The sequence below is a fragment of the Schistocerca cancellata genome, chromosome 8, assembly GCF_023864275.1.
Source record: "Schistocerca cancellata isolate TAMUIC-IGC-003103 chromosome 8, iqSchCanc2.1, whole genome shotgun sequence".
Lineage (NCBI taxonomy): Eukaryota > Metazoa > Arthropoda > Insecta > Orthoptera > Acrididae > Schistocerca > Schistocerca cancellata.
In genome coordinates, this window is record NC_064633.1 from 499,587,050 (window position 1) to 499,731,228 (window position 144,179).

The window sequence follows — 144,179 nt, forward strand, 5'->3', positions numbered from 1 at the left end:
GTGATTTTGGTTCTCTTCAGCATGAGTGCCGGCCAAGAATGATTCACAGTGCATTTCTTGTATGCCGATCCGATATCGCCATCACTTGGCTTCCACTGTCCACAATCCCGGTTAGATTGACCTTGCCGACTGTGATGTGAATGATGGGTTGTAAATTCGGTAGTGTCATGATCTCCTCTTGCGGTAGTAGTTCTCTTGTATCTTCATACGCTAACAGATTAATATTGCTCGCTCCGATAGCTTCTGCGGCTTTGTTTTGAGCTGAGTCCGCAGCGGCAGTGTATCAATGCCTGTTTGAATTTTCTCTACGTGACCTCTGCGATGGATTAGGTGGCCTCAGTGTCACATATTCGCTACGTTGGTCATTCCATTGACTTTGACCGTTTTATGTTCTGCTATTGCTTTGCTGTTGGTTCCTAGAATCCTGCTGGCCCTGGTTCGAGTTCCATTGCTCTCTCCAGTTTCCGACTCGTCTGTTGTTGATGTTGTTAATTTTCCGCCGGCCGGGGTGGCCGAGCGGTTCTGGGCGCTACAGTCTGGAACCGCGCGACCGCTACGGTCGCAGGTTCGAATCCTGCCTCGGGCATGGATGTGCGTGATGTCCTTAAGTTAGTTAGGTTTAAGTAGTTTTAAGTTCTAGGGGACTGATGACCACAGCAGTTAAGTCCCATAGTGCTCAGAGCCATTTGAATTTGTTAATTTTCCCTCTCGCCCGCAGCGCCTGATGCCATGTATCCGTGCCCAAACGATCCTCGTGCACTGTTAAGGTATCCCCTCGTGTTGTCAGATTCACGTAATAACGTTTCTGACCTCCATAGACGTGTAAAACTGTTTTCCAGCTCGGTCTCTGACATGCTGCGTGTTGCCGACGGAGCATGTTCTATTACGCGTTTCGTCCCGGCAGGAGCATATTCCTGCTGCATTCGCCCATGTGGGGAGGTGTGTCCTCAAATGGCGGTTTGGAGAGTCGCAAAACATTTTCTTCACTTCTGTGATGCTCTCGATGGCACTCTACCGAACGAGACTGTGTTTGCAGTAGTACGACCCTCTCATGTGCCTGCCGAACGTCCTTAGCCAACTGGTTTTGTTGTGCGGCGACTCGGGTCTGCTGATCTTTAACTTCAGAGATTTCGGCCTGTTTGATTTCTATCTGTTCCATTCGCTTTGCAGCCTCACTAATTTTTTACTGTGTTTCTTAAACTTTTTTTCCTTACTTTTGGAGAGTTGCAAGTGCCTTTTTTGTCTTACACACCCCAGTTCTTGCCAGTTTAACTTGTTCTTTGGCCACTATGCGTCCTTTCGTGCTACTTACGCTATCAGTCACGCTGTTTTGGCATCGCGCTTCGCCTGGTCCGCGACCTCGCGCGTTTCTGCTGTCGTTTTCTTGTATTCCTACGATCTATTTCTTGACTCCATCTATATCGTCTGCTACCGTTTTTATGACTAATTTGTGTCTTTCGTCCTCTTCCTCTCCTGTCTTTTTCTCTGCCTCTTGTCTCTTCCTCTACCTCTTGCATGAATTGCATGACAGCCTCAAACTAACACCTTCAGGACTAGATGAACGAGATTCCATCATTCTGTGACGTTTCGTTCGTGATTCTGGTCTGCCAGTCTCACTGATGGTGCGTCTCGTACCAGCAGCTCTTACATTTCGTTCTGCTGCGGTCTCCCGTTCACTTTCGTCACCTGACTGAGACATGTCGTCATACTCTACAGGTTCTACGTTCGACATTTCTGCCCGGTCTGCAACCGCATTTAACTGAGAATCCTGTGTAATGTCTGCCTGGTCACCGCTAATAATCTGACGTGGATCCACGATTAACAAAATACTACTATTTCCACTCATCCGTAGCAAACGTGCCTTGGTTCTTCTAAGCACGCACTCTAATTCTGACCCAAACGAATTTAAACACTACACATTCTTAGCCACGCAGATTCTACTCTAAATTACTTTCCCGTTAGCTACTGATTTCTAGTTGCTGACAACGAATTCAAATAACAGCACGCTTGCCTATGCTCACAAACGAAAATCTCAATCAATCCTCACAAATCAGCACAAAGACGTTCGCCGTCAGAAACAAACAATCAAGTGACACAGAAGTCACTACCACAACATGAAAATACACACATAAAATAATTAAATATTGTACTATGTCTAGGTGCCAGCAACGCGAATATAATCTACCCAATTCACCACATTAAACATGGCAGACAGAAACTTCACTAGGCAACACTATCTATTATCTGACCGAGGTGCCATCAAATCAAAATTCTGCACAAGGAACGTCAAATTGAATGACTACACTAGGTAACGTGATCTGAGGGTCACAGAAGGTGCCATCAATCCGAGATCCTGGCATGGGTTTCCACAATGAAAGGTAACTTGTTTGGACTATTTAATTGATTGCGAATGTTGCGAAAATTTTGTGTACTAACAACATTTATTTTCCCAGTACTTTATCAGTAACAGCTTGCACTTTTCGTGTTTGAGCATTGTCCTGCAAAATGATGGTCAGGTCCAGCAAAAAGTGTGATCACGTCTGTCTCTAAGCTGGTCGTAGGTTGTTCCAAAAATGAACAGCATAGAGACAGAAGTGATGACACTTTCTGCTGGACCTGACAATAATTTTGCAGGGCAACGCTCAAGCACCTACAGTGCAAGCTGCTACTGCTTTGTTTGACTGATGGGACTGCTAAGTGCTATACCACCTACTGCATTCCCATGGCTTAAGCCCTCATAAGTTCAACTCGATTTGTAAAGTGAAGGGAACACTTCACGGCATTTGCTTCAGAACTGCTACAAATTCGTCGGACAATATATTGCGCCGCTCGGAGTGTCAACACAACTCGCACTGCTAAGAGTATCCTACGACTTCCACATCGTTGGCAACGGGTTATAGGGTTATACACAATGCAGTAAGACTTTGAAACACGTATCTATTTTGTATGAGCTGTAAATAAGTAGTTGTCACTATTAAAGTTCCAACCCGCGCATACTGAATACCGTAAACAACTAAGAGGTGATTTAGTGCTCCACTGGGTGGATCCTGGGTGGCAGAGACAGTTTAACCAGGTGAACAGTGAGTCAAGTACTCTGACCCTAAAAATGTGGATAACGCAAGTTGAAATGATCTGATGCTGAGCAAACTTTGACTGATCGAATTTACTGAAGTTTCTGTACATAGGTGCAGCTGAGAGCAAGTGCTGATTGAGATCTGTACCCCTGACAACGCCGGAGCGGCAGTAAGTTAATCTGTTTACTTCGTGTGGCGACGCGCCTTGCAGCTGGCGAGATGTGTGCGGCGGAGGTGAGCTGTGGAGGCGGTACCTGTGAATCAATCGCGGCCACAAAAGAAATGCAAAAATCTCACGTTCTTGCGATCAGGCAGACGGATCGCAATTTACTCTCTACCAGAGCCCTGAAATCACGATAGGTTTCAGTGTGTGACACACCCGTTCGCTGATTGTACCAAGGACCAATTTGGCTCACTTATACAGTAGAGTCCACGAGGATACCAAACGTCAAGACTGGTGAACTAAAAACGAATAAGTGTGCCCTCGGCAAACGAGTAGTCCGAGATGTTTGAAGTCCCACTGTCAGTACAGTAAGAACTTCACCACACACTCCCCAGTCTAAACTACTCGCAAGTGAAATCTGTCTCAGGACAGATCCCAAGTACCAACCACACGTGCCAGAGCTTCGATTAGAAGTCCCTTACCACCTTACCACACCACAATCCGGCACCCCAGTGCCTCGCACCCCTCCAGCAAAAAATTCAGTTTTTCCGCAAAGTGCACGGACGACACCGCTTTCACCCCATCCTGAGCCAGTCACAAGGCTCTAGAGGCGCTAAATCTCTCCTCCAAAAGAAAAAAGAAAAAAAAGGAATTCGCCATTTACAGGCTTTTTTAAGGTTTTGCAGAGGGGGAGGAGATGATTTTCTCTGAATTCATGTCTCTTACCGGACCACAGTCCCGCACCCCAGTGCCTCGCACCTCTCCAGAAAAAAAAAAATCCATTTTCCCGCAAAGTGCACGAACGACACCGCCTTCATCCCGTCTTCAGTCAATCACAAGGCCCTAGAGGCGCTAAACGTCCCCTTCCACCCGACAGCACAAACTCATGTCGAACCACGGCAAGAGTTAAGAAACATGCGTCACTAAAGAAAGGAAATCGCCTATTACTGGCTTTTTTTAAGTTTTTGCAGAGGGGGAAGAGATGATTTTCTCTGAATTCGTGTCACTTCCCATGGCAACAAGCGAACAGATACAATCTCAAAGATCTTTATCTAAATCGCCTGTGTCTTGGAGCTTGTTAGTCCTTGTGTTAGTCCTAGGTATGAGGTGTAAAAAAGATTCTATCTCTAAACGTTTCTCAGACACACGAAAACATGTGAACTTTTATTATGGTGCATGGCTCTGCACACAATGCCCAGTTTATGACTCCACTGGGCAGAGGCGTTCCTTGAGACTGTCGCCCCTGTCCAGTCCTCTGCTGGCACTGAGGCAGGTATCTGGCATTGTTCTGCTGGAGACCTGTTCGACAAGGGGCTGCCCTGTCTGCCCTGTACAGCTGTGGGCCTGTCCAGCAAGATTTAGTAATTTGCTTTCAACTCCCAACAAGCCATTTCTGTGAGAAAAGAATCATTAAAATACTCATGTTTTTAGCACCCTACCAGGCTTCATCAACGTCTTTTCAGGACGTTAACTTCCTGGAGTCTCGCTCAAGGTGCTTCAGGTCGTAATAAAATCTTTAATAATCTTCTGTATGCAAAAAAATAGTTGAGAGAGTAACTTGTCCTATCTCAAAGACTTATGGTGAGGCAGCCGTTAGCGAAAGAGTGTGCAGAGAATGATTTCAACGTTTCAAGAACTGCGAGTTTGATTTCGGAAGACAAGAGGTTTTAGAAGCTGCTGAAACTGACGGAAACAATCACAGGTGATCGTTATCGAAAGCAATTGATGCGTTTGAGCAGAGCAGTGAAAGGAAAACGGGCACAATACAGCGATGGACATGAAAAGGTGATGTTGCAGCATGACAACGTTCGACCAGATGGAGCAAATGCCGTCAAAACATTTGGGAAAGCTGAGGTGGAAAGTCCCACTCCACCCGCCGTATTTTCCAGGCGCTGCTCTCCCTGACTGCCACCTCTTTCGGCCAATGGCGCACGGCCCGGCTTATCAGCACCCCCTTCACGGGAACGGGATCAATTCATGGCTCTCCCTTAAAGACGTCCAGTTTTTGTAACGTAGGGTTCGTATGCTACCATCAAGATGGAAGAAATAGTGTGCAGCTACTTTTAATCGTAAATTTTTTGTAAGTTTCTTACAATGAAGCCTATAAATTACAGAAGAAACAGAGGGAACAAAGTTGTAGGCGTAATAATTATTACTCAGAATGTGTGATTGAGGAAAGAATATATATTTACTGTCTCATATTGCTGTATGGGATCTCGGACGGTTTCTCCTCCTTGCCTTTGTGCCTGACACGCCCTTCCTTCGTCAGTCAGGCCACCGGATCTCACTTCAGTTGAGAAAGTTTGGAGTGTTATGGGCAAGGCCCTCCAACCAGCTCTGGACCGTAACGATTTAATGCGCCAGTTGGACATAATTTGGCTCGATATCTCTCAGGAAGACATGCAAAAACTCTATCAGTCAATAAGAAGCCTTGTATCTGCTGGCATAGTGACCAGGTGCGGACCAACACGTTATTAACTAGCTCCATTTGTGAAGCTCTTTTCGTGAATGATCATCCTATATTTCTGAAATTGTATACATTTGTTTGACTGTACATGAAGTTCACATCTACCGATAACTGTCTCATTTGCATAATTCCATCGTGGTGTTTCTTTTCTTAGAATTTAATCATGGAGCTAGAGATGAGCTTCCATCACTATGAACGAGGTGGTGAGAATGTCCCAGTCGGTGGCACGGTATCATGGCAGGTTGATGGGCTGACGTGGAGTCATGACAGAACGTCAGAAGTCACCCATCGCATTTGGACCATCTGATGACCACAACACGACCTAAATTACTCGTTTTGTTGTGTATCGTAGTGGAGTGTCAAGTGTGCCTACAAGGAATGGCGCATGTAAAATTGTGTAAGAACAGTGACAATAGAAGTAGCGCAGCGGTCGTGCACTGGAGACGGGTCAAAGACAGTCGGTTTCCTACCTTACAGAAACTGCTGCTGTCGGTCAATGCAGTAATTACAGCAGCACATAGAGTCGCTCGTTTCCAGTGAGCAGATGAACACGGGCGCTGGGGGCTCACTTACCGGACCCGTTCAGCGGGGCCCGGCGGGTCGCTACTTTGCCTCATTTCGAATGATGAGAGGCGTCGGGCGCTCCGTCGACCTAAGAGAGACGTTTAGCCCGCACCGTGCGGAGGATGGCGCAGGTCGGTCACGTGGGACGTTTTGGGACTCATTTTCCTGCCGCAGCTCTGGCCCACTCATCCAGGTCACACGAGTCCCCTTGAGGTCGCCTCCATCTTCAGCGCAACGTTCAATGCTGCGCAAACACCGTCCAACATTTCTCGTGTCGTGCAGACGGCGCTATGAATGAGACATGCACTGCGCAGCATTTCTCACGACACTACAAGTCAGGCATCTACATAATCAATACTCCTTAACCTCCTGGACGTGTGTGGCGGGGGTACCGATGATACCACTAACTGATCCACCCTTTCCTGTTCCACTCGCGAATGGCATATCGAAAGAACGACGTCAGTAAGCCTCTGTATTAGCTCTCATTTCTTTAATTTTTTGATCGTGTTCACTTCGTAAGATATATATGGGAGGAAATAGTATGCTCTACGACTCTTCGCGGAAAGTACTCTTTCGAAATTTCAATAGCAAACCTCCGTACATCACGACGCGTCTGCCACTGGAATTCGTTGACCATTTCTGCAATGTCCTCGCGTCGACTAAACGACATATTTTTAGATTTCTAGAAGGCTTTTCACTTCGTTCCTCACAAGCCAGTTTTAATTAAGTTGCATTACTATGGAGTATCGTCTCAGTTCAGTGACTAGATTCGCGATTCCTGTCAGAAATGTCACAGTTCTTAATAACTGACGGAGTCATCGAGTAAAACGGAAATAATATCTGACGTTCTTCAAAGAAGTGTTATATGGCCTCTAATTTTCCTGATCTACATAAACGATGCAGGAAACAATCTGAGCAGTCCTGTTAGACTGTTTGCAGATGATGCTGTCATTCACCTTCTTGTAAAATTATCAAACGATCAAAACGAAATGGTACAAAAAGTGGCAGTTGTCACTAAATAATGAAAATTCTGAAGTTAACTACATGAGTATTAAAAGGAATACTCTAAATTTTGGTTAGACCATAAACCACACAAACGTAAAGGCTTTAAACTGAACTAAATACTTAGGGATTACAACTACGAACAACTTAAGCTGGAACGATGACATTGTGGGGAAAGCAAACCACACACTTCATTCAGCTGTCTAGCAGAACACTCAGAAAAGAAAATGTAGCAGGCCTACTGACGGGACTGCTTACACTACGCATGTCCGCCCACCTATGGAGTATTATTGTACGGTGTGGGTCCGCATCAGACAGAATAGTTCAAATAAGGGCAATTTGTTTTGTATTATCGCGAAATAAGGTAGAGCGTACTACCGATATGATACACGAACTCAGGTTGTTGTCATTAAAACTGAGGCGTTTTTCGCTGTGGCAGGATCTTCTTCTCAGAGCGTGAAAATATTATTTTGGTGCCCAGCTACGTAGGGAGAAACGATAATCGCAATAAAATTACAGCATTCAGAGCTCGCGCGGAGAGATTTAAGTATTCGTTTTTCCCGCGCGCTGTTCAGGAGTGGAATAGAAGAATACAGGTGGTTTTGTGAGCCTTCTGCCAGGTACTTAATCCTGAATTGTAACGTAATCGTGCAGATGTAGATGGAGATCCCGTGACGGAACGCGTCGCTCATCAGAGGGTCTTTATCTCTTGTGTCAGTCCTACCCGGTAAGGGCCCCATATTGATGAACAATACACAAAAACCGGTCGAACAAACGCCTCGTAACCCACATGTTTCTTGGATCGGTTACATTTCCTTAGGATTCCTCCCATGAGCTTCAGTCTGGCGTCCCAATTTCCTATTTATTTTATATTCCACTTAAGGTCATTCTGGAAATTGCTCCTGCGTATTTTACGGTAGCAACTGTTCCCAGTAGTGGGTTTCTTTCACTAGGTGAGCGCAGTGTTTTACTTTCATTTACGTTGAGGGTCAACTGTCAGTGATTGGACCACGCATCAATCTTTTGTATGTCATTTGTCTTCTGGCGTTGCTATCGTCTTATGGATAACGTTGCTTCTGAATTTTTTCCGTTTGTGCTGCACATCTTCGTCCTCAACACTGAATGTTTTTTTGATGACTACTCATATACTCTGCAATTTGCTTCTTGTTATTGTTGGTAAGCAAAAATATTTTCCTACCTTTCTTAACATTCCTTGTAACGGCCATAGTCAAACATTAGTCCCTATCGCAGCCTTATGATCACATATACTTTCCTCTGTCTTAAACGATTGATTAAGATCAGTCCTGTTTGTTGTTAGTAGATCTACGGCGTTTCCGTCTCGAGTTGCATGTCTAATTTTCGGACAAGAGATTCAGAATAATGTCACACGAATCCGTATCTCTGGCACCACTTTTGATAGCACGGTTCTCCAAATCTATACCTGGAAAATTAAAGTCACCAGGTCACCACTTATTACAACGGTATGATCAGGAAAGTTATTACCAAAATTCTGGAAGTTCTGTCTGAAATTCTCTATCACTGAAACTCCTGACGCAGGTGGTATCTAAAAGCATGCGATTGGCGTTTTTGACCGACTTTTGAGGCCTCAATTCACCCATATTAATTCACATTTGGAATCTGTGATAACCTGGCTTGATATAACGGAATTAATTACTGCAATAAATACGCTGCCGCCAATAGTGACAAACCTATCCTTCCGATAAATACTCCATTTACAGACGACTGCGATAATTTCTGTAAAAAATTTTGTCTAGAATAAAATTTACACACTAAAGCAGAGCATGCACAGCCGGAGGCAAGGCTTCTGTTTCGAATCCCGGTACCACACACGTCTCTGACATGACAACGGGTTCCGGTACTATCTTTGTTTCCTCAACACGTATGGAATATCTTCACAAGAAAGTTACTCTTTGTTCTTTCTTTAAGAGTACCTTGATAACTTTGGAAGAAATTATTAATAAGTGTCACTTTACACTTCCACGTAGCACGATGGGAGCGTAAATTTTGTTCTTTTCCACAGCTATGTTTTACGTTCATCGTGTTCCGAGTAGTTCTTCCGTGATATAAATGAGCACATTCGTCATGGTTAGCTGCTAATGGACCGTGAAGTTTGTAGTGCTCTTCTATGAAGTGAACTTGCCATTAATTCTCGTCCTCAGGTTTTTATATCCCAGATCTCAGTCTGCTTCGTCCGTTAACGGCGAATAAGTTTTCCTTCTAACCGGAATTCTCTGCAGAACTAGGCTAATTAAGAGAACGAGGAATTTTTTATTAATACCCACTCATATTGAGAATTGACGAGTTCTACCTTCTCCAGCTCTAAAAAAAATAATGCAAATCTGTGCTGATGAAGAATCCTCTAGACCACTCGACTAGCATTATAATGAGCAGTAAATACTACACGTGTGGCGCACTTATTATTATTTCGTCGACAGCAAAAATTTGTGTTCATTTTTGCTTTCACAAGTTGTGGAGTATAATACATTGAAATACGCCACACGAATCTATCGGCAATTAGTGATTTTGGTGTATGTCATAAGAGTATCTGCAGTGAAAGATGAAACGAATTACTCAGTTTCTCTAGAAACGAAACCCTATTTATATCTAAAAATTTGTCAAATAAACTCTTCATTGTGTATAGCGGCCAACAATAAATTGTTTCTACGTTACTATATCTAAAAAATCTAAAAAGAACCGCTACCGGTTTTGAGTTTACACAATTCATCATCAGACAACTTTCATGCTTTCGACGAAACACATGACACATTGGTTACTGGTGAGTTTCCCTAGGATAAATAATATTTCACTGCCACAATATCGTAACAAAAATGGTTGCCCTATACATTTATGTTAGAATGCAACTTATTTGAAATGTGTACCTGCGGCATTAGTTTTTACAGTTTCCTTCCATCGAAATATATTCGCAAAGATGTCCGTATTTTCGGCATCACATACACTGGTTTTCATTGCAAAACAGTTTCGTTTAGTCATAAAACGAATTTCCAATGTACATCACATGTCTTGATTCAAAACATATGAAAACAACGACAGCCCTTCTACAGTACATGAGTCTGAAAGATTCTGCGGTACAACGACACAAATATATCGCGCATTGGGGGATAGGAAGAGAAATGGCTCTGAGCACTATGGGACTTAACTGCTGAGGTCATCAGTCCCCTAGAACTTAGAACTATTTAAACCTAACTAACCTAAGGATATCACACACATCCATGCCCGAGGCAGGATTCGAACCAGCGACCGTAGCAGTCGCGCGGTTCCGGACTGAGCGCCTAGAACCGGGAGACCACCGCGGCCGGCAAAAATTTATTAATATTGAGCCCCTGGAATGATACTGATTATTGCAGATACATGGAATATTATAAGATTAGTTACCTGATCTGCAGGCATGTGTACAAACGTTATTGATACTAGAGTGTGGAAAGTACTTTCTGAAAGCTTTTCAGGAAATGAGTGTTAACCAACACAGTCTATTCGTTGAGGATAATATCAGGAGGAGTGTTTCTGTGTGCTTGTGTGTACTTCAGTTTCCACAGATAGATTCATAGTGTCTCCTTTTTCTGCTACATGTAATATTTTCACGCTGCTCTCAATGTTTCTCGCTGAAAGATTTCCTTCTGCAATGTGGTCTGCATATGTAGATTTGCTTCCAAACCATGAGGCAGGATGCTGTTCTTTCTACCTAGTCTCGAAACGTCTGCATGTCTGACCAATATAGAATTTAAGCACGAATCACATTGGCTTGCATAGTCTTGATTTACAGAAATGAGCCTTGGAAATATTAATACAATTGATCATGTTTGACTGTAATTTATATTAACAGAGAAGCTGATTTCGGTATTATTCTTTTTAAATAAGTTTGCAATCTTGTATGACAGTGGGCCTATGTATGAGATATCAGTAAAGTTAGGTTTGACTTCTATGGGAGGCTGATTTCTTTAGCATTGAATGCTGTGTAAACTGCTGTTTTGTGGAGCTGTGGTTATCTTAGAATCATAACCATTAATATGAGAAATTGTTTAAATTAATTTGTTTTCAGTTTCTTGATCTGTGACTCGTAGGTACTTTTAGCATTTGATGTGCCATAGCTCTAAAATATGACATTTTGTGTTTGGTAGGATGACATAAATAGTTGTCAATGCTGACAGCTGTAGTGGTGGTTTTTTTGTAGATGCTACATTGGTGTTTAAGGTAAATGTTACAAATTTTAAGATGGAGAAAATGTATGGTCTTATTTATTTCATGCTCAACTGTGGATTTAGTATTTTTATGCATTTTGCTGAGATATGCTGCCAATGAATCAATTTCTCTGATTATACCATCAGAAAGCAACGTTGTGTCATCAACATATCTTTTGTAGTAAATTATTTTATTTATGATTCGCTGATTAGTTGAGAAATATTTTTGTTCCGTGTGGTTGATGTAAATGTCAGATAATATCCCATCCAAGCTGCTTGCTATTGCAAGCAATCATGTTGTTGGGCAAAACTTGTAGTTGAAGCTAAAATAATTGTGCTCCAGGATAAGTGTGAGTAGTCCTATGAGTTCACAGGACTCTGCCGTACTAATTTTCTTATACCTAATGAAACTTTTTCTTATAATGTTAATAGTCTCTTTGACAGGGATATCTGTATACACCGCATATAGAGTAGTAGGTGGGATGTGAATATCTTTAATAGAGCCTATGAGTACATTTGTGCTGTATATGGTGCAGATATTTTCAAAGACATAATACCTGGCATGAGGTGTTTCAGCTTATGGCTCATACAGAATTTAAGGCTTTTTCTTGAGTTAACTATTGGCAAATAGGACAGCTTTCTATAAGAATGTTCGGATGTGCATATAGTTTTGGTGATGAGGGATTCACAGTTATATAGCTGCACACCTTGTGTACCTTCAATAAAATGTTACAATTATTTAAAAGCTTACTGAGTTTAGTTTGATTATTCGTCTGGGATCGACTGTATGTCACCAACGTTGTTGCCATGGAAAAATTGTAACGTTTTCTCTATATGTTCCTATTCATGTAATACAACATTCAGCATTCTTTAACAGCCTTTACTATGAGTGCTTTACTTTCTAATAATTTGATGTTTTATTTTTAAAATATTTAGTGCAGTGCTTCTTTGGGTATTATTTATTCTTAACTGTTTCATTATCAATTTATATGACTCAAAGGACAGTGCATTTTTTGAATACCGATGTGTTTCTAGTTTAGCTGTGACACATCCAAGTTTTGTAGAGGCTATGAGGGTTTTGGCACTGTGACTGTTGATTTTTCTTGTAATATTTTTGTTTCAGACTTTAATAGAATAAGGTCAGTATCATTGAACTGGATGCCAGGGGTATTAACTACCTTGTCAAAGAATTTGTGTTGGACTGCCGATTTATTTTCATCCTAATCACAATCATAAATAGATTTTAAGGACTGTAACTTCTGCTTCTATTTACGTGAGATTATTTGTTGTTCTTCATTTACTTCATGTGCTGGTGTACGTGTGTACGTGTGAGGAAAGTAAAGGCGACAGGCTGTTTCCTGTCTGTAGATGCAAGTTGTGCATGATATTGTTTTAGGTCTTCTTCTCTTGTATCGCATTTTTATCTCAGTTTCTAGTAAAATAATTTAATGTTTTAAACATTTTATGGCTGTTTGCTCAGCAACTGGTTATGCAATTATATAAAATTTAGCTGTCAGTCAACCGGTTGCACACAAAGGTTTTCTAAAAAAAATCGAAGTAACCAGGCTTATATAGTTCTAAGACTATCATTATCAGAATGGTAAAAGGAACCTCGAGAAATGTATAAGGTATAGATAATGTACATCAAATAGTTACAAATGTGAAAGTTCTCAACTAAGACCAGAAAACTGTACCACAAGTTAACTGCTGTAGGCAGCTAAGACTGGCACATGCACAGCGCAAGAGGCATCAGACTAAACGGCATGTAAGCTAACACTGCCGTGAGATGGACTTACAAAAATCTGTTTTAAGAGTAAAATTACATGGCTGCAGATATACATTAGTAACATACAGCATCCACATATTAGGCAATTTGAAAGTTTACAAAAATAGTAAATCAGCCTTCTTACAGGTAGTTTCAAATGCAATAAACAAACTGAAAGTGACACTTGTATAAGGGAAACAGACGTTCCCGACGCTACTGTGAGGAAAATTCCAAAACTCAGGCAGTTCTGAGTAACGACTCTGAACCTTGAAAGAAGTTTTTATTACGCACTGCAATTGTTCGTTATGAATAAAACCGTCTTTAAGAGAGAGGTAAATGACAATTTCCAGCTCTTCTAGGATATCGAGTCTGGGACCTTCTTTCTCGAAGTGTAGGATAGTGACGTCTTACACTTTCTTGGGTTCATGGTCTGTGATCAACAAGTGGTCGGCGAAGGATGAATTATGAATATTAGTACCCTTTTTTTCGTAGAAGGTGTTTCATAAACCTTACAGGTATAGCTCCCCCTGTTTGTCCTATGTTGTAGGACGGACAAGAGTCACAGTCGATTTTATAAACTCCTGACTTTTGCAAACGAGACTGTGCTGAACCCAGATTGTGAATAAGATAATTTTTTAGAGAATTATTGGTGGAAAAAGCTACTTTCCAGTCATACTTGTTTTGCAAAAGACGCAGTATTATGTAAGGGACAGGCTCAAGAAATGGTATAGAAATAAAATTTTTCTTATCATTTCGGTGATTAACGAAACACAAACATGTCATTTGACGATAGCACTGTTGCTGAAATTTAAAACTTGTTATGTGATCTCATATAAGTACAGTTTTCTGGTTTTAGTTGAGAATTTTCACATTTGTAACTGTTTGATGTAAATTATCTATAGCTTAAGTTTTTCTAGGTAACTTTTACCATTCTGACGACGATAGTCTTAGAACTATCGAAACTGGGTTAATGCGGTTTTTTTTAAAAAAAAAGAAACATTGTGTACACATGGTTGGCAGACTGTTACATTTTAAACAAATAATTTAACATATTTTTGTCCAGCCAGGCAGCTTTAATCTTGCAGTTAACTTTAACTTTCACATATTTCGGAATTACGCTTAGTGACATACACTACTTGTTGATCTTGATGTTACAAGAATTTTCATTTTGTTAATTGTTAATTTCGTGTATTTTTGAAAGGATGTATACATTACGTTACCTGGCGAAGTAGGTTTAATGCAATTTCGTCAACTGAAGACATGGTTGTAGACCGTGGCTATTATATGAAATAACTTGTGAATGGTGCTCGGCAACCAGTCACAAATTGGTTCTAGGTTACTTTATTCAAAAATTCCGTTACCAGTTTTGAATTTACACAATTCTTCATCAGATGGCTTTCATGCTTTCGTCCGAACAAATGATGCATTGGTTTACTGGCGCGTTACCTAGGATACATAATAATTCACTGTTATAAACGTTTAACAAAAATGATTCCGCTGAAAAATTGTTTTAGGATGTAACACGTGAAATGCCCATTTGACGCATTGGTTTTTAGAGTTTCCTTCCAATGAAATATGTTCTCATAAATGTCTGTATTTTCACCATTACATACGTTGGTTTGCATTATAAAACACTGTCGATCGGCCACAAAACCAATTTCCAATGTACACCACATGTTTTGATTCACAACATATGAAAACAACCACAGAATTTGCAAAGAACATGAGTGTCATAGATGCTTCGATACGCTGATACAATGATATGGCATTCTTGCGATAGGAAGTGTAAATTAATGTTGAGTTAAACTGAAATAGTATTTTACATTAAATACAAATAGATAACGATAAATAAATTTGATTTTGTGAATTACAGCGTTAAAAACTTATTTCATTTTACAATAGAGAAACAAATATGGGCATGGAAGTATCTGAAGTACTCATGAGTCGTTTGAACACTGACGATGATAAGACTTTAATATTTTTTAATATGTAGACACTGAAACAATATTGACTATTGCACATATATACAATACTCTAAAAGTAGTGCCTGATCTGCAAATAGGTGTACAAACATGATTGATATTTGAGTGCTGAAAGTACTTTCTGGAAGTTTTTCAGAAAAGGTGTGTCAGTCAATTCAATCTACGCATTAATGAGGTTATCAGGGGAAGTGTTTGTATGTGTGTATTTATTTTTCCTCTGACAGATTCATAGTGGCTCCTTATTCTGTTAAATGTGATACTTTGACAATGCTTTCAATGTTTCTCATTGAATTGTTTGCTTGTGGAAGATGGAGTGCAAACAATTGCTAATAATACTCGTTACTATCCTAATACTCGTTACTATCCTATAATAACAGAGAAACTAAACAACAAAATAAAAACAAGAAACCACAGCTGCACAAAACAGCAGTTTACACAGCATTCAATGCTAATGAAATCAGCCTCCCACAGAAGCCTAACCTAATTTTCTCTTATCCCATACATAAGTCCACTATCATAGGAGACTGCAAACTTTGTTGTTTTTGTTGTTGTGGTCTTCAGTCCACACAGAGACAGGTTTGGCGCATCTCTCCATGCTACTCTATCCTGTGCAAGCTTCTTCATCTGCTAGTAACTATAGCACCGTAAATCCTTCTGAATTTGCTTATTGTATTCATCTCTTGGTGTCCCTCTACGATTTTTACCATCCGCACTGAGCTCCAATACTAAATTCGTGATCTCTTGATGCCTCAGAGCATGTCCTACCAACCGATCCCTCCTTCTAGTCAAGTTGTGACACTAATTCCTCTTCTCCCCAATTATATTCAGTACCTCCTCATTAGTTACGTCATCTACCCATCTAATCTTCAGCGTTCTTATGTAACACCACATTTCGAAAGCTAAACTATATATCGTCCATGTTACACATCCATACACGACTAAACTCCATACAAATACTTTTAGAAAAGACTTCCTGACAAGTATATTGTAAGTAGGCTGTTTATGTTTTCTTATTGGCAATCTTACGTAGCGCTCTGTACGAAAATCACTGACTGTGCTGTGTGCAGTCTGTGGCTAGTTTGCATTGTTGTCTGCCATTGTAGTGTTGGGCAGCGGCAGCTGGATGTGAACAGCGCGTAGCGTTGCGCAGTTGGAGGTGAGCCGCCAGCAGTGGTGGATGTGGGAAATGAGATGGCGGATTTTTGAGTACAGAATGGATATTATGAACTGCTATGTATATTATGCTTTTTCAACACTATTAAGGTAAATACATTGTTTGTTCTCTATTAAAATCTTTCATTTGCTAACTATGCCTATCAGTAGTTAGTGCCTTCCGTAGTTTGAATCTTTTATTTAGCTGGCAGTAGTGGCGCTCGCTGTATTGGAGTAGTTTGAGTAACCAAGATTTTGGTGAGGTAAGTGATTTGTGAAACGTATAGATTAATGTTAGTGAGGGCCATTCTTTTGCAGGGATCTTTGATAGTCAGATTGCGTTGCGCTAAAAATATTGTGTGTCAGTTTAAGGACAGTCTTGTATAATTTTTCTAAGGGGACGTTTCATATGGCGACCCTGCCAGGATTTCTTTCACATTGCGCCGATGGAGTATCAATTTATTGATAAACAAGACCAAGCGATCACGTTCCATCTTATCTGTACACCTCTCTAACATTCCAATAATATACTTTGTATCACTAAATGGTCCAATGTCTTCAAAATGTCGTCCGTATACTATATCCATTGCTTGCAGGCATGTGCACTTCATTTCGGACTTAGTTGTGAGCAAAAAACGATGATACAGATCATTGAAAAATTCATACGAACGTCGTATGGGTGAGTCCGGTGTATCTTCAGTTTCTAGCAGCAAACGAAGGTAGTAGTCCCCAATTTTTACTTCATCAGCTAAACACTGATACTGAACTTCAAATTCACTGTGGTTCCACGCAATAAGGGCATTCCCTGCGAGATCACGATCTGATACAAATGCCCATATTTCATTCTCCAAAGCATCACGGAGCTCCTCTCTTGTCTTGTGATTCCATATCAAGTTAGGTAAAGCTTGGTCTCTATTGAACTGATAATAAAACAGAGTCCAGTTTGCTTCACTTTTAATGCTCTCTATCCTTTTCCTCAAAACAACAGGCCTTTCTTTAATTTTCTCTTCCTTCCTCTCAATACCCATCCTTGCTCCCCAGTGTTGCAGCGCATGCTCAACTTGCTTCTCCACAAAACGTATCTGTCTTTCTATGGCCATCCAGTGAGGGCCTCGGCGGTTTTTGTTTGCATGGTCCAGAGCAATTGTTTTTCCTGTCTTTATGTGTTTAACTGATATGAGTTATGTTGTAGAATTTTTCTGATAATATGTTATATTCTTTGTAAAGATGTTTAGACATTATTTATTCTATTCTGTTTTAATGCTCATGTGTAATGTTGATGTTTCGACAGTTATTCTGATCTTTTACGTATGTACTCTTGTCATAATTCCTGTAACACTGATGTATACGTTATTTTGATTCTTTTGTAAAGCCTGTACTACAAATGTTATCTGTATTGTTATGTTCTTGAATGGTGTATTTTGTACCTTTGTTATTGTAAACTTATGTTATAAAATTGTAATTGACACCAGTTCATCAAATTATGTGACTTGTAAGTTACACTTCACTGCACACGTTTCTGTTGGTCATAGTAATGCACAATATGTGAGAAGTTGGGACTGTTAGTGTTTGCACGTGTGTTAATAATTCAGCAAGGGACTGGATAACAGCATTGCTGGTTCTAAGGAAAATTCCAAAAACTTCGTGAGTGTACAAGTGGTGGTTTATGGACTTGCTATACTGTCTGCAAGACTTCTAAAGACAATTCCAAAAACTTTGTGCGTGCACAAGTGGTGGTTTATGGACTTGCTATCTTCTCTGCAGGACTCTTCGATGGTGATTGTGCACCTGCACAGTCGCAACAGATGGCTGCTGGCCGTCTCTACAAGGACTACAGTGGGTCTGCACCTGTGATGACTCACCAATATCATTATTTCTACAAGGACTGCAGTGGGTCTGCACATATGGTGGCCCACCAATACCATTATTTCTACAAGGACTGCAGTGGGTCTGCGCCTCTGGTGGCCCACCAATACCATATTCTCTACCAGGACTACAGTGGGTCTGCTCTGTGATGACCTACCTACCTATATTCTTCAAAACTTCGACTGACTCTGCTGTGGGTTTGCTCTGTTGTGGCCCATTACCTGTCTGCATGTCAAGAGTCAGCACTGTCTTTCCGTTGGAAGGACAACACTACTTCGTCAAGATTGCATGGAAATCCACTACTTCTGTGTGCAATTTCTTTTACTAATGAGACTTTGTGAAAAAAACTGTAATTACTATTATGATGAATGATCAGGACTATCTTTATGGACTGTGAGGAAATTTTAGCTTTTGACCAACATTGTATCAATAAGTGTGTGCATTTGATATCTTTCTTACTGTAATTATGAAAAATTTTATGAAATCATTATTGGCCTCTGCCCAAAACAATTTGTAAAATTTTTTGTGGGGAGCATGGGGGCTATATAAGTAGGCTGTTTATGTTTTCTTATTGGCAACGTTACGTAGTGCTCTGTACGAAACTCACTGGCTGTGCTGTGTGCAGTCTGTGGCTAGTTTGCATTGTTGTCTGCCATTGTAGTGTTGGGCAGCGGCAGCTGGATGTGAACAGCGCGGTGCGTTGCGCAGTTGGAGGTGCGCCGCCAGCAGTGGTGGATGTGGGAAATGAGATGGCGGATTTTTGAGTACAGAATGGATATTATGAACTGCTATGTATATTATGCTTTTTCAACACTATTAAGGTAAATACATTGTTTGTTCTCTATTAAAATCTTTCATTTGCTAACTATGCCTATCAGTAGTTAGTGCCTTCCGTAGTTTGAATCTTTTATTTAGCTGGCAGTAGTGGCGCTCGCTTTATTGCAGTAGTTCGAGTAACCAAGATTTTGGTGAGGTAAGTGATTTGTGAAACGTATAGATTAATGTTAGTCTGGGCCATTCTTTTGCAGGGATTTTTGATAGTCAGATTGCGTTGCGCTAAAAATATTGTGTGTCAGTTTAAGGACAGTCTTGTATAATTTTTCTAAGGGGACGTTTCATAATATCTATACTCCATGTTAACAAATTTAACTTCTTCAGAAACGCTTTCCTCGCCATTGCCAGTCATCAGTTAGTTCGCTCCCAAAATAGCAAAACTCATCTACTACTTTAAGTGTCTCATTTCCTAATCTAAGAGACACTGTCGATTCCGTTCAGCTTCTCTTCAAAGTCCTTTGCTGTCTCTGAGAGGATTGCAATGTCGTTGGCAAACCCCAAATGGCTCTGAGCACTATGGGACTTAACTTCTGGGGTCATCAGTCCCCTAGAACTTAGAACTACTTAAACCTAACTAACCTAAGGGCATCACACACATCCATGCCCGAGGCAGGATTCGAACCTGCGACCGTAGCGGTCGCGCAGTTCCAGACTGAAGCACCTAGAACCTCTCGGCCTCTCCGGCCGGCGGCAAACCCCAAAGTTTTTATTTCTTCTCCATGGATTTTAATTCCTACTTCAAATTTTTCTTTTGTTTCCTTTACTGTTTGCCCAATATACAGATTGGATAACATTGGGGATAGGCTACAACTCTTTTCCTCCCCAACCACTGCTTCCCTTTCATGCCCCTCGACTCTTATAGCTGCCATCTGGTTTCTGAACAAATTGCAAAAAAGCCTTTTGCTCCCTGTATTTGACCCATGTCATCTTCAGAATTTGAAAGAGAATATTCCAATCAACATTGTCAACAGCTTTCTCTAAGTCTACGAATGGTAGGATCGTAGGTTTGCCTTTCCTCGATCTATCTTCTAATATAAGTCGCAGGATCAGTATTCCCTCACGTGTTTCAACATATCTACGGAATCCGAACTGTACTCCCCCAAGGTCAGCATCTACCAGTTCTTCCATTCGTCTGTAAAGAAGTCGTGTCAGTATTTTGCAGCCGTGACTTATTAAGATGATAGTTAGGTAATTTTCACATATGTCAACACCTGCTTTATTTGGGATCGGATTTAAAATAACTGCAAACGTATCACACTTATTTAAAAAGAAGATTATTGAAATCATATTATATGCTAATAGTAAATTACAGCGAAAAATGAGCCATGATATTATTGTTTGCCCCTACAGTAGATCAGGAATATGCAAGCTCCAATGTGACTTGCGCTCAAAATTCTACATTGGCCAGACAGACAGAAGCTTCGAGATTAGGCACAAGGAACAGCTTCTTAAGGTTTGGGAGCACGGACAAATCTATTTTTGCAGCCCACGTGGCAAAAGGAAATCATTCAGCGAGAAACACTGAGAGCAACCAGAAAATATTACATTTAACAGAAAAAGGAGAGACTATAAATCTGTCAGAGGAAAATGAACAACACACACGCACACAAAAACGCAAAAACACTCCCCATGATATTATCCTCAATGAACAGCCTGAGTTGGCTAACACTCATTTTCTGAAAAACTTTCAGAAAGTTCTTTCCACCCTCCAGTCTCAATAATTTTTGTACACCTGTCTGCAGATCAGGTAAGTAATCTTGTAATATTCCATGTATCTGCAATAGTCAGTATCATTCCAGGGACTAAATATTAATCAACTTTAACGTATTATCGTAATCGCTGTTCAAATGGCACATAAAGATTTCACATACGTCCTTGCCCACATTGGTTTCTCTATCGTTGTATGAAAAAAGTACGGAAGGTTGTAATTGACAAGATCTCATTTGTTTGCCGTTGTTTGTCAGTATTTAATGCCCTACATCTCATGCAAAATACTTTTTCAATTTAACTTGTGACGATACAAACCCCCGTTACTAGATGGATGTTTCTAGTAGGCAAGGATTCCTTTGTGGAGAGCGAGCGCGCTATATGGTGCGCGATTCGCGGAAGCGTGTGGCACGCCCGCGAGAGATTTGCAATGGGCGCCGGGCGGCCACGTGGTCCGCAGCTTAGGGCATTGTTTGGTTTTTCGCGCATTACGCGAAAACTATGTAACTTACGGTGAAGAGCGATGCGGCAGTGGATTGTGGTCAGCAATTTGCACCTTCTGAAAGATCGATCTTTATTTCAAGTCACGAGACGTAAAAGTTATAATAACCTCAAAATCGCTTAATATCACGAATACTGAAAGATTAATAAAAATAGTAAATAACAACAATGAGCGAGCACTCATTAAAAACGTTTCGTCATAACGGGTCGAGTGCCGCTGTCATATGTTAAGATTCATATACCATGAAGCCCGTAAAGAGCAATAAACAAAGTTTGAGGGAAAATTGTTTATAAAATTCAATAGAAAATTCATGACGTAAAGAACGACACTATATAATATTTTGGATGGCATCACAATTATTTTAAACTAGTTAAGTTGTACTATACACTTGAATTGCAATAGTTTTCATTGTTTGCAAATTATTATTAACATTTATCGCCCATAATTAATTAATTGTTATAGATATGAAGATTTTGAGCAGCGCAATGTGTAGATTGCTATAGATTACGTCTAAAAACGGTGCTATATGCAGTTCTATGTTAAAACTTTGCAGCACAGATGTAAACAAACAAATTTGCGCTAAGTGGCGATACTTTGCAAAAGTTAAAACTTCATTTACGGGCCATAGAATAACCCTAGAAGTAAATGTAACATAATACATAAGATGTACCTTTTAGCGCGGTTACGGTGGTGTACTTATTTCTGTCGAGGGATGTATGTATCACAATTTTTTACCTTAACTGGTGAGAGTTTTTACTTACATAACAAGGGGTTTGACGACCGAGCCTATATAAGCGAGCGGCCATCCTGACCAGGGGTCAATCGTTGGTCAGTCGTTTCGGAGGGTGGGTGGCCAGCAAGCCCCACTTGAGGGTGGCCCATGTGGTCGTTTAGGTAAGAATTTTTCGCACCGATTTATTTCGACAAAGAGTATTGTTTAATAGTGCAAGGGTGCAAGCATATATTTGGTGAACTGGAAATGCTACGATTATTTGTGTGAGTACGATTTCCGAGGTATACATCGTCGTAAGTGAACTTGTGGCGATCTGTGAGTTCGCGCAAAACTGCTAGAACAAAGAGGACAGTGGGACTTGTGTTCCTGTTGGAATTATTTGAATAATCTTCGTTTATAGCAGCCTACATTATTGCTATTGGGGGCTCGGAGTCAAATTATTATTAAAGTAAAACTGTAAACTATCTCACCAGAGCTAATTTCATTGTGTGAAAGAAAAGGACAACGCCAAGAAATAGTGATTGAACTGTGTCGTGAAAAACTAATTTTAGTATAATAATCGCCTAATTCTTGTTCCCTAGCATAAACTGTACTTATGTCTGAGTGAATAATTAATTCAAAAACTATAACAAATGCGCGGGTGTGGAAGTATGGAAATTACCCCTGCGACTTACGTGAGAGCCAAAATTTGCAATTACGTTTTTAACCAACATTTGTATATGCACATTTCGTGTGAAAACACGCTGCAACAGCACTTCTTCTTTATTTTTTTTAACCACCCCGTCGCAAACTCAACGTTAATTTTCGCTTTCTATTCCCAAAACGCGGTATATTTGTGTCATTGTACCGCAAATCTTTCAGACTCATGTACATTGTACGGGCTGTCTTTGTTTTCATACGTTGTGAATCAAAACGTGTGGTGTACATTGGAAATACGTTTTACGACCAAAGGAAAGTGCTTTTTAATGAAAAGCAATGTATGTGAAGCTGAAAATACGGACATCTTTGCGAATATATTTCGTTACAATCGAAAACAAATACTTAGTACAATAATTTCCGTTACAGTTTGTAACAGTGAATTTTTCTTTATTCTAGGGCACCTCGCTAGTGAATCAATGTGTCACTGGGTTTGAAGAAAGTATGTAAATTGTCTGATGATGAGTTGTGTTACTTCGAAACCGGTAACGGTACGTTTTTGAATAAAGTAACGTAAACCAATTTGTGGCTGGTTGCTGTATATGATCGACGATTATGTTATATAACACCCACGATCGCCAACCATGTCTTTATTTAACAATCCTGCATTTATCGAACAATCCTAACCAGCATCATAAAGTTAATCAGTAGATTTAAGACTCATACTGTTCCCAATGACGCGATAACGCATGAAGCTTAAGGGCAAAATAGCAGGTAAGTTAGTGCTTAGTCGACATTTAGTCACTGGAGCATTTTTATGCACAATGATGTGTAGCTTCTACGGGAAACACGAAGACAGATCGCGGGTTGCGCGTAGAGAAAATTGTTCAGCACTAAGAGAGTAAAGCAAAAGATTAAAAGAAGCAGCTAAGTCATCTTCATGTGTACTATACGTCGTTATTTGCTGTTGCGAAGTTAGACACAACAGTTACCACATTCTATGGTCCTTAGTCTGTAATATTGTGTTGCAGTATGCTGTAAGGATATAACTTGTGGCTTGAGAAGAAGATGTAAGTGTGGATTGTCGGACATAGATAAGGTAGCATGTGTTGTACGAAATCCAAGGACAGTGAGCAAATGTACATCTATATCTACAATTACATGTATATGACTGCTCTTCAGTTCGCGTTTACGTGTTCGGCGGAGGGTTCACTTCCAGTCAATTTCTCTACCGTTTTTCTCTCTTACATCTCCCGCGTAGAGCCAACACTCACGGTCAGACTTATGATTTATTTTATTACGATGATCATTTCTCTCTGTGTTGTTGGGTGTAAACTAAAAATTTAGCATACGGAGGAGAAAAGTTGGTGATCAAATTTCGTGAAAAGATCACGCCGTAAAGGAAAACGCCTTTGCTGGAACGTTAATAATCTCAATTTGCGTATCATTTCGGTGATACTCTCTCACTCTTCGCGATAGTACAGAACGAACTGCCCTTCGTTGACCTTTTTCCGTGTCTTCTTCCGTATCCTATCTGGTAAGGATCCAACACCGCGCAGAAATACGCCAGAAGATGGACAAGTGTGTGTAAGAAGAATCTTTACTAGATTCGTTGCATCTTCTAAGTATTCTGCCAATAATATACTATCTTTGATTAGCTTCCATTACGTCATTTTCACTGTGATCACTCCATTAGAAGTAGCTTGTAATATTAATTCCCAGGTATTTAGCAGACAGCCTTTAAATCTGTCAGCTCTGTCGTGTAAACAAAATTTAACGCATCCCATTTAGTACTCATTTCGATGAGCTCATACTTTTTATTAATTGGATTCAATTCTCTCTCCCTGCCCGATACATATATCGCGTCTAAACCATTTTGCAATTGGCTTTGAACTTATGATGACTTTACTAGACGGTAAAGGACAGCATAATCTGCAAACGACGTAACGGGGCTCCTCAGTCTGTCCCCTAAATCCCTGATATAGATTAAGAACAACACAGGGGTGTAACACTTCACTGGGAAAGTCACATCTCCCTTCCGTTTTACTCGATGGCTTTCCGTCAGTCATTAAGAACTGTGACCTTCCTGACAGAAAATCCTGAATCCAGTCACACATTTGAGGTGGTACTTCGTTGGAGAACACTCTTATTACAGGCCTCTGGTGAGGAGCGGTATCACAGGCCTTCTGGAAGTCAAGGAACGTGAATTCTGTTTGTGACCCAATGTTGATAGCACTCATTGCTTAGTGTGAATAAAGAACTAATTGTGTTTCAGAAGAACAATACTTTCTGATTATGTGTTGATTATGCGTCAAGAGAACGTTTTCATTGAGACAACTCATACTGATCGAACACAGTATATGTTACAAAATGCTACTACAAATTGAAGTTTGTGACATTGTTCTGTAATTCAACGGATTGCTCCTAGACCCTTACTTAAGTATTGTTTGTACAGTCCAACTTGAAAGTCTTTAGGTACGAATCTTTCTTCGAGCGAGCGGCTGTAAATGTATGGTAACTATGGAGCTATTGCAATGAAGCGCCAGAGACACTGGTATAGGCATGCGTATTCAGATACAGAGATATGTAAACAGGCAGAATACGACCCTGCGGTCGACAACGCCTACATGAGACAACAAGTGTCTGGTGCAGTTGTTAGAGGAGGAGGAGGATATTAGTGTTTAACGTCCCGTCGACAACGAGGTCATTAGAGACGGAGCGCAAGCTCGGGTGAGGGAAGGATGGGGAAGGAAATCGGCCGTGCCCTTTCAAAGGAACCATCCCGGCATTTGCCTAAAGCGATTTAGGGAAATCACGGAAAACCTAAATCAGGATGGCCGGAGACGGGATTGAACCGTCGTCCTCCCGAATGCGAGTCCAGTGTGCTAACCACTGCGCCACCTCGCTCGGTGCAGTTGTTAGATCGGCTATTGCTGCTACAATGGCAGATTATCGAGATTTAAGTAAATTTGAACGTGGTGTTATAGTCGGCGGATGAGCGATGGGACACAATACCTCCAAGGTAGCTATGAAGTGGGGATTTTCGGGTAAGACCATTTCACGAGTGTACCGTGAGCATCAGGAATTCGTTAAAACGTCAAATCTGCGACATCACTGCCGCCGGAAAAAGACCCTGCCAGAACGCGACCAACGACGACTGAAGAGAAACGTTCAACGTAACAGAGGCGCAACCCTTCCGCAGATTGCTGCACATTTCAGTGCTGAATAATCAACAAGTGTCATTGTGCGAACCATTCAATGAACCATCATCGATATGGGATTTCGGAGCCGAAGGCCCACTCTTACACCGTACCCTTAATGAGTGCACGAGACAAAGCTTTACGCCTAACCTAGGCCTGTCAGCACCAACATTGGACGGTTGATGACCGTAAACATGTTGTATGGTCGGACAGACGTGTACGGGTATGGAGACAAGCTCATGAATCCATGGACCCTGTATGTCAGCAGGGGACTTTTCGAGCTGGTGGAGGCTTTGTAATGGTGTGGGGACGTGTGCAGTTGGAGTGATATGGGACCCCTGTTACGTCTAGATACGACTCTGGGAGATGGCACGTACGTAAACATCCTGTCTGGTCACCTACATCCATTGATGTCCACTGTGCATTCCGACGGACTTGGGCAATTCCAGAAGGACAATGCGACACCCCACACTTCCAGAATTGCTACAGAGTGGCTCCAGGAACATTCTTCTGAGTTTAAACACTTCCGCTGGCCAACAAACTCCCCAAACATCATTACTCAGCATACCTGGGTTGCCTTGCAACGCCCTGTTTAGAAGATATCTCCACGCTCTCGTACTCTTACGGATTTATGGTGACAGTTCCCTCCAGCACTACTTCAGGTATCAGTAGAGTCCATGCCACGTCGTGTTGCAGCACTTCTATAAGCTCGCGGAGGCCCTACGCTGTATTAGGCAGGTGTACCAGTTTTTTTGGCTCTTCAGTATGTATCAGTATACTCTAAGAAGAACCTAGCTGGTATATAATCTGAACCGTAACTCTTTCCTTTGTTAAATAATTGTTTTCATTAAGCCGAGGGTACCTGTTTCTAAGTTCTAATTTTCAGCAGATGTGACCGAATTTTGGATAATGTATTCTTCGCGTTCTTTGGTAAAGAAAATCCAGAAAACCGCTGTAATCGATAACCACAGCCACTGCTATCGCGCAGTGAATGTACTGATTCCGTCTTACCCCTGGCGTACTTTACATACGCCTGGAATGGCTTTGGATTTTCTGCGAGATTTCGAGACAGAGAGTCGTTGTCGAAATTATTAAAAAGACCTCGCTTTCGACATTGCACTAAATTTCCAGCTTCTGCAAGAAATCGGCGATTTTAATGGTTTTGCGTTATTTTAAATTTGGCATACTTTTTGAATTGCTTCCGCTACAGTGTTCTGACCTGTTCTGTGTAGCATTGGGAATCACTTCCGTCTCTTATTAACGTACTTGGTATAAATCTCTCAAATCCCGTGCACGCTATTTCTTTGAATGAGCCGCGTTAAGTCTACATTCGTATAGTTAATTAGGAAGGAATGGAGACTGTTTCTTAGGAAGGTATCAAGTGAATTTTTATCTGCTGTTTAAAATAGCTATATTCTGCGTTTATTTTTGGTGTGTCTGGTTGTAACGGTGTGCTGTCTCGCTACATTGTTCTCCTGGTCAGTAACACCTGCGTGCGTCATGATGTCTCCTATGTGCTCAACGCTATTTGCTTATAAGACATTAAGCATGTTTACCCAACCATTTACACTTCGAATGGGATCTTGCAGTTATTCAAAATAATTTTCGGAGACAAACGTATAGCACAATTTCGGACGATGTTTCATGTCTACCAGCGACTTATATTTCCGCCAATATATCGAGGGTAAGTTGAACTTACTATGAACGAGAGTCAAGTTTTCTTTGAAGCTTTCAGCAAGTATGTCATTTGAAACTACAGATCAGTAAAATGAACCAATTACTAATTTGTTCTTGTTTTCTAGTATAACCTCTACCAGTAATAACTAACAGGAACAAAGTACTGCAATTTCATTACAAGACCACCTCTTCCAAAAACAAGGATAATGGAATGTGGTCGGACAAATCAGGTCATACTGAGGAATTAGATTTGGAAACGAGAGACTTACAGTTGTAGATAGGTTTTACTATTCAGACAGCAAAATAACTGATGATGTCTAAAGTAGAGAGGATATAAAATGTAGACTGGCAATGGGAAAAAAACTTGTTTCTGAAGAAGAGAAATTTGTTAACATCGAATACACACTTCAGTGTTAGCAAGTCTTTTATGAGGTTATTTGTCTGAAGTGTAGCTATGTATGAAAGTTATATATGGATGATAAACTGTTTAATAAGAGGAGAATAAAAGCTTTTGAAATGTGATGTTACAGAAGAATGCTGACGTTAAATGAAATAACGACTGTTACCATTCGCTGTTTATGTGATAGCTTAAGCTGTAGCCCAGCACACCGGTCAGTAAAGATAAAGCGCGAAGATCGATTCGTAGGCTCTGGATCAAGCCTGCCTATCAGGAGAGAGGCCACAGACACAGCCACAAGCAATATGCCGCCAACGCCCTTCCGACAGCATCTATTTAGGCCACCGCCGCTGGCTAGACGACCTCACTCACTCATCCAGTTTGACATCTGTCAGTTTACTCGCAGAGTGCGTTTAGTTCACTACTGGCTACAACAGTACATAACGACCAGATTAGTGACTATAGTGGGACTATTACTGATGAGCTTGTACCACAAACATGAACTCAATTCAAGTTAAGTAAATATTCCAATACATGCAAATAAAGTACTGTATTAATCCACGTATTAATCCATGTGTGAATTTGTGTTGTAGAAAGACGATACCGGCCACCCATAACAACATCCTCTCCCTTGCTTCCTTGCGGTACAAGACTCTATAGTGACGAAAGAGGGTAACTCAGTGGCGATCGAAGATTTCCTGTATTTTAGCTTGCAGGAGTGCTCGTGTCTAAGCGTTTCTATTTGCTAGTGTGTTATGTTCTTGCACGTACTCCAGGAGAGGAGTCGCAGAACTAATCAATTTTCTCTTTTAAGATGTTTTGCTTGCTTTTTGATATAAGGTGTTTGTGTAAACCATGCGTTCCCTGCCTCCTCCACCCCCTATCCCCGTGCCTCAGCCGCAGACAGCCGACGTGATTGATCTAACACGAGATTTTCAGTCTCAGAGCCAACAAATCGCTACCTTACTGACGACAGTACAACAACTACGGGCTACACAAGCTGCGCCGGCCGCACAACCACAACCGACCAATCAACCAGGGCACCACGTGCCGCCGACCAGCGTAGCAACGTTCCGGCAATTGAAGAAAAGAGAAGGAATGGATTGTGATGTGTTGGCAAATGTGCCAACACCTTGTAGATAGAGGAGGCCGAAATGCACGCTATCTAACGCAGACGGGCGTGAATTCTGGAACAGGATACGTAATTAATTCTATAAAGAAAAGTACGTATCGTCTGTTTACTTAACTTTAATTCATCCTTGTGGTACATCGCTCGTGACTATACAAATGAGACTCTCTCCAGATATGGTTAATGGCGCCTTGCTAGGTCGTAGTCATGGACTTAGCTGAAGGCTATTCTAACTGTCTCTCGGCAAATGAGAGAAAGGCTTCGTCAGTGTAGTCGCTAGCAAAGTCGTCGTACAACTGGGGCGAGTGCTAGTCCGTCTCTCTAGACCTGCCGTGTGGTGGCGCTCGTTCTGCAAATACTGACTGTGGCGACACGCGGGTCCGACATGTACTAATGGTCGCGGCCGATTTAAAGCTACCACCTAGCAAGTGTGGTGTCTGGCGGTGACACCACAGATTGAATACCTGACTCAGTTCCAAGCACATTGTCATGTACATGATGTTCAAGGTGCTGTAAAGTTACAATACTACCTTTCGATTGCGGGCTCCCCAGAGTTATGGTTAATACAAAAACTATTCCCAAGCGCATCTCCCGACGAACTCGTCTATGATCAAGTAATCGCTGTATTAACACAATACTTTGATCAGCAAGTCCGAGTAGCTGCAGCTAGATACCATTTCTTTCGCTTGCACTTCAGTCTGGAACCGCGTGACCGCTACGGTCACAGGTTCGAATCCTGCCTCGGGCATGGATGTGTGTGATGTTCTTAGGTTAGTTAGGTTTAAGTAGCTCTAAGGTCTAGGGGACTGATGACCTCAGCTGTTAAGTGCTATAGTGCTCAGAGCCATTTGAACCATATTTTTATTCGGTTGCAGAAAAAGCCGGAACAGAAATAACGAGCATGATTAGCAAGTGTAAGTGTAAGTTTAAGTGTAGTTGTGACTACGTTCAAAGTGATTTAATTATATGTGATGCAATAACATCCAGTGTCGCAGATAGTAGAATACGGGAACAGATCTTAAAGTAGTCTGATCCATCACTTTCGTAAGTATTACAGACCTTAGAGCAGTGTGATTCGGGTGCCACAGCGGCCGACAAGTTTGACCAGGCCGCGATTTGTCGGCTCGAGTCGCACCTTGTTTGAGACCGTCCCAAGAAGCCATAACAACGAGCGCGTACACAGCCACGCGGACGGCCATGTAGTCATGTAAATAGGCCTGTGAATTCAGTGAAGTCTTGCCCTAGATGCTTTGCTCGCTGTAAAAGACGGGACTACCCACCATGTAACGTAACGTGTTACACGTGTGGTAAAAAAGCCATCTGCAATCATTTCGTTTGCAACGGCACAGAAACGCCAATTTTGTCCGCTGGCAGAAAAAACAGTCTCGCGGACATGAAGTGCGTGCTGTGTTTTCAAAATCTACAACAGGTTCTGACAAAAGTAAGATTAAGTTCGTGCTTCCTTCTCGCCCTAGTGGTATGCAACGATGTTCTAACAAACTGTTTGTCTAATTACGAATTGCTGGCCGTAGTGTGTACTTTCACTTGGACACAGGTGCCTTAGTGGCTTTGCTTAATCGTGTCATGAATGATCATTTAGGCTCACCGCGCCTTTGGAAATCTAGTAAGCACCTCACTGCTTACAACGGACAGGAAATTACAGAGCTTTGGCAGTGTAGTTTGCTTGCCGCTTACAAATCTCACACTAGGACAGTGAAATTTGTTGTTGTTGTTGTGGTCTTCAGTCCTGAGACTGGTTTGATGCAGCTCTCCATGCTACTCTATCCTGTGCAAGCTTCTTCATCTCCCAGTATCTACTGCAACCTACATCCTTCTGAATCTGCTTAGTGTAGTCATCTCTTGGTCTCCCTCTACGATTTTTACCCTCCACACTGCCCTCCAATGCTAAATTTGTGATCCCTTGATGCCTCAAAACATGTCCTACCAACCGATCCCTTCTTCTAGTCAAGTTGTGCCACAAACTTCTCTTCTCCCCAATCCTATTCAATACCTCCTCATTAGTTACGTGATCTACCCACCTTATCTTCAGCATTCTTCTGTAGCACCACATTTCGAAAGCTTGTATTTTCTTCTTGTCCAAACTAAACTCCTGGAAATGGAAAAAAGAACACATTGACACCGGTGTGTCAGACCCACCATACTTGCTCCGGACACTGCGAGAGGGCTGTACAAGCAATGATCACACGCACGGCACAGCGGACACACCAGGAACCGCGGTGTTGGCCGTCGAATGGCGCTAGCTGCGCAGCATTTGTGCACCGCCGCCGTCAGTGTCAGCCAGTTTGCCGTGGCATACGGAGCTCCATCGCAGTCTTTAACACTGGTAGCATGCCGCGACAGCGTGGACATGAACCGTATGTGCAGTTGACGGTCTTTGAGCGAGGGCGTATAGTGGGCATGCGGGAGGCCGGGTGGACGTACCGCCAAATTGCTCAACACGTGGGGCGTGAGGTCTCCACAGTACATCGATGTTGTCGCCAGTGGTCGGCGGAAGGTGCACCTGCCCGTCGACCTGGGACCGGACCGCAGCGACGCACGGATGCACGCCGAGACCGTAGGATCCTATGCAGTGCCGTAGGGGACCGCACTGCCACTTCCCAGCAAATTAGGGACACTGTTGCTCCTGGGGTATCGGCGAGGACCATTCGCAACCGTCTCCATGAAGCTGGGCTACGGTCCCACACACCGTTAGGCCGTCTTCCGCTCACGCCCCAACATCGTGCAGCCCGCCTCCAGTGGTGTCGCGACAGGCGTGAATGGAGGGACGAATGGAGACGTGTCGTCTTCAGCGATGCGAGTCGCTTCTGCCTTGGTGCCAATGATGGTCGTATGCGTGTTTGGCGCCGCGCAGGTGAGCGCCACAATCAGGACTGCATACGACCGAGGCACACAGGGCCAAAACCCGGCATCATGGTGTGGGGAGTGATCTCCTACACTGGCCGTACACCACTGGTGATCGTCGAGGGGACACTGAATAGTGCACGGTACATCCAAACCGTCATCGAACCCATCGTTCTACCATTCCTTGACCGGCAAGGGAACTTGCTGTTCCAACAGGACAATGCACGTCCGCATGTATCCCGTGCCACCCAACGTGCTCTAGAAGGTGTAAGTCAACTACCCTGGCCAGCAAGATCTCCGGATCTGTCCCCCATTGAGCATGTTTGGGACTGGATGAAGCGTCGTCTCACGCGGTCTGCACGTCCAGCACGAACGCTGGTCCAACTGAGGCGCCAGGTGGAAATGGCATGGCATGCCGTTCCACAGGACTACATCCAGCATCTCTATGATCGTCTCCATGGGAGAATAGCAGCCTGCATTGCTGCGAAAGGTGGATATACACTGTACTAGTGCCGACATTGCGCATGCTCTGTTGCCTGTGTCTATGTGCCTGTGGTTCTGTGAGTGTGATCATGTGATGTATCTGACCCCAGGAATGTGTCAATAAAGTTTCCCCTTCCTGGGACAATGAATTCACGGTGTTCTTATTTCAATTTCCAGGAGTGTAGTTATCGTCCATGTTTCACTTCCATACATGGCTACACTCCATACAAATACTTTCAGAAACGACTTCCTGACACTTAAATCTATACTCGATGTTAACAAATTCCTCTTCTTGAGAAACGCTTTCCTTGCCATTGCCAGTCTACATTTTATATCCTCTCTACTTCGACCATCATCGGTTATTTTACTCCCTAAATAGCAAAACTCCTTTACTACTTTAATTGTCTCATTTCCTAATCTAATTCCCTCAGCATCACCCGACTTAATTTGACTACATTCCATTATCCTCGTTTTGCTTTTGTTGATGTTCATCTTACATCCTCCTTTCAAGACACTGTCCATTCCGTTCAACTGCTCTTCCAAGTCCTTTGCTGTCTCTGACAGAATTACAATGTCATCGGCGAACCTCAAAGTTTTTACTTCTTCTCCATGAATTTTAATACCTACTCCGAATTTTTCTTTTGTTTCTTTACTGCTTGCTCAATATACAGATTGAATAACATCGGGGAGAGACTACAACCCTGTCTTACTCCTTTCCCAACCACTGCTTCCCTTTCATGCCCCTCGACTCTTATAACTGCCATCTGGTTTCTGTACAAACTGTAAATAGCCTCTCACTCCCTGTATTTTACCCCTGCCACCTTCAGAATTTGAAAGAGAGTATTCCAGTTAACATTGTCAAAAGCTTTCTCTAAGTCTACAAATGCTAGAAACGTAGGTTTGCCTTTTCTTAATCTTTTTTCTAAGATAAGTCGTAAGGTCCCACGCCCGGGTTCCCGGGTTCGATTCCCGGCGGGGTCAGGGATTTTCTCTGCCTCGTGATGGCTGGGTGTTGAGTGCTGTCCTTAGGTTAGTTAGGTTTAAGTAGTTCTAAGTTCTAGGGGACTTACGTACAGCAGTTGAGTCCCATAGTGCTCAGAGCCATTTCAACCATTTGAAGTCGTAAGGTCAGTATTGCCTCACGTGTTCCAACATTTCTACGGAATCCAAACTGATCTTCCCCGAGGTCGGCTTCTACCAGTTTTTCCATTCGTCTGTAAAGAATTCGCGTTAGTATTTTGCAGCTGTGACTTATTAAACTGATAGTTCGGTAATTTTCACATCTGTCAACACCTGCTTTCTTTGGGATTGGAATTCTTATATTCTTCTTGAAGTCTGAGGGTATTTCGCCTGTCTCATACATCGTGCTCACCAGATTGTAGAGTTTTGTCATGATTGGCTCTCCCGAGGCCATCAGTAGTTCAAATGGAATGTTGTCTACTCCCGGGGCCTTGTTTCGACTCAGGTCTTTCAGTGCTCTGTCAAACTCTTCACGCAGTATCTTATCTTCCATTTCGTCTTCATCTACATCCTCTTCCATTTCCATAATATTGTCCTCATGTACATCGCCCTTGTATAAACCCTCTATATACTCCTTCCACCTTTCTGCCTTCCCTTCTTTGCTTAGAACTGGGTTGCCATCTGAGCTCTTGATATTCATACAAGTGGTTCTCTTCTCTCCAAAGGTCTCTTTAATTTTCCTGTAGGCAGTATCTATCTTACCCCTAGTGAGACAAGCCTCTACATCCTTACATTTGTCCTCTAGCCATCCCTGCTTAGCCATTTTGCACTTCCTGTCGATATCATTTTTGAGACGTTTGTATTCCTTTTTGCCTGCTTCATTTACTGCATTTTTATATTTTCTCCTTTCATCAATTAAATTCAATATTTCTTCTGTTACCCAAGGATTTCTACTAGCCCTCGTCTTTTTACCTACTTGATCCTCTGCTGCCTTCACTACTTCATCCCTCAGAGCTACCCATTCTTCTTCTACTGTATTTCTTTCCCCCATTCCTGTCAATTGTTCCCTTATGCTCTCCCTGAAACTCTGTACAACCTCTGGTTCTTTCAGTTTATCCAGGTCCCATCTCCTTAAATTCCCACCTTTTTGCAGTTTCTTCAGTTTCAATCTGCAGTTCATAGCCAATAGATTGTGGTCAGAATCCACATCTGCCCCAGGAAATGTCTTACAATTTAAAATCTGGTTCCTAAATCTCTGTCTTACCATTATATAATCTATCTGATACCTTTTAGTATCTCCAGGATTCTTCCAGGTATACAACCTTCTTTTATGATTCTTGAACCAAGTGTTGGCTATGATTAAGTTATGCTCTGTGCAAAATTCTACAAGGCGGCTTCCTCTTTCATTCCTTCCCCCCAATCCATATTCACCTACTATGTTTCCTTCTCTCCCTTTTCCTACTGACGAATTCCAGTCACCCATGACTATTAAATTTTCGTCTCCCTTCACTACCTGAATAATTTCTTTTATCTCGTCATACATTTCATCTATTTCTTCATCATCTGCAGAGGTAGTTGGCATATAAACTTGTACTACTGTAGTAGGCATGGGCTTTGTGTCTATCTTGGCCACAATAATGCGTTCACTATGCTGTTTGTAGTAGCTAACCCGCACTCCTATTTTTTTATTCGTTATTAAACCTACTCCTGCATTACCCCTATTTGATTTTGTATTTATAACCCTATAATCACCTGACCAAAAGTCTTGTTCCTCCTGCCACCGAACTTCACTAATTCCCACTATATCTAAATTTAACCTATCCATTTCCCTTTTTAAATTTTCTAACCTACCTGCCCGATTAAGGGATCTGACATTCCACGTTCCGATCCGTAGAACGCCAGTTTTCTTTCTCCTGATAACGACGTCCTCCTGAGTAGTCCCCGCCCGGAGATCCGAATGGGGGACTATTTTACCTCCGGAATATTTTACCCAAGAGGACGCCATCATCATTTAATCATACAGTAGAGCTGCATGTCCTTGGGAAAAATTACGGCTGTAGTTTCCCCTTGCTTTCAGCCGTTCGCAGTACCAGCACAGCAAGGCCGTTTTGGTTAATGTTACAAGGCCAGATCAGTTAATCATCCAGACTGTTGCCCCTGCAACTACTGAAAAGGCTGATGCCCCTCTTCAGGAACCACATGTTTGTCTGGCCTCTCAACAGATACCCTTCCGATATGGTTGTACCTACGGTACGGCCATCTGTATCGCTGAGGCACGCAAGCCTCCCCACCAACGGCAAGGTCCATGGTTCATGGGGGGGAGTGAAATTTACTGTGCTGAAATCAAGAGACATTGAGATGCCTCTGATTTGTTTGGACTTAGGATACAAGACAATGATACTTTCAGTGTCTGCTTTAGAATCAAAAGACAATGTAACTAGCTTGCTTAAAGAATTTCCTGAACTATTTTCAGATGGAATGCGAAAAGTTAATAGCTCGGTAGCGCATGTTGCATTGAATGACAATGCACAGCCTTTCTCGGGGCCGCTAAGTTCAAATTGCTTTAAGAGACAAAGTATCTAGTGGATTGGAAGAATTGCAAGAAAATTGTGTAATTGCTACCATTAAAGCTACTTAACAGGCAAGTCCTCTCTTTTTGTTGCATAATCTTTCTGGTTGCATTCGCATTTGTGTTGACTTCAAATCTACAGTCAACCCAAAGACCGTAGCTGACACTTATCGCTTACCCCGCCCTGAGGAACTCATGGACAGGCTTGGTGCAGGACGTTACTTTTCTAATATAGATTTGCGTGATACCTACTTGCAAATTCCATTGGTTGAAGAATCACAGAAACTGTTTGTCGTAAATACACACTTAGGACAGTTCAGGTATTTGCGTTTGCCTCCGGCAGTGTTTCCGCACCAGCCATTTTTCAATGTTACTTGGAACATCTGGCTGCAAAAGTGCCATTTTGTTCAAACTACCTTGACGATGTTCCAACCTCAGGTTGTGCACCAGAGGAACACATTGCCAATTTGCGTACTCTTTTCCGAGTGTCATCAGAAGCAGGACTCAAGTATCATCTCGCAAACTGTGACTTTTTTCAAAGTGAACTATAGTACTTAGGTCATGTGATAAACAGTCAGGGTGTGCAACCGTTTCCACCTCATTTCCTGTAATCCGTGACCTAGCTGTTCCTCGCAATGTGTCTGAACTGCAGTCAGTACCAGGCAAGATGACATACAACGTTCAGTTCATACCGAACGCAGCTCAGTTAGCTATTACATTGCATCGCTTGCGTGGGAAAAAATGTGCCTTTCGTGTGGGCCAAGGAGAGTCAAGACGCATTTCACAAACTTAAATATGCTTTGGTCAGTGATAGATGTTTAGTGCATTTTGACCCTGCCAAGCCGCTAGTTTCGCAAGTCGACACTACTTCCTACGGAATCGGCGTTGTGCTTTCGCACAGAATTGGTGCACAAGACAGACCTATTGCTTTTGCCTCAAAGCTGTTAACTCAAACTCCGTGCAATTATTCTCAAACATAAAAAGAGGCTCTCGCTATTGTGCACGGTGTGAGCAAATTCCATCACTATTCGTATGGTCGCAAGTTCTGTTTAGTGACAGATCACAAGCCTTTGTAGTCCTTTTTTCATCCGTCAAAGTCTGTTCCTACACGCACTGCTTAAAAATTGCGTGGTTGGACCTTGTTGCTTTCGCAGTACCAGTATGAAATTGTGCACAGACCTACGGCAAAGCACGGCAATGCAGGCGCCATATATCGCCTTCTGATTTTGATGCATCTGCCCACATCTTGTTGCCAAATCGATGAGCAGGACTCTGAACTGCTGCAGTCTTTTCCACTGAATTACAGAAAAATTGCACACGCCACGGAAAAGGACCCTGATCTAAAGATTTTGTTCCATTATATTCGCACGTTTTGGCCTCGCTCGTTGAACACTATTCAGAACTCAGTAGTGCGCCGATACTTCGCTCGTCGGCATAGCCTTTCAGTGCAACAATATCTGCTCTTAGCACAATCCGACAGTGGACAATCACATGTGCTCATTCCCACAGTGTTGCAAAAGGGTGTGTTACAACCACTTCATCAAGGCCATTGGGGAACTGTTAGCACTAAACAGTTATCACAACGGCAATGCATTTGGCAGGGCATGGACGCCCACATTGAACAGATGCCACAGTGTCGCGCATGCGCAGACAACCAATCCGCTCTGCCACAGACATTCTCAGCTTGGCCTAAGACTCAATCCCCATGGCAACGAGTGCACATAGGCTTTGCAGGACCGTTCTGGAACTCTCGCTGGCTCATAGCAGTAGACTCTTGTAGCAAGTTGCAATTTGCGGTGCCTATGGCTTCTACCATATCACGTAGCACCATTCAGGCGTTGTCCTCTATATTTTGCATAGAAGGTTTGCCAGAAGTACTTACGTCGAACAACGGACCGCAGTTCACTTCACCTGATTTTGAACGGCTTTGTGAACGAAATCGCATTCGTCATCTGACAAGCGTTCCGTTTCACCCCCAGTCCAATGGAGAAGCAGAACACTTCGTACGCACTTTTAACCAACAGATGGCCAAGCCTCAAACCACCCACACCCAGCAACAGGTGCTCCAACTCTTTTCCGCCTCATAACGCTCTCACCCACGAGGCGGGCCACCATCGGCGGAACCCTGCAAGGCCGCAGCCATCGGATGCTGCTACACTTGCTACACCCGCCGCAGCATCCGGCGCTGCCAATGGTCAGCAAGTATCACTTTGCACCGCGCGATCCTGTTCTTTTCAGGGTTTATGGAAACCGTGGGCGCAGGGAAAGAGGCGTGATCCAGGAACGCTAGCCGGCCGAAGTGGCCGTGCGGTTAAAGGCGCTGCAGTCTGGAACCGCAAGACCGCTACGGTCGCAGGTTCGAATCCTGCCTCGGGCATGGATGTTTGTGATGTCCTTAGGTTAGTTAGGTTTAACTAGTTCTAAGTTCTAGGGGACTAATGACCTCAGCAGTTGAGTCCCATAGTGCTCAGAGCCATTTGAACCAGGAACGCTCTTTTATGTACAGGGCTATTACAAATGATTGAAGCGATTTCATAAATTCACTGTAGCTCCATTCATTGACATATGGTCACGACACACTACAGATACGTAGAAAAACTCATGAAGTTTTGTTCGGCTGAAGCCGCACTTCAGGTTACTGCCGTCAGAGTGCTCGACAGCGCAGTGAGACAAAATGGTGACAGGAGCCGAGAAAGCGTACGTCGTGCTTGAAATGCACTCACTTTAGTCAGTCATAACAGCGCAACGACACTTCAGGACGAAGTTCAACAAAGATCCACCAACTGCTAACTCCATTCGGCGATGGTATGAGCAGTTTAAAGCTTCTGGATGCCTCTGTAAGGGGAAATCAATCGGTCGGCCTGCAGTGAGCGAAGAAACGGTTGAACGCGTGCGGGCAAGTTTCACGCGTAGCCCGCGGAAAATTGGCTCATGGCACAACTGGAGACCGACAGCGCCGACTTCATCTTTCAACAGGATGGTGCTCCACCGCACTTCCATCATGATGTTCGGCATTTCTTAAACAGGAGATTGGAAAACCGATGGATCGGTCGTGGTGGAGATCATGATCAGCAATTCATGTCATGGCCTCCACGCTCTCCCAACTTAACACCATGCGATTTCTTTCTGTGGGGTTATGTGAAAGATTCAGTGTTTAAACCTCCTCTACCAAGAAACGTGCCAGAACTGTGAGCTCGCATCAACGATGCTTTCGAACTCATTGATGGGGACATGCTGCGCCGAGTGCGGGAGGAACTTGATTATCGGCTTGATGTCTGCCGAATCACTAAAGGGCCACATATCGAACATTTGTGAATGCCTAAAAAAACTTTTTGAGTTTTTGTATGTGTGTGCAAAGCATTTTGAAAATATCTCAAAAATAAAGTTATTGTAGAGCTGTGAAATCGCTTCAATCATTTGTAATAACCCTGTACTTGATTGCTGGTCCCGATGGTTTGCAGCGAGACCACCGGAACCTAATTCATGTGTGTCGTTTGTCCCGTGATTTCGCAGCTTTTCTTCCGCCAGTTTCGTGGCCTCACGGGAACGCGGGGCGTTTACTGCCACCTGCTGGTGCCACCACGACACCCCAGGAGGAGCGGCTGGACGATGCGCCGCTGCCCCCGCCGGCTTCACTCGCTGCCCCGAAGGACGACGACTCGTCGTCGTCATCGCCGTCGCCGTCATCGCCCAGGACACGCCCTCAGGCCTGGAAGTGTGCCCCGGCAGCAGTTTTCTGGAGGACGTTCCCGTTGCCTCGCACGCCAGATGACGGGATACTCTCGGGAGTACGACGTCCTCCACGGTCATGGTTCCCACCTCATCTGTACGTCCAGCGTCCGATCTCTTTACACAACGGTGCGGCATTTCAGGGGAGGAGGAATGTGCTGGCGTAATCTGTCGCCAGCACACCGGTCGACAAACATGAAGCGCTAAGATCGAAAGATCGATTAGTAGGCGCTGGACCAAGCGCGCCTGTCACGAGAGGCCAGAGATACAGCCAGAAGCAACACGCCGCCAACACCCTCTCGACAGCATGTATTTAGGCTGCCGCCACTGACCGGAGAGCCTCAGTCACTCATCCAGTTTGGCGTCTGTCAGTGTACTCGCGGAGAGGGTTTGGTTCATCAAAGGTTCCAACAGTACATAGCGACTAGATTAGTGACTATTGCAGGCCTATTACTGATGAGTTTGTACCACGAACAAGTTAAGTAAATATTCCAGTTCCTGTAAATAAAGGACCGTGAATGTGTTGTAGAAAGAGGATACCTGCCATCCATAACAACATCCCCTCCCTTGCTTCGTTGCAGTGCAAGACTCGACAGTTTAATTATCTCCATGATGCGTTTCAAAGGTTTAAACCTACATCATGAGGTGGATTAACATTTGTTAGTGTGTCATTTGTGTGTGGGTTGTGTCATGATTTTTTTTGTAGGAACTTATGGCACTGTGTAGTGAAGAAAAGAACACTATTTCAGAACATGGTTTTGGGTTACTTTTGACAAAAAACTACACGTATTTACCACGGTAAAAATAAAATAAGTAAAATAGAGTACCTCCAGTGGTCACAGGTTCCTTTCCGCGTTGCAGTACATCACATGTATATTGTCATACTTTGTAAACAAATATGTCGTCTGGAAACTATTAGGTGCAAGGATCATATAGCAGAAGAGAAACATTATCACAAAGTACAAAGAATATGCATCATAACAACATTATTACAGAATAGGTTTTAAGGATTTTGGAGACCTTTGTTTTGAGATGTTGAATACATGCGTTGGAATGAATATTTCAGGTGGTATATAAATTCGATTTTGTCAAGTTTATATACACTCCTGGAAATGGAAAAAAGAACACATTGACACCGGTGTGTCAGACCCACCATACTTGCTCCGGACACTGCGAGAGGGCTGTACAAGCAATGATCACACGCACGGCACAGCGGACACACCAGGAACCGCGGTGTTGGCCGTCGAATGGCGCTAGCTGCGCAGCATTTGTGCACCGCCGCCGTCAGTGTCAGCCAGTTTGCCGTGGCATACGGAGCTCCATCGCAGTCTTTAACACTGGTAGCATGCCGCGACAGCGTGGACGTGAACCGTATGTGCAGTTGACGGACTTTGAGCGAGGGCGTATAGTGGGCATGCGGGAGGCCGGGTGGACGTACCGCCGAATTGCTCAACACGTGGGGCGTGAGGTCTCCACAGTACATCGATGTTGTCGCCAGTGGTCGGCGGAAGGTGCACGTGCCCGTCGACCTGGGACCGGACCGCAGCGACGCACGGATGCACGCCAAGACCGTAGGATCCTACGCAGTGCCGTAGGGGACCGCACCGCCACTTCCCACCAAATTAGGGACACTGTTGCTCCTGGGGTATCGGCGAGGACCATTCGCAACCGTCTCCATGAAGCTGGGCTACGGTCCCGCACACCGTTAGGCCGTCTTCCGCTCACGCCCCAACATCGTGCAGCCCGCCTCCAGTGGTGTCGCGACAGGCGTGAATGGAGGGGCGAATGGAGACGTGTCGTCTTCAGCGATGAGAGTCGCTTCTGCCTTGGTGCCAATGATGGTCGTATGCGTGTTTGGCGCCGTGCAGGTGAGCGCCACAATCAGGACTGCATACGACCGAGGCACACAGGGCCAACACCCGGCATCATGGTGTGGGGAGCGATCTCCTACACTGGCCGTACACCACTGGTGATCGTCGAGGGGACACTGAATAGTGCACGGTACATCCAAACCGTCATCGAACCCATCGTTCTACCATTCCTAGACCGGCAAGGGAACTTGCTGTTCCAACAGGACAATGCACGTCCGCATGTATCCCGTGCCACCCAACGTGCTCTAGAAGGTGTAAGTCAACTACCCTGGCCAGCAAGATCTCCGGATCTGTCCCCCATTGAGCATGTTTGGGACTGGATGAAGCGTCGTCTCACGCGGTCTGCACGTCCAGGACGAACGCTGGTCCAACTGAGGCGCCAGGTGGAAATGGCATGGCAAGCCGTTCCACAGGACTACATCCAGCATCTCTACGATCGTCTCCATGGGAGAATTGTACTAGTGCCGACATTGTGCATGCTCTGTTGCCTGTGTCTATGTGCCTGTGGTTCTGTCAGTGTGATCATGTGATGTATCTGACCCCAGGAATGTGTCAATAAAGTTTCCCCTTCCTGGGACAATGAATTCACGGTGTTCTTATTTCAATTTCCAGGAGTGTAGCTTAATATTCGTTTATATAATCAGGTGATATGCTGTAAAATTTAAGTACAATAATATGTTGCCTACAGTGGTAAAATTATACACAAATAACAATTTTCGTTGGGATTCACAGGCAGAAATGAGAGGCTGGAGGCAGAGGGAGACGTAGAGAAAGAGAAAGTGAGAGGGAGAGAGAGGGGGCAAGGAGTGACTGGATGAGAGCAAGCTTTCCAAAGCAGAGGGTTTTTAAGATTAAATCCGTTACATGTAATAACTGCCTAAAGGTTGGGGTAATATATTGATTAATACTTTACAATATGCATATAGATGTACAGTTTGTGCCATCAGTTGTACATGCAGTTTCAAGCTGACAGGGTGTACAAGCTGTTGGTGTGACGACGGCATATTCGTAAATGAGGTCAATCCCTTGTACATTTGGGGGATGTCATGATAACGTATCTAAATATTTATGCTAAGTGTGTGTGTGTGTTGGGGGTGGGGGGTGTTTTTATGTGTGAATATGTGCACGTTCCCAATTTAATAGAGTAGGAAGTTGCTGAAGGATACATGTTTTTTGCCTTTATGTTGGATGTTTATTTATTTATTTATTTCATTAACAAAAAATTGTTAAAATGGCTGTAAGCACTATAGGACTTAACATGTGAGGTCATCAGTCCCCTTGACTTAGAACTACGTAAACCTAACTAACCTAAGGACGTCACACACAGTCTTGTCCGAGGCAGGATTCGAACCTGCGACCGTAGCAACCGCGTGGTTACAGAATGTAGCGCCTAGAACCGCTCCGTCACAACGGCTGGCTATTTCATTAACAGTACAGAGTAACCCACCGCCTTGAAATGTTAGGTGGGTCGGAGGGAGGCTTCTGAATACAGCAAAACACTTCTCAGAATTACAATGTTGTTAATATACAGTTGTTAATGGTTTTTTAAATAATACAGGGTGATTCAAAAAGAATGTCACAACTTTAAAAATGTGTATTTAATGAAAGAAACATAATATAACCTTCTGTTATACATCATTACAAAGAGTATTTAAAAAAGTTTTTTTTCACTCAAAAACAAGTTCAGAGATGTTCAATATGGCCCTCTCCAGACACTCGAGCAATATCAACCCGATACTCCAACTCGTTCCACACTCTCTGTAGCATATCAGGCGTAACATTTTGGATAGCTGCTGTTATTTCTCGTTTCAAATCATCAATGGTGGCTGGAGAGGTGGCCGAAACACAATATCCTTAACATACTCCCATAAGAAAAAATCGCAGGGGGTAAGATCAGGGCTTCTTGGAGGCCAGTGATGAAGTGCTCTGTCACGGACTGCCTGGCGGCCGATCCATCGCCTCGGGTAGTTGACGTTCAGGTAGTTACGGACAGATAAGTGCCAATGTGATGGCGCTCCATCCTGCTGAAATATGAATTGTTGTGCTTCTTGTTCGAGCTGAGGGAACAGCCAATTCTCTAACATCTCCAGATACTGTAGTCCAGTTACAGTAGCACCTTCGAAGAAAAAGGGACCAAAAACTTTATTGGCTGAAATGGCACAGAAAACGTTCACCTTAGGCGAGTCACGTTCATACTGAGTTGTTTCTCGCGGATTCTCGTCGATTCACTTCTGGCGTACTCAATAACACAAAAAGCTTTCTGTTGAGCGGTCGCCGTCTTAGCATCAACTGACGCTGACGCCTAGTCAACAGCGCCTCAAGCGAACAAATGTACAACTAAATGAAACTTTATAGCTCCCTTAATTCGCCGACAGATAGTGCTTAGCTCTGCCTTTTGTCGTTGCAGAGTTTTAAATTCCTAAAGTTGTGGTATTCTTTTTGAATCATCCTGTATAAAGAAAATAAAATAAAAATTTCTCTAAGGTTGCAGCGAATTGAATGCTTAACAGTTGTTAAAATGGTTATATACAATTTGTTTCTGTCTAGCTGTTGAGAATATAATTTCTATACGCAAATGTAAAAAAAAAAAGGAAACGAAAAATGTAATATAGTGAGTGTGGTGGAAATAACTTGCAATATGTGTCGGGAAGTGATATACTTTTCCTGGATGTGTAGTATAGCCTATGTAGCATGTTGGTGGGTAATGGCCTGTTTCTACCTATTTCAGGTGAGAAGGTTTCGGTAGAACCTCGAGCTATTCTCATCTTAAATGGTTTGTGCTTATGTATGTTTACTGTGTTTGTGTGTAGTGGTATATTACTGGGATTGCTGGAAGTCAGGACACTACATGATATTCAAGATCTGTTTGCTTGTCCTATTGTTGGTTTTTGCGGTATATTCTAAGTGATACCTTAGATATATACACCTGGTATTATACAGATTAAATACCGAGCATATGATACATCGAGTACATAAATTAGCTTTACGTGAGAAATACACCTATGTTTGTAAATTTGTTATTAGAAAAAGAATCTAGTTCATTGCTACTTGAGTACATTATTCCATAAATAAGTTAATACATACCATTTTTAGATTTTTACATACTTCATACAGAAAATACGTTTGATGTTGAAATGTAGTTCATTTTAGCTTTAAATAGAGAAGAGAATATTCTTCTATCTACACCTAAGACTAACAATAGATTACTGCTTGTGTGCAGCATACTTTTAATACTATGCAATATGTCACTGGGGAGTAGGAGCCTCAGAGTAGAAGTTCTTCGAGCCTTCTCCTCCAAAGCGAATTTATGTTGTTACTAGAGTCTTAGTATGTGGTGTCGGTGTTTGTTTGTTTTATGATTGTTACTGCCTGTTGTTTTGTTTGTGACTGTGTTGTGGCATGTACTGTCATGCGTTGTTTGTTTGGCTCCCTTACGTGTTGATCCCTTCTGAGTCATGTTCACTTAGTGTGTTGATTCCTTCCTCGGTTTCGGAATCCGTGGTCGTGCTTGTGTCCTCCCATGTGGTTTGTTGTGTTTTTTGTGGTTTTCTCCGCCTCCTTCCATATGAGTTTTGGCCCTTGTATTCTTCGTGCAGAGTGTTCGATACAATATCGGCTACGCTACTTATTGTGTTCCGATCATGGGGATTACTTATTATTCTGGCGATGTCACTGTCGTTCTGTATAGGTCTCACTTGTGCAAGCGTGTTGCATAGCAGCGTGACATGTTCTGGTGCGCCAGTTTCTTCGCAAACGCATATTTCATCATTAGTTAGTCCCATGAGGTTTAAATGTACAGGATACGGCTCATGGCCTGTCAGGAAACTGACCGTCCCGCTGGTTAGTCGACATATTTCAGTTGTAATCTTTCGCGTACGTCAGCACAGCAAAGAAAGAGTGTATTCAGCGACCCTTGTCGGATGCGTCCCACTTTCTCTGAAATGTTTGAATCCGCCATTGTTTCGATTGCGTTTCGTTCATAATGTTGGTTCCTGTAACTACGGTGACGTTATCAAGCCTGTCCCTCTTAAGCCAGTAAAGCGCAGCTCTATACCGTATTGTTATGTCTATAGGGCAGGTCCCCATCACAACTCAAAAGTGCCTCTAGTGATGTGGTGTTGAAAGCTCCGCAGATTCTCAGGAGTACACTAAGTTGACCTCGTCTTGCAATTGTCTTGTTAGTCTTTATTTTCAGTCTGTGAGCACACGCACTTGCGGCGAAGCATGCGATGGATTCAAATATCGCAATGTGGTAGGTCCTTATCGTCTTAATAAGTAATTTGTACTGATTTGTGTTGAATCTTGCTAGTTTGTACATAATTTTGGAGGCTTTGTCAATTGTCAATTTCATATTGTAGTTGAGATGCAATCCTCGATAACGTGTGGCTTGCTTTCTCTGTATGCTTGTATTATCTAATTTTAGGATTGGATTCCTCTGTAGTGTGCCTCTGAGCAGTAAATACACTCCTGGAAATGGAAAAAAGAACACATTGACACCGGTGTGTCAGACCCACCATACTTGCTCCGGACACTGCGAGAGGGCTGTACAAGCAATGATCACACGCACGGCACAGCGGACACACCAGGAACCGCGGTGTTGGCCGTCGAATGGCGCTAGCTGCGCAGCATTTGTGCACCGCCGCCGTCAGTGTCAGCCAGTTTGCCGTGGCATACGGAGCTCCATCGCAGTCTTTAACACTGGTAGCATGCTGCGACAGCGTGGACGTGAACCGCATGTGCAGTTGACGGAATTTGAGCGAGGGCGTATAGTGGGCATGCGGGAGGCCGGGTGGACGTACCGCCGAATTGCTCAACACGTGGGGCGTGAGGTCTCCACAGTCGCCAGTGGTCGGCGGAAGGTGCACGTGCCCGTCGACCTGGGACCGGACCGCAGCGACGCACGGATGCACGCCAAGACCGTAGGATCCTACGCAGTGCCGTAGGGGACCGCACCGCCACTTCCCACCAAATTAGGGACACTGTTGCTCCTGGGGTATCGGCGAGGACCATTCGCAACCGTCTCCATGAAGCTGGGCTACGGTCCCGCACACCGTTAGGCCGTCTTCCGCTCACGCCCCAACATCGTGCAGCCCGCCTCCAGTGGTGTCGCGACTGGCGTGAATGGAGGGACGAATGGAGACGTGTCGTCTTCAGCGATGAGAGTCGCTTCTGCCTTGGTGCCAATGATGGTCGTATGCGTGTTTGGCGCCGTGCAGGTGAGCGCCACACTCAGGACTGCATACGACCGAGGCACACAGGGCCAACACCCGGCATCATGGTGTGGGGAGCGATCTCCTACACTGGCCGTACACCACTGGTGATCGTCGAGGGGACACTGAATAGTGCACGGTACATCCAAACCGTCATCGAACCCATCGTTCTACCATTCCTAGACCGGCAAGGGAACTTGCTGTTCCAACAGGACAATGCACGTCCGCATGTATCCCGTGCCACCCAACGTGCTCTAGAAGGTGTAAGTCAACTACCCTGGCCAGCAAGATCTCCGGATATGTCCCCCATTGAGCATGTTTGGGACTGGATGAAGCGTCGTCTCACGCGGTCTGCACGTCCAGCACGAACGCTGGTCCAATTGAGGCGCCAGGTGGAAATGGCATGGCAAGCCGTTCCACAGGACTACATCCAGCATCTCTACGATCGTCTCCATGGGAGAATAGCAGCCTGCATTGCTGCGAAAGGTGGATATACACTGTACTAGTGCCGACATTGTGCATGCTCTGTTGCCTGTGTCTATGTGCCTGGTGTTCTGTCAGTGTGATCATGTGATGTATCTGACCCCAGGAATGTGTCAATAAAGTTTCCCCTTCCTGGGACAATGAATTCACGGTGTTCTTATTTCAATTTCCAGGAGTGTATACAGTTTTGGTGGGATCTATTTTTAATTTATTTTCTTTGTACCCATTGTTAATTTTCTGAAGCAGTTGCGAGCCTTTTGTCTCAAGTGCTGCTCTCGAGTTGGCTGACACCACTACGAGCAGGTCACCTGTGTGCGCCACCCAACCTCTTACCCTAAGGTCACCGTCCAGCGTGTTCAGCTAGGGCTCGATTGCAATATCCCAGAATATTGGTCCGCATATCGAGTCCTGCGGACATCATTTCGTTATTCTCTTGACAACCTTTCGTGTACCAGCCCTCAACTCCACCACTCTGCCTCTCCAGTAGTCGAGGAGGCTATTGTAGAAGGAAACTGATGGCCTCATTTCCCTTAACCTAGCGAAGAGGGACGGCCATCACAGATTCTCAAAAGGCCCGGCTATTTCGATTAGTATGGCGGCCACGTATTTGTCACTGGTGCTATTTGTAACTGTCAGTGCTCGGTTTACGGCATGTCCGTTTCTGGGGTGGTGTGTCTGGTGTTGTACCGGTGCAGGATGTGTTTTCTCTTCAGCAACCTTACTGTATTGTTTCTCGTAGTGACTGTGTGTGTGCTACCCCCGTAGACAAAACTAACTGGTGTAATATAGGGTCTACATTTGGTTGTACCATATTGTACATATTGTGCGGGTAGTGTACAGTTGTCTTTGTCAGTGTTTGCCTGTGCTGTTGGATTTCTTGTGAACTCCGTGACATCTTCATTCTCAGGATGTTCAAGGACGCCGTTACATTTCTCTGAACTACACTCCTGGAAATTGAAATAAGAACACCGTGAATTCATTGTCCCAGGAAGGGGAAACTTTATTGACACATTCCTGGGGTCAGATACATCACATGATCACACTGACAGAACCACAGGCACATAGACACAGGCAACAGAGCATGCACAATTACGGCACTAGTACAGTGTATATCCACCTTTCGCAGCAATGCAGGCTGCTATTCTCCCATGGAGACGATCGTAGAGATGCTGGATGTAGTCCTGTGGAACGGCTTGCCATGCCATTTCCACCTGGCGCCTCAGTTGGACCAGCGTTCGTGCTGGGCGTGCAGACCGCGTGAGACGACGCTTCATCCAGTCCCAAACATGCTCAATGGGGGACAGATCCGGAGATCTTGCTGGCCAGGGTAGTTGACTTACACCTTCTAGAGCACGTTGGGTGGCACGGGATACATGCGGACGTGCATTGTCCTGTTGGAACAGCAAGTTCCCTTGCCGGTCTACGAATGGTAGAACGATGGGTTCGATGACGGTTTGGATGTACCGTGCACTATTCAGTGTCCCCTCGACGATCACCAGTGGTGTACGGCCAGTGTAGAAGATCGCTCCCCACACCATGATGCCGGGTGTTGGCCCTGTGTGCCTCGGTCGTAGGCAGTCCTGATTGTGGCGCTCACCTGCACGGCGCCAAACACGCATACGACCATCTTTGGCACCAAGGCAGAAGCGACTCTCATCGCTGAAGACGACACGTCTCCATTCGCCCCTCCATTCACGCCTGTCGCGACACCACTGGAGGCGGTCTGCACGATGTTGGGGCGTGAGCGGAAGACGGCCTAACGGTGTGCGGGGCCGTAGCCCAGCTTCATGGAGACGGTTGCGAATGGTCCTCGCCGATACCCCAGGAGCAACAGTGTCCCTAATTTGCTGGGAAGTGGCGGTGCGGTCCCCTACGGCACTGCGTAGGATCCAACGGTCTTGGCGTGCATCCGTGCGTCGCTGCGGTCCGGTCCCAGGTCGACGGGCACGTGCACCTTCCGCCGACCACTGGCGACAACATCGATGTACTGTGGAGACCTCACGCCCCACGTGTTGAGCAATTCGGCGGTACGTCCACCCGGCCTCCCGCATGCCCACTATACGCCCTCGCTTAAAGTCCGTCAACTGCACATACGGTTCACGTCCACGCTGTCGCGGTATGCTACCAGTGTTAAAGACTGCGATGGAGCTCCGTATGCCACGGCAAACTGGCTGACACTGACGGCGGCGGTGCACAAATGCTGCGCAGCTAGCGCCATTCGACGGCCAACACCGCGGTTCCTGGTGTGTCCGCTCTGCCGTGCGTGTGATCATTGCTTGTACAGCCCTCTCGCAGTGTCCGGAGCAAGTATGGTGGGTCTGACACACCGGTGTCAATGTGTTCTTTTTTCCATTTCCAGGAGTGTATCTCGTAGTATTTCGTCTTCCAGTTCGTCAACTCGCAAAATGAGACCAGCCTGGAAGATGGCCCAATCAGACAGGTGATGTTCTAGGTGCCTGTCCATAAACAATTGCTCCCTGCATGCACAATCGTCTATGTAGTCGTTAATGCTGAAGTACCTAAATTGTATTGTCTCCCAGAAGTGAGGCTCTACGTTAGTATTAGTATCTGCGTTTGGGGGTTGTAATAACCCCATGTGTTGCCGCCAGGCAACGACTTGCTGCCAGCCTCGCATCCTAGTCGATGTCGGTTTGTACCTTTGCCTGTTTGTGTTATTACTTATGTCTGTCCCTGCTTGTGTTGGGAGGGGGGGTTACGTTTCTGACAATTAGACAATTATGGTAGCACTCCTTATTAATGGACGTTGTCCGAAACATCGTACTCGGTGCGCTCTATTTGTATTTCGTAGAGCTGTTTTTATGTAGGACAGTCTGCACCCTCTGCCTTATCGCATATTCCATTTCTGTATTTGCAAGGTATACAGCCTCCAGGATTCTCCTGCCTACATTCTGACTTTTTGTGCCCCGGTATTGCCCATCTCCCTTATACTGGGTCCTTGTGGCAACGCTTCGGTGGGTAACCGAAGCCCCAACAGTTAAAACATTTTTGTACAGCAAAACACTCATTGATATATACAGAGATTCAAATTGAATAATAACCGTTTCTTTTTGAAGCAGCAGTAACTGTACTTTTGGCGACACTTCTAAAATAGTTTTTACTGTCCTTTTGCCCGTTGTTCCTGTTTTAAATTTTATTTTAACATTGCTATCAAAGTCGTCTTCAGTAATGTGTTGACCCAGGTTTATTTTGTAATGCTCATCTAAGAACTCCTGGTCAGTTAAATATGTAGAGAAATGGTGCACTGCCAGCAGGGGTCTGAACTTCTTGGATTCTTCACGCGTGATGTCCTTAAGCTGTGCTGTTTTTCTATTATCTTTTTCTTGTCTACTTGTGATTCTGTGTCAATTATTGCAGTGTTTGCTGTTGAACTGATTGATTTTATTTTTAATTTGTCTTGCTTGGGGATTGTTTTAATGATGGTTTCTGTAATGGTTCTCGCATCTTGTTGGTTGGTTTCTGATTTAAAGAAAAATGTGCTGGACAGTTTAGCTTCTGTTTGTAGAACGCGTTCTTGTACTTTGCTTTTAGATTTTGCAAGCGGACCGGCAGCCGCAACAGCTGCAAATGGGAGTAAGAGGGGTTTATTTTCTGACTTTAGTCTCTGATTTTCGGATCTGAGTTCCGCTATTTCTTGTTACAGGCGCTGAATGCGTTCCTGGGCATCTGGTGCGTTTTCTGAGCCTGGCGTTTTCAGTTCTGAACTCTCTATTTTGTCAGTATAGCCCTGTCTGATCTAGTGCGAGTGCCCAAATTTTGTCCATAACCAGAGATGTGATTTTGGTCGTCGGCCTTTTTCGTTTTAATTCTTTCTGGAACCCCGCTAAGATCTCATCTACAGCGTTTATCATTTTAGTTCCCATTTTCTCTCTTTTGGGAATTAACTCTTCGCTATACAGGGTGAAAAGTATTTAAACCGACAAACTTTAGTAGGTTGTAGGGGACATGAAAACAAATATTTTCCTATGAGGTTTAAACCGGTGGAGGCCGTATTACGTTCTTCAGTTGTTAGAGGTCGCATTACAATCTTCAGTTGTTAGAGGGCGTGTTACGCTCCTCAGTTGTAGGCAACTGCTGTCCACCAGTGTAGCAGTGCATTGTCTCTGTTTACTAACGCAGCGATACACCTGGAGTGAGTACACCGATGTGGTTGGTGCGTACTATGTAGCGCACCACAATGGACGAGCTGCACAGCGGGTTTATCAACAACAGTATCCTAATTGCCGTATCCTGCATCATACGACTTCTGCTGCTGTGTACCAACATCTGCACGACCCGGGTCATTTAGCAGATTACTTGAACAGGGAGGCTGTCGCACGGTAAGAACGCTGCAATTTGAGGAAGCTGTCTTGCAGCATGTGGAGCGGGATCCTTCAATCAGCACTCGTGCAATTACACGTAACATGGGGACGAATCAGACGAATGTAAGAACAGTCCTTCGTGAGCAATTGTTACGTCCATTTCACTTACAGCGCGTCCACAACCTGGAACCAGTTGATTATCCACCCAGAGCACAGTTTCCGCAGTGGTACCTGTGTTGTTCAGCGATGAAGGAACATTCGGGCGTGATGGACTCTTCAACATGCACAATTCGCATATTTGGAGTGAGGATAGCCCGCATGCCACAGTTACTAGAGCTCATCAAGTGTGGTTCTTTGTTAATGTGTGGGTCGGTGTTGTTGGGGACTGTTTAATTGGGCCGCATCTGATACCTAGGCCATTAAATGGCTGGAAGACGTCCCGCTCCCTACGAGACAACGCATGTGGTTCCAACATGACGGGGCGGCGGCACATTTCAGTCATCGTGTGCGTCGATTCCTGGACCTACGGTTCCCAGAATCGTGGATTGGCAGAGCTAGTCCTGTACCATGGCCTGCTCGATCCCCAGATATGTCCCCTCTGGACTTTTTGTGTGGGGAGCGATGCGCTACGTTGTTTACGCAACTCCTGTCGCATCAGAAGAGGATCTGGTTGCCCGGGTAGTAGCAGCAGCAGGAACAATTCAAGATACTCCTGGGGTTTTTGCCCGTGTCAGACAGAACATGATCCGACGGTGTAACCTTTGTTTACGTCTCAATGGAGGCATTTTTGAAAATCTACTGTATTTGAAATTGGGTTGTGTTAATGTGTTGTCTCTTGGTCATAAAAATATCGAAAAGTATTTGTTGGTTTAAATGCTTTGCTGCCAGAGAAATCTTCCTCTACCGGTTTAAATACTGCTCATAGGAAAAAATGACATTAGGGAAAAATATTTGTTTTGATGTCCCCTACAATCTCCCAAAGTTTGCCGGTTTAAATACTTTTCACCCTGTATACCACTCGTCTTATTGCCCACGTGCTCCCGTCCGTCGCAGTTGCGTCACTGTTCCGACGTCCTGCAACTGATGTGCAGGCCACATTGATTTCGGGAGCACGTTCGGCATTTTCGAAAGTAGTAGCGGCTGCCGCCACCGTGGACCAGGATGTATGCTCCAGTGTCCGCGTATATACCTGAATCAAAAGCCGATGCGCACGTCCCAAATGCCTCACAAAGTGAGGCAAGAGACTGCGAACTGGACGAAATTTGCTGTACGGCAGCCTATTCCCAAATTCTGGATCCGTTGCGTATGTAGTTCGTCTCTAAAGCGAGTGCAACCAGTTCCGTGAAGCGCAGTGCGCTCTGTGATTTGTTCTGCAGCTTGCCGCACTGTTACTTGGTAGCGCCAGTTAATAACAGCCACAGGCCAGCTGACAATACCTGCAGCCAGCTTTCCGCAGACGGCGTCAGCTGAGTCTGCCGCTGCTGTCTGGGACGCCTGACGCAACCAACAGCTGTGGCTCGCGCAGTCATCCCACCGCAATCCGCGCTGTCGACACAGTTCGCGTCCGACGGACCGCAGCCCGCTGCACTCGGCGCCGTCAGCAGAAAGCGCAACGCCTCGCAGCCGACAAAGAAGACAATGGCCTGCCGCTCCGCCAACGAAACTTGAAGCACGGCAAGCAAGAATACATTCACTATCACGGAAAAAAATGACCTCTCAGGGCAAAAACTACAGTCTCACCAGGAAAGTACTTGGGCTCGAACAAACACAAATACACCAAAACCGTGTGAGAAATAAAGGTCTCTTATTGCACTAGTGATACTTCCGCATCTGCAAAACTCTGCAGTCGTCCGTTAGAGGCCTCTGCGTACGCCATTACGCATTGCACACTGACCTGCCGGTACGCCAGTCGGGACCAGTAGGGACGGTGCAGTGTGCCTCTGAAGTTGCGTTTTGTTACATTATTTGTGTATTGAAGCGTCAGATGGCTCGGCGATTGGTGATCAATCCTGCTAATGTATTGCGATTGGTTGAGATGAAGTTACGAAGAACCCTTCTTCATGAAGATGGTATTGGTGTAGAAGACGAATTATTCGCATGTTTTCTGGTATCTATTATAGTGCAGAAATATGAGCATAAGTTAGAAACAGATACTGTTGTAACACTAACACATAATGATGATGATAGGGATGACAATGACGAACAACTCATTGCAAACGGTAGTGCTACGGCAAGTGCGGGAAGAGGCGATGGAAGCAGTGACAGAGAATACCAACCGTCTCCCAAGAAGAAGGTTAAAGTTGCAAGTATCATCACGGCGTTTGATGACAACACACTGGAGAACATGTACGATGATTATTACGTAAGAGGTTTCGACACATACGACAAGCTTCTGAAAAGATACCCTAAACTGAAGTCTAAAAGCAATATTAAAAACATACTGGATTATGTGGCAAAGAAAAAAGAAGGAAATACAGTTTTCAAAGGAAATCGTACACTGCTGTTCAAGACAACCAAGGAGCGTGTAATGGCGAAATTCGATGAAGCGCGAGAATGCGGTTCGGCCGTTCATTATTGGCATTTACAACATTGGGCATTGGACGTAGCCAGAAATCTCGGGTGTACAAACTTTACAGCTTCACTAGGATTTATTACTAATTTCAAAAAGGAGTTTAGGATAACATCACGCCGTATCACTATGCTCCAAGCACAAAAAGATAAGGATGACGAAGAAGAGCTAATTGAAAGAGCTCAAACGTTTGTTTCTGGCGTCAATGAGCATATCACGAGAGAAAACATCGATATTAGTTCTGTATGGAACTGTGATCAGAGTCAGTTAAACTATGAACTTTCTTGTGACAGAACTCTATCCATGAAAGGGGAGAGAAACACTGTCGCGATGTTGCAATCAGTTAACTGTGCAACACACAGTTACACGATCGATTTTGCTATATCAATGGACGGACGATTGGCAGGCAAACTCTATATTTGCTTCCAAGAATCCAGTGGAAAGTTTGGACCCCGCGTGTCAAGGGAAATTGAAACGCGGTTCCCTCCAAATGTCGTCGTCGATGCAAGTGTGATTGGGAAGATGACGAAACAACATCTGAAGACGTTTTTTCTGTCAGTTCTGAATCCACATTTGTCGAGAAAGTCATTAGTACTTTGTGACTCCTGGTCTGGACATAAGGATGAACGAGTACTACTGGAAGCTTCTGGCGGAAAACATGTAGATTTAAAAATCGTTCCACCTAAAACTACAAAATATGCGCAACCTCTGGATGTGTATTTCTTCGGCAATATAAAATGTATGCCAAGAGAATAACAGACTTCATTAAACTACGTTCCAGTAATATGCAGCCGAAATTGCACTACAGATTCTTTATCATGAATATGCATTCTGTCATTTACATTCGGTTATCTGCGGGAATATACAGACCAATGCTTCGTTACGTGTGGCAGAACGCTGGCTACGATATTGGTGAACCAGTGAACAACTTCAAAAGTGTCACTGACGTGGCGTTCAACACTGATATTATAGAATTGCAAATACGCCATGCGATCAACTTGCATTTCTTCACTGTGCGTTTTGCAGTCATTCGTATTGCTCGGAGCATTTTATTGACATTCTGCATTTACATTTATAGTTAAGATTACTGCATTGCGTATGGCGTCTACAACTACACCTACAGTGATATCTAGAGCATGACTGCAGAGTTTTGCAGAAAAACGACACCCACCAGCACATTCAGAGGTACATAATGGTCCTGTAACCAAACGGTCATACAGATCTGTTTGTTCGAGCCCAAGTACTTTCCTGGTCAATACTAGTCTTCAATGCTTAACGTGACAGACTACGCCTTTAACTATCCACGCAGAAACTTGCACTGCACTCCAACCACTTCTTCCCACCACAAACGCGAAAACAAGCGGAGTGCTCGCCGACACGTCCGCACGCCACGCCATTCACCGGGCCTCGTGTGCAGGGTGCTGATACTTTTGTTGTTAACATAGTGTTTTGTTTCATGGTGGATATTGCTGACGTGTGGCATTCTTTGCTGTTTAGTGCTGCCAAGTATTCTTTGAATCTAATCTCAAATGATCTACCTGCCTGGCCTATGTAGAAGCAGCCACAGTTCAAACATTCAATTTTGTACACACCTGTGTGATGAAGTGGGTTTCGTGTGTTGATCTTTGTGAGGTAACTTCTGTCCAATCTTGCTGTCTGTGGACGGCCGCAGTGGCCGTGCGATTCTAGGCGCTGCAGTCTGGAGCCGAGCGACCGCTACGGTCGCAGGTTCGAATCCTGCCTCGGGCATGAATGTGTGTGATGTCCTTAGGTTAGTTAGGTTTAATTAGTTCTAAGCTCTAGACGACTGATGACCTCAGAAGTTAAGTCACATAGTGCTCAGAGCCATTTGAACCATTTTGTTGTCTGTTTTCATGCCTTTTCGTTTGAAGACATTGGCTATCTGATATGAAATATTACCTGGAAAGGGGACTGTATGGAAGGTGATGTTTTCTTTTTGTTTTTTGTGATGTGTCTGCTTTGCTACTATTGAGTGTTTTAGGGTATCAACTGTGGAGCTGTTATAACCATTTGCGATAGCTGTTTGTTTTATGATTTCAGTTTATTGTTCACATTTGTCTTTGGAGAGTGGCAGTTGGACAGCTCTATTGATCATGTACCGGAGTGTGCTGTGAGTTGACAGGAGGAGCAGTGGATTGTAGTATGTGTAGCCATAGTCTTCCGACAGATTTCAAACTGATGTCTGAAATTAAAATGGTAAAGCTTAAAAAATTTATACTGCCACCTACTTGGTCGTGGAGATAAATAATAACTGACTGGTAACAGTAAACTGGTTGTTTCATGTAACGTAATGTTAATAACAGTCACGGTAAACCCTAACCTAAAATGTTCGCAGTTAAAGGATGCTGAAGATAAAATGGGTAGGTCACGTAACTAGTGAGGAAGTACTGAAGAGAATGAGGGAGGCAAGAAATTTGTCGCAAAACTTGACTAAAAGAAGGAATCAGTTAATAGGAACACATTCTGAGACATCAGGGGGGCATCAGTTTAGTATTGGAGGGAAATGTGCGGGGTTAAAATTGGAGAGAGAGCAAACAAATGATGCCGTGTGGTTAGGGCCTCCCGTCGGGTGGACAATTCGGCTGGTGGAAGTCTTTCGAGTAGACGCCACTTCGTCGACTTGCGTGTCGACCCGGGCAGTTAGGTACGACATTCCGTCGCACTAACCACTCAGCTACCAGGGGCGGACGGAGACAGAGCATAAGAGATGAGACAGTAGACAAATTCAGCAGGAGGCGGTAGTTATTCGGAGATGAAAAGGCTTGCACAGAATAGAGTAACACGGAGAACTCCATCAAACGAGTCATTGGTCCTAAGATAACAACTACAGCAACAACAATTAAAGCGTCGACACCACGAATGATCTGAACTTTTAATTGTTTTACGAAGTATTACACTTACAACTTGAGTGCTAAATTGTGGATAAAGGAAATGATACGAACAAGTCGTTGCGTTGACACCTTATGAAAACGTGTGTAGTAAACAATTTCGTTTTTAGTAAACTGCGGAGCTCTGTTGAGAGAGATTGTCTTTTCTCGAGCTATAGGCTGCTTGCAATTTAAACCGTTTTCCGCACATATCAGGTTGTTGTCAGACATTGTGACGTATGTGTGGCCACCTCTTGACGCAAACGTATTCACTGACGTTTGAAGTCAGCTACATACTCTTATTTAGACCATTTTGTGCATTTTTGTTATTACTGTTGTTGTTTTACATCGCAATTTTTGGTTTTGTATCTTACAGCTTTGAAGGTCTCTTAGCCATATGTAAATCCTGTAGAACTTTAGTTCTCAGTCTTTTCCTTTTGTCTCGCTTTTGTTGCGTATTACAGATGGAATCTGTGTTTACCGTTGTATGACACTCAACTTTGCACCCTCTTGTAATGATACTTCGTACTTACGCGACAGCTTTGTACCTTGACGTTCGCCCTTTTCATCGTACGAGCTTCGTCATTATTTCGTATAAAGTTGAGATGGATTTTAAATGATGTAAGTAATCGGGCGGGTGAAAATGGTCAGGTGGTGCACATGAAATCTGAGCTATACATGTCCGCAAATCTTGGTCGTGCGGTAGCGTTCACGCTTCCCGCGCCCCGGTTCCCGGGTTCGATTCCCGGCGGGGTCAGGGATTTTTCTCTGCCTCGTGATGACAGGGTGTTGTGTGATTTCCTTAGGTTAGTTAGGTTTAAGTAGTTCTAAGTTCTAGGGGACTGATGACCATAGATGTTAAGTCCCATAGTGCTCAGAGCCATTTTTTTGAGCTATACATCTTTGTGTTTATTGTGAACTACGTACAATGCAGAAGATTGTATGTAAAAGGGTAAAAGTGTATGTAATGCTAGACGGGAGAAGAGGCGCACATGATTGCGTTCACCTCTCCCAGTGTTCCGCTGTTTGCAGCCAAAAGTTCCATAAAACTCAATTTAACTGGTAACGTAGATAACAACAGCTGCGATGAGTGCTCCGCGAAGAGGAAGACCAAGTGGAGATGCTTTTTAAGAAGACGAGGGAGCAATTATGTTCGCAATCTCTCGGCAAAACTTCGCGCCATTTCATTAGCATTTCAAATTACATTTTCTACGAAGTCAAGACGACTAAGATTAACCCCCGTGAAGTTTGGTGGAGATTCATTCATTTATACACAAAAAAGCGGAAGTGTTAACTCCTTTCACCAGAGAAGTAGTGTCGACTGACAAATTGTTGTAAATTAAGTTCGCTGAAAGATTAGATAGGAATTTAGCAGAAAACGCAGTTACAATTAAATTTTTGAACCCAATATTCAAGTCATGCCAAAAGTTAAAAACCTGAAAAATTTACACAAATGGATAACTATCGATAAGCCTCGTGATTTTTACAGTATAGCAGGCGGGGTAATTATTGTTGCACAAGGAAATCAAATGGAAAGTGTTCAAAGTCCGAGGTAGTTACTAAGGACATTTCTTAATTCTACGCATTCATATATCCACTGAGGTGGAACCATACATCGCCAAACCAGAATTAACCATCGAGTCCTTCTCTACCTAGACTTACAGGCGAAGTACACGACTGACAGTGCGCTAAGCGTTTTCCGTTATCCTCTGTTAACTAATAGACAAATTCCTTAAATACGCGTCCTTAAGCTATTGCACGATGCCACTGGGACACTGCCAGTGGACAGATCACTGTGGTAATACAGTCGTCGCACAGACTAAAAGGAAACACAGAGCTTGAATGTCGATCAACATTTCTGGTGTCAGCACTTTCGGACGACAACGTCTGACTGCATCTGTGACACTTTCTCTTTTATGGAACTTTTCATACAGCCGCAAGTTCCGTGCATCTGTAAGATACTTTACTGTGAAGCCATTCCGGTTCTCTGCATAACTGGCTCATCTGAGGTACTGGGAGTCAATAAGTACTCCCTGCTGCAATGGGGAACCCATTGCTCCTTCATTTAACGAAGACTCACAGAATCGACAAAAGAGGAAGTTTCTTCTACACTGTTGTATCACATTTTGAATATCCTGCAGAAGCACTTGCTCAGATAAATTTTCTCTATCACTTGACGATTGATATTCCATGGTTCCTTTAACTGTACCACTGAAAGCGAGGGAGTTCATCTACCTCCTTGAGAATTTTCTTCACTTTCCATAACTTCACTCAACAGCAATTTTAAAAGTTTTATTGCTGGTAGGTTTTATTTTCTGAGAACTGGGGTGCAGTTGGGTAGCTAAGGAACTAAATAATAATGACACTTTTCATTGTAAGGACTTCAAATTTTTTTCACTGAAAGACAAATAAGGCCTGAACAAACTGGTGTTCACGCAGGTATCGACCGAAAATGCAAAACTGTAAACTGTGGCGGCCGATAGAAGAATGTGTGAGGCTTGCGATGCCACTACCCGAATTTGCTGTATTATTATTAGACCATGCAGCATCGGACTTCCAGAAAGTGGCTCTCGCGTGTAATAGGTTTTAATAGACACCCTATGGTGATCCTACTTCTAAACGGAATTTTTGGAATAAATAATGATAATGGCGCGTAACAAACTTATTTTTACGTCTATATTTGATTATTAGTAGCACTGATAATCTCTTTGAAGTGACTGAACAGGGAGCACTTAATTCTGTATGTTTGATATTGCCTAACACCAGGACATTATTCATTTAAAACAATATCACAGCCTGAAATCGTTTCACAATACATAAACACTCATGATAAACACTTGTTCTGCCTCAGAGCTACGCCAACTTACTTCTACCGCCAATATTACGGCCCAACCTGTACACTGTTCTCATTATAGGGGATTCCCCCCACACCTAAACATTATTTTACATTACGCCAAGTTCTCTATTTACAATTAAACATACCATAGCATTACAATATTCAATTACAGTCATTTTGATATATTAAAGTAATATTACATTTATGTTTTTACTACACATAACAATATTATTTAGTTTAATTCTTTTGTTATTTCGCTGTCAGAGTGCAGCACAAGCCAGACACCGTCTCCCGCACAGCGTTCCTTAATTTAACTGCCACCAGGCGGAAGCACTTCCGCTTTGCCTTCGATTCTGGCCCACAGATGGCATAAGCGTCCACCTTCTCTACCTTTGCGCCTTGACTATGCCTGGCGTTCACTAGACGGCATATTGTCACATTACAGGCTCCAGTGCAAATTCACAGCGCAACTGGCAAGGATTATAAGTAGGGGACACCTTAATACCCAGGCATAAAGTCATGCGAATTTCATTCTGTGAACTTAAGTAGCCAGTAGCAATGCCTTACAGATAGGCGTGTGAACAATATATGCAGATGCCAGCATTTGAGAGAGGGCATATAGCTGGACTCAAAGAAGCCAACTGAAGTAATCGGTGAATTCCTCGATATGTGAATAGGAATGATGCCACTATTCAATGATGTCAGCAGGAGTGGGTGAATCACGACCGAATGCAGCATCAAGAATTAAGTGGTAGAACTAGCAAGGCAACATAACATGAGAAGCGAGTAGTCATCAGACAGGCACTCAGAACCCCAGATCCATTATTATCATGAATCCGACGTTCAGCTGGTGCTTCAGTGACCACAGGGACCATTAACAGGCAAAGATCACAAAAAGCCTTGCGCTGTCTACCATTGACTTCCGTACCCCAACAAGCCCATCTGCAGTAGTGCCGCGCACATTCGGCCAGAAATCTGAGTGACTGGATTAGGACTGTCTTCAGTGATAAAAGTCTGGCGTTGAAGTGAGACCCGATGACGAGCGAAGACGTGTCTGGGGTTTCCGAACGGATCCTACAGTCCTCGATTTCTTGTAAAAATCTCGAACTGTGCTGGTCGTGGGGAGTTTACTACCAGTATACTAGGCCTGAAACATTTCTTTACGTTCCTTGATGAAGGCTGTCTTTATGTAACATTCCAAAATATCAAGTCACTGGCTCAATGAAAACTGCCCCATTTCTGTTATAACTCAAAAATACGAGCTTCTCACAAAAACTGATGCAACAACACACAGCTGCTCTCAACTTTTCGCTAAAACGCAGTTTAAACAACATTCGAGAAAGGGTTGTCGCTACACAAGCAATTCGACTAGAGGTCATTAACCAGCACTTGAGACGTACCAGTTTCATGTGCGACTCACTATATTACTGCAGTGTTCCTCTTAAAACCGCTAGAATCCTGTCATGAATAGCTGAAACTAATTACGTTGGCTTTTCCTGAAATCGTTAGCAAAACTGAAAGTGGAAGGAAACCAGTTTTCCTCATTTGACAAGTTCGCATTTTCAAATTGACGAGAGGTACAACACTCTACATACAAAATGCCGCAAGAATCAGTTAAATGTGAGCTGTCCAGAGTACGGACTCTGAAATATGGTACTGACCCTGAGCTGTGGCGGCTCATATCGATAGTGCCACTCTGGTGGTTTATCTTTCCTGCCACGGTCAGGGCGATAAGCAGCGCCCTATGGGGTCTACGCGAGGAGTAACGAGGTGAGGTCCCGGGGGGCGGCGGGGGTGGTTCTCCGTGACGTGGTGGAAGACAGTTGTCGGGTTGATGCAGCGAGTGTGGGAGTGGGACCGGACCTATCGCATGGAGATATACAAGTTGGCTCTGATCGGAAGGCGCCGTAGCAAGCAGCGGGTAGCGGGCGTCCTGTAATTTGTGTGAAGGAGTAACGATTTTTGCATTGGATGTCCCAGTGGTTCCAGAGAGTTGCGGTGGCTGCTTTCGGAGAAGAGAATTGGTAAGAGCTTGTGTCTACGCTCTTTTCCGTACGATGTTGCTGCCTGCCGTTATAAACGGGTGAAAATCAGGCGCTTGTATTGACTATCCGGGAACTGGTGATGTAAAATTACATTTGTGATTGAGTCTCACTTGTTTTTTTTGCGGCCCGCCACGAATTCCTTTCCTGTGCTGACCTCTTCATCTCAGAGTAGCACTTGCAACCTACGTCCTCAATTATTTGCTTCACGTATTCCAATCTCTGTTTTCCTCTACAGTTTTTGCCCTCTACAGCTCCCTCTAGTACCATGGAAGTCATTCTGTCATGTCTTAGCTGATGTCCTATCATCCTGTCCCTTCTCCTTATCAGTGTTTTCCACATATTCCTTTCCTCTCCGATTCTGCGTAGAACCTCATTCCTTACCTTATCAGTCCACCTAATTTTCAACATTCGTCTATAGCACCACATGTCAAATGCTTCGTTTCTCTTCTGTTCCGGTTTTCCCACGGTCCATGTTTCACTACCATACAATGCTGTACTCCAGACGTACATCCTCAGAAATTTCTTCCTCAAATTAAGGCCGGTATTTGATATTAGTAGACTTCTCTTGGCCAGAAATGCCTTTTTTGCCATAGCGACTCTGCTTTTGATGTCCTCCTTGCTCCGTCCGTCATTGGTTATTTTACTGCCTAGGTATCAGAATTCCTTAACTTCATTGACTTCGTGACCATCAATGCCGATGTTAAGTTTCTCGCTGTTCTCATTTCTACTACTTCTCATTACCTTCGTCTTTCTCCGATTTACTCTCAAACCATACTGTGTACTCATTAGACTGTTCATTCCGTTCAGCAGATCATTTAATTCTTCTTCACTTTCACTCATGATAGCAATGTCATCAGCGAATCGTATCATTGATATCCTTTCACCTTGTATTTTAATTCCACTCCTGAACCTTTCTTTTATTTCCATCATTGCTTCCTCGATGTACAGATTGAAGAGTAGGGGCGAAAGGCTACAGCCTTGTCTTACACCCTTCTTAATACGAGCACTTCGTTCTTGATCGTCCACTCTTATTATTCCCTCTTGGTTGTTGTACATATTGTATATGACCCGTCTCTCCCTATAGCTTACCCCTACTTTTTTCAGAATCTCGAACAGCTTGCACCATTTTATATTGTCGAACGCTTTTTCCAGGTCGACAAATCCTATGAAAGTGTCTTGATTTTTCTTTAGCCTTGCTTCCATTATTAGCCGTAACGTCAGAATTGCCTCTCTCGTCTCTTCACTTTTCCTAAAGTCAAACTGATCTTCACCTAGTGCATTCTCAATTTTCTTTTCCATTCTTCTGTATATTATTCTTGTAAGCAGCTTCGATGCATGAGCTGTTAAGTTGATTGTGCGATAATTCTCGCACTTGTCAGCTCTTGCCGGCTTCGGAATTGTGTGGATGATGCTTTTCCGAAAGTCAGATGGTATATCGCCAGACTCATATATTCTACACACCAACGTGAATAGTCGTTTTGTTACCACTTCCCCCAATGATTTTAGAAATTCTGATGGTATGTTATCTATCCCTTCTGCCTTATTTGACCGTAAGTCCTCCAAAGCTCTTTCAAATTCCGATTCTAATACTGGATCCCCTATCTCTTCTAAATCGACTCCTGTTTCTTCTTCTATCACATCAGACAAATCTTCACCCTCATAGAGGCTTCCAATGTATTCTTTCCACCTATCTGCTCTCTCCTCTGCATTTAACAGTGGAATTCCCGTTGCACTCTTAATGTTACCACCGTTGCTTTTAAGGTCACCAAAGGTTGTTTTGACTTTCCTGTATGCTGAGTCTGTCGTTCCGACAGTCATAACTTTTTCGATGTCTTCACATTTTTCCTGCAGCCATTTCGTCTTAGCTTCCCTGCACTTCCTGTTTATTTCATTCCTCAGCGACTTGTATTTCTGTATTCCAGATTTTCCCGGAACATGTTTGTACTTCCTCCTTTCATCAATCAACTGAAGTATTTCTTCTGCTACCCATGGTTTCTTCGCAGTTACCTTCTTTGTACCTATGTTTTCCTTCCCAACTTCTGTGATGGCCCTTTGTAGAGATGTCCATTCCTCTTCAACTGTATTGCCTACTGCGCTATTCCTTATTGCTGTATCTATAACGTTAGAGAACTTCAAACGTATCTCGTCATTCCTTAGTACTTCCGTATCCCACTTCTTTGCGTGTTGATTCTTCTTGACTAATGTCGTGAACTTCAGCCTACTCTTCATCACTACTATATTGTGATCTGAGTCTATATCTGCTCCTGGGTACGCCTTACAATCCAGTATCTGATTTCGGAATCTCTGTCTGACCATGATGTAATCTAATTGAAATCTTCCCGTATCTCCCGGCCTTTTCCAAGTATACCACCTCCTCTTGTGATTCTTGAACAGGGTATTCGCTATTACTAGCTGAAACTTGTTACAGAACTCATTTAGTCTTTCTCCTCTTTCATTCCTTGTCCCAAGACCATGTTCTCCTGTAACCTTTTCTTCTACTCCTTCCCCTACAACTGCATTCCAGTCGCCCATGACTATTAGATTTTTGTCCCCCTTTACATACTGCATTATCCTTTCAGTATCCTCATACACTTTCTCTATCTGTTCATCTTCAGCTTGCGACGTCGGCATGTATACCTGAACTATCGTTGTCAGTGTTGGTCTGGTGTCGATTCTAATTAGAACAATCCGGTCACTGAACTGTTCACAGTAACACACCCTCTGCCCTACCTTCCTATTCATAACGAATCCTACACCTGTTATACCATTTTCTGCTGCTGTTGATATTACCCGATACTCAACTGACCAGAAATCCTTGTCTTCCTTCCACTTCACTGACCCCTACTATATCTAGATTGAGCCTTTGCATTTCCCTTTTCAGATTTTCTAGTTTCCCTACCACGTTCAAGCTTCTGACATTCCACGCCCCGACTCGTAGAACGTTATCCTTTCGTTGATTATTCAATCTATTTCTCATGGTAACCTCCCCCTTGGCAGTCCCTTCCCGGAGATCCGAATGGGGGACTATTCCGGAATCTTTCGCCAATGGAGAGATCATCATGACACTTCTTCAAATACAGGCCACATGTCCTGTGGATACACATTACGTGTCTTTAATGCAGTGGTTTCCATTGCCTTCTGCATCCTCATGTCGTTGATCATTGCTGATTCTTCCGCCTTTAGGGGCAATTTCCCACCCCTAGGATAAGAGAGTGCCCTGAACCTCTCTCCGCTCCTCCGCCCTCTTTGACAAGGCCGTTGGCAGAATGAGGCTGACTTCTTATGCCGGAAGTCTTCGGCCGCCAATGCTGATTATTTATCAAAATTTAGGCAGTGGCGGGGATCGAACCCGGGACCGAAGACGTTTTGATTATGAATCAAAGACGCTACTGTGACAATTTAGATTCGAAAACTGTGGTGGTTTCGTTAGGTCCAGTTCTTTGCTGTGAAACTAAGGGAGTTAGTTATTTGGGGTAACTGAGGGAGCACCATTATGTTGGTCTAAGTTATACGTTCTCCACGTTTTGTCTATGCCTTTGCGAATCGAAATCATGGGGTAGTACACGTGTGAGTAATTTGCTGTTGTATTGATGGTTATGTTGTAAAGACTGTTCTCTGGTGTGTTAAATCACGCGCTGATTTGTAGCCAATCTAAGCAGAAGTTACCATTGCTACTTGCTTATGTGCTACTGTCCTTATGATTGGCGTTGTTTGTCTTTTGACTGTGGGTGTGCTCACGATTAAAAAAAATTACACCTACTATTCATAAGGGTTGTCTAGTAAGGAAATTGCTTAAGCTTTTATCATATGCTGGTCTGTTTACCTATCACATTGGCTTTCTATGCAGTAACTGAAGGAATGTGTACGGTGGTTCAAGATTGTAGGCTGACTAGTATTTGAACTGGTGTGAGGTTAAGGGCGAGATCTGCATCCCGCTAACCCGCACGCTGCGCATGGTTAAATGTTCCGCTATTGGGGAGCCGGCTCTCTGTTCTTGGATTTTGTAAGGATACGTGATGAGTGCATCGCTGTAGTTTTTCTCGTGCTAAATTGCGGGGTGTCGGTGCCGTCCTAGGGCTAGACTTGTGATGTATGTTATGTTGAAAGGGAATTAACTGTACCAAACGTAAGAGAGCTTTCAGTTTGTTTTAGGTCTTTACATGGAATGATGTTGATATTTTGTCGATTGCGGCAATAACTTCCTGTGTGGGGAGATCATCTGAGGGACTGGTATTGAACTGTTGCAGTGCAGTCCATCTGAAACGTGCTGCTTAAAACTTGGGACTGCAGCTCTCTGATGTTATATATTACTGTTCAATCTTAAATGTCTTGGATTTAATATGCTTGTTGATTATTATGTAATTAATTTTGATCGCTGGTTCCTTAAAGGAAGTATTTCGTTTTAAAAAATATGCTCGGTCAGAGCCTATTTAAATATGATTTTAACTCGTCATTCAAATTTTCTAGTCTTGCTTTCTTAAAAGGCTTTCAGTTAAATGATTGCTATTTGCCTGTTGAAATGTTTGAGTGACTTAAAGGAAAATAATATTATTTTGTAATTTGTACTGATTGTTCCTTTTGGGTAATACCTGACTTATGTGTTCAATAAATGTCAGTGGTGATGCACTGTTCTATTGCTAGCCTACCCCTTCCACTCCGCAGCCTACTGAGCCGCTTTGTGTCGAAATTGTGTTCAGAATACCCCTCTGACCTGACACCTCAGACCCTTCACGCCATCAACAAAAGTAACGCTTACATCTTCAAACTCTACATTCAGCACAGGGCGAAAGCCAGGAAGCGAATGACAAGAATATTAAGTTACATGTTTGCAATCCAAACTCTGTTGGCGCGGCGACGGCATGCTTGTAGCCAACGTGACGAACTTTAGTGTTGCTTTACGGTTGAAACTAAGGGGAACACTGTAAAAATTTCCCCGGCATCACGTACAAATTCGTATCAACAATTTATTAGGTGGTAGCGGACGGGGAGTTGACGCAGCACACATCGTGTCATTTAGACGAGGAGGGGGGAGGTTTCGGAGGCTGGTGCAATACACAGGACTGTAGACACAGAAATACTGTTGAGATGGTACTAACTTCCTTATGATTGAGAAAATTTAAAAGGCGGTATTCTCGTTGGCATCCATGTTTAGCAGACAATTGTCACAGTTCAGTTGCCCAGTAGAGGGCTGAGGCACACTTGCGGCGGCGCGTATGGGTTTGTGTCGGGAATTCGGCGAATGGGCATGGGGAATCTTTCAAGACCGTCAGCCATTTCTTGAGGAAAGATTTTCATCCCAGTTCTTCAGTAAACACGGGTTGTTGCCGAATGCGCTTCCTTACGTGAGAACCTTTCAACGACCTCCCAGCAGTCTGTACTTATCACTTTTATCTATGAAATAAATCTAAATGACTGTGTGGGGCGGTGGGTGGAATTAATTGTTATATAAATGTTCCTATTATTTATGCTGTCTTTTGCCGTTCTCAACACTGGCTCTCTAACTACACTCCTGGAAATGGAAAAAAGAACACATTGACACCGGTGTGTCAGACCCACCATACTTGCTCCGGACACTGCGAAAGGGCTTTACAAGCAATGATCACACGCACGGCACAGCGGACACACCAGGAACCGCGGTGTTGGCCGTCGAATGGCGCTAGCTGCGCAGCATTTGTGCACCGCCGCCGTCAGTGTCAGCCAGTTTGCCGTGGCATACGGAGCTCCGTCGCAGTCTTTAACACTGGTAGCATGCCGCGACAGCGTGGACGTGAACCGTATGTGCAGTTGACGGACTTTGAGCGAGGGCGTATAGTGGGCATGCGGGAGGCCGGGTGGACGTACCGCCGAATTGCTCAACACGTGGGGCGTGAGGTCTCCACAGTACATCGATGTTGTCGCCAGTGGTCGGCGGAAGGTGCACGTGCCCGTCGACCTGGGACCGGACCGCAGCGACGCACGGATGCACGCCAAGACCGTAGGATCCTACGCAGTGCCGTAGGGGACCGCACCGCCACTTCCCAGCAAATTAGGGACACTGTTGCTCCTGGGGTATCGGCGAGGACCATTCGCAACCGTCTCCATGAAGCTGGGCTACGGTCCCGCAAACCGTTAGGCCGTCTTCCGCTCACGCCCCAACATCGTGCAGCCCGCCTCCAGTGGTGTCGCGACAGGCGTCAATGGAGGGACGAATGGAGACGTGTCGTCTTCAGCGATGAGAGTCGCTTCTGCCTTGGTGCCAATGATGGTCGTATGCGTGTTTGGCGCCGTGCAGGTGAGCGCCACAATCAGGACTGCATACGACCGAGGCATACAGAGCCAACACCCGGCATCATGGTGTGGGGAGCGATCTCCTACACTGGCCGTACACCACTGGTCATCGTCGAGGGGCACTGAATAGTGCACGGTACATCCAAACCGTCATCGAACCCATCGTTCTACCATTCCTACACCGGCAAGGGAACTTGCTGTTCCAACAGGACAATGCACGTCCGCATGTATCCCGTGCCACCCAACGTGCTCTAGAAGGTGTAAGTCAACTACCCTGGCCAACAAGATCTCCGGATCTGTCCCCCATTGAGCATGTTTGGGACTGGATGAAGCGTCGTCTCACGCGGTCTGCACGTCCAGCACGAACGCTGGTCCAACTGAGGCGCCAGGTGGAAATGGCATGGCAAGCCGTTCCACAGGACTACATCCAGCATCTCTACGATCGTCTCCATGGGAGAATAGCAGCCTGCATTGCTGCGAAAGGTGGATATACACTGTACTAGTGCCGACATTGTGCATGCTCTGTTGCCTGTGTCTATGTGCCTGTGGTTCTGTCAGTGTGATCATGTGATGTATTTGACCCCAGGAATGTGTCAATAAAGTTTCCCCTTCCTGGGACAATGAATTCACGGTGTTCTTATTTCAATTTCCAGGAGTGTACAATATTGGCAACCAGAAAGTGATTAGCAAAACGTGAAGCCTGTAATTAGAATTCCTAGTGCCCACTTCATCTGAGAAATACACTTATAGCTACAGCTTACAGCTCTGAGGAATTAGGAGATTGTCTGGGATTCATAATAAAAAACGATCCTGTAAAAACGTTCACTATATTCTGAAAGTCACAGATAAAAAAAAAAAAAAGCATCCACACAATCCAACTACCAGAGCAGTTCAGAGTCTAATGCGCTGATGCAACTATAACTGTCCAAATTAAATGTTTAAGTGAATGCTCGCCATAATTTGATGATAATGTTCATCAAACGCCATGCTAAATAATGGTAGAATGTCTGTCCCGCGACGGCACGTGAAAATACGACATACGCAAACTGAAGATAGATCATTAAAGTCATCCCAGAACTAACACTTCACTCGAAAATGATTTCATGGTTACGCGTATCCCGAGTAACTTAATACGGCATCCAAGGCTGTTTATAGCAATGATACCGACGCGATACGACGCGACGCGACTCCCGACACAGGTGGTGTGCTATTCAGCGTCTGGAGAGAACTGGGGCCTTCTTTCCTCGCGCAGCTTTCTTATATATAAAGCCGTGGTGCGGACGGCTAAGGGAACGCCTGATCAAATCGGCTCTCCCAACTAGCCGCTGGGCTAGTAATGCACCACTTTGTAAGTTATTGAATAAATCATCGCTTCCTTTGCTGATGGCCGATGAAGCTCTCAATTTAAATGTGCATTCAGCACACAGATAAGTAATCATAATAAAAGTCTGATGTGGCTAAGTAAAACATTTTGGGCGAGAGAATTAATTTAATTATACTACACGCAGTAGACGAGCTGTGAACTTGCCCTTTGGAGATACGCTATCGCTATAGTCTTATAGTTATTCAATTGAAACTTCTCACATCTTTATGACTATAGCGGATCTCCATTCTACTTAAATTTAAAGATCCTAGCCTTATTTATTAGCCTACTTAATCTATCTTGCTTCCTTAATTTTTAAGACAAACACCAGAAAATCATGAATTTCAACTGAAATCTTAATTTGTGATATCCAGAAGACTGTTTCTATTAAATTATTATGAAAAAAGAATCTAAATATAATTTTTTAAGTTTCTAGCTCTTTTCTGTTCCGCCAATGATTTTTACAGAAAAACGTCCAAATTTCGAAAATGGTTAAAGTTATTGAACTGATGTTCAACACATATTGATTTAGTATTACTCCTGACATGCTAGAAACGTTTCAGGTTATTTACTTGATTTTTTAAAGTATTGCGCAACATTTATGACGTCAGAGCTAGTTACAGCGGACTAGGCTGGCACAAAATGGAAAGACTGATGTGAATTTTATACGGCGTGAGTAGGCTGCTTCCCTACAACTGATACAGAATCGTGAAGCGATGTACACGAGACATATTGGGACTCACTGTTATCTGGAAGGCTAGAACAGGTCACACAAGATATATTTCTTTAACCAGTTATGTTTACAATAATTAATACGATTAGCGACATACTAATTCTACAAAATATAAAAGAGTAAACAAAAAGAAAGGGTAGTTTCATCCTACTATTATAGAACTACAATATCTCCTACGCAAATATCGCATCAACTAGTAGTAGTGACAGTTACCATTACACTTGTCTCATTTGTTGCCTGATTTGTTCGTCGATCACGATTTCTCGGTGGCGCAACCACGCTATACCCCTGTGTTGTTGCAGACAGCGCCCTGTACCACGGCGCTGTGGGAGGTCCAGATGGGTGCCGCATTCCGGACACACTACGTATCACTGTGATATGCAAGTGTGAACGCAAGACCAGTCGACGAATGAGAGACAACCATTTCTGAAGATGTTGCTGTTTGGATATGGGTAATATGACAATTTAGGCAAAGGCCTTTCTGCAGTGGATACACCGGTTCCCGTCAGATCACCGAAGTTAAGCGCCTTCTGCAGTGGCCGGCACTTGGATGGGTGACCATCCTGGCCGTCATGCGCTGTTGCCATTTTACGGGGTGCACTGAGCCTCGTGATGCAAATTGAGGAGCTATTCCACCGAATAATAGCGGCTCCGGTCAAAGAAAACCATCATAACGACTGGGAAAGCGGTGTGCTGACCACACGACCCTCCTATCCGCATCCTCAGCTGAGGATGGCACGGCGGTCGATGGTCCCGATGGGCCACTTATGGCCTGAAGACGGAGTGCAATATGTCACTTTAAAATAGAGACCAGTTTATCGATTGCCGTGCCCGAGAGAAAACAGTCTTCCATTCGTGTATGTGGAACGACGAATATTGTTTAAGTGGGAAGGGGATCCTCAGATTTTTTTCTTCAGTCTTCTGACTGGTTTGATGTGGCTCGCCAGTAATTCCTCGTCTATGCCGACCTCTTCATCTCAGAGTAGTACTTGCACCCTACGTCCTTAATTATTTTCTGGTTGTGTTCCAATCTCTGTCTTCCTCTACAGTTTATGCCCTCTACAACTTCCTCTAGTGCTATGGAAGTCATTCCCCGAAGTCTTAACACATGGCCTACCACACTGTGCCTGCTCCTTGTCAGTCTGTTTTCCACATATTCCATTCCTCGCCGATTCTGCTGAGTACCTCCTCATTCCTCACCTTTTTCAACATTCGTCAGTGGCACTACATCTCAAATGCTTCGATTCTCTTCCGTTCCCGTTTTCCCATTACCATACAATGCTGTGCTCCAGACGAGGATTTTGAGAAATTTTTCTCTCAAATTAAGACCTATGTTTGATACCAGCAGATTTCTATTGCCAAGGAAAATCCGTTTCTGTCAGTGCTAGGCTGCTTTTAAAGTCCTCCTGGCTCTGTCCGTCATTGGTTATTTTGCTGCATACGTAGCAGAATTCTGTAATTCCATCTATTTCGTGACCATCAATCCTGATGTTAAGTTTCTCGCTGTTCTCATTTCTGCTAGTACTCACTATTTTCGTCTTTCTTCGATTTACTCTCAGCCATATTCTCTACTCGTCAGACTGTTCATTCCATTTAGCAGATCATGTAATTCTTCTTCACCTTCACTCAAGATAGCAATGTCATCAACGAATCGTATCATTAATATCCTTTCACATTGAATTTTAATTCCAATCTTGAACCTATCTTTTATTTCCATACTTGCTTCTTCGATATTCAGATTGTACAGTATGGGCGAAAGACTACTTCCCTGTCTTACACCCTTTTTAATCCAAGCACTTCATTCTTGGTCGTCCACTCCTATTACTCCCTCTTAACTCTTGTAGACAATGAATATAAAACGCCTCCTATTCCACTCTGAATTTCGAACATCTTTCACCATTTTACATTCTCGAATGCTTTTTCCAGGTCGACTAATCCTATGAACGTATCTTTATTTATCTTTAGTCTTGCTTCCTTTATCAACCGCGACGTCAGAATGTCCTCTCTGGTGCCTTTACTTTTCCTACAACCAAACTGATCGTCATCTAATACATCCTCAATTTTCTTTTCCAGTCTTCTGTATATTCTTGTCAGCAACCTGGATGCATAAGCTGTTAAGCTGATTGTGCGATAATACTCGCACTTGTCAGCTCTTCCAGCTTTCGGAACTGTGTGGATGACATTTCTCTGTAAGTCGGATGGTACGTCCCCAGACACACGTTCTGCTGGCCAACGTGAATAGTCGTTTTGTTGCGACTTCCAATGATTTAAGACTGATGGAATGTTATCGGTTCCTTCTGGCTTATTTGATCTTAAGTCCTCCAAAGCTCTCTTATATTCTGATTCTAATACTGAATCCCCTTTCTCTTCTAAACTTACTCCTGTTTATTCTATCACATCAGACAAGTCTTCCCGCTCGTAGAGGCCTTCGATGTACTTTTTTCACTTATCCTCTCTCTGCTCTGCATTTAACAGTGGAATTCCCGTTGCACTCTTAATGTTACCACCCTTGCTCTTAATTTCACCGAAGGTTGTTTTCACTTCCGTATATACTGAGTCATCTTTCTGACAATCATTTCTTTTTCGATTTCTTCACATGTTTCATGCAACCATTTCGTCTTAGCGTCCCTGCACTTTCTATTTATTTCATTCCTCAGTGACATGATTTCTACATTCCTGAGTTTCCCTGAGCATTTTTGTACTTCCTTCATTTGTCGATCAACTGAAGTATTTCTTCTGTTCCCCATGGTTTCCTCGCAGTTACCTCGTTTGTACCTATGCTTTTGCTTCCAACTTCTGTGATTGCCCTTTTCAGTGATGTTCATTCTTTTTCAACTGTACTGCCTACTGAGCTGTACCCTATTGTTGTATCTACAGCTTTGGAGAACGTCAAGCGTATCTTGTCAACTCTTAGTACTTCCGTATCCCACTTCATTGCTGTTAATTCTTCCCGACTAATTTCGTAAACTTCAGCATACTCTACATCACTACTACATTGTGGCTGAGTCTATATCTGCTCTTGCGATCGTTTCTTCTCCTCCTTCCCTACAACTGCTTTCCAGTTCCCCATGACTATTAGATTTTCATCTCCTCCTACGTACCATACTATCCTTTCAATATTCTCACATACTTTCTCTACCTTTTCATCTTCAGCTTGCGACGTCGGCATGTGTACTTGAACCATCGTTGTTGGTATTGGTTTGCTGTCGATGCTGCTAAGAACATCCCTGTCACTGAATTGTTTACAGTAACACACACTCTGCCCTACCTTTCTATTCATGACGAATTCTGCTCCTGTTATACCATTATCCGCTCTTGTTGATATTACTCTATACTCACCTGACCAGAAAGCCTTGTCTTCTTTCCATTTCACTCACTGACCCCTACTATATCTAAACTGAGCGTTAACATTGCCCATTTCAGAGTTTCTAGCTTCCCTATCACGTTCAAACTTCTGACATTCCACGTCCTGACTCGTGAAACGTTATCCTTTATTTGGTTGTTTAATCTTTTTCTCATCTCCTCCCGGTGATCCGAATGGGGGCTATTCCGGAATTTTTTGTCAATGAAGAGATCATTATGACACTTTTTTAGTCACAGGCCACATGTCCTGTGGATACAAGTTATTTGTCTTAAATGAAGTGGTTTCCATTGCCTTCAGCAACCTTATGCGGTTGATAATTGCTGATTCTTCCGCCTTTAGGGCCAGTTTCCCACCCCTAGGACCAGAGAGAGCCCCAAACTTCCGACCGCTCCTCCGCCCTCTTTGACAAGGTCGTTTGGAGAATGAGGGTAACTTCTTACGCCGAAAGTCTTCGGTAACCAGTGCTGATTATTAGTCAACATTTAAACAGTGGCGGATTTCTAACCTGGGACCGAGGACGTTTTGATTACTAATCAAAGACGTTAACTCTAGACCACGGGTACATGTTGTTCACTTAAACACCCCAGACAGTACCGTTATTTTGGGAGAGGACCTCCGTTCAAACAAAAAAGCTGTGTGTTGGAATGTGGTGAAGGCTACTGTATGTTTGGGTCTCTTTGTTACTTTTTCTTTCTGTATCATTATGACCGAAGTGATACCTTTCAGGTAGAAAATTTTGCTTGATGTAACGGATAATAATCAGTTAGGCTACACTCCCATAGGTTCTGAGGAGACGTTTCCCTACCAATTAATGGCACCTTTACTATTTTCTGCCTGCAGTTACATGGATTGCCCTCTCAAGGCCTGTTAGTGAACCATTTGGAACCACTGGTTGCCACGGTATAGTTGGACGCCGTTCCATTGAAGTTGTTGTAAAGTCGATAGGCAAACTAGTGGTTGCCATGGTGAGGATAAACGCCAGTCTAAAGATGTGGCAGCAGGCTTCTTCCTAACGAAGTTGTTGCGAAAGTGGAATGGCAAAGACAGTCACGTCAGACGATGTACTATTGGGCAGCAACATGTCTTTATTGAAACGAGTTTCAATGAGTAGGCTGCAATAATCGTTAACTCACATGTGTAGTACATGCTGCACAGATACGATTTACTGGTGTAATAAGAGACTTCCATTTACATAGATTACATAATAAGTCTTACAGATCAATACTAAGAAGAAAAAAAAAAGAATCGAGAGGGCACAGTAGTTGTGCATATTTATGAAATATTGTCTATGAAGTTCATATGTACATTCCATTTTTTTACGTGTGACAATTATTAAAAGGCATTGCTATGTCTTATGTTGCATGCCACTCTTATAAACAAATAAAAATAATCAAAATGGAAGGAATTTAAAATTATGATACTTCGAGCCGTAGTGTCAAAAATAAAGTGATGTGAATTAGCAATATTCATTCTTAAAGCATATAAGCAAACATTCTAAAAACACATAATCAGTCATAAAATAATGTTTGACGAAATAAATTACGAAGTAAATGTAAAATATTTCCTAAAGGTCTCAATAATTTTAAAAAATGAAGGACAGACGAGTGAACATTTTAAAGCAGATCGTCAAAAAGCTCAAAGAAATATTTGTCTTTGAATTCAAGTTGCTCATTTAAAACAGATAACGGTTTACTTTCGTGAAGTCAATAGATTTCAATTTCTTCTAAAGTATTTAGCAGTAGTCCTTTTGGTACGGTATGTAATATTTTCAAATTGTTAGAAATGCAACCCTGAGAATGATTGTATCCATCAAAATGTTGACCAAATATTGATTTGGTACGTGCAGTACCAGTAGTATGTTCCTTAAAACGTGTTAGAAAGCTACGCCCAGTTTGGCCAATATACTGCTTCTCACAGGCATTACGTAGTATTTTGTAAACGCCTAGCCGGCCGCGGTGGCCGTGCGGTTCTAGGCGCTGCAGTCCGGAACCGCGGGGTTGCTACGGTCGCAGGTTCGAATCCTGCCTCGGGCATGGATGTGTGTGATGTCCTTAGGTTAGTTAGGTTTAAGTAGTTCTAAGTTCTAGGGGACTGATGACCTAAGATGTTAAGTCCCATAGTGCTCAGAGCCATTTTTTGTAAACGCCTAACTTTTGGTACATATTTGATTCCCCAATTGTGTGTTTCAGTTCCATCTGTAGTGGGTTATTGGTTCTGAATGCCATTGTCACGCTTGTATTCTTAAATTATTTATTTATTTTATCTGAAATAAGTCCTAAATATGTCATTTTAGTAAATTTCTTCTTAGAATTGATAACAGCACCATTTGTTTGTTGTAATTTTTGATATAACACATCAACCTGGTGGGAATTATAATTGTTAGCAACTGCTATCTGTTTTAAGGTATCAATTTTCTTCTGGATTGCATCAGGTTGAAGAGGTAATTTCCATATCCTATGTTTCATTGTAGTAAAAAATGCCACTTTGTGTTTTAATGGATGGCATGATGTAGCATTTATTACTACGTCGGTTGATGTGGGTTTTTTATAAATAGAAATATTATGTTTTCCATTCCTGTTTGCAATTGTGAGGTCCAGGAAATCAATACTAAATTTCGTGTTCTACTGTATATAAAAATTTTGGAAGTGAATTATTTAAGTTGTTATTTTCCTTTCTTGACAATGTTCTTTTAACTAAGAAATTTTACACTGTTGTTCGACCTATAACCCATTGGTTAGTAATGACATCATTCCGTCAGAAGTGGGCGGAGCCTCCATTATATATAGTAAGACGTGCACTGGTTTCTCCAGTAGTCAATTTGCCACCTGAAGGAGGTTCTTACTCATTGGTAATTCATCGTTTTATACCTTTATAACTTTATGTATTTTATTTAATGTATGCAGCCATCCAATTAAAGCTTTGCATACGACTTGTAGGTCTGAAGATATTCAGCAGTAATTACTTCAGAATGTGCTTGTGATGGAGACCTAGGTGCTCGCGGAAATGCAACCCCCTTCACACCGCCGGCCGGGGTGGCCGAGCTGTTCTAGGCGCTACAGTCTGGAACCGCTCGACCGATACGGTCGCAGGTTCGAATCCTGCCTCGGGCATGGATGTGTGTGCTGTCCTTGGGTTAGTTAGGTTTAAGTAGTTCTAAGTTCTAGGGGACTGATGACCTTAGAAGTTAAGTCCCATAGCGCTCAGAGCCTTCACACCCCTGCGATTCCACACGCCTGCCGGCAAGCGTAAGGGCAGCAGTGCAGCCTGCCTGTAGGCGCCTAGGGTGGTCTCTGTACAGGCAGTTTTAAAGTGCTCGTTGAAGGTGGACGTGTGGCACCGAGGGTGTTGCCGAACTGGGTGCTCTCAGAGGGATTCTGTTGCCGCTTTACTCCTACAGATGTCAATGTCGCCCCCCACCCCTCTCCACCAACTCCCCACCAATAATCGTGTGACAGGTTATTGCACAACAGAAGGACTCAACAGGCACGAGCACCCTTTGCTGTTTCAAAGTCCTCAAACGGTTTTGAACGGCCCCTAGTGGTTCCAAGCTGTACACGTTGCACTCCAAACGAGTGCGATTACGTTTAATGTTGCTGTCTGCCTGCAGTATCCTTAGATAAGGGTTGAATCGTCTGGGGGGGGGGGGGGTGTCAACAGTATCAAAGGTTGTCAGAACGTCGTCCTGTTGCGACCTGTCGTCTTTTTCCGGGAACCAGTGCCCCAGGGAAAAGGACAGCTCCACTGAAGCCCTTATGACGCCCCCTGGTGCTTGTTCGTGTCTATTATGAGCGGCGGTTTGTCTGACACGTTTTCTTTGGCCACCCATAAGGAAACTGCGTGAATTTAAGGGGGATAGGACATGAAACGGGCCGACTTGGAGCAGGAGAGGCATCACAGGACATTTTAATTTCCAGTGTCTATACTTTTACAAATAAATTCATAAAACCTTGTCAGCATCACCAGGAAGGATTCAGGATTCACACTCATTGCAGCAGAAGTTCGGAAACATATCAAAATAATTTTTTTCACGTGTGAAATTTCATCATTTTTTCACTTACTAATGGCAGCATTTGTTGCTATAGGTACACTTTTCTTCATAAGTTAAAGAGATTCTTCGATGAATTGTGCACAGCATACATACCATACTTACAGGTGTATGAAACTCTAGAATTTATTTAATTTATGAAAAAACGAATGATCTGTTGTATTTTAAACTTCATGTTTACAAAAAACACATTTTTTTAGTTAATTACCTCCATTTCTACCACAGATTTTAATAGATTTGGAAAATTCTTGAGTTTCATACACCTTTAAGTATGGTTTGTATGCTGTGCAAAATTCATCGAACCATCTCTCTTACTTATGAAGAAAAGTGTACCTATAGCAACAAATGCTGCCATTAGTAAGTGAAAAAAATGATGAAATTTCACATGTAAAAAAAATTACTTCGTTATGGTTTCGAACTTCACTGCTATGAGTGTGAATTCTGAATCCTTCCTGGTCACACTGACAACGTTTTATGAATTTATTTGTAAAAGTATAGTCAGTGGAAATTAAAATGTCCTGTAGTGCCTCTCCTGCTCCAAGTCGGCCCGTTTGACGTCCTACCCCCATTAACACTGGGCGTCGTGGTTCTCGTCCCTATAGTGGAGGCGACAAATGAACGGCTGAAATATGGTGGGGGGGTGGGGGGTGTGATGGCCTTCCCATCGTGTGACACTGCGGATGTGAGATCACTTCCACACGTTACAGCGCACACCAACTTCTGAGGTGTGGCCTTTTTTTGCGCACTTGTCGACACCTTGCTTTTCGAGCGTCACTGAGCCCGAGAAAGAAATCGCATGCGGCGACGCTTTTGCACCGTTACAAAGGGAAGCTGGAGACATCTTTCAGCCAAATTACAAATGGGAAAGAATTACGAGGTTTACAAAAACGACACTTAGTTTTGTTTCTATGCGTAAAAATATGGGAAAGTTGCAATGAATCTTTCGTTAAATAAGTCTCTGATCCAAGTATGGTGATGACCGAGAGTAGAGAAACGTATGTAGGGTTATGCAGGAAATGCAGGGAAGAACTCCGTCTGACATAGGAAAGCTTTCCGACAGCGAAGCAAAAAGTGGAATGCGGGAGGCGTGCGCACGCCAACTTCACACACACAGTTTACGTCTTTCCTGTGTTTGTGCAATGTTGAGTAACGAAAAACGACCGTCGAAAATATAGAGCGGACTTTTAACATAGCGGTCACATTTCAGGACTTCCACGTTCCTTCCTATTGCAATCAAAAATGGTGCAAATCCCTCTGAGCACTATGCGACTTAACTTCTGAGGTCATTAGTCGCCTAGAACGTGGAACTAATTAAACCTAACTAACCTAAGGACATCACACACATCCATGCTCGAGGCAGGATTCGAACCTGCGACCGTAGCGGTCGCTCGGTTCCAGACTGCAGCGCCTAGCCTATTGCAATCACTACATGTTGTTTTTAATAACTGTTTACACTGCCGCAATTAAGGGACCTAGGTAAAAGCGATGTCTGCATGCCACATCTTAAGAGACATTCAGGAACAATTTTTCACAAAAATTTCTGTGCAAACAGAGGTTCGTGTGTAACTTTGCTGTCTTTCTGCAGCAACCTCTGTAATACCTCGTAAATATTCTATGGTACTTTTCGCAGTAAGAATCTCAGAGATCACTGAATTCTAGAGAGGTGTCCGCACGAACTATAAAATCGCTACTGACCTCCTTCTTTCTTGCGGATTTAGCGAAAAATTTGAAGTATTATCAGTCACAATATTTCATTGTTTCTTTGGGTTTACTAGAAGACAGATGGCAATTAATGTATGTATGCTCTCGGGTCTAGTTTAATAAGTAATTGGGCGAAATTAATCAAGTTCAATTCCTTGTACAATTTCACTCAGCGTTGAAGATAATACTCGCACATTAAGGTTTATTACTTTTCGAAATTATATAGTTCTCATTTATGTAGCATCAACAGTCGATAGTTATTAACCAAGTCCGATACTTTACATTCTGATAACAATATAAGAAACAGAGACTGATAATAATACTCCACAGTTGGAATACGTGAGAACATTGATTAGACCTCTTACGCGGCGTGAGGAAAGTTCAAAATGCAGCAGTTTAGATTGTATGACAGGGTTTCAGATTTCTGCATGAGTTCTGCGGCTATTCTGTCGAGATCTCAACATTTTCCTCTGCAAGGCCACAGACGAAGTCGTAGCAATGGGTATCTGATGAATGATATGGGTGTCACCGTCAATTAAATTGCAAAACAGCTGAAATACGTATATCATGAGATATGACGTCATAAAAACTGAGATGCATGAAAGACTGCGGCATAATGCATTAAGTTTTAATAGATTTATTCAATACTTCGAGCACACTTCTACAACTCAGAGAAATCCCTGCTATCTCGCAGCGCTTTTCACGGCTTTCAACTGCGAAGCGCAAGCGCTCTAGGCGAGAACAATAGCCGCCTACACAGCTGTGAAGAGGTGTTGCCATACGGACTTTTACAAAATCGCGTTGTAGGCAGGTGAAGCAGCTGTATTTGTACATTTGTGCAGTGTGTATATTTCACTGTAAGACTGTTTCATAATTTCGAAGGTCATTTTCACGAATGCATGAAATTGAGTTTTTTCTCGATATTATTTACAATCACAATTCCTTTTTTTGTTCCGATATCTAATAGAGAACTGGCAAATCGAATACCTGAATATCGGATTTGTCAGGAAGTTATACATTGTCACCGGTAATGTATCAGAGAAAATATGAACACATTAGAGGTGAAATGTACACTCCTGGAAATGGAAAAAAGAACACATTGACACCGGTGTGTCAGACCCACCATACTTGCTCCGGACACTGCGAGAGGGCTGTACAAGCAATGATCACACGCACGGCACAGCGGACACACCAGGAACCGCGGTGTTGGCCGTCGAATGGCGCTAGCTGCGCAGCATTTGTGCACCGCCGCCGTCAGTGTCAGCCAGTTTGCCGTGGCATACGGAGCTCCATCGCAGTCTTTAACACTGGTAGCATGCCGCGACAGCGTGGACGTGAACCGTATGTGCAGTCGACGGACTTCGAGCGAGGGCGTATAGTGGGCATGCGGGAGGCCGGGTGGACGTACCGCCGAATTGCTCAACACGTCGGGCGTGAGGTCTCCACAGTACATGGATGTTGTCGCCAGTGGTCGGCGGAAGGTGCACGTGCCCGTCGACCTGGGACCGGACCGCAGCGACGCACGGATGCACGCCAAGACCGTAGGATCCTACGCAGTGCCGTAGGGGACCGCACCGCCACTTCCCAGCAAATTAGGGACACTGTTGCTCCTGGGGTATCGGCGAGGACCATTCGCAACCGTCTCCATGAAGCTGGGCTACGGTCCCGCACACCGTTAGGCCGTCTTCCGCTCACGCCCCAACATCGTGCAGCCCGCCTCGAGTGGTGTCGCGACAGGCGTGAATGGAGGGACGAATGGAGACGTGGCGTCTTCAGCGATGAGAGTCGCTTCTGCCTTGGTGCCAATGATGGTCGTATGCGTGTTTGGCGCCGTGCAGGTGAGCGCCACAATCAGGACTGCATACGACCGAGGCACACAGGGCCAACACCCGGCATCATGGTGTGGGGAGCGATCTCCTACACTGGCCGTACACCACTGGTGATCGTCGAGGGGACACTGAATAGTGCACGGTACATCCAAACCGTCATCGAACCCATCGTTCTACCATTCCTAGACCGGCAAGGGAACTTGCTGTTCCAACAGGACAATGCGCGTCCGCATGTATCCCGTGCCACCCAACGTGCTCTAGAAGGTGTAAGTCAACTACCCTGGCCAGCAAGATCTCCGGATCTGTCCCCCATTGAGCATGTTTGGGACTGGATGAAGCGTCGTCTCACGCGGTCTGCACGTCCAGCACGAACGCTGGTCCAACTGAGGCGCCAGGTGGAAATGGCATGGCAAGCCGTTCCACAGGACTACATCCAGCATCTCTACGATCGTCTCCATGGGAGAATAGCAGCCTGCATTGCTGCGAAAGGTGGATATACACTGTACTAGTGCCGACATTGTGCATGCTCTGTTGCCTGTGTCTATGTGCCTGTGGTTCTGTCAGTGTGATCATGTGATGTATCTGACCCCAGGAATGTGTCAATAAAGTTTCCCCTTCCTGGGACAATGGATTCACGGTGTTCTTATTTCAATTTCCAGGAGTGTAGATAGCTATAGCAGATGTTGCAGTAGCAGTTTAATTGAGTAGAAGTTGCCGGAGTGCTCCGGAATAAGTCCAAGTTTCCTTGTAGAGGAAAACTGAATCCCTGAGCTTCGTTTCCACAACTGAATGACATATCATCCGTTTTTTAGAGTAGGTGTGATGATCGAGTGACACAGGCGGCTTCGTTCATCTCCGACGGCACAGAGCCAGGTGTAATCCCCACTGTCCGGCCTGCCGACTGCGTGAGGCGATGCTGCAAAGCCTTGCCCCGAGTTTGTGCAGTTTTACGGAGCTCGGGAACTGAGACGAAAGCAGCGAGGCTCTCGCAGGGCGGATACACGGGAGGAAAGAGATACGGCGTGGCTCTCGAGTCGAATTAAAGAACTTCTTTGCTACGTCAGCCGCGGATACAAAAACAGCGCCCGCAGGGGCGTAAGTTGAGAGCCGGTGGTCGTCTCGCGAGACGGACTGCCATGCGACCGCAGGGAACAGAGCAGGGGGGCCGCCGCCGCCGCCGCCGCCGCCGCCGCTGCTGCTTCTGGCGGAGACGAGGGAGGCCCGGTCTGGATGCCACGTGGGGAAGACGGAGCTCCCGTCACAAGTCAAACGCTCCCACGGGTGGGTGATCGCAGTTCAAGGTCCCGCCGACAAGGTGCCGTTAGAGACGGAGCGCATACTTGGGTTACGAAAAGACAGGAAGAGAAATCAGCCGTGTCCCTTCCAAAGGAATCGTCCCGACATTTGCACGGCTCGATTTAGGAGTGCAATGGAGAACCTAAATAGTGAGGCCGGACGAGAATTTGAACTGTTTTCTTCAGGAACATGAGTCCAGTGTGTTAACCACTACGCCAGCTTCCTCGGTGATACGCCTACAGGAAAATGCTAGTGCGTATGCGCAATGAAAGACAAAAATAGTGTAAAATTGTTCGTGCTGCAAGCTAGGAGAAGGACGGTATTCGAAATATTTTCTTTTAACTGTATGAAAAATACTGTTTAGTGTGTAATACATCGTATACTCCGAACATTAAGTGGCAGATTCACTTCAAAATAAAATGGTGTATGTGTACGATTTATTTTTTCCTCACTAATCTAACAGAACTGCATGTGTTGCCAGTTACTGCAAAATGATAACAGGTGACATTCGTAGATCTTCATGTAAAATTATTTTATTGGTTAGAACTACCATTGCGATATATTAACCTGTATTAAAATGAAAAAAAACGTTCTTGTAAAAACAATAGCTTGTCTCAGCCCTATTAACCATCGGGGAAACAGGATAACCATTACGAACTGTATTATCTTTAGAAACCTCTCTAAGTAGAGCAGCGGAAGACAAGAACAGGTATTTAATACATTTTCTTCTATATCTACATGTTAATCTGAAAAGCACTGGCAAGTGCATAGCAGAGAATACTTATAATAGCCCTACGAGATATTAGAGTGAGTCAAATATTTAGCCATCTGCGCTCTCTTCTTCGTGTACATTCAATATCCTATGTTTTTCCTTTGTGGTATGGGTCCCGAACCTTAAGATGATAGGTACCAATGTTTGCTAAACAGTTTCCTTTGCAGATGCACAGCAGATTCCCTGCAGAATGTTTTATGTTGAATAGCAGTCAGGCACAATTTTATTTTCGTTTACTTTTTTGCTAAAGCAGCGTTGATGGTGCCGAATAAATACATTCATCGTTATACTGATTACATGCATTCATGAAGAAATATGAAGATTCTTTTTGTGGTGTTAAGTTCCTATGGGACCAAATTGCTGAGGTCATCGGTCCCTAGGCTTACACAATACTGAATCTAACTTAAACTAAGGACAACACACACCCATGCTCAAGGGAGGACTCGAACCTCCGACGGGGGGAGCCGCGCGATCCGGGGCAAGTCGCCCGTAGACCACGCGGCTACCCCGCGCGGGGAACATCCTTTCAAAAGTGACTTGCCCTAGGATAAAAGTGCTCAATTTCAAAGGTGTGACAATGATGATTGCATTAAAAAGTAGAGCTAGAATGTAAATTACGTCAAATTACCGCACGGAATATTTAATCGTTTTTCTCGAACAAATAATACTCATGTTGTTCATTATGTTTTCGCAGACACTCACAATGGTCTACCTTATAACACAAGTTCGTATGGCACAAACAAAAATTATGTAGACGAGGACTTGTTACGATTCACTTGTATCAGATGAAAACAAATCTTTTTTTTTTTTTTTTTTTTTTTTTTTTTGGTCATCAGTCTACTGACTGATTTGATGCGGCCTCCCACGAATTTCTTTCCTGTGCTAACCTCTTCATCTCAGAGTAGCTCTTGCAACCTACGTCCTCAATTATTTGCGTGACGTATTCCAATCTCTGTCTTCCTATACAGTTTTTGCCCTCTACAGCTCCCTCTAGTACCATGGAAGTCATTCCCTCATGTCTTAGCAGATGTCCTATCATCCTGTCCCTTCTCCTTATTAGTGTTTTCCACATATTCCTTTCCTCTCCGATTCTGCGTAGAACCTCCTCATTCCTTACCTCATCAGTACACCCAATTTTCCCACAGTCCATGTTTCACTACTATACAATGCTGTACTCCAGACGTACATACTCAGAAATTTCTTCCTCAAATTAAGGCCGGTATTTGATATTAGTAGACTTCTCTTGGCCAGAAATGCCTTTTTTGCCATAGCGAGTCTGCTTTTGATGTCCTCCTTGCTCCGTCCGTCATTGGTTATTTTACTGCCTAGGTAGCAGAATTCATTAACTTCATTGACTTAGTGACCATCAATCCTGATGTTAAGTTTCTCGCTGTTCTCATTTCTACTTCTTCTCATTACCTTCGTCTTTCTCCGATTTACTCTCAAACCATACTGTGTACTCATTAGACTGTTCATTCCGTTCAGCAGATCATTTAATTCTTCTTCACTTTCACTCAGGATAGCAATGTCATCCGCGAATCGTATCATTGATATCCTTTCACCTTGTACTTTAATTCCACTCCTGAACCTTTCTTTTATTTCCATCATTGCTTCCTCGATGTACAGATTGAAGAGTAGGGGCGAAAGGCTACAGCCTTGTCTTACACCCTTCTTAATACGAGCACTTCATACTTGATCGTCCACTCTTATTATTCCTTCTTGGTTGTTGTACATATTGTATATGACCCGTCTCTCCCTATAGCTTACCCCTACTTTTTTCAGAATCTCGAACAGCTTGCACCATTTTATATTGTCGAACGCTTTTTCCAGGTCGACAAATCCTATGAAAGTGTCGTGATTTTTCTTTAGCCTTGCTTCCATTACTAGCCGTAACGTCAGAATTGCCTCTCTCGTCCCTTTACTTTTCCTAAAGCCAAACTGATCTTCACCTAGCGCATTCTCAATTTTCTTTTCCATTCTTCTGTATATTATTCTTGTAAGCAGCTTCTATGCATGAGCTGTTACGCTGATTGTGCGATAATTCTCGCACTTGTCAGCTCTTGCCGTCTTCGGAATTGTGTGGATGATGCTTTTCCGAAAGTCAGACGGTATATCGCCAGACTCATATATTCTACACACCAACGTGAATAGTCGTTTTGTTGCCACTTCCCCCAATTATTTTAGAAATTCAGATGGAATGTTATCTATCCCTTCTGCCTTATTTGACCGTAAGTCCTCCAAAGCTCTTTTAAATTCCGATTCTAATACTGGATCCCCTATCTCTTCTAAATCGACTCCTGTTTCTTCTTCTATCACATCAGACAAATCTTCGCCCTCATAGAGGCTTTCAATGTATTCTTTCCACCTATCTGCTCTCTCCTGTGCATTTAACAGTGGAATTATCGTTGCACTCTTAATGTTACCACCGTTGCTTTTAATATCCCCAAAGGTTGTTTTGACTTTCCTGTATGCTGAGTCTGTCCTTCCGACAATCATATCTTTTTCGATGTCTTCACATTTTTCCTGCAGCCATTTCGTCTTAGCTTCCCTGCACTTCCTATTTATTTCATTCCTCAGCGATTTGTATTTCTGTATTCCTGATTTTCCCGGAACATGTTTGTACTTCCTCCTTTCATCATCAAGTATTTCTTCTGTTACCCATGGTTTCTTCGCAGCTACCTTCTTTGTACCTATGTTTTCCTTCCCAACTTCTGTGATGGCCCTTTTTAGAGATGTCCATTCCTCTTCAACTGTACTGCCTACTGCGCTATTCCTTATTGCTGTATCTATAGCGTTAGAGAACTTCAAACTTATCTCGTCATTCCTTAGTACTTCCGTATCCCACTTCTTTGCGTATTGATTCTTCCTGACTAATGTCTTGAACTTCAGTCTACTCTTCATCACTACTATATTGTGAGCTGAGTCTATATCTGCTCCTGGGTACGCCTTACAATCCAGTATCTGATTTCGGAATCTCTGATCATGATGTAATCTAATTGAAATCTTCCCGTATCTCCCGGCCTTTTCCAAGTATACCTCCTCCTCTTGTGATTCTTGAACAGGGTATTCGCTATTACTAGCTGAAACGTGTTACAGAACTCAATTAGTCTTTCTCCTCTTTCATTCCTTGTCCCAAGCCCATATTCTCCTCTAACCTTTTCTTCTACTCCTTCCCCTACAACTGCATTCCAGTCGCCCATGACTATTAGATTTTCGTCCCCCTGTACATACTGCATTACCCTTTCAATATCCTCATACACTTTCTCTATCTGTTCATCTTCAGCTTGCGACGTCGGCATGTATACCTGAACTATCGTTGTCGGTGTTGGTCTGCTGTCGATTCTAATTAGAACAACCCGGTCACTGAACTGTTCACAGTAACACACCCTCTGCCCTACTTTCCTATTCATAACGAATCCTACACCTGTTATACCATTTTCTGCTGCTCTTGATATTACCCGATACTCATCTGACGAGAAATCCTTGTCTTCCTTCCACTTCACTTCACTGACCCCTACTATATCTAGATTGAGCCTTTGCATTTCCCTTTTCAGATTTTCTAGTTTCCCTACCACGTTCAAGCTTCTGACATTCCACGCCCCGACTCGTAGAACGTTATCCTTTCGGTGATTATTCAATCTTTTTCTTATGGTAACCTCCCCCTTGGCAGTCCCCTCCCGGAGATCCGAATGGGGGACTATTCCGGAATCTTTTGCCAATGGAGAGATCATCATGACACTTTCTTCAAATACAGGCCACATGTCCTGTGGATACACGTTACGTGTCTTTAATGCAGTGGTTTCCATTGCCTTCTGCATCCTCATGTCGTTGATCATTGCTGATTCTTCCGCCTTTAATGGCACTTTCCCACCCCTAAGACAAGAGAGTGCCCTGAACCTCTATCCGCTCCTCCGCCCTCTTTGACAAGGCCGTTGGCAGAATGAGGCTGACTTCTTATGCCGGAAGTCTTCGGCCATCAATGCTGATTATTTATCAAAATTTAGGCAGCGGCGGGGATCGACCCCGGGACCGAAGACGTTTTGATTATGACCACGGGTCTACAGACGTCGTAAGGGGCATGACCGCCCAAGTTGCTCGTATAAAGTGATACGACACAGTGACATCACACTACATGGAAAAATATGTGTACATCCCTGCTAAGTTAAAATGAACCAGGTATTTTACAGTGAACAGAGGCGGAGAGAAATTAAATGGCATTTTTAAATTTACATCGAAACAACTGTGATTAAAAGAAATTATGTAAAATCATTTGTGTCGTTTGAATACTGCTATCAACAGTACATCACAAATTCATCATTATTTAGTACCACACACTGTATTAACTGCAACAAAGACATACAGTGTTATAAGTTGAGTAAGTTGATCTGCAATTAGGTGGAGAAACTTTTGCAATATCCTACTAACGGAACAAGGTCTGCTATCTGATTTATCTACGACTGAGTCTGTTCTGCTTGATACTACGAGCTTTTCAAAGAATCTCTGTCGGACAAATACTTTATAAATTCGTTTGCTACTTTCCACGATCGGTTCTGAAATAATGTCTTTGGCTCGAAATTAACTACATAGGGTGAAACATGTACCTTGCCGTTGGTGGGGAGGCTTGCGTGCCTCAGCGATACAGATAGCCGTACCGTAGGTGCAACCACAAAGGAGGGGTATTTGTTGTGAGGCCAGACAAATGCGTGGTTCCTGAAGAGGGGCAGCAGCCTTTTCAGTAGTTGCAGGGGCAACAGTCTGGATGATTGACTGATCCGGCCTTGTAACATTAACCAAAACGGCCTTGCTGTGCTGGTACTGCGAACGGCTGAAAGCAAGGGGAAACTACGGCCGTAGTTTTTCCCGAGGGCATGCAGCTTTACTGTATGGTTAAATGATGATGGCGTCCACTTGGGTATAATATTCCGGAGGTAAAATAGTCCCCCATTCGGATATCCGGGCGAGGACTACTCAAGAGGACATCGTCATCAGGAGAAAGAAAACTGGCGTTCTACGGATCGGAGCGTGGAATGTCAGGTCCCTTCATCGGGCAGGTAGGTCAGAAAATTTAAAAAGATAAATGGATAGGTTAAAGTTAGATATAGTGGGAATTAGTGAAGTTCGGTGGCAGGAGGAACAAGACTTTTGGTCAGGCGAATACAGGATTATAAATACAAAATCAAATAGGGGTAATGCAGGAGTAGGTTTAATAATGAATAAAAAAAATAGGGGTGCGGTAAGGTACTGCGAACAACATAGCGAACGCGTTATTGTGGTGCAGATAGACACGAAGCCCACGCCTACTACAGTAGTACAGGTTTATATGCCAACTAGCTCTGCAGATGACGAAGAAATTGAAGAAATGTATGATGAAATCAAAGAAATTATTCAGATAGTGAAGGGAGACGAAAATTTAATAGTCATGGGTGACTGGAAGTCCGTAGTAGGAAAAGGGAGAGAAGGAAACATAGTAGGTAAATATGGACTGGGGCTAAGAAATGAAAGAGGAAGCCGCCTGGTAAAATTTTGCACAGAGCACAACTTAATCATAGCTAACACATGGTTCAAGAATCATAAAAGTAGGCTGTGTACATGGAAGAAGCCTGGAGATACTGACAGGTTTCAGATAGATTATATAATGCTAAGACAGACATTTAGGAACCAGGTTTTAAATTGTAGGACATTTCCAGGGGCAGATGTGGACTCTGACCACAATCTAATGGTTATGAACCGTAGACTAAAATTGAAGAAACTGCAAAAAGGTAGGAATTTAAGGAGATGGGACCTGGATGTGATGTAATTGAGGACAATATCATGGAAATAGGAGAGGATGTAGATGAAGATGAAATGGGAGATACGATACTGCGTGAAGAGTTTGACAGAGCACTGAAAGATCTGAGTCGAAACAAGGCCACAGGGGTAGACAACATTCCATTAGAACTACTGACGTCCTTGGGAGAGCCAGTCCTGACAAAACTCTACCATCTGGTGAGCAAGATGTATGAGACAGGTGAAATACCCTGAGACTTCAAGAAGGATATAATAATTCCAATCCCAAAGAAAGCAGGTGTTGACGGATGTGAAAATTACCGAACAATCACTTTAATAAGCCACAGCTGCAAAATACTAACGCGAATTCTTTACAGACGAATGGAAAATCTTGTAGAAGCCGACCTCGGGGAAGATCAGTTTGGATTCCGTATAATATATATTGGAAATATTGGAACACGTGAGGCAATACTGACCTTACGACTTACCTTAGAAGAAAGATTAAGGAAAGGCAAACCTACGTTTCTAGCGTTTGTAGACTTAGAGAAAGCTTTTGACGATGATGACTGGAATACTCTCTTTCAAATTCTGAAGGTGGCAGGGGTTAAATACAGGGAGCGAAAGGCTATTTACAATTTGTACAGAAACCAGATGGCAGTTATAAGAGTCGAGGGACATGAAAGGGAAGCAGTGGTTGGGAAGGGAGTGAGACAGGTTTGTAGCCTTTCCCCGATGTTATTCCCTCTGTATATTGAGCAAGCAGTGAAGGAAACAAAAGAAAAATTCCGAGTAGGTATTAAAATCCATGGAGAAGAAATAAAAACTTTGAGGTTTGGTGATGACATTGTAATTCTGTCAGAGACAGCAAAGGACTTGGAAGAGCAGTTGAACGGAATGGATAGTGTCTTGAAGGGAGGATATAAGATGAACATCAACAAACGCAAAACGAGGATAATGGAATAAATTACATTAGATTTAAGTTTGAAATAACAATGTATATTTTTGAAAAATTGTAGCTGTTGAGATAGCGACACAAGAAGGCAGCCAATGAAGACAGCGCTTCGCTAAGTTACTCTAAAAAGGACGAAGTTCACTGCCTACACCAGTTACTTATTTTGTCACGGCACCTGACGAAATCTTTGAAGTTCACAACGCCAAGTGCTTCGTGAAAAATAACTGCGTCTCGCGCTGACCTCTCGTGCAGAACTGGTGATTTTTGACCGTGTGGCCGTTTATCGTCCAGAAACTGAGAACACTGCGTCTCCACATGAAGTCCACAATCGAACATTTTCCACCACTAAGAGTGCATCCACTAAGAGTGAACCCACTGTCTCCCAGAACGATTTTCATCCACGAAAAACAACTCTCGTGCAAGTCTTCCATCCCTTTCGCGTTCTTCCGCTAACAGAGTTCTCTAGCCCGTCTTTGACTGTTACTTTCAGTCCCTGCGGTGTCTTCACTAGTGACCTATTTTAACAGAAGATGAAATTTACTATTTTCAAGCCTAGTGACCGGTTTACGTAAATGACTTCTTATGCGAGGCGCAAAGAAATTCACATTAATTTGCTGTTGTACAACTTATAAATATTCAATTATTTCTTACTTACGGTTAGGCCGGCCGGAGTGGCCGAGCGGTTATAGGCGCTACAGTCTGGAACCGCGCAACCGCTACGGTCGCAGGTTCGAATCCTATCTCGGGCATGGATGTGTGTGATGTCCTTCGGTTAGTTAAGTTTAAGTAGTTCTAAGTTCTAGGGAACTGATGACCACAGCAGTTAAGTCCCATAGTGCTCAGAGCCTTTTACTTACGGTTAAATTAATAGTTCACAGTATCACTGAATAAGTCTTTTCACAAATAGTGATTTAAATCACAATAATTTAACTTACTATTGAAGTGCAATCCATGATACCACTGACGATTTACTTCGTGTACCCTTTGTTTCACTAAAGAACTATAGCCAAACATAATTTTTCAGAGGTATTACTTTAACGTAATAGGTGTGGGATAAACTTAATGATACTTCTAATTTTGCACGTTGTGGTATGCTTTCTGTGCTATTATGTGTAGCTGAACGGAATTTTAAAAAAAAATGGTTCAAATGGCTCTGAGCGCTATGGGACTTAACTTCTGAGGTCATCAGTCCCCTAGAACTTAGAACTACTTAAACCTAACTAACTTGAGGACATCATACACATCCATGCCCGAGGCAGGATTCGAACCTGCGACCGTAGCGGTCACGCGGTTCGAGACTGTAGCGCCTAGAACCGCTCGGTCACCTCGGCCGGCGAACGGCCGCCTTTGGTAACTAGGGAAATTTAATCTAGCTGTTTTTATACTGGTGTCATTGGAAAGTTTTAAGAATGGACCCCTACTGCATACTGGTGTGGTGGGCAGGTACACGGAAGGTGTGTAGTGAGTCATTGCCTTTTCCTTGAACGTCCTCTGACAGGAAACTGCGCTTCTTTTACGTTTTTCGTTGTGGCAGCTGGTTGAGTGCAGGTCTGTTAGGGCTTGTTGCCGGATTATTCCGTCTTCGTGAAAATGGACGTAAAAACGGAACAACGAGTTTGTGTGGAATTTTGTTTTAAAACCAGGAAATAAGCTTTGAGACTTACAAACTATTAAAAACAGCTTTTGGAGATAATTGTATGAGCCAGTCAAATGTTTTTGTCTGGTTCAACAGATTTAAAAATGGCCGCGAATCATTTGAAGATGAACCACGTTCCGGCCGTCTTTCCACTTCAAAAACGTGTGAAAACGTTGTGAAAGTTCGTGACTTAGTTCACTGTTCAAAAATGTTCAAATGTATGTGAAATCTCATGGGACTTAACTGCTAAGGTTATCAGTCCCTAAGCTTACACACTACTTAACCTAAATTGTCCTAAGGAAAAACACACACACCCATGCCCGAAGGAGGACTCGAACCTCCGCCGGGACCAGCCGCATAGTCCATGCCTGCAGCGGCTTCAGACCGCTCGGCTAATCCCGCGCGGCACTTACTGCACTCTGATCGCAGACTTACAATTGCTGATGAACTTAATTTAAGTTTCTATGCAGTTCAGTCAATTTTAACTAAACATGTGAACATACGTCGAGTGTCTGCAAAATTTATTCCAAAAGTGTTGTCAAGTGACCAGAGACAATATCGACTTGAAGTGTGCCAAGAGCTGATTAATCAGACTAAAAATGACCCACATATGTTAAATAGGGTAATTACAGGTGACGAATAGTGGGTATATGGATATGATCCTGAAACCAAAGTGCAGTCTTCACAGTGGAAGAATCCGGCTTCACCTCGACCGAAAGAAGCACTGCCAAGTTGGTCGGAGGTGAAGACAATGTTAGTGATTTTTTTCGATTCTACAGATATTGTGAATCATGAATGTACCCCTGGAGGACAGACAATTAACCAGGAAAACTACAAATGTGTTCTTGAGCGTTTGGGCGAAAAGGTACGGAAGAGAAAGCCTGCATTGTGGAAAGACAGGAGCTGGGTGCTACACCATGACAATGCTCCAGCTCATCGTGCCTTCTGCAGCGTCGAATTTTTGACCAAATTCAAAATTCCTCTGCTTCCATAACCACCAGATTCTCCTGATTTGGTCACTGCGGGCTTCTACCTGTTTTCTAAAGTGAAATTTTCACTGAAGGGAAGCGATTTGACTCGACGGAAGACATCCAGGCAAATACAGAGAGCGTCCTTAACACATTTCAGGAAAAAATTTCCAGGAATATTTCCGGAAGTGGGAACACCGTTGGAGTCAGTGTGTTCAGTCAGAAGGGGACTATATTGAAGGATATGCATCACAGTAGCAAGTAAGTACCTTCGACCATAGATACTAGTAGACTGGCCTTGCTGTGCAGAAGCTATAGGGCTGGTGTGGTTCCAACATAAACCACGTGACTGTTGGCAAAACATGGCGGGATTTCAAAGCAGCGGTCTGCCATCCTATGTTTGTATCGTATTTTACCCACATTTCTCAGTTGATTGCCAAACGCTTCCAACAAAAATTACTTTTTTATTTGCGAAAAATTATGTCAGAACTACATTTGACCTGGATTTGTTCACAGTACCATTTATAAAATCTTACAAATACATCGAAAGCCCCTCTGGTGGGCAGTGGGGCGAAATTACTATAAACTGTCAATTAAAGTAAAATGTCGTTAGAATTCTTTTAAACAGTAAGAGTGGGCTCGTGTCAAAACCTTAAACATTGGATTCGCCGCATTTTGTGCTCTAGTCACTTATAAAAGAAAATGGGATATGGGAATTATGTCAACTATAGGTGCCAAAATTAGGAGCAGGTCCATTTTAGAGTATCAATTTTAGGTGCACTTCAAAGGTTCAGTTCATACTATTTTTACAAAAGTTTAAACTATCAGTTTAAAAAAATGATATTTTAGATGAAAGGTGAGACTTTGAAGTTTCAGAAAATAATTTTGGAGCCTACATTTATTTAATAGTATTAGAAGGTAGAAAAAAATTCTCTTCATGTGTCGACTTAGGTGCTCTTACCTTCTTATAATTTCACTTGTATATACAAAAAGGCGCGTATGTGCAGATGGCTTAAAGTTTTTCCGTTTCAGGGCCTGTATCCAAAGCTGCCTTCGGTTTTCATACTTAGGGAACCTACGAGTAGGAACGAGAAACAGCTATACTTACTTCTCTAACCGAATTATCACAGATACTTTCCAAAATGTAAGATGAGTCTGACTTTACAGGCATCACTTTCAACACTTTAATTTACGTGCTACTCTATTTCAAGTGTAAAAAACATATAAAAGTCACGTCAGCAGATTTCAATAAACGCATCTGCACTGTCATAGGAACACTTACACGTGAAATGTAATGCCATTTCCCCCGACAAAACACTGAGTACAGCCATAAGCGCAACACGAAACAACCATGTTTTGCCAACATTCACGTGACTTTAGCCCAGAGATGTTCGAGCCACGAAAATGACGTCAGGGCCAGTCTATTATATTTATGGTCGAAGGTAAGTACCACCTTTGTACAATCACAAGCCCATTCTTACAGCTTTCCAGTCACACCTCGCAAGTCAGAGAGAACACGCCGCACAGCTGTGCCGCTCTCCACGCGGCACTTTGCGCCGCGGCTCTCAGAACGAGTGGTGGCCACCTCCCTGCTGTTTTCATTGGCGGCGAGCCCCTGCTGAGCCTCTGCTACCTCTGGACCACTCTACGCACCACCCTAAGCGGCTCCTAGCTCGGCTGGCTGCTCACGGCCAGGTGACACTGAGATAACATCAGGAATTTCACAGCACGCTCAGAGCACTTTTTCATTTTTTCACGTCCTTTCAGAGGCCGAAACTTTGCGTCAACATTGTCCGTCACTTAGATTTCTAACGTGGGGGAACTTTACTTAAGACAACTCCAGGAGCTCATCTCACACAATCCGTGCAAACTGTTACACCGTGATATTTTACAACTTGACTGATTTCAATTGTGAGAAACTGATACATCAGACGCAGCATACTTTCTGCGTTTTGTGAAGTGTCCAGTTATACTCTTCTGTATATTTTAGGCATACTGAAAATCCTTGCACGTAGTGAAATCAAAATAGTATCTTCTTTGATAGTTGCGCATCTTTTTCCGATAGTTTTGTGACTGGGATTTTACTCCTGTGTAATTGATGTACGTCCAGTTAACAGTGTTTACAGAAGAAGCAAGTCTTTCACCACGGCACTATTGTACAAAACAGTCTGGAAGTTCTTGCTGTGTTAGTTCAGGGTAAAACCAGAACTGTTGCGACAGAAAGCCTCAGAATGTTTTGTACGACAGTGCACTATCTTTGCGTTGAATGTTTCATTAAATTATTATATGTTACTACTACTGTGTGCATAGTTACCAGTACACGTCGATACGCCCGAAGAGAGCGGTATATTAGGAATGAGAAAAAACGCCTGGTTAAAACTGATACCTTTATTTTAGTTCTTAACACTTTGCCGTCCGCACGTCTCGTACAAATTTATTCGCTTGGCGCCGGCAGCGCTAATTCGGATTACTTGGCTTGTCGCTGGCCGCTTGTCACCTTTCCGTTGATGACAAGCTTCAAACACATTGACTTTTGAGCGCTTTAATTTTCCGGAAATCCTCTATTTTGCCTTATCGTTCCACAAGCTCGAATTTTCTTTTCAAGTAACTTCTCTTGCGAGTTCTACACTGTTATAATAATTATCCACGCAGAGGTGATGCCACTTTCCATCAGAAGGTGTCAATAGCTCCATCACTGTTTTTGCTAAAGGCTGTCCAGCGCCGGAATATGTCTTGAATGAGGAAACGTATCCCGTACTCGAATCAGACAGCATCCGAACGAGTATGCCGTATTTTGTAATTTTCGACGGATTGTAAACTTTAAAATTTAACCGTCCACGCCACGGTATCATTCCTTCATCAGTTGAGATGTTTTGAAAAAGAGTAAACGTTTCTTTAAACTTTTTGGAAAAATAATCAATTACGAATTGCAATTTGACAAGCCGGTGGCATTATCGGGTTTATTGTTGCTGTCGGAAAAATGTAAAAATGATATTTGTCTGAGTCGGTTGCGGGACGTCGTTTTGCGAAATATCGGTGTGTCTATCAACGGATTCGTAGACCAATAATCATCGATTCTTGCTTTTTTTTAGAATTCCCATAAGGATAGCAAGCCCAAACCATTTTCTACGTTCGGGTCCCGTAACGTCGACAAATCTGACATTTTTTAAAAGCCAGTTTCCTTCTATTGCAATTTCGGCTGTAGTACTTGTTGGTTTCGTTGCTAATATATTAAAATAGATCGTTCCCAATGTACAATTCTACGATATCCTCGACGCTCTGTGTATCTTTGGGAAATATGTTTGGATCCGGGGATCCTTCAAATTTATTGTTGGTCCTCGGTAAATCAAAGTCTGACCACTGTGCAGTGTCTTCTTCGTCTGACTCAGCCGAATCAGTTGGCAACCGTAGCGTTCGCCGAATTCTTCTTGGTCGTATTTCACTGTCTTCCTACGATTCTGCTTTAGTTTCATTTTTTTGATATCCAGTGTGTTCTTCCTAATCGGCCAATTCGTTCAGAGCGTTAGACAAGACGTCCGCGCATTCATCGTAAATAATCGTATAGTCTCTTTGGTCCGCCATGATGAAAGGGCACAAGTACTTATAAAAACAAAAAAAAACTTGTTGTCGTGTGTAACTTACTGTTACCTAAAGCAAAACACCAACAGAATGCAAAAGATACTGAAGTGCTGTCGCCTGCCACTGCGGGATACTATGCTCACGACACCATTGGCCGCTATTTCACGCACGACACCACTGCGGTGTCGCCGGACGGCATAGTGTTACTAACCGGTATTTGTAGGTATTTGTTTGGTCTCGGTTATAGCAAGTGGTTTTCATTTTTTAGCAATGACCGGGTAAAAAACGTAAACATGAATTAGACATAGCAGCTGCGCCAAAAATTTTTCGTTTTTAAATAACCCTTTTTTTATAAAGGAATAATTTTTATTCGTAAAATTCGCATTGGTTTGAAATACTGCGTTATTATATAAAATGAGAAAAGTGTGCAGTGCTATTTTACTAACAGTGCCAACAGAGACGAGCAAGAAACACGTGGGATAAGAATTGGTAGAGCATTGCTGTAACAATGACGTCCCTGTTGCAGCGTGTTATGGCTTGAGGTACGCGGGGTCTGGACGGCGAATTCTCGCTGTCGTCGCCGGAGACGCGTTGTATTTCAGAATGGCACCAGTCCGAGCCTGGAAATCTTTTTACGAAGTGACGTAGCAGGGAAGTACAATGATTCATTTGCTTTAAATGATTTGTCTGCAATATCTGTGAAATAATAAAAGAGGACGTATTCAATTAAAGACTTAACAACAATTCATTCAGAGTATACAATAAAAATAGAAAGTTGTTGATCCGGTGCCTGTGTCTACATAATACGTCTTTATCTCCCTGTAGCCCTTGAAAACGGACAAATTAACACGAAAAACAGAGTTCCCTAAGGTTTCACCTTTAGGTGTTTTGTAATGCCCAATTTTTTTTTTCTGTATTCAGCCGTTTACCACCTTCTGAGAAAAGCAACGAACGGCGGATGAAATCAATCTTCTTTTATTTGCATATTTGATTTAATACTTTGATTCTATGTGTCTTGAAACTGAGAGACTCAAACTGCTTCAATCTTTGTTCGGTTTCTACTTTTATTAAAGGAAATATTAGGAATTATTAGGAATTATTTCACTAACCAGCTATTCTGAGCGGTTTTAACAGTCGGGTTAAACTGGGTGAAAAAAAAACGATGTAGCCGAAAATCGGTTGTTTCAGCGGCGATAGGCGCCATCGCAGCTCCACGTGGAGGCACTCCCGCCGTGGCGAGCTGCGGTCTGCTGCCACCTCTGTGGCGAGCAGCCGATTTCCGCTTCCGCTACAAGACGGTGAAACAGGCAGACCCACAGGCCGCCACTGATGCCAGGTGCCACAGCGCCACAGCGGGCACTCGTATTCGGAACTCCTCTCTGTTCGCAGATGCGAGAACATATCCCGCGTGTCGCAGTGCGGCCACTCTCTCCGCCGCGTTCACCTCAGAGTCCACACTCAACTCAGCCCGACCACAGGTAAGTTAGGGAGTCGGCCTCAGCTATGTTTGGCTGAGGCTCAAGCTCAGTCTTCTTGGCTTCACCGTGTGCTTTTACACGTGTACGGCATTAAGTTGGAGGCGTGTTTCGATGTACTGAGACAGATTCGAGACAGCATATACCGCAACTTCTATCTTAAATGAACTCAGAAAGTTTATTAGCTTATGGCTCAGTCTTACCAGGAGTGGAACTCGCAAAAATTCTGGAGAAAATTGACTTCTAGGTCTTCAAACCGTGCTTAATATTTTAAAATAAGGATTTCTGTCGGTAGGCAGTGTGGCTCTATGGTAGTGCGTTTTGCTCACTGCTTGGAAGAGCCTGGACTCTGTTCGATTGCAGATGGATACAATTTTTTAAACAAAGCTTAATGTCCTATAAGCATTTACATCAAATATTAAATACAAAAGGAGAGAAAAATTTTATTTGTAGTTTTTAATTACATAATCTTAATTATCTTTTATAAAAAATCGGTAACTAAGAATTTTTATTTTCCACGATATCTGAGTTTTTCTGGGAGTATATTGTTAGAAATAAGAAGACGAGGCACATTCCAATAAAAATGTCCGTTAGATGTGTTAATTAACATATGTTTGATAAATAATATTTTGAAACTGACGTAGGTATTCTAACTGAACGGAACAAAAAAAAATAATGACCGAATCGGCACTCTGTACATTTCTTCTTACACGGCAACAGTAAGTTATTTAATGTTCAAAAACTAATGCATTTGCACTGACCAATTCCAGAAGTATCTCCATCTAGTACTTAGAGAAATTCGGTGTTGTTCTTTTGTTTTTCATTTCGCCAAACGTAAACCAATGGACCAGCCTAGTAGCGAGGGATAAGCATGCTTCTGCTAATTGATGAAAGTGAGAGCATGTGACAATGACGTCACTCACCACCGACTGTTTAGATAACATATGTACGAGTATGTGGGCGGCTGTGTGCAAATGCATATCTCACCCTCACCTATATTGGACTCACCATTGACTAGCATCTCACCTGCATCCCTCATCTCTGCTGTATCCAAGCCAAAGTCCACAACCACCTCCATCTTAAACTCCTTTCTGATTGGACATGGGGGTTGAACCGCTCTACCATCCTCCACACCCACAAATCCTTGTTCCGTCCCATCCTCTGTTATGCCAGTCCCATCTGGATATCCGCCCCCACCCCCGAAATTCTACAAGTCCCTCCACATCCTCAAGCAACATGCAATCCACCTCCATTCCGTATACACCTCCTGTCCTCCACGCGGATCTTCTATGACCTGATTCCTTCCCCCCCAGCTTCTCCTTTTCCTTGAATATGTCTTCTACACCTCCTGCCGACTTGATCCCTCTCATCCCCTGGTTGCTCCTCTCCTATCCAACCAACACCACTGCCGCGCCATCACCGTTGTGTCCCCCCTACCCTCCACGTCTACACCCTTGATCTCCTATCCTGAGGTGGCTTCTATCAACAGATGATGCCCTCTCTCCCTCCATTTATCCCTCCTATCAACTATGATCCTCACCTCCCCTCCCTCCCTCTGTCCTTTTCCTGGGCTCCCTCTCCCCCCTTCCACCCTGTTTTTTTCCACCTACCCACTCCCCAATCCTTGACTCCATTCTCTCCCGCAAGTCCTTTTTCTTTCCCCACCACTGTCTTTCCCACTCCTTTCTCACGTCTGCACTGCTCCCCCCTTTCCTCTGTGTCCTCTCCTTCCATCGGCTCCCCCCTTCCCCACCTCATCTTTCCGGGTCCTCCCCCTCTCCCCCATACCCAAATGTCCATGTGCCTTGGAACTCTATAGTGCAGTGTTTTCCATGAGTGTTCAGTGTTGTGTGTCCCTTTTATACAGTGCTGCGTACAGAAACCAGGCTGTCGCCTTGTTTTTTAATTGTGCCTGTCTATTTCCTATGTGTTTTTAATCAGCATCACTGACCTCTTTGTTTTTTATGTTTTCTGCACGACTTTTTCGCCATGTACCAGTTTTGAACAGTCACCATTTTATCACCTCTTTTTATTGTTATATCTCCTCATTTTGTTTTTTAACTTTATCTGTAAGCTGCAGAGCGGCGTACTACGCTGCTGCCAGCTCCCCCCCCCCCCCCCCCCCTGCGGGGAAATCAGAATACAATACTGGAAAAAAATGCATTTCTCTGTCAACATCTTTGTATCCCCAGGGCGGCTCCTTGCGGAACACAGAGCGGACTGCGGCCAAAAGCACTGCTGGTTGACGGCTGTCTGCTGACAGCCGATTAAGGCCGGTGCACCGCAGACACGTTTCAGACGCAGCCCACCTTTAACCGCGCCCACGGGGCCTCTATCGTCTCGCTGACTGACGGACGCTGATGCTGCCGCACTCGGCCATCGGTGTCTGACCGACGGCTAGCAGCAGTGATAGGAGTCTGGCGTCTGGGGCGGGCTTCCGCAAGCTATGTTCCGCGGAACATCAGGCTCCGCGAAAAACTCTTAATAACACGGCGTCATTTCGACACTTTTTCCTAATTAAAAAAATATCATTTCTGTGTTACTAGTTATGATATAAAACTAAAACAATCATTGAATAAAACAAGCTTCTGACAATTTTTAAAGTGTCATTAGTTTTATTAACCTTCACAATAAAAAAAGACTTTCATTAGAGTATCAGGATCATCAAAGTGTTCCGTCACAGGAATATTTCGGAAACCTCTGGTCTAGGCGATCTGCATATGCGATGTGATTTCTTTCGTGCCGTTGTACAGTGATTCCGTTGATTCTGTTTCACGTGCTTGTAATCCAGTGACTTGGAGATTGTAAAAGATTTCATGTGTCGAGTGGTTTAGCCGTCGCCACTTGTGTTATCTACGTTGTTCGACACAGAGAAGACACAGGCCTGCGTAATTCGTCACTGAATGGTGTTGTCGGTTCCGCACGTTCAGTGGAATGTTTGCAGACCATGACACCGTTGTGGGCCAAGTTGTTAAGTTACCGATTTACGACTCAGCAACCTTGTACCTCTAGTACGAGAAGATAAACACCGCGAGACACACCACAGCAATAACAGTTCTGCTTTACGTCGGTAACGAACATTATGTTCAAAAATGGCTCTGAGCACTATGGGACTCAACTGCTGAGGTCATTAGTCCCCTAGAACTTAGAACTAGTTAAACCTAACTAACCTAAGGACATCACAAACATCCATGCCCGAGGCAGGATTCGAACCTGCGACCGTAGCGGTCGTGCGGTTCCAGACTGCAGCGCCTTTAACCGCACGGCCACTTCGGCCGGCCTAACGAACATTATGGCCTTGTTTCTGGCCGCTTCTACATTGATTTTGCGGTTATGTCTTGCACAGCGTATTTCCTTCGGTCTCGGGTTGATTATGAGCCAGCGCACATTGCACTCTACAATGATAGTTGTGCTTCTGAAAGAGGTTGTTGCATGCTCTGATGTAGAGTTGTGTTTTACAAAAGAGGCATTTTGGTTGTCACTGAGTGACTTTCGTTTTGTTAACTGATGTAAAGGTGTAGATACAGTGCCGCCTTCTGTGGCGGGATATAAGTAGTATCTAGTCGAGAAGTAGTGTACTAGTTCTCTTAGACTTAATAGTGGTGCACCACTGTAGTTAGTCACTTAATCCAAGTTACCTACTCACCGTAATTACTGATCTGGGCACGATCGCATTGTAGAGCCTTAACGTCACAATTTGTGGTCACTGCTGCTTATACAGGATGGTACATTGATAGTGACCGGGCCAAATATCTCACGAAATAAGCATCAAACGAAAAAACTACAAATAACGAAACGCGTCTAGCTTGAAGGGGGAAACCAGATGGCGCTGTGGTTGGCCCGCTAGATGGTGCTGCCATAGATCAAACGGATGTCAACTGCGTTTTTTTTTAAATAGGAACCCCCATTTTTTATTACATATTCGTGTAGTACGTAAAGAAATATGAATGTTTTAGTTGGACCACTTTTTAGCTTTGTGATACATACAGTTTTCCAGACAATGATGTTATGCTGAAGATACTGAAAGCAACAAAATATTGTAAACTTCTCTCGGCAATAGAAGCTCTATATCAGGAGGATTTCTGATTGAAGGCGAAAGTCTTTTTAAATGTAAAAACGTGCCTGTAGTGGCGTGTGCACATTATTCTCTAACACTTTGTTTTAACCATTTCATCGAAATCCCGAATCGGCACTATGAGGACTATTATAAACACTATCATGTGTGTAGGATTTGTGGGTTTTACGCTGTTACAATTACTTTAAACAGAGGGTTTATGGCACTGTCGATTGAAAATGTAATGATACGCTGAAGTCATAGAATTACGTATAATTGCCCTCGTGTCGTACTGATATCTTGTTCATTTGTATCTCTCTATTATATAACAGTTGTAGTAGAATGAAACGTTTCGCATGGAAATGACACAGAGCACTGATTTTATATTTTTCATTTTTACTTGTCTTTTTTTAAATTGTTGTTGTTGTTGTGGTCTTCAGTCCTGAGACTGGTTTGATGCAGCTCTCCATGCTACTCTATCCTGTGCAAGCTTCTTCATCTCCCAGTACCTACTGCAACCTACATCCTTCTGAATCTGCTTAGTGTATTCATCTCTTGGTCTCCCCCTACGATTTTTACCCTCCACGCTGCCCTCCAATACTAAATTGGTGATCCCTTGATGCCTCAGAACATGTCCTACCAACCGATCCCTTCTTCTGGTCAAGTTGTGCCACAAACTTCTCTTCTCCCCAATCCTATTCAATACTTCCTCATTAGTTATGTGATCTACCCATCTAATCTTCAGCATTCTTCTGTAGCACCACATTTCGAAAGCTTCTATTCTCTTCTTGTCCAAACTATTTACCGTCCATGTTTCACTTCCATACATGGCTACACTCCATACAAATACTTTCAGAAATGACTTCCTGACACTTAAATCTATACTCGATGTTAAAAAATTTCTATTCTTCAGAAACGCTTTCCTTGCCATTGCCAGTCTACATTTTATATCCTCTCTACTTCGACCATTATCAGTTATTTTGCTCCCCAAATAGCAAAACTCCTTTACTACTTTAAGTGTTTCATTTCCTAATCTAATACCCTCAACATCACACGACTTAATTCGACTACATTCCATTATCCTCGTTTTGCTTTTGTTGATGTTTATCTTATATCCTCCCTTCAAGATAATTATGGGGTGTTATTCTAAGGATGGTTTCGTGTGGTTCCGAGTGCTCGAGGTGTAAGCAGCCTGTGGATATGTTGCTGGGTTGCTGATACTGGCCATTGGTCGTGAAAGTCAAATTCTTCTGCGGCTTAATATTAAGATCATTGCCTTGTGAAATCACTTCCAATATTTACTGTCTGTAAGTGTTCATTTAACAGACCTAGTGGTCGTATTTAAAAATATTTTAATATTCTAGCCTATCTATTATCTTCTTGAATGGGAGGAGTTTCTTTGTGACTTCTCTTACTTAGTTGTCAAGGTAGCTGTAGCTATTTAAAGGGCTAATTTTATGATTTTAATTCATAAAATCACTATCTCAGTCTTAAGTTCGCTGACTAGTTTTCGTCTAAAGAGTTTGCTGTGCTATGATGACCCCTTCTATTCGTAAATTCAGGGCACGTCGTTAAAGCAGTACGTGTCAGTTTCAAAGCAGGTGTACAGTTCTTTTTATATTCATATAACATTGTTTGACTGTTGTGAATGAGAGTGTGTTTGCAAGGTTAAAATAAAACTGATAATAGGACATGTTCTTAAATACCGAATCAGTAATCAGCCTTATACTAAGCTGTCACCTGGACTGCGTATTCTTTGAGGGTGACAGTTTGTTTCGCGGGGCTGTCGTGCCGACGCTTCACAGTCAGCTGGGTGAAGAGGCCTTCCCCATACCGATCAGAAAAGTGGGCTTCACGCATCAGTCCCCGCTGAGGAGCTTCATGCTTTTGTTTTCAATCATTAATAAACAAAGAAGTATATCAAACTTACCTCGGAAAAAATGCTATCCAGCTCTCCACTCTCATTTCGTCATTTCCTGGCTGAGAACAAAGAAGGAAAAGGTCATGATTATAGACAAAAAAAGTGCTGTAACTAAAACTGACTTAAAAAAGGCACTGAGGCATTTGAGAAAGTAACCAAATTTAACAACCTCTGTAGCATTGTGGAGGAAAACAAAACATGCCTGAGGAATATCAAGAGAAGAATAGCGTTGTCCAAGAGTGCCTGGACGTTAGAAAAGCAGAAGAAAGCTCGCCTCGAAGCTGTGGAAGTGTGGTCCTGGAGGATAATTAATAGAACTAGAATTACAAGAACTAGCTGGAGTAACGGAGAAATAAAGGATACGGTCCTACGGGAAATAGGAGAGGAGAACTCCTGAAAGTTATGAGCCAACGCAAAGCAAAAGCCGCTGGACACTTAAATCGATTGGACATGATATTCTTCTACAAAATATTTTAGATGGCGAGATCTTATGGAAGTAAACGATGAGATAATAGACAACATCAAATTCTTGTAATAATAATAATAATAATAATAATAATAATAATAATGTGATCAGTGAGATGAGACATTCTTAATGCGTGGAGATGAAGAGGACTGCCGACCGAAGAGAGGAAGCTGTAGCTGCAGAGACAAGGTTCAGCCTTTTCAAAGAAGAACTATAACATAAAAAGTGATCGCTAAGCGTCACTTCAGATATCTGGTTTTGAGTCGTCGTCATTATTTTCTAATGATATCATTTTCAGTATTTATTTCAGTTCATGAGATGAAATTATACAAACAGTGCAAATGTTGTTGCAGTAATACGGTAACCCTCCAGTGCCAACGTATGAATCTCCAAACTCGCTGTTACGTCTGTTGGTAACATTTTCACAAGCTGACGACGAGTGGTCTTCAGCTGTTTGCAAGTGATGCCTGCCGTGTGGCAGATCTAACAACTCGATAAGATTGTGTAAATGAGCGCTTCCTGTTGTCGGATTTGCTGACTAATAGCTGTGTGGGTCTGGTTTTTCACCTATATTTATGAGTGAGGTAAGCGATGAAGAAGCGAAATTCAAATAGATTGTTCCTGTGAGTTGGTATGTGTAGAAGTCATTCTTCGGAGCCGGAATAAAATAATAACTCGATCCTTTCACCGAACCCCCCCGCCACCCCTTCCAACTCAGATGTGCAATTGCTGAAAGGTAAGCTAAAACATCATCCGAAATTGCGCTAAGCAAATTTTCTGAAACTTATTTTCATTAATTAGTTCATGAGTTCACTCGAATAATAAACGGTTGTGACCACACTTGACCTCTTAGCAACAAATAATCCCGAGCTAATAACGAGCATCAAATCTGATATGGGGATTAGTGAACAAAGAGTGTCGTAGCGAGACTGAATACCGTAACTCCCAAATCCACTAAAAATAAACGAAAAAAATACGTATTCAAAAATCAGATAAAAATTCGCTTTATTCCATCCTGACAGACAATCTCCGCTCCTTCCAAATTGACAGTGTAATTGTAGACCTGATGTGGCTTGAATTAAAAGAAATAGTATCGACAGCGATTGAGAGATTTATATCAAATAAATTAACAAAAGACGATCCCCATGGTACACAAAACAGCGAAGTATTGTCGATCGATCGATCGGTAACTGTTCGGCTCAGGAACAAAATCTTGCAAATATCGTAGGTTCAGGTTATGCGTCATAACACTTTCCTCAAATACCGTAGATTCAGGTTTTGCGTCATTACCCTTTTCTCAATGAAGTCAAGATTCATTCTTTGCTCTTCAAAATCCGAATATTGCCGGTTCGAATGCACTGCCGAAAAGCGCAAAGGAACATGAAACAACAGAAAAAAAGCTTGCAAATACCGTAGATTCAGGTTTTGCGTCATTACCCTTTTCTGAATTAAGTAAAGATTCATTCTCTTTTGTTTAAAATCCGAATATTGCCGGTGTAAATGCACTGCCGAAAAGCACAGAGCAACATGTTTCATTCACTAACACATTGTTACTGCAATTAATTCAATAAATAGAACGAAATCAGAAACAAACACAGCAACAAATAGAACAAAAACGAACACAGCAACAACTCCAAAAGTTAGACGTAATTGAGCAAACACTTAAACAAACGCGTGAATGTTTAACTGTTGAGCTACTTAAAATCGAGTCGAAATGTCAAAAAATTTGTAAAGCAGAAAAAACACAAATTTGTGAACATTTTCAACCTTTTTTTTCGCGACATGAAAACGCATTACAGATTTATGAAGCAGCCATAAAAGAACTGCAGATCATTGTTCACGAAAATCACACGTTGCAGGCTAGAATTGACTCAGTTGCATCTAACGATACGGTCGCGCAACTTCTAAAAAATCAGGAAAACTTAAAGGTCACCGTAGATACGATTACGACACAAATGGACACTCTAAAATTTAGTTAAGAAAAACACACGGAGGAAATTGGCTCATTATCGGAAAAAGTAGCCGAACTTTCGGATCAGTTAACAAATTTATCTACGAACTTAGATCGCGATTTGAATGATACAAGACTGGTAGCCCATACTGTCACAGGGGAGTACAATTAAATTATGAATTTAAACAAGGCACAATCAAATTAATACGCAACACAAAAGAGAAATGCGGGAAGTACAAGATGAGTTGGCACGCGTAATACAAGAACTACATATTTCAGAGGATACTCGCGCTCCGACACGGGTAGAGGGATTTAGAAATACGGAAAAGTCACAAAGTAGTAACACAGGGTATTTCGGAGATTTTGAAAGGAGTCGACAGGATGCATCGAACCTTGAGATGGAACCGCTGACACGACGTAAGAAATACCGATTTGTGACTCGGCGTCACGATGACTTGGATTATAAGCTCTTCATCACAAGCGTAAATTCAAAACATTCAAGAATTCCAGTAATCACATACATCTACAAGCTTGGCTTCATCAATTTTCTAATTGTTTTCCTCCTAATTGGTCATTAGAACATAGATTAGAATTTATGTGTGGTTATCTAGAGAATGAACCAGCTGTTAGAATGAGATCGGTTATTCGCGACTGTCACATTGAAGGAGATTTTTATCATGCTCTCCTTTCTGCATATTGGTCTCAGGCTACTCAAGATCGAGTAAAACACAGTATTATAATGATGAAACATTTCGAACAGTCTGAATTTTCGAGCCCTGTAAAATATTTTGAGGATATGTTACACAAGAATCAGTATTTGTCAAACCCGTACAACCCCTCGGAACTCATCCGCATTTGCTTAATTAAATTGCCTGAACATTTGAGACATATTATTTTAGCTGATCGTTGTAAAGATGACATCGAAGCTTTTCAGGGATTGTTGCAAGAACTGGAAATCGACACAGACAGTCGCTTGATGCGAAAACAGGAAAACAACAATTACAGGTCAAAAAATGGCTGTAAGCACTATGGGACTTAACATCTGAGGTCATCAGTACCCCAGACTTAGAACTACTTAAACCTAACTAACCTAAGGACATCACACACATCCATGCCCAAGGCAGGATTCGAACCTGCGACCGTAGCAGCAGCGCGGATCCGGATTGAAGCACCTAGAACCGCTCGGCCACAGTGACTGGCGAATTACAGGTCACGTCCGTGACAAATCCGTGACAAAAGCAATAAACGGACACGATAAGGCTACTCTTATAACGCAAATCATGATCAAAACAGACACCACCCGTATGAAAACCACAGGCAGAATAATAGTTAGAGAGAGAGATCACATTTTCGTAATAATGACTGTGACAGAGACAACCGTAGAAATAGACAATATGGGAACAAGAACAATTATTACCAACGGAGACAAAATGTCTTCAGACGCAACAGCCCACCTCGTAATTAGGATTCTGGGAGAGATTACCCACCATGTGATCGACAAGAAATAAATTACAGAAATTACCGACATAACGACAGACACCACAGTCATGACAACAGACCTGAATTTAATCAGAACTGGCGTGATTCAAATAGGGCAGGGCCCTCACGTCAAGCTGAAATTGTAGAAGTTAGACCTCCAATCCCAGTAACGACACGCTACAACAAAGACATAATAGACAATGACTCACACCTCAGGTAGCCACAAAACGTACCTAGGAAACTGACGACGTATCTGGCATGAGTATCAGTTAATACAGTAATTTTAAGAGTCCACTTTTACGGGGAACAGACGACAATTAAGCAATTTAAGTAAAAACGTAGAAGTTTCACCTTCTCAGCTATTTCAGTTCAAGTTAAAACATAAATAAAGGTGTTTCACCCTCTGCCAGGCACTTAAGTGTGATTTGCAGAGTAACGATGTAGATGTAGGTGAAAACTAGTTTGCAACTACGAGAGGCTAACTCATTGCTCGTGTGTGACATATGCTAAATACCTCAATTATTAAACTTTGATGAACTCTTTCACGAATAACAATGCACTAAGGCATCCAACAAAATAATACGTAGATCTCTCACATAACACAATGCACTACCAGCAATTACATAGTCATGATTTTAATGCAGTCGCCTACTTACCTGGAGGCAAAACGAGGGCATTAAAAGCATGGCAAGCAGACAGGAAACAACCACACAGGTTTCCAGTGCTAAGGTACAAGCTTATAGTGGTTGACGTGTTTGACATGCGGCAGGCATCACCGAAACTTCCCCAGTGACCGCCACAGCAAGGGTGCCAAAGACTTACAAACTGGATCGTGAGATTCGCCATCAGATGGTGATGTTAATCCCATTTCGTTTTCATTTGGTTGGTATTACTATCAGTGGAAGACCTAGATTCAGTTTCCGGCATCTTTTCTTCTTGGTGTGAGGAGGGAAACGGACAGCTCTCATTTACTTGAGTGGTGATGTTAATCCCATTTCGTATTCGTCTGTGTGGTATTACTGTGGTGTCACCGCCAGACACCACACTTGCTAGGTGGTAGCTTTTAAATCGGCCGCGGTCCGCTAGTATACGACGGACCCGCGTGTCGCCACTGTCAGTGATGGCAGACCGAGCGCCGCCACACGGCAGGTCTAGTGAGACGTACTGGCACTCGCCCCAGTTGTACAGACGACTTTGCAAGGAACAGTTCACTGACAACCACGCTCTCATTTGCCGAGACGATAGTTAGCATAGCCTTCAGCTACATTTGCTACGACCTAGCAAGGCGCCGTATTCAATTGATATTGAGATTCTATTAATGTATCATCAAGAGCGATGTTCTACAAATGTGGATTAAAGTTAAGTATTCCAGAAGCTACGTACTTCTCTTTATAGCATTCATTACGTATCCTGTTTCAGACCTCACACCAGCCTGCGTGAGTTTAAGCGCGTGCCTTTCGGCTTCCTCTCATTACAACAATTACTATCAGTGGAAGACCTAGATTCAGTTTCTGGCATCTTTTCTTGATGTGAGGACGGAAACGGACTGCTCTCATTCACTTGATTGAGAACTGAAGGGTCCACCATCTGGTTAGCCTTCGATGATAGGGAGAGGGGTGTGTTCACCCCACGCACTGCACCCCCTCCCCCCAGCCCCTCCGTATGACATGCAAATGATACCGCTGGCAGAGGATAACACGACATGTCGTCGGCAATGAATACCTGATTAAGGGGGGGTACGACGTCAAACGGGCAGACTTGGAGCAGGAGAGGCACCACGGGACATTTCAGTTTCCAGTGTCTATACTTTTACATATTTTTACAAATAAATTCATAAACCAGGAAGGATTCAGAATTCACACTCATAGCAGTGGAAGTTCGAAAACATAACGAAGTAATTTTTTTCGTATGAAATTTCATCATTTTTTTCACTTACTAATGGCAGCATTTGTTGCAATGGGTACACTTTTCTTCGTAAGTAAGAGAGATTTTTCGATGAATTTTGCACTGCATAAATCCATACTTAAAGGTGTATGAAACTCTACAATTTTCCAAATCTATTAAAAACTGTGGTAAAAATTGAGGTAATTAACTATAAAATTTGTGTTTTTTCTAAACGTGAAGTTTAAAATATAACAGTTCATTCGTTTTTTCATAAATTAAAGAAAATCTAGAGGTTCATACACCTCTGAGAATGTATGTATGCTGTGCAAAATTCATCGAAGAATCTCTCTAACTTATGAAGAAAAGTGTACCTACAGCAACAAATGCAGCCATTAGTAAGTGAAAAAATGATGAAATTCTCACGTAAAAAAAATTATTATGTTATGTTTTCAAACTTCCACTGCAATGGGTGTGAATCCTGAATCCTTCCTGGTGATGCTGACAAAGTTTTATGAATTTATTTGTAAAAGTATAGACACTGGAAATTAAAATGTCCTGAGATGCCTCCCCTGCTCCAAGTCGGCCCGTTTGACGTCCTACCCCCCCCCCCCCTTAAGGTCCATACACAGAAACTGCTATTACGATCATCAAGTAATCTGGTGTAAGCAAATTGCAATATTAATTGCCCATTAGCAAACCTAGTGTACTAATATCAGAATATTCTATGACTTGCAAATTATTGGCGACTTTTTAAGGGATTTTAGCTTACACATATTCAAATTGTGTCTATTCCGAAGAAAATTTTGTATTGTACCATGAACTGATCGATAGCTAAAAGTGCCCCATTACTTACTCTACAGTACAACCACGAGATAAGAGTAACTTGAAATGCGAACATTATAGGTTAGGCTTTACCGTGACTGTTACTGACATTAAATGAAACAACAAGATTACTATTAGCACTGATTGCTTATTTATCTCCACGACGCGTTTCGTTTAAACCTCCATCATTAGGTGGATTTACATTTGTTAGTATATCCTGTTCTGTTACGGTTCTTTGAAGGAACTTGAAACAAAACACTATTTCAGAACATGGTTTTGGGTTTCTTTTGACAGTAAAATAGAGTACCTCCAGTTCCTTTCACTGTCGTAACACTTCACATGTATACTGTCATATTTTGTAAACAATAATTGTGTCGGGAAACAATTAGGTGCAACGATCATATAGCAGAAGAGCAACATTATCACAAAGTACAAAGAATATAGATCACAACAACAGTATTGCAGAATAAATTTTGAAGGATTTTGGAGATCTTTATTTTGAGATGTTGAATACATGATTTACAACAAATATTTCAAGTGGTACATAAATCCGATTTTGTGAAGTTAATATAGCTTAAACTTCACACTCGATTATTTAATAAGGCTACATGTTGCAACCTTTAAGTAAAATGATTATGTTGACTGCAGTGGTAAAATTATACAGAAATAATTTTGGTTGGAATCCACAGACAGAAATTAAAGGCTGGAAGCAGAGCGAGAAAAACAGAAAAACAAAGTGAGAGGGAGAGAGACGGTGGAAGGAGTTATTGAATGAGAGCAAACTTTCCAATGCAGGTGTTCTTAGGATTATATCTGTTACATGTAATACAAAGTAACTGTGTAAAGGTTGGAGTAATACACTGGTTAATGCTTAAAATATGCAGATCGATGTACAGTTTGTGCCATTAGTTGATGTACATATAGTTTTAAGGTGACAGTGGGGTACAAGCTGTTCGTGTGATGATATATTTGTAAATGATGTCAATCCCTTGTACATTTGGGGGATGTCATGGGAACATACACTATGTGATGAAAAATATCCGGATACTTAGCTGGAAATGACTTTCAAGCTCGTGGCGCCCTCCATCGGTAATGCTGGAATTCAATATGGCGTTGGCACACCCGTAGCCTTGACGACAGCTTCCATTCTCGTAGGTTCACGTTCAATCACATGCTGGAAGGTTTCTTGGGGAATGGCTGCCCATTCTTCACGGAGTGCTGCGCTGAGGGGAGGTATCGATGTCGGTCGGTAAGGCCTGCCACGAAGACGGCTTTTCGAAACATTCCAGAGGTGTTCTATAGGATTCAGTTCAGTACTCTGTGCAGGCCAGTCCATTACACGGATATTACTGTCGTGTAACCACTCCGCCACAGGCCGTGCATGATGAACAGGTGTTCGATCATGTTGAAAGATGCAATCGCCATCCCCGAATTGCTCTCCAACAGTAGGAAACAAGAAGGTGCCTAAAATATCAATGTAGGCTTGTGCTGTGATAGTGCCACGCAAAAAAACAAAAAAAAAAAAGAAAACAGGGGGTGCAAGCCCCCTCCCTGAAAAACACGATCATGCCGTAACACCACCGCCTTCTAATTTTACTGCTGGCACTACACACGCTGGCAGATGACGTTCACCGGGAATTGGCCATACGCACACCCTGCCATCGGATCGCCACATTGTGTACCATGATCCGTCACCCCACACAACATTTTACAACTGTTCAATCGTCAAACGTTTACGCTCTTTACACCAAGCGAGGGGTCGTTTGGTATTTGCAGGCGTGATGTGTGGCTTATGAGCAGCCGCTCGGCCATGAAATCCAAGTTTTCTTACCTCCCGCCTAACTGTCATAGTACTTGCAGTGGATTCTGATGCAGTTTGGAATTCCCGTGTGATGGTCTGGATAGACGACTATCTATTACACATTACGACCCTCTTCAACTGTCTCCGGCTTCTGTCAGTCAACAGACGAGGTCGGCCTGTACGCTTTTGTGCTGTACGTGTCCCTTCACGTTTCCATTTCACTATCACATCGGAAATAGTTGACCTAGGAATGCTTAGGAGTGTGGTAATCTCGCGTACAGATGTATGACGTAAGTGACACCCAATCCCCCGACCACAGTCGAAGTCCGCGAGTTCCGCGGAGTGCCGCATTCTGCTTTCTCACGATGTCTAATGACTACTGACGTCGCTGATATGGAGTACCCGGCGGTAGGTGACAGCACAATGCTCCTAATATGATAAACGTATGGTTTTGGTAGTGTCCGGATACTTTTTATCATGTAGTGTAACTAAATCTTTATCGTAAATATAAAGGTGCCTCTGCCTGTGTGTGTGTGTGTGTGTGTGTGTGTGCGCATGTATGTTTGTGTGTGTGCATTGCAAATTTAATGACGTAAGCAGTTGCTGAAAACAGAGATGATACTATGATTTACAATACTATCATACGTTATTAAATTTGCAATGGACACACACACACACACACACACACTCACACACACACACACACACACAGACACACACACACACACACACACACGCATGCACGCGTGTGAGCGCACGCGCACACACACACAAACACAAACACAGCCACACACACAGCCACACACATACAGACACACACACTCACTCACACACACACACACACACACACACACACACACACACACACACACACACACGTTTATATTTACCATAAATATTTAGTTATGTCCCCATGACATTCCCAAATATGCAAGGGATTGACATCATTTACAAATATATCCTCACACCAACAGCTTGTACCGCCTGTCAGATTGAAATTATATGTACATCAACCAATGGCATAAACTGTACATCCGTCCGCATATTTTAAAGCATTAAGCAATGTATTACTTCAACCTTTGTATTACATGTAACAGATATAATCCTAAGAACACCTGCTTTGGAAAGTTTGTTCTCACCCAATCACTCCTTCCACCGTCTCTCTCCCTCTCACTTCCTTTTTCTATTTTTCTCGCTCTGTCTCCAGTCTTTAATTTCTGACTGTGGATCCCAACCAAAATTGTTATTTGTGTATAATTTTACCAATGCAATCAACATAATTATTGTACTTAAAAGATGCAACATATCACCTAATTATATAGACGATTGTGAAGTTTAAGCTATGTTAACTTATATACCACCTGAAATATTTATTGTAAAACATGTATTCAACACCTGAAATCAAAGATCTCGAAAATCCTTTAAAATTTATTCTGTAATATTGTTGCTGTTATCTATATTCTTCGTACTTTGTAATAGTGTTTCTCTTCTGGCCATATTATCCTTGCAGCTAATAGTTTCCAGACGCCATATTTGTTTACAAAATATGACAATATACATGTGATGTGTTACGGCAGTGAAAGGAACCTATGACCACTGGAGGTACTTTATTTACTTATTTTGTTTTTAGTGTTAAACATACGTTTAGTTTTTGTCAAAAGAAATCCAAAACCATGTTCTATAATAGTGTTTTCTTTCTCCCACTTGACAATGCCGCACGTTCTTCCAAAGAATCTTAACACAACACACACACGTGATGTACTAACAAATGGCCGGCCGGAGTGCCCAGTGGTTCTAGGCGCTACAGTCTGGAACCGCTACGGTCGCAGGTTCGAATCCTGCCTCGGGCATGGATGTGTGTGATGTCCTTAGGTTAGTTAGATTTAAGTAGCTCTAAGTTCTAGGGGACTGATGACCTCAGAAGTAACGTTCCATAGTGCTCAGACCCATTTTGAACTAACAAATGTAAATACACCTGATGATGGAGGTTTAAACCTTTGAAAAGCGTAGTATGGATAAATAAACAGTGATCGGTAACAGTAAACTTGTTGTTTCATTTAATGTCGAGATAGTGCAAAACAGCGTAGATTAGTGCCTTTCTTCGTTTATTTACGACCTCAATAATCTACAGGAGATGTTCACATCGCTCGTTACTAACTATAATTTGGTATCAGGTGCTATTTGCTGTGTCTGTCATAACAAAAATTATTTATAATCATCGGATGTAGAACTGATGATATATAGGGCTATTACAGTGGTGCCTGCGTTTTATGTTATCCAAACGCCAACGAAAATTAAAAATATTAATATACATTAATAAACATAAATAAATGCTTGAGTGTAGCCCAGACAGAACTGTGAGTATCGCGCCACATGCGCCTACTGAATTGTGGAACAGTCATAGCCAGTATTGATCTAAGGCGCAGGCATGCCCCAATCGATAAGCACAGCTGCCGATAGAAGAAAACAGATGTCACAGGAAGGATGGTGAAATTTTGTAACGGTGAAGGAAAGGTACAATAACAACAGAAAATCTAACGTTAAGCTCGTAGTCTTATTTTTCCTGAGACGACATTAAATTACAAACGCGCGAAAGATTAACGTAAGTAGCTCTCTATGATTTACAGTTTTATTACCGTATCATTCTGAAGTCGTTGACCAATTTCTTCGCGAACGGTGCACGGAAAGAAAGACTGTGATTCTGTGAGAGACGAAATATCTGCAATTTGCGCCACGTTATCAGTACGTGACATTTGTAGGAACTAGCTTGTTTCCTGTGTCTACTGGGATGGTAGGACATCGTGAAAGGAAGTCTCTGCGATTCGCTACTATTTCTTTCTAGCTTTCGCCGTTGGTGCTTGCCTCACATTAATCAAGTTTCTTCAAACTACTTCCTATCACTTTAATAATGCAACTTTAGGATGATAGTTATACAAGCAACATTCCTAGCTGAAGAAATTCATCCCCGTAGGACGTATCATTAAATGTGTGTGGCGTCTGCTTTCCCCACAAATTGACAGATTGACTCTTGCGATTCTACCTGCTTACATGGTACGGGATGTATATCCCTTGATACCTGACTATCAGGCGATGGTGCAGTCAAACAATATTGTCAGTTCTTGACTTTCCATGTCTGGTACAGAACTTAAGATGATATTGAGAATCAACTTCGAACGACGTACGAATGTGTGGAAGTTGTAGCAATACAACAGTTATCTCAGTGTAATATTTTTTATTACATATGTAATTACATTTACTTTTCATTATGACTGATCAAGTCTAATGACGTAAATATTATGAAACATTTATGAACTACACTGAGGTTGACCAAAGCCATTGCATAGCGTTATACACACATACAGCTGGCAGTAGCGTCGCGTACACAAAATATAAAAGGACAGTGCGTTGGCGGAGTTGTCATTTGTGCTCGGGTGATTCATGTGCCAAGGTTTCCGACGATATTATGGTCGCAATACGGGGATTAACAGACGTTGAACAGGGGCACTTCATTTCGGAAATCGTTAGGAAATTCAATATTCCGAGATCCACAAAGTCAAGACTGTGTAGAAAATAGCAAATTTCAGGCATTACCTCTCACAACGCACAACGCAGTGGCCGACGGCCTTCACTTAACCACCGAGAGCTGCGGCGTTTGCTTAGTGTTATCAGTGCTAACAGAGAAGTAACAGTGCGTGAAGTAACCGCAGAAATTAATGTGGGACATAATACGAACATTTATGTTGGACAGTGCTGCGAAATTTGGCATTAATGGGCTACGGCAACAGACGACCGACGCGAGAGTCTTTGCCAACAGCATGACATCGGCTACAGCGCCTCTCCTGTGCCCGTGACCATATTGGTCGGACCCTAGACGACTGGAAAACCGTAGCCTGGTCAGATGTAGTCTGGCGATCTTACAAAATAGATTAAGGAAAAGCAAAGCTACGTTAATAGCATTTGTAGACTTAGAGAAAGCTTTCGACAATGTTGACTGAAATACTCTCTTTCAAATTCTGAAGGTGGCAGGGGTAAAATAGAGGGAGCGAAAGGCTATTTACAATTTGTACAGAAACCAGATGGCATTTATAAGCGTCGAGGGTCATGAAAGGGAAGCAGCGATTGGGAAGGGAGTGAGACAGGATTGTAGCCTGTCCCCGATGTTATTCAATCTGTATATTGAGCAAGCAGTAAAGGAAACAAAAGAATAATTCGGAGTAGGTATTAAAATCCATCGAGAGGAAATAAAAACTTTGAGGTTCGCCGATGACATTGTAATTCTGTCAGAGACTGCAAAGGACTTGGAAGAGCAGTTGAAAGGAATGGACAGTGTCTTGAAAGGAGAATATAAGATGAACATCAACAAAAGCAAAACGAGGATAATGGAATGTAGTCGAATTAAGTCGGGTGATGCTGAGGGAATTAGATTAGGAAATGAGACACTTAAATTAGTAAAGGAGTTTTGCTATTTGGGGAGCAAAATAACTGATGATTGTCGAAGTAGAGAGGATATAAAATGTAGACCGGCAATGGCAAGGAAAGCGTTTCTGAATAACAGAAATTTGTTAACATCGAGTATAGATTTAAGTGTCAGGAAGTCATTTCTGAAAGTATTTGTATGGAGTGTAGCTATGTATGGAAGTGAAACATGGACGATAAACAGTTTGGACAAGAAGAGAATACAAGCTTTCGAAATGTGGTGCTACAGAAGAATGCTGAAGATTACATGGGTAGATCACATAACTAATGAGGAGGTACTGAATAGGATTGGGGAGAAGAGGAGTTTGTGGCACACCTTGACAAGAAGGAGGGACCGGTTGGTAAGACATGTTCTGAGGCATCAAGGGATCACAAATTTAGCATTGGAGGGCATCGTGAAGGGAAAAATCGTAGAGGGAGACCAAGAGATGAATACACTAAGCGGATTCAGAAGGATGTAGGTTGCAGTAAGTACTGGGAGATGAAGAAGCTTGCACAGGATAGAGTAGCATGGAGAGCTGCATCAAACCAGCCTCAGGACTGAAGACAACAACAGCTGATAGTAGGGTTCGAGTATGGCACAGACCCCACGAAGCCATGGCCCCTAGCTGTCAACAAGACACTGTGGAAACTAGTAGTGGCTCCACGATTGGATGGGATGTGTTTACGTGGAATGGACTGGCTCCTCTAGTCCGGCTAACTCGCTCATTGACTGGAAATGGTTATGTTCGGCTACGAGGGGACAATTTGCTGCCATTTATGAACGTCATGTTCCCATACAACGATGGAAATATTATGGGTCACAATGCGCCTTGTCACCGGACCACAATCTTACACGATTGGTTTGAAGAACATTCTGGGCAATTTGAGTGTATTATTTGGTCACCCAGATCGCCCGACATGAATCCTCTAGAACATTCATGGGACATAAGCGAGAGGTCAGGTCGTGCACAAAATTCTATACCGGCAACACGTTCACAATTTGTGGACGGCTTTAGGGGCAGCATGGCTCAGTATTTCTGCAGGGGACCTCCAGTGACTTTTTGAGTGCAAACCACGACGAGTTTGCAGCACTATGCCATGCAAAAGGAGATCCAACGAGATATTAAGATGTATCCCATCACTTTTGTTAACTCAGTGTAGGTGTCTTTTGTAAAGGTAATGGGTTCTGAAAAATGTCAAATATTCTGTAAGAATGATGTAGTAGACACACTGGCAATGTCATCGACTTTTGTACACTACTGGCCATTAAAATTGCTACACCAAGAAAAAATACAGATGATAAACGGGTATTCGTTGGACAAATATATTATACTAGAACTGACATGTGATTACATTTTCACGCAATTTGGGTGCTTAGATCCTGAGAAATCAGTACCCAGAACAACCACCTCTGGACGTAGTAACGGCCTTGATACGCATCGGCCTTGAGTCAAACAGAGCTTGGATGGCGTGTACAGGTACAGCTGCCCATGCAGCTTCAACGCGATAGCACAGTTCATCAAGAGTAGTGACTGGCGTATTGTGACGAGCCAGTTGCTCGGCCACCGTTGACCAGACGTTTTCAATTGGTGAGAGATCTTGAGAATGTGCTGGCCAGGGCAGCAGTCAAACATTTTCTGTATCCAGAAAGGCCCGTACAGGACCTGCAACATGTGGTCGTGCATTATCCAGATGAAATGTAGGGTTTCGCAGGGATCGAATAAAGGGTAAAGCCATGGGTCATAGCATGTAACGCCGGAAATGCATATCTTCCTATTTACATCTGCTGCACTATAAATTTTTTTTCCTTATTTTGTTACCTGAAGATATGACATTTCTGTGTCTTTATATATTGTAATTGTTTTACTGTTTGTCTATATATATTTGTATTTATACGCTGGGTCTGGCCTAGGGAAAACTATGCTATCGAACGAATACATCGATAGGTCGTGTGGAGAACCAGAGTGTGTAGGATCTTTGGTAGTGTGAACTCTGTCGCGTGGAGAGCGGGCAGAGGGAGAGTCTGGCTGGAGTAGTGCGGTGGAGCAGATGTGTTGTGTGACGTTCCCGCGACTTGCCGCGCTTTCGGGGTTTGGCAGCATGTAATTGCGCTCGACTTGCGATGATAGTTTCTGACAAGGTGTCGCGGATGGGAAGCATTAGCTGGCGCACATTAAGAGCCCGTTTCGCCTGGTGACCGTGTCGAGAAGAAGGCGCGCCAACATCCAGCTTCTTCAACAGCGACAGCCGACAATGAGTGACTGTCGCCACCTTCTCGACCGACGACTTCAAACCTTCAATCAACCAACAAGGAAGACTGGAAGCACGTAAAGTTTTAGAACTGTATGGCAGACCTCAGCTTTTAAAATTGTAGCATCACAAAATTACAGCAACTTAGCATAAACCTTTGTTGCTCATTGTCCCAATTGCATTACTAAGCAGGGTCCCTTCCTTTTCCGAAATGAACCCGAGTGTCGTTGAAATTCAAACGCCAGCATTAAAGTACAATCATTCCATTTCACTACTTTAATTTCAAAGTTCCGTTAAATTATTCATAGCTGGCTACAATACTTAGATTACACAAGCACAAATTAAGAGAGCGAGTTTTGTTACCATATTTTACCTTACCTGTGACTGCAGCTCAGCTTGGTACGTACTAAATTTTACTATTGTTAATTGTTCAGAATCATTTAATTCAAGTGCAAAGTTAAATCTCTTATTTCTAAATTACGTAGATTCAAGTAGCTTTTGAAATGATTGTTGAGGTAGCCCAAGACTAACTTTATTTTACTGAATTTCGATGTGCTTCAGTACCAAATCTCACTATTAATTTCAGTCACTAAATTAACTTTCAATTTTCCGGTTTTATTAATTATTTTGCTAAATTAAGTCAGTGTAGCGAAATTTATTACTTCTGACAAACTTTCAGTTTTCGCACTACACGTGTCAACCTTCAATTGCCACGCTTCTAGTGCTAATTATATGTGTACTAACCTTTCTTTTTCAGTTACTATAGTAATTGTCCTTAGGACTGGCGACCATAATTTCCCCTATATCTCAAATATCTAATTACCACTAGTTGATTGTTAACGTAACGGCCGCACATTTACGTTCTTTATTAACTTTACCCCTTTTTCAAAATTAATTTCCACCAGTTTAATTTGCATTTTTCCTTTCATTTAGATGTAACCCTTTCCTCCCTCTTTACCGACAGATTAACTTCGGTGACGATTGCTTTTTCCCAAATTTCCATTAGGTACACGCGGTTCAATTTTTCACTGTCATTAAGGTCGATAAGTGAGGGGCAGGTTATACGTGGCGACCGTGACCGGACAATCTTCGGATTTGATGTTGTTCTGGACATGAATTTTGCATTGTGCAAATCTCGTAACAAAGTAGTGGTTACGAAATGGTCGATCCGTCAGCGAGAATATTAGTGTGAGGAATTCTAATTAGATTTGAGATTTGGCATTTATATTGAAAATTATTAAAATGAGTGATGGCAACAATTACCAAAATTTGTTAGACTTGGATACGGAACAATCGGTCGAACAGTGGGAAACGCGCACCGCGGAACCCATTGTTCAGGGGCAGGCGGCTAGCATGAAAGATGCGGTCGCCGAAACGCAACAAAGAGCAGAAATGGAATTCCAAACTTTAGAAAATGTTTCGGAATCGGAAGTGTAAATCAAATGTGTTCCCTTGATGACGAATACGAGGGGACAATTAAAGAGGAAGCCGTTACGGAAGTAAAATCGGTAGTTTCCGGGAATTTAACGGATTTATTGAATGTTTTGATTAACGAAATCACGAGTCAGTCTGAAAAAATTGAACGAAAGCTAGACAATCAGAACAAAGCTATTAATGTTGTTAACAACAATGTTGGAGTTGTTAACACAGAAGTTGATAAAATCAAAGAAGGTATTGTTGTGATTAATACCGAAATCGGTAATTTTAAACAGGAAATGATAGGCGTTCAGGCGGAAATTGCGAGCATAAATACTCGTTTTTATTCCGAAATTAGCAGAATTGAGAAAAGTGTAGGAGAAGCAGTTGCTCCGATCATCGAGAATAAGGTGGCGGAACCAATTCAATTAGTGAAAAAAGAGGATCAAAAGAAGGTGGAAACCTTAAAGGCTTTAGTATCCGAAGTAGATACCAAAGTGACGAAGCAGGCTAATACCTGCGAAGAAAAAAAAAAGGGATGTAGAAACGCTTGCGACAACCACTTGCCAAGTAATTACGAGAGTGTCGGAATTAGAAAAGAAACTTGACGAAAAACAGATCTATGTGCCAATCTGTGCACGTAGTTCGGAATTGTTGACGAAAGAGGAGCGGTTCGACCTCTTGAAAAAAGGCGGTATATACCCGACGGATTTCATCAAAAATTGTGAAAGAGTTTTACCCAGATCATGGACTAATGAGAGAAAAATTAATGCGGTTATTGATGTGTTGGCTGGTGTTGCCAAGCGTTGGGGCTTAAACCTCAACATTACGAAACTGACTTTTGACGAGTTTAAAAATTTGTTTCTGGCTGAATTCTGGTCAGAGCAAAAACAGCAAAGTGTCTGGCGCGAATTTGTCGTATCGAGGCCTTTCGATGCGAATTCGCGCGGCTCGATGAAGGAGTTTTGTGAGGGCTGGATCCGCAAGTTGGAATATTTGCGTGATAGCCGCACGGAATCAGAAATAGTCTGGGAACTCTACAAGAAGCTTCCAGATGATACAAAACGCTACATAGGAAGCAATTACAGGAGAATCAATGATTTCCTGGAAAGAGTTGAGGACGAGGACAATTGGCGCAATAATCGCGACAGTGGTAGAGGCCGTGGTAACAACAACGGGTACCACAGCAACCACAACAACGATAACCATGGGAATAATGCATACCGCAACCATGGCAGCAATAACAATAATCGTTCGGACCGTAATAACAATCGGTACAATCCAAATAATAACAGGAATGACGGAAACCAGTATCATACTAACGTGATACGGGCTTCACAGGATAGTAATAACGCCAGAGGGTGCGATAAGCCGCCTCAGCAGCATCCGGGGAGCGTATCTGCTGGGACGAGACAGGGAAACCATTAGCCGCGCTGGTGAGGGGCCGACCGGGCGTGGAGAAATTTTGGAGGCCCACTAACAAGAGAATACCCAGGTGTCGTCATTATGAAAATTCCGTATGGAATAATCAACGGCGGGAGAGTGTACCAGTGTTAAGAGAAAGGAGTGCGCCCACAAGTAGTAGATCAGCTGTAGACACGGCGGTAGAAAATACATTCACTGTCAGTGAGAACAATTTAAGTAGTGTTCCGGAAAACGATTATAAAGTGGCAGCTGTAACACCCACAGCGGAAATGAAGATTGAATTTAAGAATGATTTGCAATTGTTGAGAGAAGATCAGATGTCGGATAACACGTTCGTCATTGAGCGAGGGGTTGCAGAGAGGGATGAGGTCTGGTTAAGGCAGTTCGGTCGCTTATACGACGAACTAAGAGATTATAGGGGCCTGTAAGGGAGAAGTGTTTATGGAGAGCGCGGGCAGGATTTGCCACGTCTCGTCCCACAGGAAGATAGTATTTGTGAAGTGATAGAGAGTTCTGGCCCTAACCGGCAGACTTTACTAGAAATAGTTGATGTTAATGGGGAGCACGAGCAAGATTCGTCGTGTTTCGTCCCGCAGGAGTTGGAAGTTGAAGTAGTAACGGAAAGTTCTGGCCCTAACCGGCAGACCTTACCGAAAGTTATAGTGGTAGAAGTAGCCGACCCATCCGACGCAAACCTGCAGTTTAAACATTGCGAGAGTATTAAGGAGAAATATTGCGAAAATTTTAGTGATAGCCGGACACGATTGGTAGAAAAGCACATAGATTACAGCGTGTGTGAGGTTAGAGCTGACATTATACGGTCAGACGATAGCAGAGTGGGTTGTGCAGATCTAGAGGAAGTAATTGCAGATACTACTGGGCACATTCCTCCAGGTAGATTGGCAGATGAGATCAATCTGACCAAAGAGGAATCAACGAAGGTGACAATTAATGAATTGATAGCAAAGCAACACTCACTAGTTGACGAGTTACAGGAAAGTTTTCGGTATTGGAGGCGAAGCTACAGACTAAGCCTCAGGACAAACGTGTTGAAATTAAAACTGTATGTGAACAGAGGCTGAAAAGGCCGCCAGATAAGCCGGATTTAGGATCAAAGCCGGATGGTTTTTTCTGGAATGACCTGGATATAGACGAGGATTTACTATGGGAAAATAAAGAAACAGTCGAGGACAAGTGTAGACAGACAGGAGTGTCTGTTAATATGCACGACCGACAACTAAACGTGTTGATTGACACCGGTGCAGAATTGAGTGCTGTATCTGGGGAAATATTTGAGTTACTGAAAGACAGACCTGGCATCGTAGTTATGCCAGTAACAGGAGTGAAAATTATCGGTGCTACTGGGAAGGCCAGTAAACCGGTCACAAAACAGATTTTTGTCAACTTCGAGATATGTGGAGCACGATTTGAACAAGAGTTTGTCGTCGTGCCAGACTTAACTACGGAAGTAATTATCGAGTTAGATTGGCTATTAAAGTAGCGTGCAGTGATTAATTGCGAAAGCAAAACTTTGACATGTGCGTCACAAGATAAAACAATAGTAGTTAGTTTTGATGAGGCAGGAGACGGTGTGCATAGGCAATACCAGCCTATACACATTGTTAACTGGCCGGATGACATTGACGTAGAAATGAATTTTAACTGCCATAACGTGAGGAATCTCGGCATTGACAAAAGTGTAGAAAGTGAATTGGAAGAGATAATCAAATTCCCTCCACGGATTGACATTAGTATTGGTGTGAAAAAAGATCGTTTGCGAGAAGTAATGAAGCTAAAAGCCGATGCTCGCATACGTCGTCATGACGCTAAAGCACGTTTTACTACGTTTCCAATCGGAGACTTAGTACTTGTAAAGGCTCATGTGAAATCGAGCGAGATAGACAATGAAATATCTAAATTTAAGTTTGTTTATAATGGACCATATAAAGTCATTGGTATACCTCACACAAATGCTTATTGCTTAGAGTATCCAAGCTCTGGAAAACGATTAGGTATACGGAATATTGTAGACTTGAAATTGTACCAACCTAGGGTTGATTAATGCCACAGAATGGGTAATTTGTACAGTATGTAAATATAGAGTGTAAGATTTAAAGGATTTGCTAGGTTTCCATGCTTTTTCCTGACCAAGAGGACATTAAAGAAGTTGTAATTAATAAGAAATTAATTTTTACTAAATGATTTAAGAGAGAGTGATTATTTATCAATTGAAAAATCCAAGCTGCTAGTTTAAGTTTTCAGCTGAGTCACAGTAGATTAAGCAATGTAAATATGATTTTGTAATTAGCTGTAAGATTTCATGAATATGTGTTTTATTAGTCATTGCCGATGTACTTAGACGCTGTTTTAAGTTTCAGGCTAGTACATGCGTGTGATGATGGGCAGTGTTGAGTTATCCACTCTGATAGTGTTAATGGACTCCTTGAGATTACTCGGGAGTGGGTTCTCCGAAAGAATTCAGTGAAACGGACGTTCTGGAAATGCCGTTACACAGTGAGATCAAGCGTGCAGCACAGGCGGGCGCAACAATACTGGCGAGGCGGAGCCACTGTCGGCTCTTGTGCCACTGTCCGCTCTTGTGCCGCTGTCGGCATTCTTTGTACTTGCGGGTACCGAAGGCGCAGTTGTTATTCTTCCCGGACAGCCTATGTGAAAGAATTCTGTTGTCAATATTTATGTTTTTTGTCGATCTGCTGTATATTATTTTCTTGTTTAGCGTTAAGTGGACTCTCATGACGAGAATATTAATTATGAAAAGGTTATATAAAATGTTTATTCTATGTAATTAATTGTTAATTCGCGTATTTTAATATACATGTTTTTTATGACCATGTACTCTCTGGTTAATTTTGTAAATAGAATTCCATTTCTTGATACTGTTAGGAATTTTGATGATTTTAGAATAGCTAAACCATTTTCTATGTTTTCTATGAATTTTAAGATGTTGTCAACCTGTTTTCTTTTGTGTAAGATGACTGAGTGGATTAAGATTAGGATTGTCTCCATTCAATTATTATGGTCTAAAAATTGATTTATGGTTAATTAAACGAATGCTAAATTTACTTGATGTTTCGAGCATATGCATTTCCGCTGTTTCTTTTTGGGACATTTTCTCAGTCTGTTTAGGTTACACAAACATCCTCAGACAATGTGGGGCACGTGTAATTCCGGAAATGCATATCCTCCTATTTCCATCTGCTGCACTATAATTTTTTTTCCTTATTTTGTTACCTGAAGATATGACATTTCTGTGTCTTTATATATTGTAATTGTTTTACTGTTTGCATGTATATATATATATATATATATATATATATATATATATACAGGGTGTTTCAAAAATGACCGGTATATTTGAAATGGCAATAAAAACTAAACGAGCAGCGATAGAAATACACCGTTTGTTGCAATATGCTTGGGACAACAGTACATTTTCAGGCGGACAGACTTTCGAAATTACAGTAGTTACAATTTTCAACAACAGATGGCGCTGCAAGTGATGTGAAAGATATAGAAGACAACGCAGTCTGTGGGTGCGCCATTCTGTACGTCGTCTTTCTGCTGTAAGCGTGTGCTGTTCACAACGTGCAAGTGTGCTGTAGACAACATGGTTTATTTCTTAGAACAGAGGATTTTTCTGGTGTTGGAATTCCACCGCCTAGAACACAGTGTTGTTGCAACAAGAGGAAGTTTTAAACGGAGGTTTAATGTAACCAAAGGACCGAAAAGCGATACAATAAAGGATCTGTTTGAAAAATTTCAACGGACTGGGAACGTGACGGATGAACGTGCTGGAAAGGTAGGGCGACCGCGTATGGCAACCACAGAGGGCAACGCGCAGCTAGTGCAGCAGGTGCTCCAACAGCGGCCTCGGGTTTCCGTTCGCCGTGTTGCAGCTGCGGTCCAAATGACGCCAACGTCCACGTATCGTCTCATGCACCAGAGTTTACACCTCTATCCGTACAAAATTCAAACGCGGCAACCCCTCAGCGCTGCTACCATTGCTGCACGAGAGACATTCGCTAACGATATAGTGCACAGGATTGACGACGGCGATATGCATGTGGGCAGCATTTGGTTTACTGACGAAGCTTATTTTTACCTGGACGGCTTCGTCAATAAACAGAACTGGCGCATATGGGGAACCGAAAAGCCCCATGTTGCAGTCCCATCGTCCCTGCATCCTCAAAAAGTACTGGTCTGGGCCGCCATTTCTTCCAAAGGAATCATTGGCCCATTTTTCAGATCCGAAACGATTACTGCATCACGCTATCTGGACATTCTTCGTGAATTTGTGGCGGTACAAACTGCCTTAGGCGACACTGCGAACACCTCGTGGTTTATGCAAGATGGTGCCCGGCCACATCGCACGGCCGACGTCTTTAATTTCCTGAACGAATATTTCAATGATCGTGTGATTGCTTTGGGCTATCCGAAACATACAGGAGGCGGCGTGGATTGGCCTCCCTATTCGCCAGACATGAACCCCTGTGACTTCTTTCTGTGGGGACACTTGAAAGACCAGGTGTACCGCCAGAATCCAGAAACAATTGAACAGCTGAAGCAGTACATCTCATCTGCATGTGAAGCCATTCCGCCAGACACGTTGTCAAAGGTTTCGGGTAATTTCATTCAGAGACTATGCCATATTATTGCTACGCATGGTGGATATGTGGAAAATATCGTACTATAGAGTTTCCCAGACCGCAGCGCCATCTGTTGTTGAAAATTGTAACTACTATAATTTCGAAAGTTTGCCTGCCTGAAAATGTACTGTTGTCCCAAGCATATTGCAACAAACGGTGTATTTCTATCGCTGCTCGTTTAGTTTTTATTGCCGTTTCAAATATACCGGTCATTTTTGAAACACCCTGTATATATACACACTCCTGGAAATGGAAAAAAGAACACATTGACACCGGTGTGTCAGACCCACCATACTTGCTCCGGACACTGCGAGAGGGCTGTACAAGCAATGATCACACGCACGGCACAGCGGACACACCAGGAACCGCGGTGTTGGCCGTCGAATGGCGCTAGCTGCGCAGCATTTGTGCACCGCCGCCGTCAGTGTCAGCCAGTTTGCCGTGGCATACGGAGCTCCATCGCAGTCTTTAACACTGGTAGCATGCCGCGACAGCGTGGACGTGAACCGTATGTGCAGTTGACGGACTTTGAGCGAGGGCGTATAGTGGGCATGCGGGAGGCCGGGTGGACGTACCGCCGAATTGCTCAACACGTGGGGCGTGAGGTCTCCACAGTACATCGATGTTGTCGCCAGTGATCGGCGGAAGGTGCACGTGCCCGTCGACCTGGGACCGGACCGCAGCGACGCACGGATGCACGCCAAGACCGTAGGATCCTACGCAGTGCCGTAGGGGACCGCACCGCCACTTCCCAGCAAAATTAGGGACACTGTTGCTCCTGGGGTATCGGCGAGGACCATTCGCAACCGTCTCCATGAAGCTGGGCTACGGTCCCGCACACCGTTAGGCCGTCTTCCGCTCACGCCCCAACATCGTGCAGCCCGCCTCCAGTGGTGTCGCGACAGGCGTGAATGGAGGGACGAATGGAGACGTGTCGTCTTCAGCGATGAGAGTCGCTTCTGCCTTGGTGCCAATGATGGTCGTATGCGTGTTTGGCGCCGTGCAGGTGAGCGCCACAATCAGGACTGCATACGACCGAGGCACACAGGGCCAACACCCGGCATCATGGTGTGGGGAGCGATCTCCTACACTGGCCGTACACCACTGGTGATCGTCGAGTGGACACTGAATAGTGCACGGTACATCCAAACCGTCATCGAACCCATCGTTCTACCATTCCTAGACCGGCAAGGGAACTTGCTGTTCCAACAGGACAATGCACGTCCGCATGTATCCCGTGCCACCCAACGTGCTCTAGAAGGTGTAAGTCAACTACCCTGGCCAGCAAGATCTCCGGATCTGTCCCCCATTGAGCATGTTTGGGACTGGATGAAACGTCGTCTCACGCCGTCTGCACGTCCAGCACGAACGCTGGTCCAACTGAGGCGGCAGGTGGAAATGGCATGGCAAGCCGTTCCACAGGACTACATCCAGCATCTCTACGATCGTCTCCATGGGAGAATAGCAGCCTGCATTGCTGCGAAAGGTGGATATACACTGTACTAGTGCCGACATTGTGCATGCTCTGTTGCCTGTGTCTATGTGCCTGTGGTTCTGTCAGTGTGATCATGTGATGTATCTGACCCCAGGAATGTGTCAATAAAGTTTCCCCTTCCTGGGACAATGAATTCACGGTGTTCTTATTTCAATTTCCAGGAGTGTGTATATATATATATATATATATGCATTTATATTGGTTGTTTTGTGAATATTATTTGTATTTATACGCTGGGTCTGGCCTAGGGAAAACTATGCTATCGAACGAATACATCGATAGGTCGTGTGGAGAACCAGAGTGTTTAGGACCTTTGGTAGTGTTAACTCTGTCGCGTGGAGTGCGGGCAGAGAGAGTCTGGCTGGAGTAGCGAGTGGAGCAGGTGTGTTGTGTGAAACTCCCGCGAGTCGCCGCGCTTTCGGGGTTTGGCAGCATGTAATTGCGCTCGACTTGCGATGAAAGTTTCAGACATGGTGTCGCGGATGGGAAGCATTAGCTGGCGCACATCAAGAGCCCGTTTCGTCTGGTGACAGTGTCGAGAAGAAGGCGCGCCAACATCCAGCTTCTGCAACAGCGACAGCCGACAATGAGTGACTGTCGCCACCTCCTCAACCGACGACTTCAAACCTTCAATCAACCAACAAGGAAGACTGGAAGCATGTAAAGTTTTAGAACTGTATGGCAGACCTCAGCTTTTAAAATTATTGCATCACAAAATTACAGCAACTTAGCATAAACCTTTGTTGCTCATTGTCCCAATTGCATTACTAAGCAGGGTCCCTTCCTTTTCCGAAATGAACCCAAGTGTCGTTGAAATTCAGACGCCAGCATTAAAGTACAATCATTCCATTTCACTACTTTAATTTGAAAGTTCCGTTAAAGTATTCATAGCTGGCTACAATACTTAGCTTACACATGCACAAATTAAGAGAGCGAGTTTTGTAAGCATATTTTAGCTTACCTGTGACTGCAGCTCAGCTTGGTACGTACTAAATTTTACTATTGTTAATTGTTCAGAATCATTTAGTTCAAGTTCAAAGTTAAATCTCTTATTTCTAAATTGCGTAGATTCAAGTAGCTTTTGAAATGATTGTTGAGGTAGCCCAAGACTAACCGTATTTTACTGAATTTCGTAGTGCTTCAGAACCAAATCTCACTATTAATTTCAGTCACTAAATTAACTTTCAATTTCCCAGTTTTATTAATTCTTTTGCTAAATTAAGTCAGAGCGCAGCGAAATTTATTACTTCTGACAAACTTTCAGTTTTCACACTACACGTGTCAACCTTCAATTGCCACGCTTCTAGTGCTAATTATATGTGTACTAACCTTTCTTTTTCAGTTACTATAGTAATTGTCCTTAGGACTGGCGACCATAATTTCCCCAAATCTCAAATATCTAATTACCGCTAGTTGATTGTTAACGTAACGGTCGCACATTTACTTTCTTTATTAACTTTACCCCTTTTCAAAATTAATTTCCGCCAGTTTCATTAGCATTTTTCCTTTCATTTAGATGTAACCCTTTCCTCCCTCTTTACCGACAACTTAACTTCGGTGACGATTGCTTTTCCCAAATTTCCATTAGGTACACGCGGTTTAATTTATCTCTGTCATTAAGGTCGATAAGTGAGGGGGAGGTTACAAGAACATCTGAAATGTAACGTCCACTGTTCAGAGTGCCGTCAATGCGAACACCCATACCATCACGCCGGGTGATACGCCAGTATGACGATGACGAATAGACGCTTCCAATGTGCGTTCACCGCGATGTCGCCAAACACGGATGCGACCATCGTGATGCTGTAAACAGAACCTGGATTCACCCGAAATAATTACGTTTTGCCATTCGTGCACCCAGGTTCGTCGTTGAGTACACCATCGCAGGCCCTCCTGTCTGTGAATGGGTAACCACAGCCATGGTCTCCGAGCTGATAGTACATGCTGCTGCAAACGTCGTCGAACTGTTCGTGCAGATGGTTGTTGTCTTGCAAACGTCCCCATCTGCTGACTCAGGGATCGAGACGTGGCTGCACGATCCGTTACAGCCATGCGGATAAGATGCCTGTCATCTCGACTGCTGGTGATACGAGGTCGTTGGGATTCAGCACGGCGTTCCGTATTACCCTCCTGAAGCCACCGATTCCATATTCTGCTAACAGTCATTGGATCTCGACCAACGCGAGCAGCAATGTCGCGATACGATAAACCGCAATCGCGATAGGCTGCAATCCGACCTTTATCAGAGTCGGAAACGTGATGGTACGCATTTCTCCTCCTTACACGAGGCATCGCAATAACGTTTCACCAGGCAACACCGGTCAACTGCTGTTTGTGTATGAGAAATCGGTTGGAAACTTTCCTCATGTCAGCACGTTGTAAGTGTCGCCACCGGCGCCACCCTTGCGTGAATGCTCTGAAAAGCTAATCATTTGCATATCACAGCATCTTCTTCCTGTTGGTTAAATTTCGCGTCTGTAGCACGCCATCTTCGTGGTGTAGCAATTTTAATGGCCAGTAGTGTAATAAAAATCATAAAATACCCTTGAAAAGTGAAGTACGACCTGCGGCTTAAAAGTGGAAAGGTGCATATTATACGACTGTTCCCTACACAAGATATTTAATTTTTGTCCATAACAGGTGCTGAATTCTGCTGGAGAATTTCTGGAACTGGTGCTTAGCGTGTTGAGGGTCGACATGAAAATGTAGATGCCACTTTGGAAATAAACAGAGTCTGCAGCGATTGCTATACGATTGATAGTACTTGGGCTTTTCATGACGTCGATATCAAGAAAACATATGTGGCTAGAGGTGGATAGACACTAATGTACCATTTTAATAGTGGTATTTGTGATAGCCTACAGTTATCGAAAATTTGTTTCCTTTTTGGATTACCTTAGCGGGAGCGTTAATGTTTGCTCAAGTTAGTGAAATTCCAATGTGGGAATCAAAATAGGCGACAGTGGACTATAATATGGACAAGACTGCTTTTATCGTCTTCACTGGGGATGATACTTCTTCACTTTAACTTTAAGCGCTTTTTTAAAAAATTAAAGCAAATTAATAATTTTGCACTTGATGCTATTAATTAGCAAGAGAAATGGTAACTATGCTCTACCTAGGTGTAATGTCGTTAAGTAACGAACCAGAAGACAAAATTTAATTTTTATGAATAAAGTTGTATTCAAAGTATTGCCAATAATTCGAAGAACAGTGAAACCAAATATTCGTTGAGTGGTTTGAAAGTAACTCGTGGCCTTAGTACAGTTGTTAGCGAACTCGTGAGATAAAATTACGTGAAATAAAACATCTGGAAAAATACAGGCTATGTTCGATGCTAAAAGTAAAATAAGGTAAATCGTATACAGACACACACCTAAGGAAAGTCAGACAGACACTAGATACTATAACCTTAGTGTCGATTAGTAGCATAAAAAAATCTAGCTCTCTCACAGCAAAACCGAGTCATGTCAACCTCAATGTACAGGACGCGAGTCCCAAAACCCACTTCAGAGGAAAGAATCGTAAGTTCTGACGATCTGCTAGCAGAATATAATTATAGTCCTGAATAGTGCCGAATTAATCCAAGTCGGACTATCCCACTACCAACGACCCGAACTTACATCTTCCAAAACGAGCGCGGCTGGAATACTGCTCGACCCAGATAGATGCTGCGCCAAGCAACCGTTCCGAACTGTGCCGTGCAACAAGATGGCCGCCGGCCTTTTAAAGACTCGGTTCACCCTTTTTCTTAAAATCCAATTACGTCACTTACGAGTTTGGTTGTTTCACCAGCCAAGTCTCCATCTTTTGACCCACAAGTAGCATCGAGATTCTCGTTGCTCCATTACGTGAGAGCTACAATTTTGTTCAAAATCGACGTCTTACATTTGACGCTATGTTCAACAATTCGCCCAACATTTAAGTTTAAACAACTGCAAAACTAAGTTGCAGTGCTTGAAAATAGTTGATACTGTTCGTGCCACCGAATATTACCAGAATAAGAGTTATGGTGCCACTTTGTTATCAGATTTTTGCTCCTCTTTCAAATGCGATAATCAAAATAAAGGACGCTGTAATAGTTTACGAGTTATGGGAAAAAGTACGCAAATTGTATAAACTATTTATGATACATAATAAAAGTGATGAATCCTAGCCGGCCGGAGTGGTCGAGCGGTTCTAGGCGCTACGGTCTGGAACCGCGCGACCGCTACGGTCGCAGGTTCGAATCCTGCCTCGGGCATGGATGTGTGTGATGTCCTTAGGTTAGTTAGGTTTAAGTAGTTCGAAATTCTAGGGGACTGATGACCTCAGATGTTAAGTCCCATAGTGCTCAGAGCCAGTTGAACCAGCTGATGAATCCTATGAGCTAACGATATACGAGGCGTGGTTTTTTAAGTAAGTACCATTTGAAATAAAAAAAACGTGCTAATATATCTCAATAATTTTATTTTTACGTGAAAGCCTGTACCTTAATCTACGCAGTCACGCCATTGCAGTCTGATTCTTCCTTGTTTACGTTGTGTACTGAGTGTTTAAGATGCCTCCAATAATTGTGAGTCCCGCCGACTGTGAAGTACGGGCTGTTATGAGATTTCTTAGTGCTAAAGGCCTAAAAGTGATCGATATTCATCGTGAGATCTGTGCAGTTTACGGAGAAAACATTATGAGTGATGGGATGGTAAGAAAGTGAGTGAGAGCATTTAAAGATGGCCGCACAAATGTGCATGATGAACAACGGAGTGGGCGTCCTTCGGTCGTTAATGAAAGTTTGGTGCTGGCAGTGGACAGTAAGGTGAGAGAAAACAGATGCTTTACGATTTCCTCCTTGCGGGATGACTTTCCTAATGCTTTTCGTAGGTGTTTTGTATGGCATTGAGACCGAGCACTTGAATTACCGAAAATTGTGCGCACGTTGGGTACCGAAAATGTTGACGAATGTGCACAAAATCAGACGTTTAGACAGTGCATTGACTTTCCTTGAGCGGTACCGCAACGACGGTGATGATTTCTTAAGCCAAATTGTTACGGGCGATGAAAGATGGGTGGCCTACGTCACACCAGAATCAAAGCAACAGTCCACGCAAGTTGAGCAAGGGCATCGTTTTGCTGCAAGACAATGCCCGTCCGTATGTGGCGAATCAGACCCATCTTTCCGAAGAGAAACTCTAGGTCATTCTCCGTACAGCGATCTTGCGCCTAGTGTCTACCGTCTGTTCCTGCACTTGAAGAAACACCTGGGCGGTCAGCGCCTTCAAGACGATGTCAAAACAGTGGTGATGCAGTGGTTAACAAGTAAGGCAGCAGACTTGGGGGGGTGGGGGGGTATTCGAAAACTGGTACAACATTATGACAAGTGCCTCAATATTGACGGAAATTATGTAGAAAAGTAGTTAAGGTACAGGCTTTCATGTAAAAATAAAATTATTGAGATATCTTAGCTCGTCTTTTTTTAATTTCAAAGCGGTACTTACTTAAAAAAACACGCCTCGTATAATCTGTGCCTGCCTTCGTCAATATATAACTGACTCGCTGGACGTCTACTTGTATTGTCAAATTTTATATCAATTTTAAATTAAAATCCTATTAAAACGCGTCTCACGGCTCAATTAATATTGCTACAAACTATGTGAACGTACAAATCGAAACACCTTGCTGACATCTATAGATTGCGTGTCATTTGTGCATAAAGTAATAAAGAAGTTATTCACCGTTTTATACATTAAATAAGAAAGAAGTTATTAACCATTTGCTTATTTACGGTTACAAGAAACTTGTCGGTGGTGTCCTTTTTGACATTTTCTGATTATGATAACTCCTCGCTGGCAGAATCGTGGTGCTCTCCTCTTTAATGCAGCGTACCGTCCTCCATTGTACCGATTACGGTTTACGCTGTACGAGCGCAAATGTGGTGAGAAGCCGTTTCGCGTTACCACGCTGGCAGAAATGACGCCACGCCTGTACGTTTGAGCGGGAGGCTCGTCCGACAGTCAGCGCTGATCCGCGGGACCGGGGCTGCGGTGTCTCCAGCTCTAGTCAGTAACAGCCCCCCCCCCCCCCCCCCACCTAAGCCGCCACTCAGACCCAGAACGGAGCGGGACGCGTGGCGGAGCACGCGCGATTCAGACGCTCGTCGCGATCCCGATTAAATAATAGTCTGTCGTGTCACCAGTAGTGTTCAGGATTTGGCTTAAGACTCTCTTCAGTTTCGGAAATGGTTCAGCAGGAAGAAACACTTCCAAACTTTCCTTTAAACGACATGCCATTTTACGATTGAGAATTCGTCAAGGTCTCGCAGCAGGAGGAAAGAAAGCTTTTATACCGGCATAGGCGCTGAAATCCTTTCGTACTCACGGATTCCTAAAGTCAACCGTAACGCACACCACGTCTTTAGGTTATGAAACCGAAGTGACATCTGTTCTAGGTTAATGAATATGAAGCACAAGTCGTCGAAGGTCCTCCCGGAGGAATTGGCGCGCGTAGGTTTACTCAGCGGTTTGATTTTTTTGGAAACCATGAGAAGCTGTCATGAGTTCACCCTGTCGCTCCGATTCTTGACCGAAATTACTTCCACACGAAGAACCTCGACGTAGTAGATGAAGCAATTAAAAACAACGATCTTATTTTATGTTTGTCAGCTCACTTAAACCATAAATCGCCGCCACTGGACGTGGGGTTTATGGGGTCCATAAAAACTCTTTACGCCCAAAAGACAGAAAACTGTATTACAAGTCCAGTCCACGTTGTCACCCGTTTATTAATAACTACATTTCTTGCAGTGGCTTTCGACCGAGCAGAAACAATGTAAGTTGCTGTGAACGTCTTCAGAAAAACAGGATTCGTCCCGAGCAACAGGAACATCTTCAGGCAGCGACAGTTTTCAGCTCATCGCTACGATGGCTCTCGTCAAGAAAGCTGTGTCGAAAAAGAAAGTTAACCTTGTTATAGTGTTGAGCGTCAAGCTGCCAGTCGCAGAGGCCAGTTTTTCCCACCTGCACGTGGATCCAACATTTTCTTCAAGTGGTCAACTGCGCAACCAGTCTCCTTCTTAAAAAGGTCATCAGCAAGTGGTGGTCAAGTTTTGAGTCATGTCAACTGCGCGTAGAGGAAAACAAGAAGTTACTATAACACTGTCCTTCCTGTTTTCGCAAACTTAGGACTCTCTGTGATTGTTAAGCTATAGTAGTCGTAGGTAGGGTTAAAAACGCCGATACAATATTCATGCGCACATTGGGCTCTGGTCAAGTTATTTACACAGACACGAAAATTATTTTCATTCCTTATGATAATTATAAAAAACGCTTTTTTAAAAATTCAAACTTGTCATACTTCCATTTTTGTTCTTTAAAATCATTTCCTGTATAGGCCTATACTCCACATGTTTCTCATGTTTATCGTCAGATTGGTGAGGCCTATATGCATCATTCGTTTCTATGTAGGTGGTAGTCAGAGTTCAAATAACAGAATCGACAAAATGATATATATGTGGACTGGCAATCTGATAGTTAAGGCCTAAAACCATCTGAAATTTCTCACAAGCATTGGTTGTTTTTTTCAGAAGCTAGGCGAAGCCCGAATTTCGGACAGAAACCCACATTCTGAGCCTATGAAGTCCGTTGTCAAACTACTAGTAAAAGATGTAACACTCTCACGTTCGCATTTAATGCTTATTAAACCTTCAGTAAATGCACCCCCAACTTCGTTGAGAGGGAGTAAACCAAAGGCCCAGTATAACCATCTACTTGCATCAGTGATAGTTCGTTTATAACCGGAAGGCAGCCCTAACGTCTGAATTTTTCTCCACTAGGCCTGGGTCAAATAAAATCTACATCTTACTACTGATGAAAATGGCACGCTTGACTTAATTGCTTTGCGTGTAGATACTTCGAATTCATACACCATGACTCATGATTGAACCTTAATATTCATACCTTCACAAGCATTTCAGTTAATACTTATTCGTACGTAAATGCTGTTTTGTTGGGCAACAAACAAAATGACATTAGGATGTACTGAACACTGTTTGAAACATGAATTGTAAATAACTGATAAAAATATTTGTAGCAGTACCAGCAGTCGAAGGTACTGCCAAAAAAAGAATTTCATTAACACAAAGTGGTCTTAAATGACTTTTAGTTTAACCCTGGAATGGCACCCTTCGTTGATGCGACGAACATGCAAGGATGTTTACTGTACTGAGCCACAGTACTACTGCCTAGCGTCGTGCGCGCTCAGCTATGCTTCGAGTGATGAGTAGTCTACGTGACCTTGGCACGAGCAGTCGGCCGCACGCAGCCCCTGGTGAGTTTCCTTCAATAGTTTAGATGTCGGTTCGTCGATACGACGAATGAGTAGCAGTAAGAGAAGAAACCATATTCGTCAGAGCGACTAATGGGTAGCATTACAGAATAAAATTCCTTCATCGATATGACGAAGGGGTAGCAGTAACAGCGCACATTTACTAGAAGTAGTGTAGTTCTATTGGTAAATTCGTCACATATTTCGGTAGTAATAACAACACTCTTCATGTCGTCTGTAGAACGTGGCTTCGAGTAGAAGATGCTTGGATGATGACGAAATTAGAGCAATTTTAGAAGAAAATTTGGGCGACGTGCTGTCGTCGGAGGAAGAGGACTCTGAAGATGAGTTGTTGAACATGTCAGAAGAGGCCGACCCTATGAGCCTTCCTCGAGTTCAGTCAGATGGAGATGAGACCAATCATCGACCAATCGACGACGTAGAACAGGAAATTGCAAACAACATCATTAAAGCCTGAACCTCGACTTCTGAATCCATGCAGAAAAACAAACGAACAGGGCGTTATAAAAAAAAGGGTACCTGAAACTGACAGCTCAGCCATTACATCACCTCTTGTGTCACCTGAGAAGAATGAAATTCTTAGTACTTGGAAAGGTGGTAGCTACAGCTGAAAGACAACACCTATCAAACAACCGGGAAAAACGCCGAAGAGGAATGCTATTCACTTCACTCCAGGCCCTGCAGGTCATACAAAAAATGCACAAAGTCCACGTCAGAGCTTTCATTTATTGTTTACTTCATATATGTTGGACGCAATGATTACTTACACCAACGATGAAAAAAAACACAACGTTCTAAATACAAAGATTCGCCTAGCTTCACCAAAGAAGTAACAAATGCTGAATTCGGCGGCCGGAGTGGCAGAGCGGTTCTAGGCGCTACAGACTGGAACCGCCCGACCACTACGGTCGCAGTTTCGAATCCTGCCTCGGGCATGGATGTGTGTGATCTCCTTAGGTTAGTTAGGTTTAAGTAGTTCTTAGTTCTAGGGGACTGATGACCTCAGAAGTTAAGTCCCATAGTGCTCAGAGCCATTTGAACCAAATGCTGAATTCGAATCCCTGTTTGAATTGCTTGTGATGAGTGCTGCTAGAAAGGACAATCAAATGTCAGTTGACGTTCTGTTTGATACAACGAGGTCCGGAGAAAGATATCGAGCCACAATGTCATCATCAAGATTCAAGTTTCTCATAAATTGCTTGCGATTCGGTGACAAAGAAACGAGAGCAGAAAGGCGACAGGTAGACAGATTAGCCGTCTTGTCTGTCATATGGGACCAATTCTTTATAAATTGTAAAAGCAACTACAGACCAAGCCCTTATGTTACTATTGACGAGCAGCTGTTTGGATTTCGAGGCCGTTGTCCTTTGAAGATGTACCTTCCATCGAAACCCAATAAGTATGGGGTTAAAATTTTCATGATATGCGATCATTCAACAAGCTACATGTTCAGTGCTCAAATATACACCGGCAAAACAACGCTCCCAAGAGAAATGTCCTTTAGCGAATTCATCACTACTAAACTTCTGGAGCCTCTGAGCAATTCTAACCGTAACTTGACGTGTGACAACTGGTTCAGTAGCATACCTCTAGGAAAAAGACCTTATTCACCAGTCATGGGTGCTTGGGACAATAAAGAAAAATAAGCGAGAACTACTGAAGGATTTTACTGATCCAAAGATCATGAATAGGAGCCCCGGCTAAAGCTTCTTCTTGTTTTCCGAGAACATCACCGCAGTCTCGTTCAAACCAAACAGGAAAAATAAAATGGTTATTCTTATTTCTACGATGCATTATGACAACAGCATAAATGAAGAAACTGGCAAACCACAAGTTGTAATGAATTATAATTCTACAAAAGGAGCAGTGGATACCTTGGACCAAGTGTGCAGTAATATGAATTGTGGTAGAAAAACTTGACGTTGGTCCCTATTCCTCTTCTTTAACATGGTGAACTTGACTATTCACAACTCCTATGTCATCTATGTTGCCAATCTTCTGAATAACCAAAGAGCACCTACAAAGTTTGCATTCGCCATGACATTGGCTGACGAATTGATGTCGCCTTGGATGCACATTCGACTCACACAACCAATACCACGATTGCTCAACATTACGGTATGCAGATGCCTGAATGTGATGCAGCCAGCTGATAATAGCAACCAACAACCTATCCAACAACCTAGTCGTCTTCATGGCGATAGAAAAATATGTGCATACTGTCCTTACAAAAACAAAGAATGACAAAATCAATATGCGAAAAGTGCAATAAAAATATTTGTGGGGATCATAAACACATGCTATGTGACTAATTGGCTGTAGTAGTATGTAAAGTACACGTTCAAAAGCATTTATTTACTAGTCTTCAATTCACGAACATGCATAGCGAGGAGCCCCTGAATAATAGGTGTTTCTTTTTGTTCCTAAATCTCTATATAGTAAAGTGTTACTTTTCTTCTTACAGTATTACTCTGATTGTTACAGTGGAATCTATTGAAATGCTTATTGTTACATGGCTATATTGTTCTTTTCTTACAGAGTTTCAAGTGATTGTTTGCTCTTGCATTAATAAACATCTAACCAAACCTACTTCTGAAATAGTTCTTTACCTATATCCCCATACTAGTCCTCGTTTGATCCCTACTTATTTTGAAATTTTGATATGTTATTGATTGTAAACGAGTATTACATACACTCCGAGGCTCAAATCTACATAAACTGCTGTTATTGTTGATTATACACATGAACAGTGGTGGTGTTCGTCGAATCGACGAATGGGTACCAGTGATCGTCAAAAATTCTTGGGTAGCATCCCAGGGTTAAACGCACACGTTATTCAAGTCGTTGATGAGAACCATATTTTCTTTCTTTGCACTTAAAATAAACATTTTCTGCAAAACACTATGAATTTTATTTAGCATTTCCGGTGATGGCGGAAAAATAGACATTGTGGCCCCATACATATATATTTTTTAATGTCAGTAACGTCTTGAGTGGGAATATGGAGTCCAGTAGAGCCAACTTCTTTACGAATTAATTTTAAAGATCTCTCACATATTTCTGTATAGTCTCCTGTTTTACTCTTTTCGAAGTTATTTGTCTCTTTGTCACTGGCTTAATGGTTATGACTGACTTCATTAGTAAACAGAATGCGGGTCGAGAAGTTTAAGGAAATACGTGACTTCCTGTTTCTACTGTGGCACCTCCACATTGTCCGCCCCGATAGCTGAGTAGTCAGCGTGACGGACTGCCGTTCTACGGGCCGAGGTTCGATTTCCGGATTCGGGGAATTTTCTCCATTCAGGGACTGGGTGTTGTGTTGTCTTCATCATAATTTCATCCCCATTCGGCGCGAAGGTCGCCCAATGTGGCGTCGTATGTAATAAGACCTGCACCAAGGCGGCCGTACCTGCCCCACAAGGGGCCTCCCGTCCAGTGACGCCAAACGCTCCATTTTTATCTCCGCATTACCCAGCGTTGTGTTTCTTTATCTCTCCCAGATTTATATCTTCCAGCAACGGCCAAGTTTTGGCCTCTTTCACTTGTCATATGCTCCACTGGAACGTTACAGACTATTCCTAAGCCGGCCGCGGTGGTCTCGCGGTTCTAGGCGCTCAGTCCGGAATCGCGCGAGTGCTACGGTCGCAGGTTCGAATCCTGCCTCGGGCATAGATGTGTGTGATGTCCTTAGGTTAGTTAGGTTTAAGTAGTTCTAAGTTCTAGGGGACTGATGACCACAGATGTTAAGTCCCATAGTGCTCAGAGCCATTTGAACCAACCATTCCTAACTTACCAGTGCTTTACGAAGAGTAGGACCCAGCACATCGAGCTCAGCAATCGGAGAAAGTGACTGTTTTTAACAGTGCTGCCAACAGTTCAGTGCAAAGATTATCAAGTAGCAAGCGAAACAGTCGAGCGCACTCGGCCGGTTTAAGACATACATCATCGCGCGCAGTCCTCCATTTGTTTTAAATTCTTTATTCAAGAACAATAATATCAATACATCATAAATCCATCACCTTATACATTAGTGGGTCGTAAATATTTACAATATAGTTTTTAGCAGCATTTTATTAGTATTGTAACGTGTTCTATTCTCTTCTTTCTACAGGAGATGAGGTGCTCTATGAGCAACTGTGTTCTAACTACTGGTTTACTATGCTAACTACTCTACCAAGCTACACTCCTGCGGCGTTACAGCTGTGCCAGTAGATCTACAAACCTGCTTAATCTGGCCATGCCCACCGAGCTAACCCCAGTGGGCATGCCCCTGGCACCGCGTTGGCCTTAATTTCAAATCGCTGCAGATACCACTAGAAATACTGCAAAAATTCTACATCCTACGTAAAAAAACCTACTACTACTGGTAATGATAGGTGTGGGATTCGCACCATCCTCCTGTTCCAGGACTCGACGGTTTCCGACCGTTACGGTGATCGGCCAGTCCGCGGCAGACGGAATGGGATAGGTGCGAGGAATATCATTCTATATCCTACTAATCGTTAGTTCTCCCTTCTGTATTTTAGCAGGACTTTTGATGAGACCTAGCTGGCGAGACTATCGATGATTCTGAAAGTGCTTTGGTCTCTAATCAGGTGATAAGTGTCTCTGTTTGGTAAATGTTCGGCGGCTACATCGTCAAACAAGTGACAATCGTAGACTACGTGGTCCGGAGTGCCTTCTTCGGCGCCACAGTAACACAAGGGGGTAGCCCTCTTCCAGAACCGGCAAAGATACGTCGGGTGCGGTCCATGCTTGGTGAGAAAGTGCAGCAACCCTTTACTTGGTTTGAAATACGTGAGTCGTAATCGTTTTTTGATGTTAGGCAGCAGCTGTTAAGTCCTGCGTCCAATATCTTCGTTATCCCAATGCTCTAGCCATAGTTCCTCCCCATTTCTTTTGATTACGAATTTATCCCCTACGCGAACCCCCAAAATCTGTTGGGTCTTTTCGAATTTGCCTTTTATGTCGAGTTCTAAGCTGCCTGTTCCATTATTTTTATGTCCAGGGCACAAAGCCCCATGAGCACCAGAAATGCTCCCCCAGGAGATGTTCTGTAAGCCCCAACTGAACGCAAAAGCATGTTGCGCTGCACCCTCCTCACGGCCAAGGCAGGCATGACCCTCTCATAAGACTGTGTGCCCGGATTCCTGACCTGTAACACACGACGGAGGTTAGAACAGTGCTGTGATATACTTCAATTAATCTGCAGGTAGGTTGAACCTTCTATGCCTGCTGGCAATTAAGTTATGCAATACTTTTAACGACCTCTGAGTTACCGTATCGATGTGTTGGGCGAAACTCCATTTTCCATATATGACAACACCCAAGTATCGGGCCTCGCAGCGCCGAATAACTGGTGCGCCCTCGATTCGTACTGTTGGATTCCTGGCCAGTTGGCCCTTTAATAGCAAGTAGGTTGATTTGTTGGATGATATCTTCATTGTAGTTGTTTGGCACCATTGTGTCAAGATAGTCATTGCCCTTTCTACCTTGGGTTCTAGCTCTCAGGGCTGCTGCCGCCTACCAGCAGGAGGTGGTCGTCCGCGTAGGCCAGGGCTTAACAACTGGCAGGTTTTGAGCGCGAGTACTCGCGTCTGCTCAGGCACGTGCTCGCGAGCAGGTGCAAGGTCGCGGAGTAGGGAGGGAGGGGAGGGAGGGGAAATGCGCACGCACGTCTGAATGTGATCTCGCGTTCTTAGCAGATTTAACTAGCCATCTGAATGCTTTGAACATTTTACTACAAGGTAAAGATCTGATAATTACTCATTTCATAGATCGAATACGAGCTTTTAAAATGAAATTGACACTTTGGGTGAGTCAGCTGGAAACAGGAAACCCAGCTCATTTTCCTAAATTATCATCCATGCAAGATGTTCACAAAGACTGTGAACGTTATTCACATAGTTTAGTTGATCAGCGCTTTCAAGATCTGACACCACTAGACAGTGATTTTGATCTGTTCTCCTCTCCATATTCAGCGAATATTGAAGAGATTCGTCCTGAGCTGCAACTAGAAATTATTGACCTGCAGTGTGACAGAGAATACAGAGACAAATTTCAGAACAAGAAAAACATTTTGGAATTCTACAGACACTTCCCTCAGGATAGATTTCCTCGTTTGTACAAACTGGCGGCTACAATAATATCAATGTTCGGTTCCACGTATGTTTGTGAACAACTGTTCTCTGCAATGAAATGTAACAAGACGCGCCTGAGAAACGCATTGTCTGATCGAAATTTAAACTACACGCTGCGCCTAAAATGCACAAGAACAATTATTCCGAACATAGACGCAATTGTAAAGGGCAAAAAGTACAAGATAACCGAGAATCCCACACTTCAGTGACAACTTTTATTCTGTAACAGTTCACAAATTAATGCGAATGTATAGGCATACACTAAGCTAATAAAATTATGTGGCATGTGTACATTCTCCTTTATTTGTTTCATTTGTCGCAGTAATAATTCGTGAGTGATATCCCTGCAGCTGGCCGCGGATTTACATTGACTGGCGGCAGCTGTTGTGTGCCCCACGTGACTTTCCCCACTCTCCGCTCTGGTCCGGTAGTGGGGGTAGCGTGCTCGCGCTGCTCCGTACTCGCGCCTTGCTGCTCATAGCTTGCTCCTCGAGCACGTTTGTTGTGAAGCCCTGGCGTAGGCTATCGCCTCTAGCACATCTGCACTGCTCTACATGTTGTCCAGGAGAGGCTTATATCCCAAAAGAGTGTGTTCAGGGCCGAGCCTTCAAGACAATTCGTACTGTAACAATATGGCATTAACTTTAAAACGTGTATTCTGTCTCTTTGAACGTTAATAATGCTCATAGTTATCATACACAATAAACTGATTATCCATTAACAACTAGCTTTACAAAATCATTGGATGTGAGTATTACAAATTGCCTCAATCATTAGTTATGAATACATGCTTTACCTTAGAAACAAACAATTTTCTTTACCTTGGTTATTTCCGGTATAGTATCTTACGAATAATAAAAAAAATTGCTGCCTGTAGCGAGTAAGTTACATCCAGCATACATCAGATACAACACGTCCTTACACTTGAGAGTCCTCCATACATCTCCCCATCTAAAGTTACTCTACCTCATTACTTACTCTAACTCATTACCCATAACATCTTGAACCAGCAATCACCGTTGAGCAGCGACGCTACTACGCAGTTGACATTACATTTGACCATCTCTGGTTCAATATAAAATTTTCTTACAAAATTTTACCCTGCGTATATACATTTCAATATACTATTTTACTTTTGAATCTGCTGTATTTGTTGAAAGAAATTATTTTCCAAATGACTGAGAAATACATCTGCCATGAAGCTAGGTATGCTGCTGCCTATGCCAGGACCCCCTTTCTGTTGCTAAACATTGATGTTAAAAGTAAAGCAATTATGTGACAATATTAGTTGCAACATGCCAGTGCCTTCGGATATTTCTGACACTGACAATTTTTTATGTTGTACTAAGTTTGCATGGATTATCTCTAATGTTTCTTCAGTCCACCACATAACATCAGATAACCAAAAATTCAACAGCACTGGAGTGTATAAAGTAGGCTATTATTCCCAGTATTATACCTACTATGTAGGGAAAACAGGCAGAAATTCCAGAACCCATTTCGAAGAAATATGAATGCTCCCAGATTTAATCACTTAAAAAAGCCATTCATTGTACAACATATGGTAGAAACCAAGTATGTGGTCAACATAATAGAATACAATTTAGTAGTACTATACAATGAAGCCAATGGTAAGACCTTAAATCTGCTAGAACATTTGCAGACATACCTCCACAAAAAAGGCCTGAATCTATGTTAAAATAACAAACAGATTTCACTAGCCATAATTATTTTAGTAATTTTAAAGACTTATTTTTAATTTATTCATTCTATGGATCAACTTCTTATAACGCACATCTCTGACACCATGCGATAAACTTCATCTTTGATCAGATCAGGTTAAACTAGATCTGTGAAGTGTTTTTTTTATAATTGTAAACAATTGTGCACCTTGAGTGATGTGAGGCACGAGGGCAGCATGTATAAATCCACGTATTCTGACGTCAAAAGGTTAAAAATGTTCCTCCTTGTTTGTTCAGTAAGTTTTTCACTGT